Raw genomic sequence first — 103,798 nt, forward strand, 5'->3', positions numbered from 1 at the left:
TCTGCTTTGGGAAAGTCACTTCATTTCAGTCCCTTCTCTTCCAAGAGACCTTCCCTGACTAACCCCTTTCCTCTTCTCCCACTCCCTCCTGCGTTGCTCTGATTTGCTCTCTTTGTTCTTCCCTGCTCCCAGCCCCACTGTAGTTACATACAAATCTGTAATATATTTACTTATATTAATGTCTCTCTCCCCTCCTCAAGTAATAATGATAATAATAATAATTGTGGTATTGGTTAAGCGCTTACTATGTGCCAAGCACTGTACTAAGTGCTGAGGTGGATAAAAGGAAATCGGGTTGGACACAGTCCCTGTCCCCCGTAGGGCTCCTAGTCTCTCTAGACCGTAAGCTCATTGTGGGCAAGGAATGTGGCTGTTTATTGTTGTATTCTACTATCCGAAGTGTTTAGTACAGTGCTCTGCACACAGTAAGTGCTCGGTAAATACCCTTGGATGAATGAATGAGTGGATTCTCTGGGTCTCGATTTCCTCATTTTTCTAGAGTGGATTAAATACTTGTTCTCCCCTGCTTAGACTGCGAACCCTGCATAGGATTAGGTCTGATTTGATTCTATCGTATCTACCCTAAACTTAGCATAGTATATTGCATAGTGTTAGCCCTGAAATACCACAATTATTATTATTATTGCTATCATTATTATTGGGTTCCCCCATGAGAAACACTCTAGTTTTAGGGGCTCTGGGTAACGGGGTGGAGGCAAGCTAGGGGAAGGAAGGGGTGGGGAGGGAATTGGCTTCCTTGCTGCAATTAAGTGAGAAGCAGAGCTGCCTAGTTGACAGAGCACAGTCTCAGCTCTGCCACTTGTCTACTGAGTGAACTTGGACAAGTCACTTCACCTCTCTGAGCCTCAGTTACCCCATCTGTAAAATGGGGATTAAGACTGGGAGTCCCATATGGGTCAGGGACTGTGTCCAACCTGATTAGCTAGGTTTTAGCCAGCGCTTAGAAGAGTGCCTGGAACAGGGTAAATGCTCAACAAATATTAAAAAATTTGGGTGTAAAGTCAGACAGGCCTTATAGACACGGGCTGCTTCAATAATTGCATCTCTAGATTTTACTTTTGGAGGCAAGAATAATTGTCATTTAATTTATGAGGCATTTGAACTAGTGAATCGTCCCCATAATCACCAACAGCATTGAATGTGCAATTTATTAGGCACTTGGTAATATATATTAGAAGTGAAATACAATACCTGGAATTGGGGCACTGATCTTGAGGAATTAATAGTCTAACAGGGGAGTCAAGCAGACACAAATTTATAAATATTCATTCAAATTCTCAATTTAATAATAATGGTTAATAATTATAGTTTTTCTCCTCGGAACTGTTCTGAACGTTGGGGTAGATACAAGGTTATCGGTTTGGACGTAGTCCCTGTCCCAGGCAGGGCTCATGGTCTTAATCCTCATTTTCCAGATGAGGTAACCGAGGCCCAGAGAAGTGAAGTGACTTACCCAAGGTCACAGCAGACAGTGGCAGAGCCTGGATTAGGACCCAGGTCCTTCTGCCTCCCAGGCCCGGGCTCTATCCACTAGGGCATGATGTTTCTCAGCATGAATTTGTGTTGACAGTGATATATCATGAATGGATTTCTACTGTAAACTTGAACTTCATATCTGCAAATACTAAATTAAGTACTGAATTCAATAATTGCTTCTCACAGATGGATTTGTACCACAGGACTGACCTGCATATGAACTTAGAGGACAGAGGATTGTCGGCCTCAAGAGAAGGAAAGCATTGGACAGAAGACCCGGAGCATAGCTTAATGGCTCTAATAGGTCTACTTCCTTGTTTCCTTGGGTGTTAACTAATTTAGTTATGAAACTGCATTGCAACAAGTTATTTGGTGTTATGCATGCAACATGTACCAGTTCCTTAGGGGATTTGCTTTTTAAAAGAAATGATTTTAAATGAATCCCTTAGATCTCCAAAATTGTATGTCCTATCAGTAGTCTCCTCCTACCTTTTCCTTGCTTTTCTTCAGAATGATCCAGAAATCTGGCTTGTTCTACCCTGAAGCTCGTTGTCTGCAGAACTTTCAAAATCGGCCGATTAAAGCATGCCACTGTAGACAGTATTCAGAGGGGCCTTTATGGTGTTCTCCTCAAGATGGTCTTTATGCTTGCCCTTCCTTTGCTCTGCCGCGAAACCTTTTCTTTTTGTTGAGTCAGTAAAAAGGGTAATGGTTTTGCAATTTTCATTTTCCTACTCTGCCCCGTTTGTTTCGCAGGTCAGTGTTGCGACCTATTTCCACCTCACTTTCCTCAGGTGGTCTGAAGCGGTTCAGGAAGGTGGGAGAAAATGACTACCGCTTCCCAAGGGATGCATCGCAAGAATGTTATTTGCAGAAGAAAAGTTTGATTGGATCACAGATTTGGGTGCTTCACATCCAGATAACCGTGATGCTTTTAGAAATAACTTGGATAACAGAACAGCTATTATTATTGTTGTGATTGTTATGAATATGCTGTTGTTTTTGCTTTAAGCAAACTTTGAATTGGTTCTGAGGACCACTTCTGATTAAATCAGTAAATAGAAATGCAGGGTGGCCTCAGGCCTACGTTCTAATCCGGCCTCTGTTATTTGCCTGCTGGGTGACCTCGGACAAGTCATTTAACTTCTCGTGCCTCAGCTTCCTCATCTGTAAAATGGGGATTCAAGGCCTATTCTCCCTCCTCCACAGAGTGGGAGCTCTAGGGGGAACAAGGACCATAAGAAGAGCCTCTCCGTTTCTCACTCACTTCGATCCTGTGACAGTGGGTGTGTTGGGACTACTTTATTATTACTTAATCGGGAAAGCGTAGCAAGACCAGAAAGGGGAAGAGACATTTAGCAATGAAGTCATCTGGCATGATAGCCAGGGAATGACAATTTCATCAGGTTAATCTTCACATACAATTTTAGGATTTAACAACAATTTTGAAGAGCTTTTCATCTCAAGCCGTAAGTGAAAACGAATCGGGTATCTTCAGCCCTGTGTCCAGAGGACAGGCAGATCACATTCAGGCCATCAACTTTAATAATAATAATAACGATAATAATAATTATGGTATTTGTTAAACCCTTAATATATGCCAGGCACTGTTCTAAGCTCTGGGGTGGAACAAGGTAATCGGGTTGGACACAGTCCCTGTCCTACATAAGGCTCACAGTCTTAATCCCCATTTTCCAGATGAGGGAAATGAAGCCCAGAGAAGTGAAGTGACTTGCCTAAGGTCACTCGGCAGACAAGTGACAGAGCCGGGATTAGAACACGGGCCCTTCTGACTCCCAGGCCCACGCTCTATCCACTAGGCCATATTGTGGGTGATGTTCTCTCCTTATTGCTGGGACATTACGGAGCAAGTGAGAGAAGTGTTTTCTGCCTATAAATAGCATACAGTCTAAGAGGAATAGACAGGACAAACTCAAATACAAAATATAATTTCCCTGCAAATGGCTGACATGCATAAGGATGAAAGGACGAACGCAGAGATGTTATTTTTCTTCTCTCTGACTCCTCTCTCGGCACCCTGCTTCTTTTCATTCCTCCTTTTCCAATTTTTTTAAACCTCTGTCCCCCAAACTACAAACCAGTCCACCACCTCTCCCCCTCACAAAGTCTCTGCAACTTCCCCACTTCCTCAACAGGTCAGTCAGACATATTTATTGAGCGCTTAGTATGGATCATTGTACTAAGCACTTGGGAGAGTAGAATACAACAACAAGCAGACACTTCTCTGCCCACAATGAGATCAGAGTCTACAGGGGGAGACAGATGTTAATGTAAATGAATAAATGACAGAAATGGACATAAGTCCTGTGGGGTGGGAGGGGGGAATGAATAAAAGGAGCAAGTCAGGGAGAAGGGAAGGAGAGAAGAGGAAAAGAGGGCTTAGTCAGGAAAGGCCCACAAGCCCTGTAGCCTGAACCTGCTCTACAGTTTGTGACCTTGTCCCTGTCCCCTTACTCAGGACCCCTAAATCCACAGGACAGAGGAGCAGGGACCGATTGGGAGGAGAAAGCCACTCCTTGGCATGGTCTAGGGAAGCAGTATGATCTAATGGAAAGAGCACTGACCTGGGAGTCAGAGGACATGGGTTCTAATCCCGGCTCTGCCACGTGTCTGCTGGGTGTCCTTGGGCAGGTCTTTTCACTTCTCTGTGCCTCAGTTACTTCATCTGTAAAATGGGGATTAAGACTGTGAGCCCCATGTGGGGCAGGGACTGTGTCCAGCCTGATTACCTTGTACCTACCTAAAGCTTAGAAAAGTGCTCTGAGTATTTGCTGTGGTCTTATCTATGTGTTTTTAGCTTAATGATATAAGAAATACTGTAACTGAAGAAAATGAAGAATAGAGGGATGCTTTTGTGAATATGGTCTGAACCAGGCTAAATTTATCTAGCTAAACATACTTTGTAGGCTCAGTGGTTGTTTTTTGGTTTTTTTTTCAAAACAATATTCCTAGGCTGATTTTCTATATTTACTATCTGGGACCTGTGAATCAATAATGGGATTTTTGTCTTTCCCAATCTTCACCACTTCCCCATCCCGCTTCCTTGTTTCTCTCTATGTTCCCATTTTCCTCCACCTCTATCCCTGCCCCTAATATTTCTGGATATTTCCTTCTTCCCCTCTTCACCCCCATCAACAGCCAAATTGCTCTTCTTCCTTCCCCCCAGTCCATCTCTCTCCCATGACGCCCCTGCTTCCTCCGCATGCCCTGCTCAAGTGACATCATCCTTTTTTCCGAGGTCACGACAAGTATTTCCAGACGAGTCACAGCACACTGTAGTACATGTATTTATTTATTAATTCACACGTGCTAAAGGTAGCCATAAAATCATTTCCAAGGAGAGGGACTGTTACATTACTCAGTGCTCCCAGCAGACTGGTTGGTCTTAATTCTGTAATTTGAAAAAACATGAAAGCGGGTTTTCTAATTTCAAACTATCGAATGGACAGTTGGTGATGGGGACTCTTTCGAAAAATTGTGATCCATAAATAAACGTAACCATCGTGATTGATTTGGACACCAGAGATTTTGGAGAGTTAAGTAGCATTACATCTAAACAACAATGAACTTGGATTCAAAACCACAATAGCAAAAGCGACCTATTGTGTGTTTGCTTGTCGTGCGTGACTCCTTCTCTCTCCCTCTTAGACTGTGATCCCTACAAGGGATAGGATCTGGGTCTGATCTGACTGTAGTTTATTTTACCCACTGTTTAGCACAGTGCTGGACACATAGTAAGCGCTTCACAAAAACCCATTTTTTTTTTTAATGTCACCATAGCCCATTTCACATTATAAGCCCCTCTAGACTGTGAACTCGCTGTGGGCAGGGAATGCGTTTATTGTTATATCGTACTCTCCCACGTGCTTAGTACAGTGCTCTGCACACAGTAAGCGCTCAATAAATATGATTGAATGAATGAATGAAGGGAGGGAAGGGTCCATTGACAGGCTTTGTCAGCTCCCTCTAGACTGTAAGCTTGTTTTGAGCAGGGAACGTGTCTGTTTATTGTTATAGTGTACTCTCCCAAACGCTTAGTACAGTGCTTTGCACACAGTAAGAGCTCAATAAATATGATCAAATGAATGAATTGAATGACAGGACTCTTGCCCTCTCTCAAGCACTTAGAACAGTGCCCAGCACACACTAAGTGCTCAATCAATTCCATTGACTGATGCATCGACTGGCCCAAGGTTATACATGTATCGGATGTTTAGAAATCCTATTTTGATCATGAATAAGAGCAAACCCAGGCACAGATGTCAGGGGGAGTTTGGATGAACGAGACCATCGGGATATTCTATCATGAATGCTTTTAAGCTCAGTCAGAGCTGATGTAGGCGGCTGCTACTGGATGCTTACATCTGTTTTTGAATGCCTTGTCTTTCATCAGAAATCCTTCCCTGAGTATCCCCTATAAAAAACAGAGACCCAAAACAAATGATTTGGTGAAATGAATGACTTGTCTAACTTATTCAAGCCAAAAGACGCATACCTGAAATAGCTGAAGGACACAAGAACGGTTCTGTGGCCTGATTATATTGATAATTGCCTCGATATTTTACTTTTTACCTAGTCTAGAGTGGGTTATGACTGCTTCCCCTCAGTCAGTAAAACTTATTTTATCAGGGCTTGGTACATCAAATACACGAAAGGAAACTCTGAGGAAAATCACATGGGCTTCAGTCCATCTGCTCTAGTTAATTTAACATTTTAAATGATTTCTGTGACCAAAAAAATTAGCCAAGTCTTTCACTTTTACAACATTATACAATGATTATGGAGAAAACAAAATTCTAACCCTTTTCTAACCCTATAAAAATTTTCAGTTCATCAAGCACATTACATTTCATAATAGGATTTCAGCATTATAAGGAATAGGAAAAATGCATGATCTTGAGAGGAGAAACAGCTTAGATGGTACTCTTTATTTGCAGAATCTGCCTCAATGGCAGGAGTTAATAACTTAAATTCATAAGCCAGAAGAAAATAGCTGATACGATGCTAAGCAAGGAATGTTACTCTCTGTACTGTGCCGGGACACTTTGCCACCGCGAAGATTTTCGTTTCAGTGACTGTCTCAGCATTAAAACAACCAAACCAAGAGTAGAATCTACTTTAGCCTCACAACCCCAGGAAGTTAGTGGAACTGCTTCAACTTATACCACCTGCATGAGAAAAACCTGAGATATTTCTTCTCAACAAGAATTAAGCATCACTGAAAACCAATCCAAACTGTACTGGGGTAGTTGAATCTGGCTTACGTTATCGGAGATCTTGGACATGGCCAACAGGGAGAGCAGATAAGGCAACATCGCATCAAGAATAGGCTTAGTTTGAACAAAACCTGATGGGAAAGTGCCAGTTGACTAATACTGACTATAGACTGGGGTTCTAAAAGAAGCTAAGGAACAACAAGAGACGATTAACCGTTTGGAACAGAGCTGCCTGACTTTTTCAGAGTTTCAGAGACATTCTATCACTTGTTTTATTTCTATAAAGCTGCTCGTTGAATTCAAGAAAACTAGCACTAATTTTGTAAGGCAAAATAATACTTGGGGTCTTCAAAAGCAAATATATACAAGTCTGGGTTTGGGAGTAAAATACATGAGAGGCTATAGAGCTATTGGCAGGGAGGGTGGACAGGGAACATATCTACCAACTCTGTTGTGTCATACTCTCCCAAACGTTTAGTACAGTGCTCCACACAGTGAGCGCTCGACAAAAACCATTTATTGATTGATTGGAGAGCAGAGAAGAGGGTAAGGAGAGAGTAGTGGTAGAAAACTGGCATGGAAACTCTTCTCTGCCCAGAGAGTAAATGCTTTAATGTCACCATGAGGGGCACCAGGGCTTTGCCCTTCCCCTTGCCCCAGTTCAGGCACAAGAAGAGCCCCATGTGGGACAGGGACTGTGTCCAACCAACTTATCTTGCATCTACCTCAGTGCTTAGAACAGTGCTTGGCTCATAGTAAGCATTTAACAAATACCACATTTATTCCCTCAAGACTGTAAGCTAATTGTGGGCAGGGAATGTGCCTATTGTTACATTGTATTCTCCCAAGCACTTACTACAGTGCTCTGCATATGGTAGGCACTCAATAAATAGGATTGAATGAATAAATGAAAGTTTCCCTAAGAGTGTTCCTTAAACTTCGGACAAGTTCGAAGTTCAAGTTGAATCGGGTCTGGAGGCAGAGGCAGTAAAGGAGGAACTGTCCTTCTTAAATCAGGGTTACCTGGTAGTATTAAAATAGAAAAAAAACCCAGTTTCTAACATTTTCAGTGCTCCATTTGGGAAATGCTGATTTCTGGGAAACACAAATTTCCCAACACTTATGATTAGTTACTACTAATCCCTCAGGACACCTGTTCATATTAAAGCAGGGACAGATTCCTCAGCTTCCAAGGAATTAGATGCATTAAATCCCAACCATGAATTGTGGTATTTGATCCTAAGCATGAATTGTGGTATTTGTTAAGCACTTAACTAGGTGCCAGGCACTGTACCAAGCGCTGGGGGTTACAGGCAAATCGGGTTGGACACAGTCCCTGTCCCACCTGGGGCTCACATTCTCAATCCCCATTTTACAGATGAGGTAACTGAGGCACAGAGGAAGTAAGGTGACTTGCTCAAGGTCTCACAGCAGACAAGTGGCAGATCAGGATTAGAACCCATGACCTTCTAACTCCCAGGCCCGAGCTCTGAGAGACCTGAGTGTCGTTGAAACAGAGAAGACCAGGTTGCTGGGATAGACACATTGATCTTGAAGAAAGCAAAAAACTCCCTTTGGAAGCGCTAGTAAAATAATGGCCGCTGACTCTGTGTCAGATGCCCCTAAAGACCTGCACGTCCTAGAAAACACACAGACATGGCTTCATCCTCTTCCACGGCACTCTGACTCTGGTGAGGGTGAAGGGGAGTCTGTATTCTATCTCCACTTGTGCATGGAGGTAAATAAGTTCTCGCGGCATCTGGGGAGTTAAACAAAGACAAGATCCATCTCATGGGAGAAGTGGGATTACTTGTCTGTGTGATAGAAAGACTGGGTTTTCTTATAGAATAATCAAAATGATTTTTCCGAGGTCTTTACCTAATGCCCTTTTCTATTCTCCCCCATCTGCTTCTCTTCCAGCCCACTTAAGCTATTTTCTGCACTCTGAGGGCTCTGCACAAAACAAGTGCTCAGTAAATACGATCGATTGATTGATCTGGCACTTCAGGGAGCAGAATTGTAACCACCGCGTGGTTGGAATGATGGAAAGGTCCAAGAGCCCAAACAGCAGTCAAAACAATAAAAAATATATAAGTGAGCAATTATCTGGTTGACCTCATCCGTATGACTCCAAATTAGGTCCGATTTTTTTTTTTTTTAACAGTTTCCCAATTGAGTTGTCACCAACAAATAACACCTGAATCAATCCTCCACCTCACATGGGCTGGGCAGAACCAGTCATTACCTAGCTTTGTACTCGCCCGAACACTGAGTACAGTGCTCGGCGCATAATAGGTGCTCAATAAATACCACGGATCACGATAAACTGGCTCGTACAGAGATCATTTTTCTGCTCATGCTGTAGGAGTCATAAAGACCAAAAAAGTACACTAATCACTTAAATGAAAAAGGAATGTTTTGTTCTCCTTTTCAGAACGTGGGATCTGATTGAGAAATCATGACTGTGTAATGCATAAAAAGGAAAAAAAAATCAATTAAGTTTTCTTGTTTACGGTGTCATGATCGACTGATCCTGACTCGCCCGGATTGCCGGGAGAGAGTGGCGACGTTAGAAGTTTTCCTTGTTGAAGATAAAATGAACTCCTCGAGGGCCGGCGTCAGAGTTGGAGATGCTTTGTTTGTTGAGGGTATCAGCCAGGGCTTCGGGTCCACAGAGGAATACGCCTACTCTGGAACTGTTCATGAAGGGGAAAAGGACATTAGGCACAACGGATCAAGCAGTCGGTTGGATTTACTGAGCGTTTACAGTATGCACAGCATTGCACAGAGGCCTGGGGTTCAGAAGGTCATGGGTTCTAATCCTGATGAGCCACTTGTCTGCTGTGTGACCTTGGGCAAGTCACTTCACTTCCTCTGTGCCTCAGTTACCTCATTGGTAAAATGGGGATTGAGAATGTGATCCCCAGGTGGGACATGGACTGTGGCCAACTTGACTTACTTTTATCCACCCCAGTGTTTAGTAGAGTGCCTGGCACATAGTAAACACTTAACAAATACCACAATTATTATTATTATTATTACTGAGTGCTTGGGAGGGTATACTATAATGGAACATAACTGGGTTGGGCAGGAGTGGATCGGGATGATTCAAATAGCAGATGATTGCCTTGTGACCATGACATTCAAACAGAACTTAAGAAATATTCTCCAAGGGAGAAATGGCCATTGCTTCACGTCCTAGCTTTACTCCAAAGCAAGATGTTCGTATATCTCCGACAGCAGGAAATCCACAGTAACACAGTTTCAAGAGCTTTTTATAGTCTGAGCCTAGGATTTTTCAAGACAAGTAGGGTAGAACAGGGCTCCCAGGTAACAGCGTTTCAAAATGGCACGTTCCAGTCAAATGTAGTCGGGAAATCTCGTAGGTAACTGAGGCATGGAGACATTAAGACGTCAGTCCGTCTCCCCCTCTAGACTGGACGTTCCTAGTGGGCAGGGTACGTGTCTTTTTATTCTTGCCTTGAACTCTCCCAAGCTCTTAGTACAGTGCACTGTAAACGCTCAATTAATAGGATTGAATAAAGTCAAGTGGCTTGCCCGCTTGCCCAGACAAGTGGCGGGACCGGAATTAGAACCCAGGCCTGCTGCTCTTTCCACCAGGCCATGCCGATTCTCAAAATCAGGCTCTCTTTACTCTTGGGGGAGGTAGTTGAAAGGAAGTCGCACTTATGCCGGTGATCTTGCCAGGGTCAAACTTTTGCTGCTCAGCTGAGCAGACAGAATACCATGATTTGGGGGTGCTGGGTGGTATTTAGAAGGAGTTGGCTTGGAAGTGAAAGGCTTTGAGGGACTGAACATGGCCACTGGACTGTTAGAAGGAGGCATGGCCCAAGAGGGCAAAAACGAAGCTACTGTTCTCCCTCACTTGGCCCTCAGAAAAGAGCCAGGTGCCCTGAGACCCCCAGAGAAAATGCCCGTTGCCTTCGTTACCTTGGATGCTGACTTGCGATGGTTTTGAACTCATTTTCCCAGTTGGGTCTCCCATACAAGGTCTTTTGCTTCAGGCCCGTGATCACATCCTTCTCTTCATCGTGGTGCACTGTGAAGTGGGTTGCCTGCAGAGGAGAGGATGAGTGAGTTATTCATTCATTCCTGCATTCAGTCATATTTATTGAGCGCTTACTGTGTGCAAAGCACTGTACTGAGTGCTTGGGAGAGGACAAACAGAACAACAGACGGACATATTCCCTGCTCACAATGAGCTCACTCTCCCATTCAATCCCTGCGTCTGCCCAGACCAAGTAAAGTGGGGATTAATCCATCCAGCAGTGGTATTTATTGAGTGCTTACTATGTGCAGAGCACTGTACTAAGTGCCTGGAAGAGTACGATATGACAGTTTATTGTTGCATTTTATTCTCCCGAAATAAATAAAAGCGCTCAATAAATACAACGGAATGAATAATAATAATGATGATGGTATTTGTTCATTCATTCATTCATTCCTTCATATTTATTGGGTGCTTACTCTGTGCAGAGCACTGTACTAAGCTCTTGGAAAATACAGTCCAGCAACTAATAGAGACAATTCCTGTCCATAACAGGCTCACAGACTAGAAGCGGGGAGAGGGAAGGAGATTTGTTAAGCGCTTACTATGTGTCAAACACTGTTCTGAGCGCTGGGGTAGCAAGGTAATGAGGTTGTCCCACGTGGGGCTCAGTCTTCATCCCCATTTTACAGATGAGGTAATGGAGGTACAGACAAGTTAAATGACTTGCTCAAAATCACACAGCTGACAAATGGCAGAGGCAGGATTAGAACCCATGACCTCTCTCTCCCAAGCTTGAGCTCAGTGAATAATAATAATAATGGTATTTGTTAAGTGCTTACTATGCGCCAGGCACTGTATTAAGCTCAAGAGAAGTGGCAGAGCCAGGATTAGAACCCAGGTCCTTCTGACTCCCAGGCCCGTGCTCTATCCACTAGACCGTGCTGCTGGAAGATATCCCGTCACCTTGCCCAATTACAGCTGTTTTAGCCTAAAATGGTGGCCATTTGCTGATCTTAAAAAACCCTCCATGAAAGCAAACAAATCTTTTTTAGAGGAGTCAATATGTTGGCCCAGTATTTACCTGAGTTTCATCCCAGCCGGTAAGATAGATGTTGTAGCTAAGAAAGTCCGCGTTGTTCCTTTCCTGCATTTGGGTCTCCAGCAACTGCAGAAGGTCTGCGAACCATTCAAAGGCGTGCGTATCTCTACACAGCCAGTAAAAGTAGATCTAAAACAGAGGCACGGTGAAATGTCGAGAGGTTTTTTTATGGTATTTGTTAAGTGCTTACTCTTTGCCAGGTACTGGATTAAATGCTGGGTTGGATACAAGCAAGACAAGTTGGATGCAGTCCATGTCCCACATGAGGCTCACAGCTTTAATCCCCCTTTTACAGATGAGGAAACTGAAGCACAGAGAAGTGAAATGACTTGCCCGAGGTCATAGGGGAGACAAGTGGCAGAGCTGGGATTAGAACCCAGGTCCTCTGATTCCCAGGCCTGGGCTCTTTCCACTTGGTCACACTGCGTTTCATTTCTGTCAGGCAGTGTTATAGGAATTTTTTCCCACTTTCTAGAATTTCTAGAATTCAGGGAAGCTCAATTTTTCACAGATTTGAAAAATTCACAACCAGATGTCAGGTGTGATAAAGGGGAGGAAAAAGTGTCTGGCTCAATCTCGCATAATAAATCAAAACATATTTGACCTCAAAAACTTCCACTTGGAATATAAAGAAGGAGCATGGCTCAGTAGATACAGCAGGGGCCGGGGAGTCAGAAGGACTTGGGAACTAATCCCAGCTCCGCCACATGTCTGCTATGTGACCTTGGACAAGTCACTTCACTTCTCTGGGCCTCAGTTACCTCATCTATAACATGGGGATTAAGAGTATGAGCCCGACGCGGGATAGAGGACCGTGTCCAAACTGATTAACTTGTATCTCTCCCGCCGCTTAGAACAGTGCTTGGCACTTAGTAACGCGCTTAACGAGTACCATAATTATTAGTATTAGTTCATGTTCCTGTTGAGTTGAGAATATAGCAGCTAAAGAGATTGTCTCTACAGAGCCACTGGGGTGGTGTTCCTCTTTCTACAAACATAAATAGGATCATTAGAATCCCTTCTACCGTAAACTGAGGTGTCCTCAATAACAACTGTGATATTTGTTAAGGGCTTGCTATGTGCCAGGCACTGTACTAAGCACTGGGGTCCATGAAAGCAAATCAGGTTGGACACAGTCCCTGTCCCGTGTGGGGCTCGCGGTCTCAATCCCCGTTTTCCAGATGAGGTAACTGAGGCCCAGAGAAATGAAGTGCCATGCCCAAGGTCACCCAGCAGACGAGTGTCGGAACCGGGATTAGAACCCATGACCTCCTAACTCTATCCACAAACCATGCTGCTTCTCGCTCAGCTGTACTGGACTTCCTCTGGAGCTGTCTTCAACTGCTGAGATATTCACAGGGGGCCATCTGAGAGGGCTCGGTCCTGGCGGAGAAACCTTACCTTTTTGAGTTTCAGGTTGATCGCATCATTACAGTACTTGTACCAAACGGATTTAAGGATGGAGGCAAAGGGCGTGACGCCGATTCCGGCTCCAACCAGCATCACGACTTCGTAACTGAACACGTCTTCGCTGGCTGTCCCGAAGGGTCCGTCCACCGCTAATCTAGACGAAGCACAGGGTTTGATCGGGGATGATCAGATGGGAAGCATTTGATGGGAAGTAGCGTGGCTCACTGGAAAGAGCTTGGGCTTTGGAGTCACAGGTCATGGGTTCGACTCCCTGCTCTGCCACTTGTCAGCTGTGTGACTGTGGGCAAGTCACTTAACTTCTCTGTGTCTTTGTTACCTCACCTGTAAAATGGGGACTAAGACTGTGAACTCTAGGTGGGACAGGGATTGGTTTCAACCTGTTTAACTTGGGTCTACCTCAGTACAATGCCCGGCACATAGGAAGCGCTTAACTGTAAAATATCATAAAAGGAAAAAAAAAAAACCCCACGGTAGCATTAAGAGTTATTTCAGTTGGTATTTATTGTAATATCTATCTCCCTTACTAGAGTGTAAGATTCTTGTGGGCTGGAATCATGGCCATTTACTCTAGAGTGGCTCTCCCAAGTGCTTAGTACAGTGCTGTGCATGCAATAAATTCTCAATAAATACCACTAACAGATTATTTATTTGTCTTAAGGCCTGTCTCCCCCTCTAGACTGTAAGCTCACTGTGGGCAGAGAATTTCTGTTTTATTGTTATATTGTACTCCTCCAAAAGCTTTGGAAAGTGCTCTGCACACAGTAAGCGCTCAAGAAATACAAATGATGGATTATTTAGAGGTAAGTGGCTGAAAAAATTTCAGCTAATTCTAAGTATTTTTTAAATGAATTTGTTAAATGCTTACTATGTGCCCAGCACTGTTTTAAACACTAGGGTAAGATACGAGGTAATCAGGATGTACACAGTCCCTGTCCCACATGGAGCACACAGTTTTAATCCCCATTTAACAGATGAGGTAATTGAGGCCCAGAGAATTGAAATGACTTGCCCAAGGTCACACAGCAGACAAATGGCAGATCTGGGATTAAAACTCAGTTCTAACTCCCAGGCCTCTGCTCTGTTCACTAGGCCACACTGCTTCTCTCATTTGCTCTCATAAATGCTAAAGGTTCAAAGGAAAGCAAAATCTTCAACCTCTTCTTCCCTTTGGGGTGATTCCTGCCACTTCAATAAAAAATCCATGTTTCTACTTCCCTACTTTCTAGTTTTATGAATCCTACTTTCTGGTTTTATGAATCCTACTCTATTACATTCATTACCACTCAGAGACAGTTGGAGCCATCATACATATGTACGTATACACATATACATCGATCAATCAGTGGTATTTGTTGAGCACTTAACTATGCGCAGAAGACTCTACTAAGCTCTTCGGAGAGTACAATAGAACTGAATTAACAGACACTGTCCATAATGAGTTTACACTTCTGCATTATTTTGTATTTTCCCCAAAGCCCTAATCAATCAATGGTATTTCATAAGCTCACTGTGGGCAGGGAATGCGTCGATTTATTGTCATATCGGAATCTCCCAAGTGCTTAGTTCAGTGCTCTGCACATAGTAAATCTTCAATAAATACGACTGAATGAATATAATGACAAGAGGTACCAGAAAGAGGAGAACCAGGCACATGCATTAAACCTTATTCAACATCCATTTCTCCCGACGCGTGCTTTGTGCTTACTTAGGCAGCTTCCAGGCATCCTGAAATTCCTTCTTGTCACAGCCACAGGCATTGGAGAGTCCCTCTGTCCAGTCTCCAACGATGCGGATGTGAATGCTGAAGAAGTCTTCTTCCGGGGCGGAGGTCAGGGTGAAAGGATGCCACTCGAGTTTGGACACTTCAGGACATTTGACAAAAATGTACTGCCCCACCTCCATCTTGAAGCCTTTCTTCTTCATCTGCAGCTCAAAGGTCTTGAAGGGATGAGTGACCACCTATGAGCGTAAGAACACGTGAATCTAGCAGAACAGTCATCTCGCACCCACCAGTGAAGCAGTGTGCCTAGTGGAAAGAGCACGGGCTGGGGATGTGGGTTCTAATCCTGACTCTGTCTCTTGACAGCTCTGTGATTTTGGGCAAGTCAATTAATCACTCAATCCATGGCATTTATTGAATGTTTACTCTATTAGCACATTGTACTAAGTGCTTGGGAAAATACACTACAGTAGAGTTGGCAGACTGGATCCCTGTTCGCAAGGAACTTAACAGACTAGAGGGACACTGTGCTTTTCCAAAAACTGGCCAGAACAACTGTCCTGATGAAGAAAAGACCCCAACTACATATAAATTTTCTGGGCATAACTATCATGAATCCATAGAGAAGCTGGAAGAGCTATGGGAAAATTGTCACGGGCGTATGTTTGGCAAATCTCTTACTCTTTCTCATTCTTTTTCTCACAAGTTCTCTTCCTATCATTCTTTTCCTCAAAAGTTCTCCCTCTTTCTCACTCTTTTTCTCACAAGGTCACTTTCTCACTCCTTTTCATTATTTTTCTTACAAATTCTTTCTCCTCTCACTCTTTTTCTCACAAGCTCTCTCTCACTCTCATTCTTTCTCACAAATTCTCTCTCTCTCGCTTTTTTCTCTCAAGTTCTCTCTCGGTCTCTCGTTCTCACTTCTGCTTTCTCTCTCTCCCTCCCTCCCTCCCCACTCTCTCTCTAATGAGGCCTGATTTCCCCCTTGGGTTGATCAGTCTAGGATATTTATATAGGTAGCACAGTGATGCTCAGGGCTTCACTTCCTTCAGAATAAGTCCTGGCCAGGCCAGCCTACATGTTCTTCTTTTCAGTCAGTCAGTCAGTTGTATTTATTGAGAGCTTACTTTGTGCAGAGCGCTCTTGGGACAATACAATATAACAATATAACAGACACATTACCTGCCCAAAAACTAGCTTACAGTCTAGAGGGCAAGACAGATATTTATATAAATCAATAAATGACAGATCCGTACATAAGTGCTGTGGGCCCGGGAGGGGGGATGAAAAAAGGGAGCGAGTCAGGGCGATGCAGAAGGGAATGGGAGAGGAGGAAAGGAGGGCTTGGTCAGAGAAGACCTCCTGGAGGAGATGAGCCTTCAAAAAGACTTTGAAGGTGGGGAGCGTAATTGTCGGTAGGATATTAAGATGGAAGGCGTTCCAGGCCAGAGGCAGGACGTGGGCAAGTGGTTGGTCGCAAGGTAGACGAGATTGAGGTACAGAGGGAAGATTAGCATTAGAGGAGCGAAGTGTGCGGGCTAGGTTGGAGTGGGAGAATAGTAAGGTGAGGTCGGAGGGGGCGGAAGTGGGGCGAAGGCAATGGTCAAGGAGAGGCAGCATGACCTGATGGAAAGAGAACAGTTCTAGTCCCAGCTCTGCCACTTGCCTGCGTGTGTACTTGAAGAAATCACTTCACTTCTCTGTGCCTTTGTTTCCTCATCTCTAGATATGGGCCTCAATCAATCAGTCCATTACTGAGTGCTTGCTATGTGCCAAGCACTGCCCTAAATGCTCGGGGGACTGCAATAAGCGCTTGGTTGAGTACAATACATCAGAGTTAGCAGATACGTTCCCTGCCACAATGAACTAACAGTCTAGAGAGGGAGATGGACAGACATATAAGTGATTTATAACATATAGTTTAAAAATATGTTCATAAGTGCTGTAGCTACGTCTCTCTCAGACTGTGAGTCCCATGTGGGAGAGGGGACTATGATCTGATTACTTGTATCTACCCCAGTGCTTGGCACACAGGAAGAGCTTAATTATTGATCATAATGCTAATCATTACAATACATAATAATAAAAACAAAAAATAATGAGGCAATTGGACTCAGTCAACCAATGATAGATGTACACGTTGGATCTTTTCAAACACGGCCCTGATACGATTAGCTCATAGTTTCACATTTACTGGCGTGAAACTACCTGATGATAATTCAGTCATATATGGTGGTAGACTCAAATGCTACAGGAAAATCAATTCTCCCCTTCAGGGCTATGAGGCGGATACCTCATGTAGGATTCCCAAGGGTGTTAGGTAGTGAAATAATCCCTACGCGTAATCAGTCAATTAATCAATGGTATTTATTGAGTGATTACAGTGGGCAGAGTTCTGTACTAAGCACTTGGGCGAATAAAATGGAGTATTTAGACACTATCCCTGCCGACAGCCTCACTTCCCCTTGTAGAGGAAGAACGGCTGATAGGGTAACTGGAGTTCAGTATAATCCTAGATGTTGTCTTTCTTTTCCTTTTAATACACCCTACCTGAAAACTAATATACTTTAAAGCCACTCCTTTCTATCTTTACTTAGACTCTGAGTTCAGTGTGCCCACCTGATTATCTTGCACCTATTCTAGCGTTTTTGTTTTTTCTCTGTGGTATTGGGTAAGCATTTACTGTGTGCCAGGCACTATACTAAGCACTGGGGTAGATACAACGTAATCGCATACCTCTGTCCCACATGGGACTCACAGTCTTAATCCCCATTTTACAGATGTAGTAACCGAAGCCCCAAGAAGTGAAATGTCTTTCACAAGGTCACACGGAAGACAAATGTTGGAGCTGGGATTAGAACTCGGGTCCTTCTGCTTCCCGGGCTTGTGCCCTAGCCACTAAACTAGTCTATCCCCTTGAAAATATGGCCTGTCTTTGGTTCGACTGTCTTCTATGCCGACAGCTGCAATTTTTCCTCATGATCCTCCCTGCTCTGGAGCTCAACTCCTCTGACTGTTTTACCTCATGATGTCTTAAGCAATCTCCTCTCACCTAACCTTTCAAGCTTTCTCAAATTCTTCTTCAGGATGCTCTTAAGCTCTAAGAAGCTTATTCTGAACTTCCAAAGATTGTCCTTCACTTACACTATAAATCAGTCTTAACGGCTATTCACCCACTTTTCTAAGGAAATAGCACAGTCTATGCCAGGCAATTTGAAAAAATCCTTTTCAAATGATTTTCTTCCGGGTATTTCATGGAAAAGCCTTTTGTGGGCAGGTCACTTTTAGTTGCTATATGAAATATGCTCGCCTCACAAAAACAAAACAAAACTGGCCCTACTGTGTTTAGATGTTGAAGCTTTTTCCCAAGACCTCAGAACTGTCAAAATGGGAACAGGAGTACCTTTGTGATGACGACTTTCTGCTGGGATCGCCAAAATCGAACCAACCTCTCACAGAAATATAGAATCATGGGACCCACAATCCATTTCCATGTCTGTTAAGAGAACAAAAACAAGTAAGTTTTGAGAATAATAGTAATAATAATAGTGATTTTTGTGAAACTCTTACTAATGTGCCAAGCACTGTACAAAGTGCTGGAGTAGATAGAGATAATCAGCTCCCACATGGGGTTCACAATCTAAGAATGAGGGAGAAGAGGGAGACTGTTAGCCCGTTGTGGGCAGGGATTGTCTTTATTGCTGAATTGTACTTTCCAAGGACTCAGTACACTGCTCTGCACATAGTAAGCGCTCAATAAATACAATTGAATGAATTCCCATTTTCTGGATGAGGGAAGTGAGGCACAGAGAGGTTAAGTGACTTGCTCAAAGTCACACAACAGTTACGTGGAGGAGCCGGGATTACAGTCCCTCTAGATTATAAATTCACTGTGGGCAGGGAATGTGTCTGTATATTATTGTATTGTACTCTTCCATGTACTTAGTATAGTGCTCTACACACAATAAGGGCTCAATAAATATAATCAAATGAATGATTGGAACTTAGGTCTTCTGAATCCAGGACCGTGGTCTTTCCACTAGGCCAAGATGTTTCCCACAGCTTTTAAAGGATAGAGCGGTAAGAAAAAAATATATTTTTCTTTGTATTTTTTATATCACATTAGAAGAGTGCCCTACTTCATAACTAATTGACAACTCATCGTGAGATAGCCGGGGCAGAGAATTGCAGTTCACATCAATAAAAATAACCATTCTTCCTGGACTACATTAGGGAACTAGAGTCACCATATGAAACTTTCCCTAACGGAGCTTGTACAAGAGTAGAATTTCCACTCCTGGTGTCGCAATTACCATTGCAAAAACTTCAGTAGGACCTTGAAAGGGACTGGAATTGCTTTATCATTCGCACGAAAACTATGGTGAAATGTTTGCAAAACCCAATACAGGCAAAGGTATACATACATATTCCTGGAAAAACATGCAGAATCGGGGACCTGAGCAACGTACTTAACAATCAATCGATTTATAGTATTTCCTCGGCACTGAATGTGTACAGAGAGCTATAACATGTATTTGGAGAGTCTATTGCTAGTAACTGTGGTATGTGTTAAGTGCTTACTATGTGCCAGGCCCTGTACTAAGCACTGGGTGGAATGAGCAAATTGGTTGGAGACAGTAGTAATAATATTTAAGTGCTTACTCTGTATAGAGCACTGCTCTAAGCACTGGGAAAGAGTACACAGGTCTCTATCTGTTGCCGAATTGTCCATTCCAAGTGCTTAGTACAGTGCTCTGCACACAGTTAGCGCTCAATAAATACTATTGAATGAATGAATTAAACATGGACCCTGTCCCTTGAGGGATTCAAAATCTTTGTATCTAGTTATATTATGTAGTAGACATGATTCCTGCTTATAATCTAGTGGGGAAAAAAGAAATTAACATATATTTCAGGGAGGGGAAAGAAATCGAGTATAAAGATATTAACATAAATGTTTCAGCAGAAGTCAAGCTGAGAAGAGTGGGCTAATGATAATAACAATAATAATGATAATATTTGTTAAGGACTTATTATGTGCCAGGCACTGAACTAAGTGCTGGGGTAGATACAAGATAATCAAGTGGGACACAGTTCCTGTCCTACATGGGGCTCACAGTCTTAATCCCCATTTTCAGATGAGATAGATGAGGCACAGAAAAGTTAAGTGACTTGCTCAAGGTCACACAGCTGACAAGTGACAGAGCCGGGATTAGAATCTGGTTCAATACAGTCGAGTTGGTAGACACGTTCCCTGCCCACAACAAACTTGCAGTCGATGGTTGAATGTTTTATAAAAGAGGAGTTTCCAATTCGGAGAAACAGCGAATTAATGGAGCGGAGAGTTCGAAGGGCAGAAGTTGGAGTTTAGGGAATTCCGACTTTTAGGGTGTGCCAGCTTCCTCTAGACTGTAAACTCATTGTGGGCAGGGAATGGGTCTACCAACTCTGTTGCACTGTTCTCTCCCAACTGCTCAGTAGAATGCTCTGCACACAGTAAGCACTCAACAAATACCACTGATTGATTTGGGAAGACCATGTCCTGAATCTCTTTCCAGGCCTTTTGGGTTATGTCCTAAGCAATCAATTGCTGGAATTTATTGAGCCCTTACTGTGTGCAGAGCACGGTGCTAAGTGCTTGGAAGAGTTGTAGACATATAATAGAGTTAGCCTGAGGTTCTGGTGGGCCCAGGGTAGTAGAAACCTGGAGGTCTCTTCAGAAAAGTAGATCCCCCTGCCTTTAGCTATGTATAGTACACTATTCATTAAGGGTTTACTACATGGTAGACACTTTCCTAAGTACAAGTGAAAATCCAAGATAAACAGGGAAGATACACAGGATTTATAATCTATGAGGGAGGGAAGGTGGGTATTTTAGCTCCATTTTGCTCATGAGAAAACTGAAGCTCAGAGAGATTAAATGACTTGCTGAAGGTCACACAGAAGGCCAGTGGCTGAGCTCCTGATTCTCTATCCCCTGCTCTTTCTACTTGTCTACCCTGCCTCTCCCTTCTCAGACTGTACACTGGAATTTAGATTAAAATGAATTCATACCATGGGAGGGTTTCCAGAGAACTGAGGGATCGGACATTTGGGAATTTTTCCCCAGGATGTGATATTTTCAGAACATATTTCAGGATTGTGTTCCTCCAAGCTCATTGCCGTCTGCCCACGAACAATCCGACTAAAAAAAAAAATAAGGTCGGGTCCAGTTAGTGGGAAAGGAAGAAAAATCTATCATCTTTGAATTGCAGTGAAATTTTAGCTCTAAGATTGAATTCAACCCTCTTCTTCTCAGTGAACGTCTTACCTTGCCTGCGAATGAAAAGATGCGTGAGGACAAATTACAAAGAGAACCATCTAATTTCCTTTAGCAGAAAAAAACAGGAAACCTGGACACCTTTGTCATTTTAGGATTAAAAAAAAGAACGTGACTTTTTTTGTCAGTAAGCACAATTTAGCTTTTATTAAGCTCGCCTGGACTCCTGAAATAATTAAGGGACTCAGATTTGGGGAGAGAGGGAGGCAGAAAGGAATGGATGGATCGAAGAGAAGGATGGGCTTTCTATCTTCTCCTTGAATTGGTAGCATGACGCTGGCAGGAAAGAAAAAGAGTGAAAATGGCACTGAATAGGGTATTAAGCAAAGGGATACATCCAAGATACACAGGTTGGACACAATCCCTGTCCCACTGAAGGCTTGCAGGGAGAATGGGTCCTGAACCCCCATTTTACAGATGAAGAACCTGAGGTCCAGAGAAGTGAACTGACTTTCAGGCAAGTGGTTTTAGTTCAATTTTTTTGTTTCATGGTATTTGTTGAGTGATAATAATAATAATAATAATAATGTTGGTATTTGTTAAGCGCTTACTATGTGCCGAGCACTGTTCTAAGCGCTGGGGTAGACATAGGGGAATCAGGTTGTCCCACGTGGGGCTCACAGTCTTAATCCCCATTTTACAGATGAGGGAACTGAGGCACAGAGAAGTGAAGTGACTTGCCCACAGTCACACAGCCAAGTGGCAGAGCTGGGATTCGAACTCATGAGCCCTGACTCCAAAGCCCGTGCTCTTTCCACTGAGCCACGCCGCTTCTCCGTGCTTACTATGTGTCAGACACTGTGCTAAGCTCCAGGATAGATACAAGCTAATGAGGTTGGACACAGTCCTTGACCGACATGGAGCTCAAAGTCTTAATCCCCATTTTACAGATGAGGGAATTGAGGCAAAGAAGTGACTTGCCCGAGGTCATACAGCTAAGAGGTGGCAGCGCCAGGATTAGAACCTAAGTCCTTCTGACTCTCAGGTCCGTGCTCTATACACTAAGCTGTGCTGCTTCTCTAAATTCTCCAATTTACTGTCATGCAAAATTCAGTCAAAGCTATCATGGCTTCCTGGAACATGGTACGATGATGAACAAATGATAACAAAGTCTACTTCATTTCTCTGGGCCTCAGTTAACTCGCCTGTAAAATGGGGATTGAGACTGTGAGCCCCACTTGGGACTGGGGCGGTGTCCGACCCAATTTGCTTGTACCCACCCAGCGCTTAGAACCGTGCCTCGCACATAGTAAGCACTTTAATACCGTAATTATTATCATTATTATGACTTAGACTTTTTCGGTCTGATGGTTTTAGAGGTGGCAAGAATCCACCGTGATTATCTCCTGGGAGAAACAATGAATTTGTTGCCAGAAAATGAACTAAAGTGGGGTCCTTTGATTTCTAGCACCTCAATTTCTCCTGTGAATAGCCCAGGCTAACATCCACCTCCCATCGATATCACACCCAACAAATCCCAAAACTGGTGCCGCCTTTGAAGAATATATATTCTAGGATATGCTAGCCACTTACCCGTAACCATGGATAGCGAGGCCGATAAAGAAGATGACAAAGAGATGGTGTGTGTACCAGAACACTTCGAAGTAAGACCTCCTGATGGTTTTGGTGGATGACGTAATGATTAGTATGAGACACAAGGTGATTACCACTCCAGTGATACCAGCCAGGTATGTGAAGGCCACTTTCAGACCACCCAAGGGGTTCTGGTAAAAGAATACAGACCACATCAATTTTTAATTCATCAATCATTCAATTATATTTATTGCTCCTGTGCAAAGCCCTGTACTAAGCGCCCGAGTCAGATACAATAGAGTCGGTAATTATAATGATTACGGTATCTGATAAGCGCTTACTATGTACCGAGCACTGTTCTAAGCACGGTCTTTATCCCCATTTTACAGATGAGATAACTGAGGCACAGAGAAGTGAAGTGGCTTACCCCAAGTCACACAGCAGACAAGTGGTGGGGCCAGGATTAGAACCCACACCCTCTGATTCCCAAGCCCGTGCTCCTGTCACTAAGTTACGCTCCTTCTCGACGGGTAGACCCGTTCCCTGCCCTCAGAGAGCTTGCAGTCTATATGGGGCCGACAGGCAGATAGGGGAAATGGGAGCATATGAGGATACTTACATAAATGCTGTAGGGCTAGGGTAAGTATCAGAGTGCTTAAGGGGTACGTAGACAACGCAGAGGAAAGGGCGGATAAGGAAAATGAGGGCTTGATCGGGAAGGCCTCTTGGAGGAGATGTGATTTTAGGGGGGTTTAGGAGGGTGTTTTAGGATGGTGGGGAGAGCGATGGTCTGGCGGACATGAAGGGGCACGAAGGCACGAAGGGAAATGTGATCAAGGGGTGAGTGGCAAGACAGATGAGACCCAGGTACCGTGAGTAGGTTGGCGTGAGAAAAGTGAAACGTGAGGGCCGGGTTGTAGTAGGGAATCAGTCAGGTAAGGAATTAACGGGAGAACTGACCGAGTGCCTTGAAGCCAACAGTAAAGAGTATCTGTTTGATGCAGAGGTGGATTCATTCATTCAGTCATATATATTGAGCACTTACTGGGTTCAGGACACTGTACTAAGCACTTGGGGGAGTACACTCCGACAATAAACAGGCACATTCCCTGCCCACAACAAGCTTACAGTCTAGAGCGGCGATGGGCGTCCACTGGAAATTCTTGAGGTGTGGGGAGGCATGGACTGAATGGTTTTTCAGAAAAATGATCCAGACAGTAGAGTGAAGTATGGACTAGAGTGGGGAGAGATATTTCCCCATCCTATTTTCCCTTCCTTTTACATCACCTACACACTTGAGTCTTACTAGTCCAATAGTAGTATTTTTTAAGCACATAATATTAGTACTTGGTAAACACTTGCTGTGTGTTCTAGAAGCTAGAGGAGATACAAGTTAATCAGGGTGGACACAGGCCTGGTCCCAAATGGGGCTCACACTCTTAATCCCCATTTTACAGATGGAGTAACTGAGGCCCAGATAAGTGAAGGGACTTGCCCAAGGTCACACAGCAGACATGAGGGAAACCAGGATTACTGTGGGCATAGGACTATACTACTAGACGCTGGGAGAGAATACACAGGTGGGAATTAAACATGCTCTCAGTCCCTCATGGGGCTGACAATCTAAAAGTTCAAATGGAAAGAAAGTATTGGAAACAAATCTATTCTACTATAATCTCCCAAGTGCTTAGTACAGTGCTCTGTACGGAGTAAATGCTCAATAAATATAATTTATTGATTCTTATAGATTGATGCTTAAATTTGATCATTCCCCACGACTTTATTTTAATTCCTTAATCGAACTCCTGCTTTTCGTTTTTATATCTATTTTTCTTTAACCACTGAAGATGACTGAAGCTTCACCCTGCATTCGGTGGTAGAATTTCAAAGGAAAACCACCTAAAAAAATAAGTCTCAGCAGGTCACGTTTAAATACCAAAAGTAACCCATTCTGCTATTTCATGTAAGTAAATGATTAATATTTATAACTAAACCAATATTAATGTTAAATATCTTTTGTCTAATACGAGAAAACATGATTGAAAATACTATCTGTGATGCGATTCAGCCCTATTTACGAACTATAAATCAGATGAAGTTTTCTCTCTTTCCCTGATTCAGTATAGCACTCTGTTCATTAAATTGTATTCATTTGTATTTATTGAGCGCTTACTGGGTGCAGAGCACTGTACTGAGCACTTGGGAGGGTATAATACAACATTAAACAGACACATTCCCTACCTACAACAAGCTTACAGCCTAAATATGTAATAAAACCATGTGTGACTGATTTTTTTCCCTATTTAAGCAGGTCTCAGGGATGGCTTACCTCTATTTTATCTGCGACAAAGTTCACGTAGGTATTATTTCCTCCATCCTCAAAGACAGAGAGCGCTACTGAATAGTCATCAGAAGAAATATTGACTTTTGCATTCACACACCACTCGACATTGAATAGATGTGCAATGGTGTGAATTGCTAGGAAGGACAGAAAACAACACAAAAGAAAGGTTAAGCTTGAAATTATGATCACTGCACCAATATACTCCCAATTAATCTGGGGCATCTGCTGTGTAAGCTCATTTTGGGCAGGGAATGTGTCAGTTTACTATCGTATTGTCCTCTCCCAAGCACTTTGTACAGTGCTCTGCACACAGTAAGTGCTCAATAAATACAATTGAATGAGTGAATGAATGAATTCTCACACTTTCCTGTTTGATTTCCTACAGTCAGCATCTCAGGAAATACTAACAGCTGTGGTATTTGTCAAGTGCTCACTACATGCCAAGGACTGTACTAAGCTCCGGGTTAGAAACAATGCAATCAGCTGAGACACAGTCCCTGAGACACAAATTATGGGGCTCATATTCTAAAGGGGAGGCACAGCAGGTATTTAATGCCCATTTGACACACGAGGAAATTGAAGCACAGAAAAGTTTAGTGACTCACCTACGGTGACCCAGCAGGTAAGTAGTGGAGCAGAGATTAGAACCCTGGCCCCTTTATTGTGTCCAACCTGATTATCTTGCATCAGACACAGAGCAAGAACTTAGTAAAAACCACCATTTATTATTACCTGACTCCCATATCTGTGCTCTTTCCACAAGGCCGCAAGACCCTCTGTTGCTAAAGCTCAGAAAACGGGAGAGAGATTGACACAGTGACTGCAGATTGCCACAATAAACAGCAGGAGACAGAGATGCCCAAAGTGTTTTTTTGGTTTGTTTGGTTTGGTTTCATTTTAATGGTATTGGTTAAACACTTAGTATGTGCCAGGCACTGTAGTAAGCGCTGAGGTAGACACAGGCTAATCAGGTATCGACACGTGCCTCACAAGGGGCTCACACTCAGTCCCCATTTTATAGATGAGGTAACTGAGGCCCAGAGAAGCTAGTGAATTCAGATGCATTTCTTACAAAAACAAAGTAGTGATAATAATAATAGGTATTAATATTGTTCTGTGGCATTTGTTAAGCGTTTCTACATTCCAAGTGCTGGGATAAATACAAGATATTCAGGATGGACCCAGTCCCTGTCCCACATGGGGTTCACAGTCTAAGTATGAGGATGTAGGATTTAATCTCCATTTTACAGATGAGGAAACTGAGGCACAGAGAAGTTCAGTGACTTGCCAAGGTCACACAGCAGACAAGTGGCACAGCCGGGATTAGGACCCAGGCCCTCTGACTCTCCACTCTGCCACAGAGTGTTAATGCAGGCCCAGACACACCTTAAATCTGTTTCCAAAAGGGAACTCAGCACTTAGAACAGCGCTGGACACAGAGTGAGCACATAACAAATACCACACCGCTAATAATAATAAGAGCTCAGTGGAGTTGAATATATTTCCTTCTGGTGCTCATTCTAGATTGCTCTGAGGACTCTAACTTCCTCCCTTACATGAGCAAAAATGACAGCTTTCACGTAATCCCGAATAGCGTGTGTCGAGTGCCAGTGTCCGTAGATGGGAGACAGTCTTCCCATAAAATTGTTGAAGCCCATAATGGTCTAACAAACTTACTAGTGTGCAGCGCGATCATCCATGCCACCATTTTGTGGAACGTTAGATTCCGGTCCAATTGCCTCCTGATACGCGTTGAACAGCACTTGGAATAAGGAGAAGACAAAGTCACAAGAGTTTCAGCAGCCATTTAATGAATCGGGGAAAGCACCTCCTGAGAATTCACGGCAACAGTCTCTAAAAATGTGCCTCTAGAGTAGGAAGTGAATCTAGCCACCTGCTCTTTTATTGAAACCTAAAAGTATGATCCCAACTGTTAAAAACAATTATACACTTGATTAATTCAAAATGGACCTCTTGCAGAACTCCACAAAATGGCTTGGGCCCTTGAGGTAATTTTGCCTGTGGTTACACTTGTTCAGTTGATCATCCCCTTTAATTTATTCTAAGGTTTCCTTACCAACAGGAAAAGCATTACAAGCTTGGTCCCATAAAATCCCACAGCATTCCCACTATTCCCCTAAACTGTATACTTTTTTTGTTGTTTTTTTAAAATTTTCCTTGTTAAGAGCTGACTACTTGCCGAGCACTGTACTAAATGCTGCGGTAGAATACCAGATAATTTTTTTTTATTGGTTAGGCACTTACTATGTGCCAGGCACTGTTCTAGACAGGAGGTCGATACAAGTTAATTAGGTTGGACACTGTCCATGTCTCACGTGGGGCTCACAGTCTTCATCCCCATTTTACAGATGAGGTAACTGAGGTCCAGAGAAGTGAAGTGACTTGCCCAAGTTCACAGAGCAGACAAGCGGCGGAGCCAGGATTACACCCCATGGGCTCAAATTCTAAGTAGGAGAGAGTCGAATTTATTCCTCATTTTACAGATGAGGAACCTGAGTCACAGAGAAGTTAAGTGACTTGCCCAAGGTCACAGAGCAGACAAGTGGCAGGGCGGGGATTAGAGCCCAGATCTTCTGGTTCCCAAGCCCGTGCACTTTCCACTAAGCCACGATGCTTCCTGATGTGGGCAGCGAATACGTCTACCCACTCTGTTATATTGTACTCTCCCAAGCACTTAGTACAGTGCTCTGCACACGGTAAGAACTCAATAATTACGATTGACCGTCTGATTTACAGATGGCAGATAGGCCTGGTAAGATGTTAAGAAGAGCCATAGCCCGGTCAGAGAACTGGCCATCCATCCTTGTATTTTGCCTCCAACAGTGACAACAAGACACTGGCAAGAACAGTGTGATCCTTGACATCCAAAGCCCCAGTGTAGCTCCCCAATCACAGTTAGAGCGTGGCTCAGTGGAAAGAGCACGGGCTTGGGGGTCAGAGTTCATGGGTTTGAGTCCTGGCTCTGCCACTTGTCAGCTGTGTGACTGTGGGCAAGTCACTTCACTTCTCTGTGCCTCAGTTACCTCATCTGTAAAATGGGGATAAAGACTGTGAGCCTCACGTGGGACAACCTGATTACCCTGATTCTCCCCCAGCGCTTAGAACAGTGTTCTGCACATAGTAAGCGCTTAACAGATACCAACATTAGAGATAATGAGGGGGAGTGGGAGAATGCTCCGAGTTCAAATTCCAGAAACAGAAGCCAGAAAGTCTGGGTGGATTCATTCATCCATCCATTCGATCTTACTTACCCATCAATTGATTGATTCATTCAAATTTACTGCATGCTTACTGTGTGCAGAGCACTGTACTAAGCGCTTGGGAGACATATTCCCTTTCTACAACGAGCTGACTTTTCTGTCACACAGCACAACACTCCGTCCAGGTTCTTTGTGTCTCCGAACACCTCACCTCCAAAGTGTGAAAGGGCTAAATTCTATTTCGATAAAGCATGGCTTTAGTTCAAAGAGGCCCTTCCCCGAAGAAAGCATTTCATGTTATGTTGATGTTGTGGGAAAAAAACAAAACACCTATCAAGTTCTCTCATGGTTCCCTGATAAAGCCTTCCTACCTAAGCGGTACAGCCTTTGGATTGGTTGATTCATTTTTGAATGTTTCCAGCGGCAAAGAACAAGTTATTTTTACAGCTTTATAATTTCTTCCTTTTCTTAAGGGTGTCAGTTTCTACTTCCGGAATAAAGAGTTTCAATAGCGTTTTAAAGTACTCGAGAGTTAGAGAAGTGACACCGAAGCCCCAGGAATCAAGAGGGAAAAGGCCTGGCTCGATTTTAACTCTAAGCTTCTTCATGGAAAAAGAAGGAGCAAAGGGGGGCTTCCCTGATAAATATCACGGAGTGAGCAGTGACCTGTATGTTTTTGTGTCTCGATTAGGGCTCCCTTGGGCAGGGGAAAAAGAAGAGCTAGTGCTAAAGAACTACTTGTTAAGTGCTTGTTTATGAGTCAGGCACTGTACTAAGCGCTGGGGTAGATACAAGATCAACAGATTGGACACAGTCCCTGACCTCCACGGGGCTCACGGTCTAAGGAAGAGGGACGGCAGGTATTTTAATCCCCGTTTTGAAGATGAAGAAACTGAGGGCACAGAGAAGTGAAGTGACTTGCCCAAGGTCACACACCAACAAAGCGGTGGAGCTAGGATTAGAACTCAGGACCTCTAACTCCCAGGCCCGTGCTTTTTCTCCTCGCTCGGGGCTGTGTCGGTAGATTGGCATGAACAGGGCAAGGTTTCGGGTGACCGCCACCGATGCGAAGGAATAACGCCTGGATGTGTCACGGAAGGAAAGGGGAAGAAAACATTAGTAAAGGAGAAGTGGAGGAAAATGGAAAGTGCAGAGTTCATGTCAAAACAATAACATGGATCGAATATCCTGTCTTGAAAAGCACTACCTAGGAAGCTTATTACCCTGGTATACACGCACACACGTCGGCTTTCTGTCTCCTCCCCTAGAGGTAAGGTCTTTGTGGGAAGGAGTTGTGTCTACCAACTCTGTTCCATCGTACTCCCCCGAGCGCTTAGTACACTACTAAGGAGCAGCATGGCCTCGTGGCAAGAGTCAGAGGTAGTGGGTTCTAATCCTGATTACGCCATTGGTCTGCTGTGTGACCTTGGGCAAGTCACTTAACTTCTCTGTGCCTCGGTTACCTCATCGGGAAAATGGGGCTGGAGACTGCGAGCCCCACGTGGGACAATCTGATTACCTTGTATTTATAGAGAAATAGAACAGTGCTTGGCACATAGTAAGCGCTTAACAAATACCATGATTATTATTTTTAAGTGCTCAATAAATGCCACTGAATGTTTGATTGGCATTCTGGGTGGGGAGTCCAGTCCAGATCCCACATGGGGCTCACAGTTTTTCACTCCCAATTTTACAGATGAGGTAACGAAGGCACCAAAACCTAAGTGACACGCCCAAGGTCACATAGCAGTATTTGTTAAGTGCTTACTAAGCACTGGGGGAGATACAAGACAGCCAGGTAGGACACAGGGTCTTTCCCGGTGTAGCTTACAATCTAAAGGGGAGGAAGAACAGGTAATTCCTCATTTGACTGATTAGAAAAATGAGGCCCAGAGAAGTTAAGTGAGTTGTCTGAGGCCCCACAGGAGACAAGTGACAGACGCGGGATTAGAATCAGGACCCTGGGTCCCTGCTCTTTCCATGAGGCAACACTATTTCTCAAAATAATTCATTCTACTAAGAAAATCAGAAGTGTGTGAGACTCAGGGCTGGCTTTCCTTGTACATGCTTCAGCCTAGGAGTCAACTTTTTCAATTCCATTGCATCTACTGAGACCTACTGTATGCAAAACATCTTCAAAGAGAAAAACTGTTGATACGATAATAATAATAGTGGTGTTAAGCACTTACAATTCAGCAAACACCGTTTTAAGCACAGAAGTAGAAACAAGGTAATCGTAGTGGACACTGTTCCTGTCCCACACTGGGACTCGGTCTAAGTAGGAGAGGGAAGAGGGGTTGAATACCCATTTTACAGCTGAAGAAACTGAGACTCAGAGAAGTCATGTGACTCGCCCAAGGTCATTCAGCAGGTATCTCAAAGTGCCAGGATTAGAAGCTAGGTCCTCTGACTCCCAGGCCTATGCTCTTTCCAGTACACCACGCTGCTTGATATTTCAGCCTTTGGCTTAAATATCCTAGATTAGATTTATATTGCCTTTGCCAAGCACTGGCTCTGAAGGTTGCACTTCCTTCCGATTTAGAAACTTTGAATGACCAATCTCCCTCTCTTACTTCACATCGCTTCAGGGTTGGAGCATTGCGTGTGAGATTAGGCAGCCCTGATAATCAGGGTTTTTCAAAACCAGATATTCAATCCTTGATATGATAATCAATAATGAGGTATAAAGAAATAATTAAGGTACTATGACAAGCACTATTCTAAGCCGTGGAGTAGATAAAAGTTATTTGCATCAGACAAACCCTAACCCTAATTAGTCCCTATCTCACCTGAGGCTCAAAATCTAAGAGTTGGGAGAACAGTTATTAAATCCCCATTTTACTGGATGAGGAAACTAAAAGACAGAAAGTTAAGTGACTTGTCCAAAGTCACATAGCAGACAAGTGACAGAGCCAGGATTAGAACCCAGATCCTCTAACTCCTAGGTCTGCGCTCTTTCTATTAGCCCTTTTTTTTTAAAAAAAAAAGGTATTTGTTACTGCATGCCAGGCACTATACTAAGCGCTGGGGTAGATACAAGCTAATCAGGTTAGCCCAGTCCATGTCCTACATGGGGCTCTAAACTGAAATTCTACCATCTCTGTTATATTGTACTCTCCCAAGTGCTTAGTACAGTGCTCTACACATCACTAGCGATCAATAAATATGATTGATTGGGGCCCACAGTCTTAATTCCCATTTTCCAGATGAGGTAACTGAGGTACAGAGAAGTGAAGCGACTTGTCCAAGGTCACAAAGCAGACAAGTGGCAGAGTGGGATTTGAACCCAGGTCCTGTGACTCCCCAGGTCCGTGCTCTTTCCACTAGGCCACGCTGCTTCCCACTTTTTTGCATGAACTCCGCACTTCCCATTTTGTTCTACTTCTCATTTATGACTGGTTTCTTTCACCATACTTCCATAATACGTCCAATCATTCTGCGTTAACTTCACATTAATTTTAAAATGGCACGGATTAACTAAGTCGCCTAGGCCAGGCATTAAGGCTGAAGTTTGCACTTGCTTCTAAATTAGCAAGCTTGAATAGTCGGAGCCAAGATACCTTAGGAGCTCTGAAATTATTCGTATCATCACCTCGGAAGGCTCTGCTCACTTTCAAAGCCGGTAAGTGCCGGTGAATGCTCGATTATTGATTGCTAATTTCAAAACAGAAAGTCGTTCTTCAGATGATCTACACTGAAAAATTTCAATGAATCGATCAATAGAGCTTACTGAGTGATTACTCTGTGCCCAGGACTGAAAAGTGATGTAATTCCTTCATAACTTTGGGACACTGTTAATGCTGCACCGCTGGTGCACTGAGCAATAAGCAACATTGCCAAATATCTTGCTTATTGGCGATAGTAATCTGACTACAATGGATTGGATGTGCAATTAGGCCCCATGGGGAAAGAAAGATTTCTTCACAAGGCCCCCTGATGAAAACCCAGTCTATTTCAAATTTCTCACTTCCCCCCTACTATTGTTGCCTGAAAATATCAGCCAGTAAAAAAGGGGGTCGGATTCAAAAAGGGGCAAAACAGCCTTAATTGATGTAGTGATGCCTGTCTACTTGTTCTGTTTTGTTGTCTGTCTCCCCCTTCTAGACTGTGAGCCCGTTGTTGGGTAGGGTTTGTCTCTATCTGTTGCCGAATTGTATTTTCCAAGCGCTTAGTACAGCGCACAAAGTAAGCGCTCAATAAATACAATTAAATGAATGAATGAATTGTTCTCCCTGCTGGTGGTCAACCATGCTTCACTGTTCTCATCTTGCGGCGACTTAATTAGAACAGCACTTAAACTGGTCCATCACCTCCCCCGGACAGAATGATTGTTGCAGTTATTCAGGGTAATAAGATGGTAGGGTGGGTGTTTGTTTTTCTTATGAATGATCAATTGATCGATCGATAGCATTTATCGAGCACTTACTCTGTACGAAGCACTGTACGAAGCACTTGGGAGAGTACAATACAACAGAGTTGGTAGACACATTTCCTGCCCACAACGAATTCACAGTCTAGGGGATGTTCTGCTAATGAATAAACTATGACACATTTGAATCACTCAGCTTTAAATAGTGTATTTTGTGATATTTGGAATTGAGAATAGGGGTTTCCAGAAGAGTGTTAGCCATGTAAGTGTCACTTACGGACATAAAGATATCAGGACATAATATTAGAGAAACAGCGTGGCTTAGTGGAAAGAATACGGGCTTGGGAGGCAGAAGTACTGGGTTCTAATCCTGGCTCCGCCACTTGTCAGCTGCGTGACTTTGGGCATGCCACTTAACTTCTCTGTGCCTCAGTTATCTTCTCTTTAAAATGGGGATTAAGTCTGTGATCCCCATGTGGGATAACCTGATTACCTTGTATCTACCCCAGTGCTTAGAACAGTGCTTGGCACATAGTAAGAGCTTAACAAATACCATTATCAATATTATTATGAGGATATATATATATATACATATGTGCACACATGTATAAGGATAAAAGGATATTATATAAGGATTATATATAAGGACATAAGGACATATAGTCTATACTGTAAGCTCTTTCTGGGTAGGGAATGTCTGTTTATTGTGGTACTGTATTCTACCAAGTGCTTAGTACAGCGCTCTGAACACAGAAAGCGCTCAATAAATATGAATGAAACAATGCCATTACCGGAAAACATCAATGGACCCTCTAGCCTAGTGACAACAGAACATTTGAAGCAAGATTACTTCCTTGTCCTCTTGGACAATCATCCTCGTGGTTTAGGGATGAGCCTTTCAAGTTTTCCTAGTTCACTCCAGAAATTTCTTAATAACCCTAGAATTCCGAGAGTCCCTGTTATTTATTGAGCACTTACTGTGGACTGAGCACTGTACATAATGCTTGGGAGAGCACAATACAATGTTCCCTTCCCACAGCGAACTTAGGGTCTCGAGGGGGAGACAGACATTACTATAGATAATTTAGAATACCTAATTTATAGTTAGGTACACAAGTGCTTTGAGGCTGAGAGTGGAGTGAATATCAAAAGCCTAAAGGCACAGATTCAAGTGCATAGGTGAAGAGGAAGGGAAAGGGAGATGGGGAAAAGATGACTTACTTAGGGAAGGTCTCTTGGATGAAATGTGACCTTAATAAGGCTTTGAAGGTGGGAACAGTGGTGGTCTGGCCTATATGGAAGGGGAAAGAGTTCAAGGGCAGAGGGAGGATGTGGGAAAGCGATTGGCAATGAGATAGATGAAATCGGGGCACAGTGAGGCTACACTGTAGTAGGAGATGATTCCAGGAGAAATGGGGCGCTCTTCCAGAATGTTAGAAATAAACCATGGGAAATGAAAGTGAACTCTGTGTGAATAAAGGTCATTTTGATTCTTTTCCTAGTCTCAGTTGTTACCGGTCATCTCGGACTTCGCAATGACTCTCACCCCATTAAATCGATAGCTCCTCTTTCCTGCTACCTTTATTACACAGGAGGCAAAGCTGGTTTGAAAAAGTATCACACTTCAAACTAAATGTTTCCCCATTAAAAAAAATACTGTTTATAACTCTCACCCTTTTTAGGAGGTTTTTTTTATTATGAACTTACATATATATATGAATATACTTATATATCATTCAGTGCCACACAGTGAGTTTAATCAATTCTGTTGACCACTCTAAAGACATGGTCTGGTGGGCGTGGGTGGCAGAGGACCTGGTTTCCCATCCCAGCTCCACCATCTGCTGGTCGGGGGACCGTGGGCAAGTCACTTCACTTCTCTATGCCTCAATTTCCTCTCCTCATCTGTAAAATGGGGATTCAATATCTAATCTCCCTCCTCTTTAGAACTGTGAGCCCCATGTGAGTGATACAATTATCTTGTATCTATCTCAGAGCTCAGTACAGTGCTTGGCACCTAATAAACGCTTAACAAATGCCACGATTATTACTTTAGCCTCGGATACCCGGTGTAGAATTCTCACTTTTGCAATCCTGATGAAACCCTGGTTTGCTTCCTCCAGAGAAGGGACGTAGACAATTGTGAACTTCTAAAATTTGAGGAACTCAGATGTTACCTTGGCTGCTAAAGGAGATGCTGAATGTGAGGGCAGGGGAATAAAGCCTTTCTTAATCTTACCGCACTCGATCCTCTGAGGAAGGACAGCAGATTTCGACAGACGGGAAGGAGGATCAACATACAGTTGAAATTCAGGCAGGCAGCAGGGGCTCTTGCAAGGGCCAGGGCGGACTAGAATATAATACACCAAAAATCAGAATGAATCACATAGCATCTAAATTAGGTACTTATGGAAATGCATTTGCCCTCAATTTTTTCTTTGTTGTTGTTGTTATTGGCCTGCAAGACTAATGATCTGATCACGGAAGCCTTAAGTAGTCATGAAACCTGCACGTTTTCAATCGTTGATTCAATGGCGCTTACTGTGTGCAGAGTACTGCGTTAAGCGCTTAGGGCAGGGTGGGTATAATGAAGTAAGTAGACATGACCCCTGTCCTCAGTGAGCTTACAGCCTCAAAACCTGAATCGTTAGTTTGACGATCTAGAACTACTGACTCAATGAAAAACAAAAACAAAAAAACCTTGTCTTCTCTTCATCCCCTCTCCCTGTTCACATTGAACTCCCATCCTCCAAATTAAGGAAGCACAAAAAGCCAGATAGGCAGAAATGTGAATGATTTTGCCACGAGGAAAAGATCAGGAAATTCAAATGCAAACCAAGCTTCTAAAGCCCCGCTGTAACCTTCAGAACTGAAACTACTCTAGGGGCTCTCTTGGGTGTGGTAACCCAGAAGACTCCCAAAAGGAAGGACTGGTTTTCAGAAAAAAAAAAACCCAACAAAACCCACTTTGTAAAATGTTCCTCTCATCATGAAAAATCTCCCTTGGATTATGAAAATGTTGATGAGATATTTTTTTTTATGCTCAAAGACAACATTTTATAACCATCTTTGGTTCAACTATATTGTGTAACTTTCTTTAAACCAGGAAGTTTCCAAAGTGGACATTTTAACCAGGAAATCCCAGTAAGATGGTAGGGTTAGCGGGGGGGAGGAAAGAAGGGGAAAGATTTGAGGGGCAGAAGTTCCTTAATTCCTGCCCAGCTACTCTGAGCAGAGCAGCTTGGAGTCACTTAGAGTAGTTAGAGCCAGTAAGGAAATTCCCATGAGGGAGCTAGACTTGGTCAACCCCCGAGCACCATCCAGTGGAATCCTGGCATCCCAGTGGTCCCGAGTCTAGCATTCTCCCTTTTGAAAGTATCAGTAATGTCAACAACTCTTGCCTCTTTTGCAAATTACACACTTGTTTCCCTAGAAGAAGCAACCCACCTATCAATCGGCAGCGTTTACTGTGTGCTTACTGTGTCCAGAGCACGGTCCTAAGTGCTTGGGAGAGCACGCTACACCAGAGTTGATAGATATGTTCCCTGTCCACAGTGAATTTACAATCTACGGGAATCAGTCAGTGGCATTTATTGAACACTCACTAGGCTCAGAACACTGTACTAAGTATTTGGGAGAATACAATAGAGGCCACTGTTTTATACTTACTCCAAGAAGCTTGCGGGTATAGAAGAATTTTGGTGGAACATCATAGACACGGTAGTACCACACAAAGAGGAAGGCATTGAGTCCCAGCCATACCAGCTGCAAAAAACAGAAGCAAATTCCTACAGGTCAAGAGAAATCTTCACCTCTCCAAAGTATTTTACACAGCAGCCAGACCTCATTCAGTCAGTCAATAGTATTTATTGAGCTCTTACTGTGTGCAGGGCACCGTAGTAAGCGCCGGGGAGAGTACAATAATAACAGTAGAACAGACAAATTCCCTTCCCACGAGTTTCCGGTCTGGAGTGGGAGACAGATATTGACATCAATAAATAAATTACAGATATGTACATTAGTATTTGAGGCTGGAAAGGGGGGAGTGAATAAAAGGGTGACTCAGAAGGGAGTTGAAGAAAAGGAAAAAGGGGGCTTAGTCGGGGAAGGCCCCTTGGAGATGTGCCTTCAATAAGGCTTTGAAGGAGGGAAGAGTCACTGTCTGTCAGATATGAAGAGGAAGGGCGATCCAGGCCAGAGGCAGGGCATGAGCGAGAGGTCAGCGGCAAGATAGACGAGATACTCTACTGATACTAATATTCTCCCCAGTTTTAACTTATATCCATAAGGCTTCCCTGGTTCTGGTCTTCTTTTTTTATGGTACTTGTTAAGTGCCTGATATGTACCAGACACTGTAGTGTATCTCTGGGGTAGATACAAGATAGTCACGTTGGACACAGTCCATGACCCACATGGGGCTCACAGTCTTAATTTCCATTTCACAGATGAGGGAACTGAGACACAGAGAAGTGAAGTGACTTGCCCAGTGCCACACAGCAAACAGGTGGCAGAGTCGGGATTAGAACCAGGCCCCGTCACTCCCAGGCAAATGCTCTACGCACTAGGTCATGCTGTTTCTCAGGATAACTGAGATTTCTGTGAGGATAATTCTCTCCCTGACCTGGGCAGGTAATGTGTCTGTTTTACTGTTACATTGTACTCTCCCAAGCACTTAGTGCTCCGCACACAGTAAGCGCTCAATAAATACGACTTACTTCATCTAGTTGCTTTTACCAGATTGTGATACTGTCCATTCTCTCTGTCAATCAATAAATGATATTTATGAAGCATTTACTGTGTGCAGAGCTCTGTCTAATCACTTGGGAGAGTAGAACTGAGTTGATAGACACATTCCCTGCCCATAAGGAGTTTACAGTCCGGTGGGGGAATCAGTAATTAAAATAAATTCCGGATATATACATAAGTGCTAGGGAGGGAAAAGGTGGAGTGAATATCAATATAATAATAATAATAATGATGACAATTGAGTGTTTTCTTAAGTCCTTACTCTATAGCAAGCATTCGTATTAAGCAATGGCATAGATATAAAATAATCAAGTCACAGGGGCTCACAGTCTAAGGGGGAGGGAGAACAGGTATTTCATCTCCATTTTACAGATGAAGTAACTGAGACACAAAGTTAAGTGACTTTGCCAAGGCTATGTGGCGGCAGACAAATGGTGGAGTCAGGATTAGAACCCAAGCCTGTGCTCATTCCACTAGATCCTGCTGCCCTTCTCAAGTATGAGGTACAACTCTCCCGGCTGGCAGTAGAAACCTTACCCTGAGTTTAGCACACTTTGGAATATGTAAATGAAACCTCAATTTTCCTCCAGCAATCACTTCACTGACTCTTTCTTCACCATCATCACACTCTTGATTTAATTTAACTTATCCAATCTTAATCCAACTTCTGGGAGAGAAATGCCAAGTAAATCACAGTTACCCATTTAAAAAAAATAATAACAATAATGGTACTTGGTAAGTGCTATGTGCCAAGCCCTGTTTTAAGCCCTGGGGTAGATACAAGTTAACCTGGTTCTAAAATACATGAGTTAGTCATCAAGCATAATTAGAATACCCAACCTGAGCAGTAAAACACCCGAAAGGAATATCCGAGCCATGGGTCTTGTCAGAATAAAATATCCGTACTCTGATTTTCATGCCCATCTTCTCGAATGTAGAGGATGACTTGAGGACTCAACAGCTCGATTGATCGTATTGATTGAGCGCTTACTGTGTGTAGATCAATCTACAGTCAGTGGTATTATTGAGCACCTACTGTGTGCAAAGCAGTGTACTAAACCCATGGGAGAGTACAATATAACAGCGTGGTAGATAGTTTCCCTGCCCAGGAGGAGATTATAATCTAATGGCATGTTTCTTAAACATCCTACTTCTTACAGGTTTCTCATTACCGGCAAAGCAGGAACTCAGTTTGGGAATTGTAGCTTGACACTTCAGCTCTTCCATTACCCTGCGCGCTATCGTACTTGGGATCTATTTAGAATTATCTAAACTAGAGAGGCAGAACTTCTTGGCTGGAATAACAGTTTGGCATTAGCAGAGCCTAGTGGATAGAATATGGGTCTGGGAGTCAGAAGGTCCCGGGTTCTAATCCCAGCTCCACTACTTGTGTGCTGTTTGACCTTTGGCAAGCCAAATCACTTCTCTGTGCCTCAGTTACTTCATCTGTAAAATGAGGATTATAAGTCTATGAGCCCCATGTAGGACTGTGTCCCTCCTGATTTGCTCGTACCTACCCCAGCACTCAGGACAGTACCTGGCACTTAGTAAGCAAATAAAAAAGAAATAATTATGGTATTGGTTAAGCACCTACTATGTGCCAGTCATTTTACTAAGCGCTGGGGTAGATACAAGGTAATTGGGTTAGACACAGCCCCTGTCCCACAGTGGGCTCACAGTCTTAATCCCCATTTTACAGATGAAGCAACTGAGGCACAGAGAAGTGAAGTGACCTACCCACAGTCACACAGCAGACAAACGATGGAGCTGGTGTAAACAAATACCACAATTATTATTATCATTATTGTTATTATTACTACTACTAAGAGGAGACAATGAGAAAATCCTGAGCAGAACTCCGATGGAAAGTTTCAACTTCGTTTCATAGATCAGTTTCTTTTTTTCCCCCCCAGAGAAAAATCTACTATCTATACAACTCAAGTAGATACAATTCAAAGCAGGCTGAAATGACTGAGACTAGCAGGTTGGAGAATTACCTGCAAAAAGGACTTATAAAGTGAATTAAATAGAAGTTCTGAGTCGATTCGATATCAGATTCTGGAAATAACGAGAATACTGCCCAGGTTTGGCTCCTGAATGGAAAGATGCATCAAAGTGAAATATTTCATCTGGTACTCACGATGACAAGGATGGAGACTCCTTCGTTCACTACCCAGTTGCCCATGATTACACGAGGTGAATACACTCAATCCGTCTCTTCTTCTGCACTACGTTTCTTCTTCACATAGGGAAGTGAAAACAGCCACCCTGGTGCAATCTATTTCCTTTTTTATTATCAGAAATTAGCTAACCATTAGTCAATGAAGAACTATTTTCATGTACACTCTAAATATCTTCAACCACGGCGACTTTTCATTTTAGAGGACTGACATGTACTAAAGAGGTGGAAAGGAAAGTTTATTTTGAGCAACGAAGCAATTTACTGAGATAAATATCACCAGTATAGTAACCATCTAGCGGTGTGGGCTTAGCCCACTTAATCGATTTATCGATAACTGGTATTTTTTAAGCATCCTTCTGGGCTGGATGGGCTGAACATTCTACCAAGCAAATCCCGGGAGTGATATTCTCTTAGAGCAGCAGTGTGGCCTAGTTAAAAGAGCACGGGCCTGGGAGTTAGGACGCCTGGTTTCTAATCCCAGCTCTGCCACTTGTCCGCTGTGTGTCCCTGGGCAAGGCACTTCATTTCTCTAGGCCTCAGTTTCCTCAATTGTAAAATGGGGGCAAAATACCCATTCTCCCTCCTTCTTAGCCCCGTGTGGAACAGGGACTGTCTGACCTGATTATCTTGCATCGACTCCAGAGTTTAATACAGTGCTTAGAACATAGTAAGTGCTTAACAAATACCACAATTATTATTATTATTAGAACAGTGGGGGCTAGGAGCATTCTTTATGGCCTGAATGTACTCAGTTTGTTCATCATTTTCCCTTCTCCCATTCTAAGACGTGAAAAAATATCCCTCTCAGGAAATCATCGCTTCATTCTGATTATGAGGAGCTAAAGTGTGTTTTTCCTCTTTGCGTCTTTCTCCACAGAATCAATCAGTGGTATTTTTGAGTGCTTCCTGTGTGCAGTAAGTGGGAGACGTGTTCCCTGTATACGACGAATGCACAACCTAGAGTGGGAGACAGATATTATTAATATCAATAAATCAATTATCTCATCTAGAAATGGCTGTCCAGACATGAAACGTTAGGTCACCGTCTGTTTAAATCAGCCAAGTGCAGTGCAGTGGCCTTGGTCTGCCAGACCCAAGCCCAGAGGAAGAGGTTTCACAAGACAAATCTTCCGTACGCTCCCTCACATGCATGCATGAGAACTTAGCCCTGAACGGTGTCATCACTAAAGATAAAGGAGAAGCAGACATATTAATCAAGAACTTAAGTACTTACTATGTGCCAAGCACTTTACTCGGAGCTGGCTTGGATAGAGGATAATCAAATTGGACCAAATGTGGTCTAAAAGGCAGGGAGAACTGGCATTTCATCCCCATTTTACAGCTGAGGAAATTGAGGCACAGAGAAGTTTAAGTAAGTCACCCGAGTTGGCTCAGCGGGCAAGGGGCAGAGCTGAGATTAGAACCCAAGCCCTCTGATTCTCAGGCCCGTATTCTTTCCACTAGGGACACTCATTTTCAATCAATCAACCAATAGCACTTAGGGAGTTCTTGATGGATTCAGAATACAGCACAGAGTAATTGGGAAAGAACAATTACTAGGAGAGAGAGAGGGAGAGAACGCGCGTGAGAACATAAGCAAACCCAACCAGAAATATGCCTTTTAGCACTCTATGATATTATACACAACTGGTCATTTCTCTGGATTTATGTAGGTGTTCTACAATTACTGGGCACTATCATCCTCATCCAGAAGTGAGCATTTTAACACCATTTCACACTTTACATAATTGGCAAATTCTCTGGATTTATGTAGGTATTTCTAAGGTGGATCCAATTTATACCTACCCAAACGGGCATTTCTCCATGAACCAGATAGTCACTTCACTCTTTTACTTTCCTTTCCAAATAGGTAAGTTGTTTAGCTCTAGTAATCATCTCTTTTTTTTATTACTGGAAGCTATTTACTATCAGATAATTCTAGGCCTCTTTTCCCCTTTGTCTTGCTATGTTAACTCTTTCATTACTGCACGAATGGGACTCTCTAAACCGAGACATTTTTTCCATTACTGCCCCCTTTCTCTCTTGCCTGCTGTTTTTGAGGCCAACTTTTTAAGAGCTGGGCTCAGACACTGATGCTTTATTAAAATAGTTCTGGTATTTGTTAAGCGCTTACTATATGCTAAGCCTATACTAAGCACTGGGGTAAATACAAAATCATCGTTTCACACGGGGCTCACAGTCTAAGAAGGAGGGAAGAACAGATTTTGAATCCCTATTTTGCAGATGAGAGAACTGAGGAGAAGTCTTAAGTGACTTGCCCAAGATCACATAACAGTATGTGGCAGATCTGGGATTAGAACCCAGGTCCTCTGACTCCCAGTCTTGTGTTCTTTCCACTAGACCATGCTGATTTTCATTTAGGATTAGATAGCCTCTCTAACCCTAATGCCCTACAAAATGGACATGTGCATTATTTCATTCACTCGTATTCATTAAGCTTTGTGTGCAGAGCGTTATCTCATTCCCAACATTCAGAAAGCCAGGGAACGGAACAGCAACTGCTGTATTTGTGAAGCGGGACACCATCGACACCACAGTTTATCTCCCCGCCCCCACAGTGGTATTTGTTAAGCGCTTAGTGTGTGCACAGCACTGTATTAAGCACATAGAAGAGTACAGTAGATATAGCTATCCTAACCCCTGCCCTCCACGAGTTTACAATCTAACGGGATCAAAGCTTAAATATCTCTGCTGGCCCTTCCAGATTTATGGATGGGTTTCCTGCCTCCCTGGGTATGATCAGCTCAGTTACACACCTGAATCTTTGCGTTTTCCTGCCTTCACATGGTCTTACCAAGCCAGTACTGACAAGCTAACTTCTGTCTTGCCACAGATAGATCTCAGAAATATCCAATGCTCAGACTTCTATGAATGAGGAAAATGGAAAAAAAAAAAGAGCAAGCCTTCTGCATTTCAAGATCTAGCAAGTGCTCTTTCCAAACTTCTTCCCTTCTGCTGGCTGAGTTCTCTCATTTCCTGACCATTAAGAAGTTTGAAGGGTCGTTCAGCTGATTCTCACGGGGTCATGACTTCCTGTTTCTTCACCTTCCAGGTGCACAGATGAGTGAAAGCTTCATGTTTAAGGAACCGGCTGTTCCAGGCTCTCACTTCTCTTTATCCTTAATTGCTTTTGGTGAGCGACCAATCTGCGAGCTTCAAAAGGAATTTTGTGAGACGCAGAAATCTTCGGTCCACAAGATCTGGTCTCTACCAGTATTAGTCAAGCAGTAGTATAGAAGCAGCGTGGCTTAGTGGATAGGACATGGGACTGGGTGTCAAAAGGTTCTAATCCCAGTTCTGCCACTTGTCTGCTGTGTGACCTTGGGCAAGTCACTTTACTTCTCTGGCCTTTGGTTCTCTCATCTGGGGATTGAGTGTGAGCCCCTTGTGGGATAGGGACTGTTTCCAACTCTATTCCCTTGTATTCTATGCTAGTGCTTGAATAGTGCTTGGCACATAGTAAATGCTTAACAAGAACCATCACTCTTATTGTTATTATTAGTAATATAATTAACAATAATAACAATAATTTAAATTATATTATAATGTAATAATAACAATAACATAATATTATCATTAATAATAACTAAATGCCTTGAACATCAAGGCCCTCTAGACAGTAAGCTCACTTTGGGCAAGTAACACGTCTACCAACCCTGTTGTACTATATTCCCCCAAGCGATTAATACAGTGCTCTGCACATAGTAAGTGCTCAATAACTACCACTGATTGATTGGTTGATTGACAAGGGAATGGAGGAGAAATTCTGTTTTGTGGGAAAGAATTGCAGGCCCTGAGACAGAGGTGAAAGAATCCAGGAAGACAAGGCCAGGCTAGGAGTTCACTACAGGGAGGGGGGGTCGGAGGGGGCCTGAAAACACTGAAGCAGCTGCAGGCTCTTACAAAAAGGGGTGAGAAAGTCTATTTTTGACACGACACATTTGTCAAAGTTTCTGCTGAATTCTGAACATGTGCAATAGGTACATTCAAAAGAAATAAAGGAAGCGTTCCAGTGATCACTAACAACAAATGAGCCCTGATAATAATTATGGTATTTGGTAAGAGCTTACTATGTTCCAGGCACTGTAGTAATAATAATGATGATGATATTTGTTAAGTGCCTACTAGGTACCAGGCACTGTACTAAGCACTGGGCTGGATAAAAGCAAATCCGGTTGGACACGGTCCCTGTCCCACGTGGGGCTCACAGTCTTAAGCCCCATTTTACAGATGAGGTAACTGAGGCACAGAGAAGTGACCTTCCGACTCTCAGGTCCATGCTCTATCCACTACGCCATGCTGACGTTATTCAATGAACAAAACATAGAATTCTAGCTCCTGGAGATAAAATATTTCATCTGCTAATTTCAGAGACAACCAAAGGTGAAAAATAGTCAAACTACGCTTTCTTTTGGAACATGCCTGGCACATAGTAAGAGCTTAAAAAATACTACAATTATTATAATTACCATTATTAACAAAGATTGGGTTTGTTTTTTGTCATTTTAGGAACATTATTATGAGCCTGATTTGGGTGGCTCTTTTGAAGAAATTTCACCAGCAATCACTTCGATGTAAATGTTCTTTTCACTGGTGAGGTGAACCAATTCTGTAGGAGTGAGTAGGTGGATGGAAAACAGATTGCTTTATATTTTGCTGCAGGGTTTAGGATTCAGATTAACAGATGTGTGAATTGCCTTTTCAACACATATTTATCCCGTAAAGTTCGGCTTAGTTCCATCTGAAACCTCGGGTTCCGCGGTGACCGTCTCACCTAGAAATAGGTTGACGCATCAGCAACAGGGTGAGATGGATGTGTTATCGTTAGACCAAACTTCAAAGAATCATAGCAACATTTTGCTCAGTTTCCTCACTGGCAAAATGGGGATTCAATCCTACTCTCTATTTTTTATGCTATTTCATAAATGCTCTCTATATGCCAGGCACTGTACTAAACAGATACAAGATCATTCAATAGTATTTATTGAGCGCTTACTATGTGCAGAGCACTGTACTAAGCGCTTGAAATGTACAAATTGGTAACAGATAGAGACAGTCCCCGCCCTTTGACAGGTGTCAGTCACTACCAACTGGCCAGTACCAGGACTGCGAGCCCCATGTGCAACGGGGGCTGAGTCCAACCTGAAAACCCCAGCGTTTAGAACGGTGCTTGGCACCTAGCAAAAGCGCTTACTTCAATCCATAATTCACTCTGCTGCCCAAATCATTTTTGTATATCATTATTCTGCCCTTATCCAGCACCACAGCACATCCAACATCATTAGTGGAATGAGCACAGGCCTGGGAATCAGAGAACCTGGGTTCTAATCCTCGCCATACCTCATGCTTGCTGTGTGACCTTGGTCCATCAGGTTGGACACAGTCCCTGTCCCATATGGGGCTCACAGTCTTAATCCTTAATGAGGAAACTGATGCACAGAGAAGCAAAGTGACTTGCCCAGGTCACACAGCGGACAAGTGGTGGAGCCGGCATTAGAACCCAGGTCCTTCTCACTCCCAGGCCGGGCCTCTCTCCACTACGCTTCTCTACGTAGGCTGTGAGAAGCCCGTCAAACGGCAGGGACTGTCTCTATCTGTTGCCGACTTGTTCATCCCAAGCGCTTAGTACAGTGCTCTGCACATAGTAAGCGCTCAATAAATACTATTGAATGAATGAATGAATGATGTGTCCAATCTGATTTTCTTGTATCTAACCTCAGTGCTACACAGTAAGCACTGAACAAGTACCACCAGGGGAAGCAGTGGAAAGAACCTGGGCTTCGTAGTCAGAGGTCATGGGTTCGACTCCCTGCTCTGCCACTTGTCAGCTGTGTGACTGTGGGCAAGTCACTTCACTTCTCTAATAATGTTAATAATGTTGGTATTTGTTAAGCGCTTCCTATGTGCCGAGCACTGTTCTAAGCGCTGGGGTAGACACAGGGGAATCAGGTTGTCCCACGTGGGGCACACAGTCTTCATCCCCATTTTACAGATGAGGGAACTGAGGCACCAAGAAGTGACTTGCCCACAGTCACACAGCTGACCAGTGGCCTAGCCGGGATTCGAACCCATGACCTCTGCCTCCAGAGCCCGTGCTCTTTCCACTGAGCCACGCTGCTTCTCTGCGCCTCGGTGACCGAATCCGTAAAATGGGGATTAACTGTGAGCCTCACAGGGGACAACCTGATTATTCTGTATCTAGCCCAGCGCTTAGAACAGTGCTCTGCACATAGTAAGCGCTTAACAAATACCAACATTAAGCGCTTAGTACAGTGCTTTGCACACAGTAGGCGCTCAATAAATCCGACTGAATGAATGAACCATCACCTTCCTGACTGGGTGCGGCTGCCTCCATTAGGACTTGACTTGATAAACACTGCCACCTGCTGGCCAGACAGTGGGGACATGGCCTGTGTCCAATTTGATTATCTCTGTTCCACCCCAGTGTTTAGCACAGTGCCTCGCACACTATTAACTAATGCGGACGGTTAAGTGAGAGAGTGGATTTGGGCTTCAGGAAATTGGCTAATTGAGTTTGCGGTTTGGGACCCATCACTCAGACAGTCACAATTTAGGCAGCAAAACACAGGGGAGGGGGAGAGTGAGCGCCAGTTTGAACAAATAAGTAATAATAATTGTGGTATTTTTTAAGAGCTTACTACACACCGAACCTCAGGGTAGATGCAAGATAACCAGGTCAGACACAATCCCTGTCCTACATGGGATTAGACTGTAAACCCGTCAAAGGGCAGGGACTGTTGCCGATTTGTACATTCCAAGCGCTTAGTACAGTGCTCTGCACATAGTAAGCGCTCAATAAATACTATTGAATGAATAAAAGAAATTATAATAATTATGGTATTTGCTAAGTGCTTCAGGCACTGTACTAAGCGCTGTGGTGGATACAGGCAAATCGGGTTGGACACAATCCCTGTCCCACATGGAACTCACAGTCTTAACCCCCATTTTACAGATGAGATAACTGAGGCACAGGGAAGGGAAGGGACTTGCCCAAAGCCACACAGCAGATGAGTGGAGGAGCCAAGACCTTCCGACTCCCAGGCCCGTGAGCTATCCCCTACGCCATGCTGCTTCCCGGCAAGGGAGAACAGAAATTGTATCGCCATTTTACAAATGAAGGAACTGCGGCCCAGAGAAGTGAAGCGACTTGCCCAAGGCCACACAGCAGGCGGTGGCAGAGCTGGGATTAGAACCCAGGTCTTCTGACTCCCGGGTCTGGTTTCCTTCCACTAGGCCATGCTGCATCTTGCAGTATTCCCTGGTTAATCTCTTCCCTTCTTGTGTCCCGGTTTCTGCCTTTCAGACTAAAAAAGGACTTAAAGAACAAGTGAAATAAATGGGAGTCGACGCAAAAAAACAGCATGGGGAATTGTAACCATTCCGAAGAGCGCAATCAACATTTATTAGTCATAGTGACTGCAAAGGAATATCCAGTAAAAGCATGTGTACACGGCACGATTCAGGCACGATTCAGAAGATAAAACTGGCAAATTCCTTTACGAGGAGCACAGCACCTATACAAATATAATCATGACTTAAATTGGATAAAGTCGTTTCCAAGGAGATGCTCTATTTGACAACTTGCTTTCAAGCCTAGCTCCGAATTGGGTGGTTGAAAAGGTTAAAAAATACACCGAATGAAAGCTTGATGGTTTCAGACTTCTAAGTAGCAGCACTGTTTATCAAAACATTCTGCTGTGCATTTTATCGAAACATGATGCAAACTGATGAAAATTTTTTCCCCAGTCTTTCTTTTAGTTACAGGAACCCAGGACATATTTTCAGAGTCCCTGAGAGGTGTCTTGCCATTATCCCTCTCCCTCATCCCCAAAATACAAAAGAACCTTAATTCTCAGACCGAGGGTAAAAACAGCGATGGAACACATTGCCCCCCAAACTGAATTTAATCCTGACCATCCTAATCGACCAGATTTCCAACTATCCGCTCAGAGGGGTCACTTGGAAGCAAAAACTGAGGTTCGAATCCAAGTCCAATTCTACAAGAACACCGAGCCTATTCAAGCCTATTCCTTTGGGAACTCTGGCTTCTTGGAACTGAAGCAGGTTTGAGGCAAGTGATCTAGAAAATAGATTAAACCACAATTACTCGCATAATCGCCCCAGTCTGGTTATTGAAGTGAAACTAAAAATCTTTTTTGTACTGCAGAGCTGTAAACACTGATAGCTGTGTTCATAAGAGGAGAGGGGGTGGGATGTGCGAACACAAGGCAAGAGGAAGGGGAATTAATTTATTAACACTGCCAAGGACCAGGGGAAGAGAAGGGAGTGTCGTATGTAACCGTTGGGAGAGAGTGTAAGAGAAGCAAGAGCTATGGTCTTAAATAGCTCGTCTTCTTCCTTTCCCTTTCCTTTTTTGCCTCCTCCCCTTATTGCTAGACTTATTTCTTATATGACTCACACAACTGATCCACTCATATTTAATACTCACTGTGGGCAGGGAACATATCTACCAACTCTGTAGTTTTGTACTTTGCCAAGCACTGTGCTCTGCACACAGTAAGTGCTAAATACCACTGATGGACCATAACCAAATTTGTGGGCCAATTATAATAAATACAGTAACTGGGGGGAAGGGTAGGGGGAGGGAGGGGAATTGGGTCTGTCTGCTATGATCTCAAAGACAGAATTCAAGATTAAACGAAACATCACTTCACGATGCTTAATTGTACAGATCAGCAGCTAGCAGTAGCAGTGATTTCTCTTTTCCTGAAATCAAGGCAAAATATGCTTCCGAACCTGGGAGTTTTGAAAGACCGAGTGTTATGTTTGAAGCAAATCATCACAACTGGATATTTAAAATGGGCTATTGGGTGGAAGAACGTGTAAGTCTCATAAGGTGAGCTATGGAAAATAAGGTGTAATAGCTCAATTTACTTTACAATTCATACAAAATAATTATACATTTTCAGGTGCAATAGCTCAGTTTACAATTAGTACAAAATAAATATACGTTTTCTGGCCCACTTAAAAGCATATTGCACATTAAAGCCAATGTAGCTTTAGGAAGAAAATACAGAATGAAAAATTTTAGCTTTTAACTGGAAAGAATGATTTTGCTGATTTGATATCCTCACTCTTGCTAAACTCATAAATATTTGAAAGCCAGGAGCACAGTACCTGAGAAACAATCTTTAAACACGTGTTAGGCATTAAACAAGTGTAGAAATCTACACTTGCATCTCAAGAAAACTGTATAAAAATAGGAAATGGCACAGAACATCTTCTGAAGGAATCTCTAAACTGTCACAATATTCCCTGAATGTATAAAGGATGTGTGTCTTGTTTATCTACCCCATAAGAAACGGATGTGGAAGAGAATTCCCAAAGGTCAGATTTCTGGATAACACACACTTTGCTGGGGAGTGAAGTTGCAGGAGATGATGGGTCTCCTTGAAAGAGCAGTGTGGCCTAGTGGAAAGAGCCCGGGCCTGGGAGTCAGAGGACCTGGGTTCTAATCCCAGTTCTGCCACCTGCTTGCTGTGTGACCTTACGCAAATTACTTTGCTTCTCTTAGTTTCCTCATCTGGGAAATGGAGATTAAGATTGTGAGCTCCATTTGGGACAGGGACTGTGTCCAACCTTGTATCTACCCCAGCGCTTAGCACAGTGCCCGGCCCATAGTAAGCGCTTAAAGACCGCAAATATTATTACTAGAGCAGCATTCCATGGATGAACGCCCTCAGGTTATCCTTCAATCCCAAATTCTGGAATGCCTACTTTGTCAGGACAGGCTGGCTCATTCTCATTACCGTCTCCTGTCCATTTTTCTGGCCAATTGAGAACTTTCCTCTATACCCTGTCTCTCCATACCAACAGAAGAGGGTCCAGGACTGAAAAACTCAAATGGGGTAAAAGTGAATTAGAACCAAATTCCTGCCCTATTTCTGTCACAGTCATTTCAACCTAGAAATTCATCCAAACCACAATATAAACTGTTACTGCATTGAGCTTGTGCCCAAACACAAACCTTTCCTTCAAATATTAAAAATAAAACATCCCACAATTGTCCCTTTGGGGGATTTACAAAAAAACACCCTCAAGATGACAGGGTGCCAAACATTTTAGGAGAAAATAACTCTTTAACATGGATCAATGAGGGAATCACAGCAAGGTCTAGAGGATAAAGCCCGGACTCGAGAACCAGAGGATCTGGGTTCTAATCTCGGCTTTACTATTTGCCTGCTGTGTGACCTTGGGCAAGTCACTTTGCTCCTTTGTCTCCTCAATGGCAAAATGGGGATTCAATACCTGTTCCCCCTCCTACTTAGAAGGGGAGCCCCAGAGGGACAGGGACTGTGTTGGGCTTGATTCACCTGTATCTACCCCGGCGCTTAGAACAGGGCTTCATACATAGTAAGCACTTAACATATACTAAAAAAAAGCCTTCAATTTCTAGGCTGAGGGCCCATAATGTCCCTCAAGGGATTATTGAATTCCTCCCCGTCCCCCTCCCGGACACACACATACACTCACCGAAATACATCCTAGAAGGGACTAGACCATAAACTAACCTGGATGCGTTTCTTCAAACACCCTAAGGAAGGGGATTCCACAATTTCTCTTGGCAACTGAATACGACCCTTTAACAACCTTCACGGAGAGAGAGTTTCTTCAATTGCCTTAATTCAAATCCCACAGTGGAAGCTTTCCAAAACCCCCAGCTGAATGGCAAAAAGAAACAAAATTAAATAATTTGGTTTCGTTGCTATGGGCCTGGGCAGCGTGAAACCTCCCTGATTCAGTGACCTGAAGAATAACCCATAGAAACGGTCTGTTGACAGAGAATGATGCACTGAGATATTTAAATACCAAATTCTGACCCACATCTAGACTGTAATCTTGTTGTGGGCAGGGACCACGTCTAACCAACTCCCTTACACCGGATTCTCCCAAGTGTTTAGGAGAGTGCTCTGCACACCATAAGCACTCAGTAAATACGATTGATCGGGGAGGTTTGTGTTCTAATCCTGGCTCTGCGACTTGTCTGCTGTGTGATCTTGACCTAGTCCCTCTGCTTCTCTGGGCCTCGGTTACCTCATCCGTAAATATGGGGATTAAGACTGTGAGCCCCACATGGGACAGGGACTGTGTCCAACCGGATTTGCTTGTGTCCACCCCAGCGCTTAGTACAGTGCCTGGCACACAGTACTTGCTTAACAAATACCTATATTACCACAATTATCGACACCCTGCCTATGTTCCAAAAGGCTGTCAGTGTGATACGACGAGCAGAAATACCCACTGCCATCATGCCTCCTGTCCTAGCTTCAAGCAGAAAATCTGCTTTCTCGGGTCAGGGCAGATTCCAGATTCGTTCAGAATCCTGAGCTGGTACAGCTAAGACGCCAGCAGCTGGAAGCATTCCTCTGATGGCAAAAACTGCCTTGCTTTGTTCACCCGTGAAACCAGATTGAAAGGCCAAGCTCAATTAAATAATCCTTTAGAATGTAAAATCACTGTGGGCAGGGAATGCATCTGTTCTATGTACTCTCCCAAGTGCTTGTTACAGTGTCCTGCACACAGCAAGTGCTCAATAAATGTGATTGACTGACTGATTCTAGACTGTAAACTCATCTTGGGCAGGGCACATTGTTGCACTGTACTCTCCCAAGTGCTCAGTACACTGCTCTGTACCCAATAAGAGCTCAATAAATACCACAGATGATTTGGCAGACTAGGACATTCAGAAAAATGCTGGCTTCGACCAGCCCGATTTTGGATCTGCTGGATTTTGGAAAGTGATTGAGTGCTCACTCCAGTGTTCCCTACACGGTAAACGCTCAAGAAATGGCAATGAGCAATCGATTTTGGGCAAGAAGATTGGAATCCCCAAATGTCCCCGAGGGGCATTTTCTCCTGATTGTCAACGAGGGCATCACTTTTGGGGAGGACACCCCCGCTTGTGGTTTGCGACACACCCCTCTTCTACCCTCCGGTGGAAGGAACGCAGACAGACTGGCAAAGGGCCAGGGCAGTAGTCCTAGCTCCCTGGCTCTTCGAACATAATCCTGCTCCCGTCCCCGGGTCCGGGCGACTATCTCAGAGCAGAGAAGTCCCCCGTGTAGAGCTTCGCTGCCTCGGTGGGGCGGTGCCACCGGGCACCGGTGCCCTTCAAGCATTGGATGAGGCGCTGCAGAGCGGGTCCCCGTTCTGAGAATCGTCCGTCTTGCTGCCGCCGGGCGCCTCGTCGGCGCCGTCCGTGGACGGCTCCTCTGCCGGGGCGCCGGGCCTCGGCTCGCGGCGAGACCGACGGAGACACCGGAAGCCCCCCAGGAGGCCGTCCAAAATGGAGGAGGAGAACAGCTTCTTGCAGGGATGGCAGAACTGGTAGAAGCCCAGCATGAAGAGGATGGCCAAGCAGTAGGCCACCAGCAACTGCACTATCAACATAGGGGCACAGACGTACATGTAGATGTCCGTCCGGAAGATGTACCACATGAGGAGGAGGAAAGCGTTCTCGACGAACCTCAGCAGGTAATAGACCGCCATGACGTGCCAGTTCTGGGATTTGTTGATCAAGTCCGGGTCGTTGATCTTCAGCTGCACGGCCGACCAGCAGAACATGTTGATGCCCGCGTACAGGAAGGTGAGCAAGAAGAGGACGACGCTGGTGCCCACCCGGCTCATGGCCTTCTCGACGTTCTCGGGGAACGGGGAGCGGCTGTGCCAGTAGAGGATCCAGGGGTAAAAGAAGAAGCCGAAGAAGTTGAGGAGCACCACGGGCAGGATCCAGATCTGGAGGACGGAACTGTAGAGGACCAAGACCACCACCCGGGTGGCGATCTCAAAGCCCCGCCAGAAGAAGATGCATATGTAGGCGGCGGGCTTGACGGTGATGTCGTAGTCGTCGTACTTGATCTTGATGGCCAGGATGTTGCAGCGGAGCGCTCCGTAGACGATGGACAGGAGGCAGATGGACATGAAGATGCCTGGAGAGAGACGAAACCAGCAACTCCTTCAAGATCTACGTTGGAAGCGCCTTCACGCGAGAAAGGAGCGTGGCCTAATGGAAAGAGCCCGGGCCTGGGACTCGGTGGACATGGGTTCTAACCCTGGCTCCGCTGCTTGTCTGCTGAGAGAACCTGGGCAAGTCACTTAACTCCTCTGGAACTCAGTTACCTCATCTGGAAAAGGGGGGTTAAAACCATGAGCTCCTTGTGGGAAGCGGACCGTATTCAAAATGATTACCTTGCATCTACCCCACTGCTCACAACAGTGCTTGGCATATAGTAAGATTTTAACATATGCTACAATTATTATTGAGAGAAGCATGGCATAGTGGATACAGCATGGATCTGGGAGTCAGAAGGTCATGGATTCTATTTCCGGTTCTGCCAATAGTCTGCTATGTGACTTTGGTAAAGTCACTTCACTTCCCTGTGCCTCAGTTACCTCATCTCTAAAATGGGGATTGAGACAGAGCTCGCCCGTGGGACGAGGACTGTGTCCAACCCAATTCACTTGTATCCACTTCAGTGCTTAGTACAGTGCTTGGCACATAGTAAGCACTTAAATACCACAGTTATTATTATTAATTCTGCTATGCTGTACTCTCCCAAGCACCCAGAATGCTCGGCACCCAGTAAGTGCTTGATAAATTCATTCATTCAATCGTATGTATTAATCACTTACTGAGTACAGAGCACTGTACTAAGAACTTGGGGGAGCACAATCCAACAATAAACAGACACACTCTCTGCCCTCGACGAGCTTACAGTCTAGAAGGGACAAACACTATTGATTAGTTGAAGACCTTCACCTACTGGTACCACAGTCCATTTTTGAAAAAATGGTATTTGTTAAGCACTTACTTTGTGCCAATGACTGTACTAAGCACTGGGGCGGATATAAGCAAATCAAGTTGGACACAGTCCCTGTCCCACGTGGGGCTCACAGTCTCAATCCCCATTTTACAGGTGAGGGAACTGAGGCCCAGAGAAGTGAAGTCACTGGCCCAAGGTCAGACAGCAGACAAGTGGCAGAGCCGGGATTAGAACCCATTACCTTCTGTCTCGCGGGCCCATTTTCTTACCACTGCGCTGTGCCTGCTCTTGGCCTTTGCTTCATTTGAAAACTCATCTCTCTCTCTCTTTTATGCTTCCTCTCTCTTCAGTTCTCCCCCTCCTCCCGGTCTCCTTATCCTCAGCTGCTAGCTTTGGCATTCATCCCTGCAGCGTGGCGAAACAGCATCGACAGCTGAAGGATCAGAGAATAAGAATGTCGCGACTAAGAATGACAAGGCTCAGGAGCTTCACTTCTCTGGGCCTCATTTCCCTCATCTGTAAAATGGGGATTAAGACCGTGAACCCCGTGTAGGACAGAGATCGTGTCCAACTTGATAGCTTGTATCTACCCAGCACTTGTCACATAGTGAGCGCTTAAAAAATACTATTAAAAGAACCCTCTTTCCTGAGCATACTGGAAGGACAGAACTTTATCTTTGCCAGAACGACACCAGCCTTATCCCTCGGTTGATGGAAAAATAATTAACAGTAAATGCTCAGGGGACGAGCTTTACTACTATAATTTTCCACCTGATGAATCACCCCTCATTTGGAAAATTCTAACAGACACAATTTTATATCCCTTGTGAAGTGTGGTGCCTTGGTACAGTGATGTAAGCCTTAATGGGTCCTTAATAAACATTTCATGCTGAAGGGAGGCTTAATAAATGTTTATTGTAGTGAATCAAGCCATTGCTTGTATTTACTGGGCTCTTACTATGTGCAGAGCACCTTACTAAGCGCTTGGGAGAGTATGGGAAGCAGCGTGGCTCAGTGGAAAGAGCCTGGGCTTCGGAGTCAGAGGTCATGGGTTCGACTCCTGGCTCTGCCACTTGTCAGCCGTGTGACTGTAGGCAAGTCACTTAACTTCTCTGTGCCTCAGTTACCTTGTCTGTAAAATGGGGATTAACTGTGAGCCTCACGTGGGAAAACCTGATTACCCTGTATCTTCCCCAGCGCTTAGAACAGTGCTCTGCACATAGTAAGCGCTGAACAAATACCAACATTATTATTATGATACAAGATAATTAGCAGATACGCTCCCTTCATTCTAGACAATGAAGAATCCGTCTAGCTGTCTGTCTCCCCACTTGTAGACTGTGAGCCCATTGTTCGGTAGAGATTGTCTCCATTTGTTGCTGAACTGTACTTTCTAAGTGCTTAATACAGTGCTCTGCATGCAGTAAGAGCTCAATAAATACAACTGAATGAATGAATGATATGCTAACCTCCAGTATCAGAGTTGGACCCTGCCTTCCACTTGTTACAGTTACTGATTTTGTTTCTAATGCCCATAAATGATCCATGGTGGAAAGAGCACAGGTCTGGGTGTCAGAGGTCCTGGGTTCTACTCCCAGATCTGCCACTTGCATGTCGGGTGACCTTGGGCATGGGACAAGTCACTTACTTTCTCTGGGCCTCAGTTCCCTCATCTGCAAAATGGAAATTCTATACCTGATTCTCCCTCTGACTCAGACTATGAGCCCCATGTGGAACCTGATTATTTTGTATCTACCCCAGTGCTTAGAACAGTGCTTGACCCCCAGTAAGCGTTTAACAGATTTAATTATTCCCTCTAGAAGGAACACGTCTACCAACTCTGTTTTACTGTATTCTCCCAAGCGCTTAGTAAACTGCTCTGCAGCCAGTAAGCACTCAGTAAATACCATCGAATGACTGACTGATTGATCCAGAACTTAATTATTCAATGATGCCCTAAAATTCTCAATGACTGTTAGAACGGGGATTTGCATATGGGGGCACTCAAAAACCAGAACAACCCTGAATGTTTGGATTAACCAGGGATAGGAATCAATCAATGGTATTTATTGAGCACTTATGATGTGCACTGTACTGAGCGCTTGGGAGCAATGAATATAACAGAATTAACAGACATGTTCCCAGCCCAAAATGAGCTTACAGCCTAGAGGGGGAGACAGACATTAATATGAATAAATAAGTAGTTTATCAATGACCCAAAGAGACAAAAATCAAGACAGCCTGGAGAGATAAGTATAACTGGATTCTAGAATAAGGAAATGGTTTATTTACTGTACAATTCACTAAGAAATGAAATAAAGGCTTCTGTTTCTGAATTTTGTTAAATATGATCAGGACTATCTATGGAAGGAACAAGATGATTTAGTACCACAATTTTGGAGGACGGTTTTCTCTGAAGCTAAAAACCCTGACTGCCTTATGCCTTATCAGGTTTCCCTTAAATTCCCATTTTTCTGGCCCCCGATGGCTAGGGAATTAGGTTTTTGGATCAGATCCTCCAGGGAGCTAAGCCATACTTTCCTGCAAAGGAGCATACTGCATTGCCTAGAGTGGACAGATGGTAGATCCAGGAAGAATAGTCTAAATTTGCAAGCCTAATGGGATTAGAGAAATCATCCCAGCCTTTGAAAGCTCCTCAGTAGATTATAAATCCCCCATGGCCGGGAATCAGTGCTTTAATAATAGTAATAACCATTCTACTAGGCCATGCTCTCCCTCCTCCTCCTCTTCCTCCCTCTTTCCCTGTCTTGCTCTCTCCCCCGTTTAGACCTTGAGCCCGTTGTTGGACAATCTATCTCTGTTTCCCAACTGTACACTCCAAGAGCTTTGTACAGTGCTCTGCACATAGTAAGCACTCAATACAATTGAATGAATGAATAATAATTGTGGCATTTGTTAAGCACTTACTATGTGCTTGATACCATACTAAGCACTGGGCTGAATACAAGCAAATCGGGTTGGACGCAATCCCTGTCCCACACGGGGCTCACAGTCCCAATCCCCATTTTACAGATGACGTAACTGAGGCACAGAGAAGTTAAGTGACTTACCCACAGTCACACAGCAGACAAGTTACAGAGCCGGGATCAGAACCCATAACCTTCTGACTCCCAGGCCCGTGCTCTCTCCACTATGCCATGCTGCTTCCCTCTACCACTGAGCTACATCCCCGACACTCTCCCAAGCGCTTACTATAGTGCTCTGCACACAGTAAGCGCTCAAAAAATACGACTGAATAAATGAAGGAATAAAATCTTGAGGCAATCACCCCCTCACCCTTTCACGTTCAGACCGACTCTGAAATCATACTTACTTCTCCCGATCGTGACTTCCTGTTGCAGGACACTTATGTATAACTGGAGGGTCAGCTGAGGGGCTGAGCCGAGGAAGGCTTGGATTACCGAGGCCCGGCTGAAAGCAGACCTGTGGGTGCACAACTTTCCCTCTGCCTGGCCCACTTCTCTTTCAATCTCTTCCGAGTAGCCATTTTTCGGGATCTGCCTCTTCCGGGTGATGCTGACATAAGGCTCCTCAACTTCGCCTTCGTGGAAGTAAATGCAAAAAACATCTACGCACCTGGAGAAAAAAAAATATAAACGTTGTTAGCGACTGGCAGGTTTCAGAGGAGTCAGTGGGGGCTTATATTTTCTCAGCCATGTGGATTATATTCATTCAATAGTATTTATTGAGCGCTTACTATGTGCAGAGCACTTACTAAGCACTTGGAATGAACAATTCGGCAACGGATAGAGACAATCCCTGCCCATTGAGGGGCTTACAGTTTCCATCTGATGTGTGACCTTGGGCAAGTCATTTCACTTCTCTAGGCCTCAGTTCCCTCATCTGTAAAGTGGGGATTGAGATTGTGAGCCCCACATGGGGCAGGACTGAGTCCAACATGATTTGCTTGTATCCACCCCAGCGCTTAGTACAGTGCCTGGCACATAGTAAGTACTTAACAAATGCCTTAATTATTATTATTGTACTTGCTAAATGCTTACACTACTCCAAGCACTGTACTAAGCACTGGGGTAGATATAAGATTAGAAGCCAGGTTTTCTTCCACCCCCTCTAGACTGTAAGCTCGTTGTGGGCAGGGAACACATCTACCAACTCTCCTGTACTCTGCACACAGTAAGTGTTCAATAAATACCACCGACTGACTGATCCCGGGCTCTTCCCACTAGATCGCACGGCTTCCCCTACTCCCAAACTTCTTTTCTTTCTCCTTTGCTCACTACCTTCTCTCACTCTGGTCTCCTTTCGTTGGGTTCTACCCTGGTGATTTCTGGTCACCTTTCCAGCTGGAGAAACAAAACCTACTTCTCTCCGGGTGAAGTCCTTAACCTTTTATGTTTCCGGGATTCATTTGACAGCCAGTAACCTAACACACCTGTTCAAACAGCTGAATAGTTGTTTGGAGACCTTTGCTATACATACAAACAGTAACTTTCATTTAGAGAAATTGGCCTCAGATGTAGCCTACAGATTTGTCTTTAGAGACATTACCACAGTGACTGGCCTTAATTTCTGATGCTGGAAAGATTGATGTGCATTTAAATTTCTGGAATCCCTTGATATTGATTTATTCATTCAATCATATTACTTGAGCACTAACTCCGTGCAAAGCATTGTACTAAGCTCTTTGGAGAGTAAAATCTAATAAGCTCCAGACAAAATAAGGTTTTCATACCGTATCTGATCCATCCTACCATGGACGTTCTGAATTTTGGTCCTCTCGGCTCCAAATGAAATCAGGCTGCAATGGCCCACTCCCTTCAGTCAATCAATCAATCAATTGTATTTATTGAGCATTTACTACTACTACTACTAATAATGATGGTATTTGTTAAGTGTTTACTATGTGCCAAGCACTGTTCTAAGCACTGGGGTGGATACAAGGTTTTAGGTTGTCTCATGTGGGGCTCACAGTTTCAATCCCCATTTTACAGATGAGGTAACAGACACAGAGAAGTTAAGTGACTTCCCCAAAGTCACACAGCAGACGAGTAGCGGAGCTGGGATTAGAACCCAAGACCCCTGACCCCCAAGCCCATGCTCTTTCCACTAAGCCATGCTGCTTTGCTGTGTGCAGAAGACTGTACTAACTGCTTGGGAGAGTATAATGTAACAGTTGCAGATGGAGGTGGGGCGTTCTGGGAGAGATGTGTCCATGGAGTCGCTATGGGTCGGAGATGACTTGACAGCATAAGACAAGACAAAACACATACACTTCCCCCAACAAGGAGCTTACAGTTTAGAGGAGGAGCTTATAGTCTCACTTTTAATCAATCAATGGCATTTATTGAACACTTACTGTGTGCAGAGCCCTGTACTAAGTGCTTGGGAGAGTACAATTCAACAAGAGTAGACATGTTCCCTAAAACAAGGAGCTCAGAGTCTAGATCTATCACTCAATCATATTATTGAGTGCTTACTGTGTGCAGAGAATTGTTCTAAGTGCTTGGGGGGAGTACAACACATCCAGACACGTTCCTTGCCCACAACAAGCTCACAGTCTAAAACGGGACTCACAGTCTTGAAGGGGGGACTGTGTAAATGTAAATACATACAGACTTTATGTAAATAAATTATGGATTTGTCCTCAAGTGCTGTGGAGTTGAGCTTGGGGTGAATATCAAGTGGTCAAAGGGTATACATCCAAGCGCACAGGTGCGGCAGAAGAGAAAGGGAGTCGGGAAAAGAGGACTTAATCAGGGAAGCCCTCTTGGAGATGTGACTCTATAAAGCTTTGAAGGTGGGGAGAGTGATGGTCTGGCAAATATAGAAGGGGAAGGAGATCCAGGCCAGAGGGAGGATGTGGGAAAGGGGTCAGTGCTGAGATAGACGAGATCGGGGCACAGTGGGTAAGCTGGCACTGGAGGAGTGGAGTGTGAGGGTTGGGCTGGATTAGGAGATCACTGAAGTGAGGTAAGAGGAGGACGATCTGATTGAGTGCCCCAGAGTCCACGCTGAAGAGTTTCTGTTTTAATATTCACGGCACCTTGTTGGGCTAAAGTGGACAAAGATCTCGTTGGGGCCATTGAGATGCCTGAGAACTGCTGGATATCAAGAAGAGTGGGGCCGCATTCCTGAAGGTGTCAGGAGGAAGAAGTAGGGAAGACCATCAAAGACACACAGTCTCTTTGAGTCTCTCTAGAACAACCAGTGTGATAAAAGAGGGGCTGAAAACTCCAAAGCCGCCAGGGCCTCAGGAAGCTGAAGACTTGACCAAGAAGCACTAACTAGACATGGAACTTGTCTAGAATAATAAAAATAAGAAGAAATGTGGCATTTGTTATACCCAGAGACTTCCAGACTTCCAATGTACTCATGTACATTGTACGTGAACATGTACTTATGTACTCATTCCTTTTTTAAAAATATATATATTTTTAATAATAATATATACAATAATATAAAAATATATATTTATATATTGGTTAAGTGCTTACTATATGCCAGACACTGTATTTAATGCAGTGGAAGATACAAGATAATCACATTGGACACAGTCCCTGTCCCACATGGAGCTCACAGTCTTAATACCCATCTACGCCCATATCTTTAAAGTCTGATGCTTCACCTCGTCTGTATTTTATTTTAGTGTTAATTCTACTAGATTTAAAGCTCCTTTGGGGCAGGGATCACATCTACCCAATTCTGATGTTTTGTATTCTCCCAAGCACTCAGTACAGTGCTTGGTTCGGAGTGAGTGCTCAGTGAATATTCCCGTTTGAACTCCGTGTGTTTCAGTCAAGATCAATAAATTAAATGAGTGTTTTCCTAGGCAGAGGATTTCATGTTAAGCATTTCCTGGTGGCAGTTGAACTTCTGCTGAGGTACAAAGGGCTGATGGCTATGGAAATTCCCTGCCACTTGGGCATATATGCTATCTGGCGGGTACTGTTCTCATCGATTTCAATGCACGGTGAGTTTCTCACCCCGTCAGATCATTCCTGATGCCACATAATCATTTTGGGCCAGTGGGAGCTCACTGTGGACAGGGAAGGTGTCTACCAACTCCACTGTACTGTACTCTTCCAAGCGCTTAGTACAGTGCTCTGCACACGGTAAGCGCTCAATAAATACGACTGAATGAATCTGTTCTCCCTCCCCTTAGATTGTGAGCCTCATATGGGACACGGCCTGTTTCTGACCCGACCATCTTGTATTTACCACAGAGTGAGTGCTTAACAAATACCACACCTAATGAGGGTGAGGGTTATTTATTATTGCTGGGAAGGAACCATATCTGAATTGATTTCTCTCCCAGCTGTCGGTACAATGGGTGGCACTTTGAAAACAATATATGATATCTGTTAATGTGCCAGGTACTGTACTAGTGCTGGGGTAAATACAAGCTAATCAGGTTGGACACAGCCCATGTCCCAATTTATAGATGAGGTAACTGAGGCACAGAGGCTCCCAGGTCAGTGCCCTTTCTACTAGGCCAGGCTGCTTCTCTTCTTGAGCACTTGATCAATGTCACGATAATGGAATTTGTTAAGCACTTATTGGGAGCCAGGCACTGTACTAGCCGCTGGGGTAAATACAAGGCAATCAAGTTGGACATAGTCAATGTCCCGTACGGGGCTCACCGTCTTAAATCCCCATTTTACATATGAGGGAACTGAGGCCCGGAGAAGTGAAGTGACTTGCCCAAGGTCATGCAGCTGACAAGCGACGGAGCCAGGATTAGAATTCGGAGGATTTGACAGTCAACCAGTGCTCTTTCCACCAGGCCAGGGTGCTTCTCTTCATAAGGGATTGTCTCTATTGCTGAACTGTACTTTCCAAGAGCTTAGTACAATGCTCTGCACACAGTAAGCGCTCAATAAATTCACTCATTCAATCGTATTTATTGAGCACTTACTGTGTGCGGAGCACTGTACTAAGCGTTTGGGAAGTACGATTCGGCAACGGATAGAGACAATCCCTACCCAACAACGGGCTCATGGTCTAGAAGGGGGAGACAGACCACAAAACAAAACAAGGAGACAGGCATCACTACCATCAAAATAAATAGAGCCATAGATAAATGCACATCATTCATAAAATAAATAGATCGATAAATATGTTCGAATATATCCAAGTGCTGTTGGGAGGGGAAGGGGTTACAGCAGAGGGAGGGAGTAGGGGCGATGGGGAGGGGAGGAGGAGCAGAGGGAAAGGGAGGGCTCAGTCTGGAATAAATACGACTGGATGAGTGAATAATAATGCTTACTATGTGCAGAGCACTGTTCTAAGCGCTGGGGTAGATACAGGGTCATCAGGTTGTCCCACGTGGGGCTCACAGTCTTCATCCCCATTTTACAGATGAGGTAACTGAGGCACAGAGAGGTTAAGTGACTTGCCCACAGTCACACAGCTGACAAGTGGCAGAGCTGGGATTCGAACCCATGACTTCTGATTCCCAAGCCCGGGCTCTTTCCGCTGAGCCACGACTCGATCAACGTCACTAGTAAGATCAGGGCTCTGATTCATTAATGCTTGGCTCTAACTCTTGAAGTCAACCTCACACACCCAGTATAGGTGTGGATTCTGCAGACGAGCCAGAACTGTCAGGGCTTTGCCCGAGTCAAACGTTCAAACAGACCTTTTATCAGAAGTCAGTCAGCCGATCGTATTTATTGAGCACTGTATTTAATGAGCATTGCAGAGCACTGAACTGACACCATACAGACATTCCCTGCCCACAGTGAGCTTACGGTCTAGAGGGGAAGAGAGACGTTAAAATAAATACATAAATTACAGATGGGGACATAATTGCTCCGAGGCTGGGGGGATGAAAGAAGGAAGGAAATCAGGGACACGCTGAAGGGAGAGGGAGAAGAAGGAAGGAGGGCTTAGTCTGGGAAGGCCTCTTGGAGGAGATGGGCCTTCGATAAGGCTTTGAAAGTGGGAGAGAGTCATCTGTCAGAAGTGAGGAGGGTGGGCTTTGCAGGTCAGAGGCAGGACGTGGGTGAGAGGTCGGCGGCGAGATAGACGAGTTGGACGTGCAGTGAGAAGTTTAGTATTAGAGGAGTGAAGTGTGTGGGCTGGGTTGTAGCAGGAGAGTAGCGAAGTGATGTGGGACGGGGCAAGGTGATCGACTGCTTTAAAGGGCACGGTCTAAACCATCGCCAACGCTGGAAGTGGTAACTTTAACCACAAACCGAAGGATACAATTTGCGGTGTGATATGAAAGGGAGTCTTGGACACACACACTGCGTGGCCTAGAGGAAAGAGCACAGCACAGAGAATCAAAAGACCTGGGTGCTAATCCCTGCTTCCCCACTTGCTGGCTGTATGACTCTGGGCAAGTCCCTTGACTTCCTTGTACTTCAGCTTCTTCATCCGTAAAATGGGAATTAAACAGAGGCTTCTTTCCCCCTTAGAGTGTGAACCTCCACGTGGGGCTGGGACTGTCTGATCTGATTTACCTCAGTGCTTGGCACATCGTATTCGCTTAACGAATATCACAGTATCACCATGGCAATATCACCTTGGCAGTCTGCTCACACATGGAGTGATTCACACCTACTGCCATCATCTTTAATGTAAAAGCCAACAAATTCACGGTTTCCACTGAGCCCCTGACCCCTCTAGACTGTAAGCTCATGATGTGTCTTATGTATTGTTGTGTTGTACTCTTCCAAACGGTTAGTGCAATGCTCCGCCCGCAGTAGGCACTCAATAAATACGATTGATTAACGGATTAGAGCTTTGGCCTCAACAGAATCGCCTTTAACTCTGGTGTCACTGCACTGGCTTCCTTGGTGTTCCTGGAAACAATTACAGATAATTTAAAAAAAGGCAGGTTTTTCAGGTTTCATTTCCTTTTCTGCTAGGAGGGCCTCAGCTATAGGGCCTTGCCTAGGTGAGAGGTTGACTCCAAATTCCTGCCTAATGAGGTAAAGAAGGGCAACTTGTTTTCGTGCAAATAGGAAGGTAGGACCTGCTTTGACTCTTTTTTCTTCCCATCCGCCCTCTCCCTTCAACTGTCAATCAGCCAATCTATTAATAGTATTTATTGAGGGCTTACTATGCGCAGAGCACTGTATTAAGCACTTGGGAGAGGTCAATATAGTTGGTTGACACGATCCCTGCCTTCAACTTTCACTGAGAAGCAGCATGATTTAGTGAGTAGACCACGGGTCTGGGAGTCAGAAGGTCATGGGTTCTAATCCTGACTCCACCACTTGTGACCTTGGGCAAGTCACTTTGCTTCTCTGCACCTCAGTTACCTCATCCACGAAATGGCGATCGAAACTGTATGTCCAAAGTGGGACGGGGACTGTGTCCAACCCGATTTACTTGTATCTACCCCAGCGCCTAGTACAGTGCCTGGAACATAGTAAGCGCTTAACAAATACCATAATTATCATTAGACTGTGAGCTTTTTATGGGCAGGGAATGTGACTGCCAACTCTTTTGTATTGCAGTCAATCAATCAATTGTACTGACTGTGTGCTAACTGTGTGCAAGGCACTGTGCTCCGGGCTTGGGACAACAAATACCACAACAAGCAAACAAATAACAGAGTTGGTAGACACATTCCCTAAGCTCTTGGGAGAACAAATACCACAAAAAAACAGTACAACAGAGTTGGCAGACAGGAGTTTACGGTCTAGATGGGGAGATGGACATTAATATAAATAAATTTTGGGATATGAACATAGGTGCTATGGGGCTGAAGGAGGGGTGAATAAAGGGAGCAGATCAGGGCGAGAAAGGGAGTGGGAAAAGAGGAAATGAGGACTTAATCCCTCAAGCACTTAGTAAATGCTCTGCACACAGTAAGTGCTCAATAAATAGGATTGTTCGACTGACCACTTATAGACACCCTATTATGACAGTGAGAAGCAACATGGCCTAGTGGAATCAATAAATGAAATGTATTATTGATATAGTACAGTGCTTGGCACATAATAAGTGCTTAGCACATACCATAATAATTATTACTGAGGATTTAAGGAGCCTGGGCTTAGAGGAACCGGGTTCTAATCCTGTTTCTGCTTCTTGTCTTTTGTGTACCCTTGGCAAGTCACTTTACTTCTCTTTGCCTCAGTTTCTCCATCTGCGTAATAGGGGTTTGAAACCTGTTCTCCCTCTCTGTTAGAGCCCATATGCTGTCTCAGTGCTTGCAACATAGTCAGCCCTTCACAAATATTCTGATTTTTTTAAAAAATGGTATCTGTTAAGCACTTATATGCACCACGCATTGGTATTATGTGCTGCGACAGATATGAGCCTCTCAGGTTGGACAAGGTCCCTTTCCCACATGGGACTCACAGTCTGAATCCCCATTTTACAGATGAGGAAACTGAGGCCCAGAGAAATGAAGTGACTTGCCCAAGGGTCACACAGCAGACACGTGATGGAACCAGGATTAGAACCCAGGTTGTCTGACTCCAGGGCCGTGCTCTATCCACTAGGCCAAGCTACTTCTCAAATAAGACAAGCCCCTCTGTCCCTGTCTTTAAAATTAAATGGTATTTGTTAAGCACCTACTATGTGCCAGGCCCTGAACTGAGCACTGGGGTAGATACAAGTCCATCAAATGGGACACAGTCCCTGTCCCACAGGGGGTTCACAATCTTGATCCTCATTTTACAGATGAGGTAACTGAGGCACCAAGTAGTGAAGAGACTTGCCCAAGATCACACAGTAGACAGATGGAGGAGCCAGCATTAAAACCCAGGTCTTTCTGACTCCCAGGCCCATGGTCTAACCACCAAGCCATGCTATTTCCCATTTATTCATTTCTTCATTTATTTATCTCATTTTGAATGCTCACTCTGTGCAAAGTGCAGGGGGAGGTACAAGATTGTCTCTTTGTCTCCCCCGATTAGACTGGAAACCCGTCAGTGGGCAGGGATTGTCTCTATCTTGTACATTCCAAGCTCTTAGTACAGTGCTCTGCACATAGTAAGCGCTCAATAAATACTATTGAATGAATGAATGAATGATCAGACACAGTCTCTGTCACTTGAATGGGACGCTTCACTTCTCTATGTCTCAGTTACCTCATTGGTAAGGTGGGGATTGAAACTGTAAAACCTCATGTGAGACAGGGAGTGTATCCAACCCGATTTGCTTTTATCCACCCCAGGGCTTAGTACGGTGCCTGGTAGATAGTAAGTGCTTAACAAATACCACGATTATCATTATTATCATTAGTACATGACAACTATTACTATTACTAAACAATCCAGGCTCCATAGTAAGGAGGAAAATGGAAGAGCAAAAAGTACCAAAGAGTAGCACCTGTTCCTTCTCTGCTGATGAACGCTGAACCCCGAACCCCACAAACCCCTGAAGATCTTTACTGGCAAAATGAAAGTAAAAGCTGCCAGACAGAAATCTGCTACTCCACTACAAGGCTCGGAGGGATAAAGAGCACGGGCTTTGGAGTCAGGGCTCATGAGTTCGAATCCCAGCTCTGCCACTTGTCAGCTGTGTGACTGTGGGCAAGTCACTTAACTTCTCTGTGCCTCAGTTCCCTCATCTGTAAAATGGGGATGAAGACTGTGAGCCCCACGTGGGACAACCTGATTCCCCTGTGTCTACCCCAGCGCTTAGAACTGTGCTCGGCACATAGTAAGCGCTTAACAAATACCAACATTATTATTATAAAGAGATAAGCAGAAAGTCTAATGAGAAGGCCGGCCCATGTGTTAGGAAATTGTCAGACTCCATGGCAACCATGGGACATCATATTTCAGATCAAACCAAAATCTACCAAACCCATCACAGGAGTCTTGAGGACTTCTGTCCGGGCTACCTCTGGTGCTATTCAATTGCAAATGGCCAAAAAGAATTTCAAACCACAAAGTCTTAGAGTCTTGGAGCGTGCTACCGGCACCGAAGCAACGCTCAGAGTTATTTACCACTGTGAGGTAAATAAAAAAAGCATGCACCGACTCTGTGTATGGGAACCAGCTCTTTGTGACAATTACTTGAGAAGCAGTGTAAAACAGTGGGAAGAGCTGGGTTCTAATTCTGGTTCCCTCCTTTGCCTGCTGGGTGATCTTGGGCAAGTCACTTAACTTCTCTGTTCTTTGGCTAGAAAATGGAGATTACATGTCTGTTCTCCCACCCTCTTAGATTGTGAGCCTCGTGTGGTACAGCCGATTATATCCAGCATTTAGTACAGTAAGTAAATGCTTAAAAAATCCCCCTCCTTCTTAAACAACCACAATAGAGTTCCCTTAAAAAAAGGTCACTATTTTTGCCCTTCCAATTATGGGGACATTTAAGGACCCTACTAAATCATTTCCTCTTAGATCTCCTTAAACATAACTCCACGTACAGCTATGGATCTTCCCCCCCCCCCCCCCACCCCAAAGATATTTATTGAGCACCAAGTGCTAGGGAGAATACAGTAAATCAGAGTTGGTTGGTAGCCATGTTCCCTGCCCACAGTGAGCTTAAAGTCTATGGGGTAGACAGACATTGAGATAAATTCATATTTTAAAATAAAGATCTTTAAGTATCAACTCTGCGAATGAAAAGGGCAAAGGCTCCTTTCATCCCCCAAAGAAATATTTTTGACTTAATTTTGCATTTAATTGGGTCAATTTACCTTGCGATGGGTTTGTCTAGTCAAAACCTCTTGCAACGCAAGGTAAAAATCCAAACCATCCAAAATATTATAGAATATAATAGAATGATATTTACTGAGTGCTTACCTTGTGCAGAACACTGTACTAAGTGCCTGAGAGAGTATGATATAACAATATACAGACACATTCCCTGCCTCTAATGAGCTTCATCTGTATGTCTAATTCTCACCTCTTTATTCTTTCCCAGTGAGAAACACACAATAAGTGCCGAATAAATACTATTACTACTTCTAGCAATAAGTATTACTTAATAGATCTCATTATGAACTTTTCTTATCCTGCTTAGAGGAAATCATTTTGATCTATGTTGTTAAGAGATAAAATCAACGTTAAAATAGAATCACACTGACAGTAAGATGGATGGCTGAGAGGCAATTTGTAAATAAGCATTAGCTCAGATTCACTATCAAGTTGCTCACCTTACCAACTAGAAGTCGAAAAGAAAATTGAAGAGACAGTGTAAAGATTTGAATAATAATTCCACATATGATTCCTTTCACGCTAAAGCATTTTTATGGCATCTGATAAGTGCTTACAATGTGTCAAACACTGTCCTAAACCCTGGGGTAGGTTCATGTGAAGTAGAGGGATCACAGCCCCCCGTTCCGCATGGGGCTCAGAGTCTGAGTAGGAGGGAGAACAGATATTTAATCCCCATTTTATAGCTGAGGAAACCGAGGCACCGAGAAGTGAAACGACTTGCCCAAGGTCACAGAACAAGCAACAAGTAAAGCCGAAATTAGAACCCAGGGTCTCTGACTCCCAGGCCCATGCTTTCTCCGGTAGGCCAAACTATATGCTACCTGGGCATTTGTTTTTGTTATAACTTTAAAAACCTTGGTCTATTTATGATTGCTGTCCACATTTTACAGGTGGCTCTTCTGAAGAAATATAGACAGAGCCAACCAAAGGTGACATTTTCGGTTCACTGAAGGTGGGGAAATACAAAGGTGTCAGAGAACGACAGAGACTGGTGTCTAACCACATCTACCAAAGACCCTCACAAATAAACCAAGCATATAAGACCCTGTTCTAACCACTATTCAGAACCTCCAAGCTGCAGGATAGAAACTCCATTCTGCCTTTATTTTTTCTGTTGCTATTTAAAGATTTTACAGAAATTCATAATTAAGTCGCATGCACAGGAATAGAGAGAAATAAATGGTTTTTTCTGATCTCTAAGATTCATGGCAGATTGTACTTCCCAAGTGCTCAGTACAGTGGTCTGCACACAGTAAGCACTCAATAAATACCCTTAAATGAATAAAATGAATGGATTGCCCCATAAAAAGGGTCCTCTATTTTTGCCCTTCCAATTATGAGGACAATTAAGGACCTTACAAATCATTTCTTCTTAGATCCCCTTAAACCTAACTCCACGTACAGCTCTAGATTTTTTATTTTCAGACATATTTATCGAGTGCTTCATAACCGTGATAAAGCACAGTGATCCAGAGACACAAGCACCCCAAAAATAGAACCTGGGAGTGTTTTTAATTTTCTTTTCTGCCAATTCCTGTTTCTAGATAAGGATTCCCCCTTTTGTAACAGATCTTGCAGAAACTCATTTCAGGGGGTGGGGCAGGGAGGAGGGAAGGAGGAGAGAGAATCTCTCTGCAGTAAACAGCTGTCACCGTGTAATAATAACAATCGTGGCGTTTGTTAGGCCCTTTTTAAGTGCCAAACACTGTACTAAACACTGGGGGAGATTCAAGTTAATCAGGGCGCACACGGATCAAAGTCACTGCCTTTTTATTCCCTTTCACCCCTCCCTTCTACAGCAAAATACACCACCAGTGCATGTCTGCAGCTGCCTCTATCGGGGGGAGGGAAATCAGTCAATCAATCAACAGTATTTATTGAGCGATTACTGTGTGCAGAGCGCTGTGCTAAGCGCTAGGGAGAGTCCACTACGACAGAATGAGCTGGCACGTTCCCCGCCCACGAGCCACCAGGTGTGTCTGCAGCTGTCCATTTTGGGGGGGAGTTTAAAAAAAAATCAATCAACAGTGCTTACTGAGCGCTTACTGTGCGCGGAGCACTGTGCTAAGCGCTTGGGAGAGTCCAATTCGATAGAATTGGAGGACACCGACCCCGCCCAAGATTCACCAGGCGTGTCTGTAGCTGCCAATATGGGGGGGTGGGGGGGAATCGATCGGTTCATCAATCAAAGGAGATTTACTACGCCCTTACTGAGGGCAGAGCACTGTACTAAGCGCTTGGGAGAGGGCACTACGACAAAATGAGCGGATCCGTTCCCCGCCCACGGTCCACCATTCGGGGAATCGATCAATCCATCAATCCATAATATTCTCACTGCGCTCTGTGTGCCCGGCACTGCGCTAAACGCTTGGGCGGGGACCCAGGGGCCGCCGCCACCCAGTCCATGGTATTTCTGGGGCGCTTACCGGATGCAGAACACTGTAATAAGCGCTCGTGGGACAGGGACTGTGTCCAACCCGATTAGCTTGCATCCGCCGCAGCGCTTAGTACAGTGCCGGGACCCTAGAACATACAGGCAGCCGCCCCAGCGTTTGGTCCAGTGCCATGCGCCTAGTAAGAGCTTAACAAATAGGCATCCGCCGCAGCGCTTAGTCCAGGGCCCGGCCCCTAGTATCCACCGCAGCGCGTAGTCCAGTGCCTGGCCCCTACTAAGCGCTCAGTCCAGTGCCCGGCCCATATTAAGCGCTGAATAAATCTCACTATTATTCTGGTTAGCGTGGTTATTGCGAGCCAGTGAGAAGGGGCAGCTCTTGTCCGTTATTTCTTGTCGCCCCGGTCCCCGAGCAGCACGTTTGCGCTCTGGCTTGGCGCATCTCCCCCTCCCCAACCCCGCGCAGCACATTTGCGCTCTGCCTTGGCGCATCTCCCCCTCCCCAACCCCGCGCAGCACGTTTGCGCTCTGCCTTGGCGCATCTCCCCCTCCCCAACCCCGCGCAGCACGTTTGCGCTCTGCCTTGGCGCATCTCCCCCTCCCCAACCCCGCGCAGCACGTTTGCGCTCTGGCTTGGAGCATCTCCCCCTCCCCAACCCCGCGCAGCACGTTTGCGCTCTGGCTTGGCGCATCTCCCCCTCCCCAACCCCGCGCAGCACGTTTGCGCTCTGCCTTGGCGCATCTCCCCCTCCCCAACCCCGTGCAGCACGTTTGCGCTCTGCCTTGGCGCATCTCCCCCTCCCCAACCCCGCGCAGCCCGTTTGCGCTCTGCCTTGGCGCATCTCCCCCTCCCCAACCCCGCGCAGCCCGTTTGCGCTCTGTCTTGGCTCGATCCCCCCGCGCCCCCGGTGCGGCACGTCCGCCTCGGGCTTAGCGCTTCCCTTCCCCTCCCGCCCCCCGGCCGCGGGTCCGGACCGGACGCAGGGTCCGAGCTGCAGGAGGTGGAGGAGGAGGAGCAGCGGCCGGTCCTTGCTGAGGTCGCGGTGGACGAAGAGGAGGGTGAGCTGCACCAGCGCGCAGGGCAGCAGCCAGAAGAGCAGGGTGAGGCCGTGCCAGGCCCCGTCCCCGGCCGCCCAGTAGGCTCGGCTCAGCCCCAGGGCACCCGCCGCCTCGGCGCCCAGCAGGCACACCGACGCCGCCACCGACCACGGCGCCTTCATCGCCGCCGGCACTCTGCCGCTCCGCCCCGCTCCGGCGCCGCCCCCCGCATCCACACCCGCTTATCTAGTGCCCGCCACTGCACTGAGCGCCCGGCTGCAGGCGGGCGCCTCCCGTGGGCACCGGTGCTCTCTCTTCCTCTCTGCGTTGAGCTCGGTACCGGGCTCTGGGCACGGAACAGGCTTCATAGACGATTCAGAATAACGACGATGGGGTTTGTTCAGCGCTCACTAGGCGCCCGGCCCACAGTGAGAGCTTACTTCATAATGATGGTGGGGTTTGATGAGCGCTTACTAGGTGCCCGCCACTGCGCTGAGCGCCGGGGATGGAGGCAGGCAGCTCACGGGCACCGGTGGTCTCTCTTCCTCGCCGCGTTGAGCTCGGTACAGGGCTCCACGCACGGGAAACGCTTCATAGACAATTCAGAATAACGACGATGGGGTTTGTTAAGCGCTTACTAGGTGCCCGGCCCACAGTAAGCGCTTACTTAATAATAATGATGATGGGGTTTGATAAGCGCTTACTAGGTGCCCGGCCCTGGGCTGAGCGCCGGGGTGGAGGCAGGCATCGGACGGACACCGGTGGTCGCTCTTCATCGCTGAGTTGGGCTCTCCCGAGCGCTCGGTACAGGCCTCTGCGCACGGTAAACGCTTAAAAGACAATTCAGAATAATGCTAATGGGGTTTGTTAAGCGCTTACTAGGTGCCCGGCAGACGGTAAGCCCTTAATAAATAATAAGTATAGTATCTGTTAAGCGCTTACTAGGTGGCCCGCACTGTACCAAGCGCAGGGGTGGAGGCAGTCAGATCACCTGGGCAGGGATTGTCCCTCTTAATTATTGTATTGGACTCATCAAAGCGCTTGATACGGTGCTTGGCACACAGTAAGCGCTTAATAAAAACAATAATAACAATAATAATAATGGTATTTGTTAAGGGCTTACTAGGTGCCCGGCACAGACTAAGCGCTTAATCAATAATGGTAATAATTATGGCATTTCTTAAGTGCCTATTAGGTGCCCAACACTCTACTGACTGCTGCTCAGATCAGATGGGCACAGTGTCACTCTTTATTGCTGTGTTGGACTCTCCCAAGCGCTTGGTACAGGGTTCTGCACACAGTAAGCATTTAATAAATAATAATTATAATGATGGTATTTGTTAAGTGTTTACTCTGTTTCAAGCACTGTTCTAAGAGCTGGGGTAGATACAGAGTCATCAAGTTGTCCCACGTGAGACTCACAGTCTTCACCTTAAAACTGTGACAGTCTTAAGAGAAGCAGCGTGGCTCAGTGGAAACAGCCCCGGCTTGGGAGTCCGAGGTCATGGGTTTGAATTCCGTCACGGCCACTTGTCAGCTGTGTGACTGTGGGCAAGTCACTTCACTTCTCTGTGCCTCAGTGACCTCATCTGTAAAATGGGGATTAACTGTGAGCCTCACGTGGGACAACCTGATTACCCTGTATCTCCTGCAGCGCTTGGAACAGTGCTCTGCACATAGTAAGCGCTTAACAAATACCAACATTATTATTATTCATCGCCATTCTGCAGATGAGGTCACTGAAGCACATAGAAGTGAAGTGGCTTACCCAAGGTCACACAGCAGACGAATGGTGGAGCCAGAATTAGAATCCACATCTTCTGGCTCCTAAAACCGTGCTCTTTCCACTAAGCCACACCGTTTCTCCATGTCATGATGATGATGGGGATGGTGTTGGTTAAAGCGCTTACTAGGTGAAAGTCAGTGTACTAATCGCTGGAGTAGGGGCAATCAGATCAGGTGGGCAGGGATTGGCTCTCTTTATTGCTGTATTGGACTCTCCCAAGCACTTGGTATGGTGCTTGGCACACAAAGCGCTTAATAAACACCATTATTATTATCATTATTACAATGGAACAATAGATGCATTCCCTACCCCACAGTGAGTTCACAATCTAGAGATCCAAGCTTTCCTTAGTCATTCCAAAGCAGCGTGGCTCAGTGGAAAGAGCACGGGCTTTGGAGTCAGAGATCATGGGTTCGAATCCCGGTTCTGCCACTTGTCAGCTGTGTGACTTTGGGCAAGTCACTTAACTTCTCTGGGCCTCAGTTACCTCATCTGTAAAATGGGGATTAAGACTGTGAGCCCCACGTGGGACAACCTGATTCCCTTGTGTCCACCCCAGCGCTTAGAACAGTGCTCTGCACATAGTAAGCGCTTAACACATACCAACATTATTATTTATTGAGCGCTTACTATGTGCAGAGTACTTACTAAGCGCTTGGGCGAGTACAGTAATGAGGGGCTTCATCAAAACCTAACCCCCATATTCTAGGACAATTGACTGAATTGGAGTTCAGAAAATCTATTTCCTCCCTCCCAGCCCCACAGCACTTCTTGTACCCACGCTTAGTTCGGAGCCGCCCTGCCCTACCATGAACTCACAGGCTAGAGGGGGATAAATAAATAAATAAATAAATAAATAAATAAATAAATAAATAAATAAATAAATAAATAAATGGATAGATAGATACTTTACTTTCGTGTCTGTCTCCCCTGCTAGAATAGATTCTTTGATGGGTGAAATCTCGACTTAGTCTATGGTACTCTCCCAGGCACTTAGTACAGTGGTCCGCAAAAGCTGCGCTCAAAAAATACCACTGATTGCACCCTGGAGAAGCCAGACAAGGCAAAGATCTGAGCCTCCCTAACAGATGGTATGTGCAACCCTCCCCTCCCCCTGCGTGGAAGGAAGCTTTGACCTTTTCCTTTCTTCGCGTTGATGTCCTTGGCCGGCTCAGCTTCCACAGGACCAGTGCCGACTGCCGCTCAAAGAGCTTTGAGGATACCAGATATAAACCCTGGGGTCTCTCCGGTCGAGGGGCAGAGGAGGAAGGGCAGGGTTATTTTCATTCTGTTTGAGGGCAGAGATGGTGGCTCACCGCTTCCTCTCCAGAATTTTGTAAAAAAACAACAAACTGGTTTCTCAGTCATCTACCTTGGGGTAGTTGTTCAGGGTGGGGCCATCCAGTGAACTTCTCAACCCTCGCCTTCTTATTAGAGTAGAAAGCAGCATGGTGTAATGAAACACGGGCCTGGGAATCCGAAGGACCTGGGTTCTAATCCTGGCTCCTCCACTTGTCTGCTAGGTGACCTCGGGCAAGTCATTTTACTCCCCGGTGCTTCAGTTCCCTCACTTGTAAAATGGGGATTAAATCCGTGAGCCCCACGTGGAACACGGACTGTGTCCAACCTGATTAGCTTACCCCAGCGATTAGAACAATGCCTGGCACATAATAAGTGCTTAACAAGTACCATCATTATTATTATTATTCTTACTGGGACTAGGGAATCCAAGCTTAGGACTGCACGGGACCAAGGAAGAAAGAAAGAATTAATTTGAAAATAATTCTTCGGGAAGATAATTTAGAGGCAGAAGAATATGTACAGAAGTGCCAAATTCAGATTACAAAATGAAATACTTGTGCCACACTTCAGTAAACAACCAATGGTAATTATTGAGCACTTTATAGCATGCAGATCACTGTGTTAGGCACTTGGGAGAGTACAGTACTATAGAGTTGGTAGACATGATCCCTGCCGTCAAGGAGCAAACAGACAGGTGCAGGAACACTAATCAGGGAAGTCCAAAATTGGCATTAATTTCTCCCCGCTGATGTTTGGCAACACTTCATGCTTTGCGTTCCCCCAGCCGCCTTAAAGGTCAAACCCTCCGAATCGCAGCTAAAGAGAGGATTGAATGGTTATCTTATCATCTGCGGAAAGTTCACACAGACAATCTGAACATTTAGGCCAAGAAAACGACCTCCTGTAGCACTCTCAGATCGTAATTAGATGTGAGACTCAGGTTCCATGGCCAGATCGATCCGATGTGCCATGTAATTGTTCATTTCTTCACTTCACAGGGTTAGACAGACCTTCTTTCTTCTTCAAATGCCGTCGAGTTGTTTCCGACCCATAGCGACTCCATGGGCACCCCCTCTTTAGAAGGTCCCATCTTCTGTCATAAAGTCATTCTGGTATCTGTATCCATAGGATTTTCTTGGTAAAGACACGGAAGTGGTTTACCACTGCCTTCTGCCAAGGAGTAAAAACTGGAGTCTCTGCTGTTGTCTTTGGTCACCATTTTGATCGCTTGATCATCCGCCTTTGACTCTTTCCCATGCTGTCGTTGCCCGGCACAGGTGAATAATAATAATGATAATAATAATAATGATGATGATGATGGTATTTGTTAAAGCGCTTACTATATGTCAAACATGGTTCTAAGCACCGACTTTGTTAGACTCTAGGCAGACCTAATTTTCACTTTTCAGCAGGTTCCTGTAATTGGATTCTCCCTCTCCCTGGCAGCAGATATTTACACTTCAACTGATCTCCATAAGCAAAAGCAATATTTGCAAAATGCAAATATTGACTACCAGGGTAAAGAAATCAAATGCAGACACCTGCCTATGTCCAGACAGATGTCCCTATGAAGCAAGGAACTGGTGAGAGACTGAAGGAAAAATTCCCCTGTGCTTGATTCTTCTAACTAGAAACATTATTCCACAGGCAAAAAAAAAAAAAAAGTGGTTAATAACCCCAATATTTAGTATGCATGTGCATTTCAAGACATAATTCAACATTAGGTTTTTTTCCATTTATTTTCACCACCTGACTATAAATTGCCAGTGATTATCCAGACTGAAAAGCCAAGTGCCTTATTGTCTACTTGTAGCTCTGGAACGTTGGATTATTTTGTGTGCAGAAGCTGACACAATATAATAATAACAATAATAATATCTGTTAAGTTCCTGCTACGTGCCAAGCACTGTCCTAAGTACTGGAGTGGATACAAAGTAATCAGGTTAGACACAGTCCCTGTCCCACATAGCGCTCACCATCTTCATCCCCATTTTACAGATGAGTTAACTGAGACCCAGAGAAGTGAAGTAACTTGCCCAAGGTCTCACAGCAGACAAGTGGCGGAGCCGGAATTAGAACCCCGGTCCTTTGGACCTCCAGGCCCCAACCTATCCACTAGGCCAAGCTGCTTCTTTTATATTTAGGAAGGGGAACATTCTAATGAAGAGGTCTTCTAAGATTGCAAGTCATTAACATTTCTAAACTAGACTCACTTGCAAAGCCTACATTTTATAAAATGCCAAAGTTGATGATGAAAACGTGTTTGAATTCATCCAGTTGAAAGGAATACCGGGCAAGAATACAAGTATAGAAAATGAAGTTTAAGAAGTCCTCAATTTCCACCCACTCCAACATCACCCCTTAGTTTGCAGTTTACAGAATGACATCTCTGAGAGTCTTTGCTCTTGAATTTAGGGTGGAACATCCTCAATTCCCAAAGTCCCTTGCTACTTATACTGGAATAGGGATTTTATTTCTTTTGAAATTGCTCATCATTTTCTTTTGTTTTCCTAAGCAATCTCTTGGATAGGTATTCCTTTTGCTCTCCACTGGATTTTTACTGTCCTTAGTCCCTTTTGCTTTACACACTCCCTAAAATGAAAATCACTCCACTTTTCTTGCACTATGCCTTTACTTGCTCCCTCCCGGCAAAATTACGGTTAGGGGAAATGGTACCACCATATCTGGCTTATTTATCAACAGCCTTCCTTAATCAAGTGAAACTTTTGATGACCTCCATGGCCCGGTTGTTGGGGAGACTGTTGACTGGTGAATGTCCTCCAAACAAAGACGCTGAAGAGCGGGAATTTGGCCTGATTGGGCTGGAGCACCTCAATCAGGAAGCACATAGTGCCTAAGAAGCCTTCGTACAGACTGTACACGCGATCTAGCATTCGGGACCTGCCTTGAACTCCTCTGTGAACAGGAACTCTGCAAACTTGCGTGGGAGAGAGAAGTACTCATTCCAGGAAGTTAGCATCAGTCTCAGTTATCTTTGTTACCCACATCCACATAGGTTTCTTCTTCTAGCGATAGAGCGAGGGCCTGGGTGTCAGAAGGACCTGGGTTCTAATTCCCGCTTTGTCACTTTTCTGCTGGGTGACCTTGGGCAAGTCTCTTCACTTCTTTGGGCCTCAGTTTACCTCATCTTTCAAATGGGGATTAAGACTGTGAGCCTCATGTAGGACAGGGACTGTGTCCAACCTGCTTTGCTTGTATTGATCCCAGCGCTCGGTACAGTGCCTGGCACATAGTTAGTGCTTAACAAATACCACCATGATTATTATTGCTATTATAAGTCATTTTACTTCTCTGGGTCTCATCTGTAAAATGGGGATTGAGACTGTGAGCCCCATGTGGCACAGATATTGTGCCCAACCTGATGATGTTGTATCCACCAGCACTTAGGGCAGTGCCTGGCATATAGTAAACACTTAACAAATGCCACAATCATTATCGGTATTATTATTATTATTTGTTAATAGTTGACTGGGTGGCAAGCCTTGTTCTAAGCCCTGGGATAGATACAAGTGGATCAGGTCAGACACAGTCCCTGTTCCACATGGGGATCACAGCCTGAGTAGGAAGGGAGTATTGGCATTGAATCCCCATTTTACAGATGAGGAAAATGAGGCCCAGAGAAGTGAAGAGACTTGCCTAAGGTCCCACTACAGGCAACTCACAGACCTGGGCTTAGAACCCAGGTCCTCGACCCCTGCTCCTTCTGCTTCTGCTCACCAAATTTCTAAATCCCACCAGGTCTTAGCAACGTTTTCTCCCCAAAGGTATGCATAAACAATTTTCCCCTTAATTTTTTTTACCTTTGTTTAAAGGTAATGCATTTCCCATAGAAAGAAAATGAGTGCCTGTGAAATGGAGCTCCCATTGAAATTCCCTTCACCCACTTCTCCTTAGCAGTTTGCAGTTCCATGAGGAGCTTATGCCCAGAACCAAATGACGATAAGCAGGCATAACATTATTTATAGAAAAACATATTTTGAATGTTCCTTAAAAAAGAAACCTGTCCGGTTCCTCTGGGGACAGAGCTGATCTTTGTGCTGTCGCTTAGACTGTGATACAGAACAGCAGTTGTCTTAAAATATACTAGAAGCTCTAGACTTTTGCAACTGGGACATGAGGCTGAGAGGAAAAGAAAAGTGAGTCATTTGGTACAGTATTTCAAATAGCAAATTCAAGGACATGTCAGGAGAAGGTTTCTCTGGAGAGAAAATTACTCGACTGTAAACTGAGGGAGAGGCATTCTGTCTTCTCAACAATATTATTTTGAGAATCTACAAGATTCTGGCCATATCAATCAGCTAAATGGTAGACTGTGAGCCCGTTGTTGGGTAGGGATTGTCTCCATCTGTTGCCGAATTGTACTTTCCAAGCGTTTAGTACAGTGCTCTGGACAGAGTAAGGGCTCAATCAGTACAATTGAATGAATGAATGAATTTACTGAGCGCGTATGGTGTGCATGGTGGTGTGTGCGTACGGTATGGTCTACAGAAGCAGTGTGGCCCAGTGAAGAGAGCATGGATCTGGGAGCCAGAAAGTCCGGGGTTCGAATCCCAGCTCCTCCACTTATAATAATGTTGGTATTCGTTAAGCGCTTACTATGTGCAGAGCACTGTTTTAAGTGCTGGGGTAGATACAGGGTAATCAGGTTGTCCCACATGAGGCACACAGTTAATCCCCATTTTACAGATGAGGTCACTGGGGCACAGAGAAGTTAAGTGGCTTGCCCACAGTCACACAGCTGACAAGTGGCAGAGCTGGGATTCGAACCCATGACCTCTGAATCCCAAGCCCGGGCTCTTTCCACTGAGCCACACTGCTTCTCTATCTCTAGCTTCTCTATCTTCTTCTCTGCTTCATACTCATCTGCTGTGTGACCTTGGGCAACTCACTTAACTTCTCTATTTCTCAGTTTCCCCATTTGTAAACTGGGGATTAAGACTGGTATCCCCACGTGGGATGGGGCTGTATTCAGCAGACCCTGATCCACTTGGGGTTCACAGCCTGAGTAGAAGGGAGTACTGGCATTGAACCCCCATTTTCAGATGAGGAAAACGAGGCCCAGAGAAGTGAAGTAACTTGCCCAAAATCCCACTACAAGGCAACTCATAGACCGGGGATTAGAACCCAGGTCCTCGGACTCCCAGGCCCGTGCTCCTTCCGCTCACCCAATTTCTAAATCCAACCAAGTCTTAGCAACATTTTCTCCCCGAAGGCATGTGTAAGCAATATTCCCCCTTTGAAAAGGACCAGCATGGGAAGCAGCATGGTATAGTGGATAGAGCACAGGCCTGGGAGTCAGAAGATCATGGGTTCTATTTCCGGCTCTACCACTTGTCTGTTGTGTGATCTTGGGCAAGTCACTTCACTTTTCTGTGCCTTAGTTAGCTCATCTGTTGAATGTGAATTGAGGCTGTGAGCCCCACATGAGACAGGGATTGTGTCCAACTCGATTTGCTTATACCCACCCCAGCACTTAGTACAGAGTTTGGCACATAGTAAACACTTAAACAAATAGCATTATTATTATTATTGTTGTTGTTGTTATTGTTATTATAATTAACCTGAAGAGCTTGTGCCTATCCCAGTGCTTAATTTAGTGCCTGGCACATAGTAAGTGCTTAACAAATACCATAAAACCAAACCTACATATTGTTAAGCAGAACAGCAATTTTTTGATGTTGTTTAGGGCCTCTCTCACTTATTTCTTCCAAGTAAAACCAAACTATCCAGGAATTAATCAATACCGTAAGAGAGTTCTTAGGCGGTACAACAACAACATAATTTTGATTGACAATATTTACTTCACCCACATTGGCCTGGAGACCAATAAATACTATTGAATGAATGAATGAATGGAGATTGACTAATAGCTATCTCTAATTGATAAAGTGTTTGGTACCCTTCAGAGGCAATAACAAATATATATTTTTTCTTAAATCAGCTGCAAACTTCTCACTTACTGGACAAACACCTGCAATAGAACAGTTCCTCCTCAACTATTTCCCTAAATGAGTTGCATTTTTAAATTATTAAAATCGATGCACTATATCAATGTTTTGTTTAAAGGTATACACTTATAAAAATGCAAATCATACGCTAAACCACTTATCGTGAATTTTCTCAAAAAGCCCTGAGGAAATTGGGGTAGGTTAAGTAGCATTTTCATTTCACAGGTTGAGAGGATGAGGAACAGACAAATAGAAGGGAATTGCCCAGGAGAGAAATGAAGCAGAAGCCATGTCCAGTGAATCCAGCAGATGCGAATGAACATCTTGTTCATCAATCCATATAACTTTTGGGAAAAGGAAAAGCTACGATAAAATTATAACAGATAATAAATCAGAAGAGTCACGTTTTCAGATTCCTAAAGCATTTTTTTTTCCTTCTGCATTCAGCTCCTTTTGTGGACTTGATAAAATTCATTCATTCGATCGTATTTACTGAGTGCTTACTGTGCGCACAGCACTGTACTAAGCACTTGGGAGAGTAGAATAGAATTATGAACAGACACAATCCCTGCGCAATGCCTGGGTTTAGGGTCTAGAGTTCAACTAAACTGCATAGAGACAGCTCAAATTTTAGACCCAGTATCAGGGACTGGGTTTGTTTTTTGTTTTTTCTTGTCTGTTCTCCGGAGAATCCAGGTGGGGAAGAGGTGGAATATATCTGTTCCAACGTTGTAGCTCCCTCTCCCACGGCCCCTACACGGTATCTCGGATACTCTCTCGGCTCCAGAATTTATCGGCCCTGGCTACCGTTCAACATCTCTAAAAATGTTTCAGCAGGCTTAGACATCAACAAATGAACCCTCAGCCTCAGCCTGCATCATTCCTCTCCTTCTGAAACCCTCATTCCACTTATGCCATTCCAACTCCATCAATATTTCATCACTCCTTGGAAATGGAACTTCTGGGAATCACTTGGCTTAGGTTCAAGGAAAATTCAGAGAAGAAGGGAATCAAACCCGAAGTCAACGGGTAGGATCCAAGTCATTTTGCTTATTGGTTTATATCTTTCTCTTTTTGGTCCCCTCCAGCTTTGACGGAGTAAAAAACAGGATCTTCAATTAAAATATCTGCAGAGAACAAGTCTCTTAGTAGGTGAAGGGCGGAAGCAAAGGCTTGGCTGTGGTGTCATCGCTCCCAACTGCTAAAGGGCAGAGATTGCAAACCTCCCAACTTGGATTAAAAATCAGCTGTGTGGTTGTCAGCTGAGGGAGGGGTGTGGAGCTGGGAGAAGGCCAGCTCACAGGGCAGACAAAAAGGCATGAGGTTTTCACCTTTGTCTCAGAGAGTCATTGCTATGAGGTCACGGTTTAAGCCTCTGACTAGCAAGTCTTTGGGCGTAGTCAGGGGGAGGATATCTTCCCTCTCTAGCTTGCCCTCCCTCACCTGTTCCCCTTGAAACATCAGATCATTCGTTTGGAACGGGACAATCACAGAGAATTTAACAAATACCGTTATTACTATTATTATCATTAACTTGCATATTTTTACCGAGAAAACGCTATGGATACGCTACCAGAACGATTGCAGATGGAAGTGCGGTGTTCTGGGAGAGATGTGTCCGTGTCCATTTTCTGGGATGAGAGATTGCTGACCTTTGTGCTCTGAATATATACTTAGAGTTTCCAGGTAGCCCGCATAAGAGGAGGAAAACATAAGCACTGCCAGCCACAGGTCCTTTCTTCAACAGCCCCTTCTGCCACATTAACTCGCCACAGCCGATACAAATGTCCAGATACTGTGGTTTCTTGGAAACGAGATACGCTTTTGCAAACAGGTATGAATTCCTGTGAAAACATCCACGATACCGGTGTTAATTTTCAACATCCACCCTATAGAACTTTCACTTTCGTTTCAAGAAGGAAGTTTAAGTGTCACCTGATGGGTTCAACTTGCTATATGTCTGGGTTGGATTCCTTGTGAAATTGGGAACATCCGAAATAAACAGAAATTAGAGATGAATGAGAATACCTGTAATTTACAAAGAGCTATTTAATACTGTACATAACGACAATGGTATTCTTAAAAACTTCCTCTTTGCCAAGCATTTTACTAAGTGCTGGGGCAGATACAAGATAATCAGGTTTCTTATACAGTCTTTTTTTAAAATGGTATTTGTTAAGCACTTACTATGTGCCAGGCACTGTATTAAGCGATGGAGTGGATACAAGTAAATTGGGTTGGACACAGTCCTGTCCCACATGGGGCTCACCGTCTGAATCCCCATTTGACAGACCAAGGAACTGAGGCATAGAGAAGTGAAGTGACTTGACCAAAGTCACATAGCAGAAAAGTGGTGGAGCTGGGATTGAACCCAGGTCCTTCTGATTCCCAGTGCTCTATCCACTAGGCCATGCTGCTTCTCTACTGGGGTCACGGTCTATGGGAGCGAGAGAACAGGTATTTAATCCCTATTTTATAGATGAGTAGACTGAGGCACAGAAGAATTAAGTGACTCGCCCAAGATCACACAGCAGGCAGATGGCGGATGGACTAAGAATCCAAGTGATCTGACCCTCAGGCTCGTGCTCTTCCCACTAAGTCATGCTGCTTCTCTGGATCTCCTTTGCGATAGGCATTCCCCGAGCCTAAATGTTAATTGAGTTTGTGATATCTGATTGTCTCTATCTGTTGCTGAATTGTACATTCCAAGCGCTTAGTACGGTGCTTTGCACATAGTAAGCACTCAATAAATACTATTGAATGAATATCTGAGTCAGACTCCTGTTAAATTTCCAATATGCTTAAATCTTGTTTGCTCTGTTTTACGCACTTTGCTAAAGATAAAGGAGAGGCACTGCCACAGAGAACATTCCTTCGCCAGAATCTTTAGAAAGCTTCTGTCCTCCATTCTGGCGTCTTAGTGTCACATCCTCTCCTCCACACTACTGTTTTAAGAATAAAAGGTTTTCCAAAGTCCACTCACCCTATAGACGGTAATAAAACATCATCATCAAGGGTATTTTAAACGAAAATTTTAATCCAGCGGCCTAGCTGATCGGTTGAACTGCTTTTTACTGCCCCTGCCATCTTTCAGGGTGAAATAATTAGGAACTCAGATGGAGAGGAAGAAGTGTTTTCACCACCTATAAAATGGCTTATCTCAGATCCTGAGTCAAGGTTTTACTGTGATCTTCTCGACCTTTGTTTTCAGGATAAACTGGGTGTGGAGAAATTGGGGTGTGATTTGGGAGCCGGGCTGGAGCAATATGGAGTTGGCTAGAGGAAAGTTAAGTCCATCAGGAACTACTTGTCAAGGGTGACAAGATGGAAGAGTCAAAATCGTTTAGGGGAAAAATAAGCTTTGCTCAAACCTAGAGAGTCTCGAAAATCCTGAGTGAGGCATAATTACATGATCTCGAGAGGCTCTGTCACCATGCGTTGTGGCTTCATTCAATTCAATTCGATCGCATTTATTGAGCGCTTACTCTGTGCAACAGTACTTTACTAAGCGCTTGGAGGAGTACAGTATAACATCAGACACATTCTCTGCCCACAACGAGCTCACAAGTCTGGAGAGTGTTTTGACGGGGAAACCAATCAATCAGTTGTATTTATTGAGCCCTTACTGTATGCCGAACACTGTACTAAGCAACTGGGAGAGTGGGCAAATCACTTCACTTCTCTGGGCCTCAGTTCTCTCATCTGGAAAATGGGGATTAAGACTGTGAGTCCCACATGGGACATAGACTATGTTCCATCTGATTAGCTTGTATCTACCCCAGGACTAAGCATTTAAATAAGCGCTTAAAATACCATTAAAAAACCAAAAACTATTCAGTCAGGGAGAAATCAATCAATTAATGGTATTTATTGAGACTTACTGTGTTCAGAGCACTATATTATGCACTTTGGAGAGAATAATGTAACAGTTGATAGACATGTTCCCTGCCCCTAAGGAATTTACGGTCTAGACTCCGAGCTTGTTATGGACAGGAATGTGTCATTTGTTGTTATATTGTACTCTCCCGGTGCTTAGTACAGTGATTTGTGTTTCAGGTCCCTCATCGGCAAAATGGGGATTCGATACCTGTTCTCCCTCCTACTTAGACTGTGAGCCCCCTGAGGGACCCGATTATCTCGTATCTACCCCAGCGCTTAATACAGTGCTTGACATATACAGATGAACAAATAGCACTTAGCAAATACCACAATTATTATTATTTTTAGCCCAGTTAAAGGAGTGTCCATGAGACATGCAGTTCATTCCTAATCCTCAACTATGATAAGAAAATTGGTTCATTAAATTTGGGTGAAAAATTTCCCTCAGCCATAAACCAGGCCTGGGTGGTTTTGCTTATCTCTCAGAAACACATTAAACAACGAATTGGGGAAGAAGGTTGTACAGTCGGATAGAGACATGTTAAACATGCAGTTCTTTATCTCAAGGAACAGGCCAGCCCATCCCCATCATTTCTTGACCATTAAATAAAACTTAAAATGGGGGTTAACTCATAAAGTGGAGTGTATATGTTTGTGGTGGGATGTCTCTTTTTCCTCGTATTAACAATAATAATTATGGTACTTGTTAAGCGATTACTTTGTGCCAAGCACTGTTCTAAGTACTGGGGTAGATACAAGGTAGTCAGGTTGAGCCCATCCCCTGTCTCAAGTGGGGCTCACACTCTTAATCCCCATTTTACAGGTGAGGTAACTGAGGCCCAGAGAATTGAACTGACTTGCCCCAGGTCAGATAGCAGACATGTGGCAGAGCCAGGATTAGAACCCATTACCTTCTGACTCCCAGGCCTGTGCTCCATCCATTAAGCCACGCTGCTTCTCCAGTATTGTACTGTAAAGTATTCCAGTATTGTATTGTATTGTATTACCCCATCCTACCTCTCCTTACCGATTTCCTCTTACAGTCTAGCCCGCACCCTCTTCTCCTCTAGCGCCAGCTTACTCACTTGAGCTGACCCCTTTCCCACATCCTCCCCCTAGCCTGGAACTCACTCCCCTCCATATATGCCAGACCACCACTCTCTCCACCTTCAAAGCAGCTTAATCATATTACTAATAATAATAATAGTGGGAGCCCAATGTGGGACATGAACTGTGTCCTACCTGATAGAACAGTGCCTGGCACATGGTAAGTGCTTAACAAATACCATTTAAAAAAAAAGAAAGAAAGGCTTTGTGATCATGAGTGAAGAAAGCTCTTATACAGTGTCTTCATTGTATCAGCTATCAAAGGACACTGGATTTTATCAAAGAACATGGGACTATAAAACAGCCAAGTTTACTTTGGCTTTTCCAAGGCCTTAATCTCTACAGTTTCCATGACTCTCTGCAATCCTCTTCCTCCACCATTAATGTTATCCCTGGTTCTGCTTAGCTGACCTATAGACTGTAAGCTCCTTGAGGGTAGGGATCCTCTTCTTAACCTACTGAACAGCCCAAAGTGGCTAGAATAGTGCTTGCACATGATTAGTCCTCAATAAATACCATAGAAATAGAATAGTCTCCTTTTTTTATGGTATTTGTTAAGCACTTGCTACATGCCAGGCACTGTTCTAAACACGGGGGTAAATATAAGGTAATCAGGTTGGACACAGTCCCCGTCCCACATGGGGCTCACAGTCTTAATCACCATTTTACAGATGAGGAAATTGAGGCACAGAGAAGTAAAAGTGACTAACTCAAATTCACACAGCAGACAAGTGGCAGAGGTTGGGATTAGAACCCAGGTCCTTTGGACTCCCAGAGGTGGGCGTTATCCACTAGGCCATGCTACTTCTGTGCTTTTGCCACTAATCCAGATTCATAAATTCACATTTCAACGCTTTCCCTTTTAAGACCAACTCATAAAAGCACTGTAACATCATGTACTATGATTTAAACCTGCCAATGTTTTGATCCCTTTAAGGATATACTGAAAGGAAAGAAACATGCTAATAATCCTTTTTATTTTTACTTCAAAAATATGGCCTAGAAAGCTATTGCCTGGCCAAACCACCATGCCAACATTTTAGCCAACTCTTCCTAAACACTGTATAAAAATGATGACGCACGCACATACTATTTCTCCAGGGCCTTGTGAGAGCTCTCCCGCCACCTTCGCGCCCCTCGAATTTCAGCTCAGTATGACATGGACACTTCTAAATTTAACAGGATTCAGGTTACGCTGAGATGCAATCGAGCTTTCCAACAGGACATGATCAAAGACTGTTCTCACAGAGAACCTTTTGGGCTCCGAAGGTCATTGGACTCTGTTTAGAACAGTGCTTGGCACATAGTAAGCACTTATCAAATACCATCACTACTATTATTATAAATAGAACAACTTCCTCAACAGCCGGAAGACACCTTCTTCAACAGCCAGACCGAAGGATTTCAGAGTTTAATAGGTCGGCCTCTCTCTTCAGTCCTTTTTGAGTGCGTTAGGTTATTTTCTGCCCAACAGGAACAAAAAATCTATGTTGATTCCACAGTAAAGCTTTCTTTTTATAGCCTCTTTATCAGCATTTGTTCAGGAAAGGGAGTAATGAGAGCAAAACATCTGTGAAATTTCACAAATAGCACCTAATGACATGTTGTAGCTGCCTGATAGAGTGAGTTTGCTGCCCGGCTCTGGAAAATGATACTTGATTATAGGAAAAATGACACTTGGTTGGTGGAAAAATGATACTTGGTTGGTGGACATCTGCCCTATATAGCCCTTACAAAAGTTACCTCATCTGTTAAATGTCCTATGTATAGCCCTTACAAAATGGCTCTGGGAATTTCCTGTCTGCTGGGAGGACTGAAGAGCTTGAGCTGGGGTAAAAGGGTGTCAAGAAACCTGATTAAAAAGAGGTGTGTCTTCACATCTAGGTCTGGTTGCGCTGTTGGGTTGTCCGGGGGGAAGAGAGAGAGCCTCGGATAGGTGGAAGGGGTGGAGAGTATGGGTTTCATTGAAATCCGCCCTTTCCTCTCCATCCAAAAAACGTTAATACGATCATTCATCCTTTCCCTCCTGGATTACTATAACAACCTCCTTGCTGGCCTCCCAGCCTCCTGTCTCTCCCCACTCCAGTCCATACTTCACTCTGTAGCCTGGATCAGTTTTTCTACAGAAACATTCAGGACATGTCACGTGCTCCTCAAAAAACCCCCAGTGGTTGCCTATCCACCTCCACATCAAACAAAACCTCCTCTCCATTAGCTTTAAAGCCGTCCACCACTTGCCCCCTCCTACCTCACCTCAATTTCTCTCCTACTAGGCAGCCTGCACACTTGGTTTCTCTAGTGCTCCTCAAATCCGACAGTGACTCTCCCCCTCTTCAAAGCCTTATTGAAGGCCCATCTCCTCCAAGAGGCATTTCCAGACCAAGTCCCACTTTTTCTTATCTCCCACTCCCTTCTGCATTGCTTTGACTTGCTCCCTTTGCTCTGCCCCCTCTCCCAGCCTCCCAGCACTAAAGTCCATAACTGTCATTTTATTTATTTGTATTCACGTCTATCTCCCCACCTCCAGACTGTAAGCTAGTTCTGGGTTAGGGAATGTGACTGTTCATTGTTGTACTGTACTCTCCCAAGCTCTTACTATAATGTTCTGCACACAGTCAGCATTCCATAAATACGATTGAATGAATTAACACTTAAACATGTTCGTCGCTGAGCTGGGGGGAGTGTCCCAAACTCAATTAATTAATCAATAGCACTTACAATGCACAAAGCCCTGGACTAAGCACTTGGGAAAGTACAGTACAGTAGAGTTGAGAAACACGAACATTGCCCTTGAGGAGTTTACAATATGGTGGGGATTATGACAGGAGGAATTAGAATAGGAACACAGAGGGAGAGGCTGGAGGAAAAAAAATAAAAGAGTCAGAGAAACGAGATAGAGGGAAAAAGATTTCTGAAAAAAGGGAAGGAAAGAACAGGACAAAGGGTGAGAGAAATGCTTTGAATTGATTTTTAAAATGTAATTCAATTGGGTCTTGAGGCTGTTAGCAAATCACTTTTCGAGTATGTAGAAAAAAATCCCTGCCCCCAAAACACTCCAAAGGAGAAATAAATAAATCTCTTATTTGCATATGGAATATTAATAATATCTCCAAAAAATATTTAACTGAAAGTAACATGACTGAAAATAAACTGGCTCTGGTAGAAAAAAAGAAGAGTTAAAATGAACGTGACTGGGAGCCATCAAAAGGGATTGGAATATCATTTAAAAATGAATACATATGAAAAAAACAGCATCTATGATGAATATGTGATTATGGTACGCCTGTCAGAAAGGGGCAGAAGAGTCTAGTCCAAATGGGGAATCATGAGGAGGAACGCTGGTTAAAATAAGGCAAAAGGACATACTGACCTATTGCAATATCCTTTCTAAAGGATCTATCAATCCATCAATGGTAGGTACTGAATGTTTACTGGGTGCAGAGGACTGTACTAAGCGCTTGGAAGAGTACAAAACAACAGAGTTGTAGGCATGATTACTGCCCACAAGGAGTTTACAATCTAGGGGTGACAGACATTAAGATATATGACAAAATAGGTGAAATTGCAGAGAATAAGGGTAAGTACATAGCAGAAGCAACACAGCCTAGTATAAAGAGCACAGGCCTGGAAGCCAACGACCTTGATTCTAATTCTGGCTCTGCCACGTGTCAGCTGCGTGACCTCGGGCAAATCACTTAATTTCAGCCTAGTGGATAAAGCACGGGCTTCAGAGTAACAATATCATGGGTTCTAATCCCAGCTCCGCCTCTTGACTGGTGTGTGATTTTGGGCAAGTCACTTAATTTCTCTGGGCTCAGTTCCCTTATCTGTAAAGTGGGGATTAAGACTGTAAACCCATGTAGGACAGGGACTGTGCCCAACCCGATTTGCTTGTATCAACCCCAGCGCTTAGAACAGTTCCTGGCACATAGTAAGCACTTACCAAATACAATCATCATTATTATTACTCTTATTCTGTACCTCAGTTCCCTTATGTGCAAAATGGAGGTTCAATTAGGTTCCCCTTTGTCTGTGAGCCTTGTGGGATCTGATTATCTTGAATCAACCCAGGGCTTGGTACAATGCTTGGCACATGCCATGATCATTAAATGTGTTGGAGGGCTAGGGATGGGCTGAATAACGAAGTTCTCTCACCGTGTTGGGGGAAAATGAAAGTGTTTAAGCAATTACTCAGGAAAAACATCTGGAAACACTTCTGACGAACTCTCAACACCCTCAGACCTAGATACCGAAATGCCCAAAACCTTATAGAAAGATCGTAGTGACCAGTACAAGAGAGGGCTTGATGGAAAAATCAAGGCTGAGAAAGAAACATCAAAGCAAAACTGAGAAAAAAAAATACATTTTGAGGCCCTCATTACCAACTCAGGAGCAGAAAACATTACTGGTTGAGTAAATAATAAGTTTTACTTCATTAGTCCTTACCATTCTGAAAGGGATCTGGAATTGAAAATAGTGTAATGGTAATAATAATAACTGTTAAACACCTACTCTGTGCCAAGCACACAGCACAAGCAAGGGAGAAGCAGCATGGGCTGGTAGATGGAGCACAGACCTGGGCGTCAGAAGGACCTGTGTTCTAATCCCAGCTCCTCCATTTGTCTGCTGTGTGCCCCCGGGCAAGTTACTTCACTTCTCTGGGCCTCGGTTACTTAATCTGAAAATGGGGATTAAGACTGTAAACCCCATGTAGGACAGGGACTGTGACCCACCTGATTACCTCGTACCTAGCCCAGTGCTTGGCATATAGTAAGCGCTTAACACAAACTACAATTATCATTATTTTGTTTTTTCTTTCACCTTAGTTTGCTATTGCTCCATGACTCAACTAGTTCTCCCTGAACCCTTCAGCTTCAACATGAGAAGCAACGTGGCTTAGTGGAAAGAGCACAGACCGGGAGTCAGAGGATGTGGGTTCTAATTCTGGCTCCGCCACGTGTCAACTATGCGACTTCGGGCAAGCCATTTAACATTTCTGTGCCTCAATTCCCTCACCTGTAAAATGGAGATTAAGACTGTGAGCCCCATGTGGGACGACCTGATTACCTTGTATCTACCCCATTGTTTACAACAGTGCTTGGCACAGAGTAAGCGCTTAACAAATACCATTCTTATAAGCGCTTAGTACAGAGTTCTGCACCACAGTAATCGCTTAACAAATAATAATAATATTGGTATTTGTTAAGCGTTTACTATGTGCAGAGCACTATTCTAAGCGCTGGGGTACATACAGGGTAATCAGGTCGTCCCATGTGAGGCTCACAGTTAATCCCCATTTGACAGATGAGGAAACTGAGGCACAGAGAAGTGAAGTGACTTGCCCACAGTCACACAGCTGACAAGTGGCAGAGCCGGCAGTTGAACCCATGACCTCTGACTCCGCAGCCCAGGCTCTTTCCACTGAGCCACGATTGAATGAACTCTCAGTGTCTCCATACTCAAGCAATTTGCACGTCTGTCTTCTAGGCGGTGAGCTCGTGGGGAGGGATTATCACTCTTTATTGTTGTACTGTATTTTCCCAAGGGGTAGTACAGTGTTCTGCACACAGTAAGCGCTCAATAAGTAGGACTGAGTGATTGATTGGACCTCCAAGGACCCAGGTGGCTAATTCTTCCCCTGAAGACCCACTTAACCAAATTGACATAACCATGCAAATGCAAGGGCGACCTCTCGTGACGAAACATAGAAAATCAGCCTCTGTCGCTAAAATGAAACTTTCTCAAAATGGTCTGGATTAATAAGAAGAAGAAGAAGAAGAAGAAGAATGTTGGTATTTGTTAAGCGCTTACTATGTGCAGAGCACTGTTCTAAGCCCTGGGGGAGATACAGCAGCGTGGCTCAGAGGAAAGAGCCCGGGCTTGGGAGTCAGAGGTCATGGGTTCAACTCCCCGGCTCTGCCACTTGTCAGCTGTGTGACTGTGGGCAAGTCACTTCACTTCTCGGTGCCTCAGTTCCTTCATCTGTAAAATGGGGATTAACTGTGAGCCTCTTGTGGGACAACCTGATTCCCCTGTATCTACCCCAGCACTTAGAACAGTGCTCTGCACATAGTAAGCGCTTAACGAATACCAACATTATTATTACAGGGTAATCAGGTCGTCCCACGTGAGGCTCACAGTTAATCTCCATTTTACAGATGAGGTAACTGAGGCACAGAGAAGTTAAGTGACTTGCCCAAAGTCACACAGCTGACAAGTGGCAGAGCCAGGAGTCGAACTCATGACCTCTGACTCTGAAGCCCAGGCTCTTTCCACTGAGCCACGCTGCTTCCCCACATTCATGCTTGACATATTTACCAACCGCAGGTTTTTCTACTGCATTTTTACAGTTGTGCTGCATCACACAACTGCAATTTAAATAGAAGGTATAATAAGCGCTGCAATTTTTAAAATGGCATTTGTTAAGCACTTACTATGTGGCAAGCACTGTTCTAAGCACTCATCTAGATACAGGTTAATTAGGCCGGATAGGGTTCCTGTCCCACATGGGGCTCACGGTCTCAGTAGGAGGGAGAACAGGTATAGAATCCCCATTTGGCAGTTGAGGAAACTGAGGCACAGAGAAGTTAAATGCGTTGCCCGAGTTCACACAGCAGGCAAGTGCAGAGTGGGATTAGAACCCTGATGGGAAATTGTGTGTCCTAGTGGAAAGAACACGGGCCTGGGAGTCAAACTGATCACTCTGTATCTACCCCAAGCCTTAGAACAGTGCTTGGCATGTAGTAAGCACTTAACAAAGACCATCTTTAATATTATTATCACAGTGTTTGGCATATAGCAAGCACATAATAAACGTCATAATTATTAGTAAAGATGGTTCTTTCAGGTAAGGGTGCTGCTTCACCAGACTAGGGCCTGTGGGCAGATATGAGGCCTTGATCGGAATGATTGTTAGACTCCAAAACCACCTCCTCCTTCATCTTCTGCTTCGAGGAGAAAATCCTCCCCTGAACAAAGTGTGCTGAGATCCCTCTTTCATGACCCATCCTTCATCAGGCCACGATACCTTCCCCTTCCTCTCCCTCCAAACTGCCACTGCGCTAATCCAAGCCCCCGTCCTCTCCCGCTTTGGTTATTGCATCAGCCTCCTTAATGAACCCCCTGTCTCCTGTCTCTCCCTACTCCAGTCTACGCTTCACTCAGCTGCCCAGATCAGTTTTCTACCACAACCATCGGTCTCCCAGAAAAAAAGCCCAATATCAACCCAGAGAATTATCTTCAGTTTCTCAAACGCCGTCCGGAAGCGAGAGTGCTTCACTTAGTAGGGCTAAGCGTGGCTCGATGGAAAGAGCCCGGGCTTGGGAGTCACAGGTCGTGGGTTCTAATTCCCGCTCCGCCGCTTGCCAGTTCTGTGATTTGGGCAAGTCACTTCACTTCTCTGCGCCTCAGTGACCACAACTGTACAATGGGGATTAAAACTGTGAGCCCCACGTGGGACAACCTGATCACCCTGTCCCCCCCAGCGCTTAGAACAGTGCTTTGCACATAGGAAGCGCTTAACAAATACCGCCATTTATTTTGATTTGATGTTTAAATAGGCTGGATTTCACCTTCAGGCCATAGCTGTTATGGGGTGGACCAAAGTTGTTATGGGATGTCACCTTTTTTAAGCAACACCCACCATCTTAGCTGAGAAGAGCGCTTAGAACAGCGCTTGGCACAGAGAAAGCGCTTAATAAATACCAACATTTTTATTATCTTGAACAATTCCTCAAGTCCATCGACCACTAGATGGCAACGCGACAGCGCCATTGCACCTGGTTTTCCTTCTGAGAACCACCTGTTTCTTCAAAAGAGAATTCCGTTGGGCCTGGGTAGTGATGGCTGCAATGACTTTTTTCCCAATGCAATGTCTTTTTATTGCTTATTACCCCCTTTTCGGGATGTAAGTTTTCATTAAATTGCCTTCCGATTCGTGTAGTTATACATCTTCATCCCCGCTCCAACGTAAAATACCAAGTGAAGATTCTCTGTCTTCCAAGAGGGGTCCATCTGAAGAATTTGGCCACCCTGAGAGAGGTTAAAAAAAAGATCCCCATCCCCTCCCACAGATGACAAAATGGAGTCTGTGATGCCATGGAGTCTGTGGCATCATACACATCACACACTCCATTTTGTGGAAATCCTGCCTCCCTCCCCTTTACCAAAAATTCAAAAGAAAGGTTATCATCGAGTTGGGGGATAAAGAGAGATACTATACATATATACAAATATATACAAAAGGAAAAATACAGAGACAATTGAATCAACAAAACTAAAGAAATTTGAATAAACTGATATGCATAGAACTGCTATAGGTGGCTTAATGGGATAACTGAATCATGAGATTGGCCTGGGAATATCTCTTAGAGGAGAGTTTCTTTTTCTTCTCTTCCTCTCCCTTCTTCTTTTCTTCGACCTCTTCTCCTTTTTCTTCTTCTTCGATAGGCGCTTACTATGCATCACAAGAGACTGAGTTTCTTTTTTTCTTCTGTCCCTTCTTTCTTCTTCTTCCTTCTTTCTGTTTCTCCTCCTCCTTCTCCTTCTCTGATAAACGCTTACTATGAGTCACATGTTGGGGAAACCACGAAAATAATCAGGTCAGGCACAATCCCTGACCCACATGGGACTCGCTTTAAAAAGGAGGGAGGGCAAGTATTTAATCCCCATTTTACAGATGAGAAAACCGAGGCACAGAGAAATTCAATGACGTGCCCGAGGTGGTCCAGCAGGCAAATGGAGAAGCTGGGATTAGAATTCAGATCTCCCAACTCCTAGGCCGTCTGTGTTCTTTCCAGCAGGCCATGCAACTGTTTTTGTTGGAAGACTGAAGGAGGAAAGGGATGTGGTTTGGAGGCTTTGAGGGGAGAAGGAATTAAGGGTAGGAGGGGAAGATATGCATAATAAATGCTAGATGGTCCATTCAAGAGTGAGGTATAATTTTAGAGGGTGATTTGCTTAGAACAATGACACCACCTAACACTGACACACGAAGAAGAAATGTAAATAGCAGGTGCATTGAAACAAAGAACAGTCTCTACCTGCATAGCAGGCAGAAGGAAATATCAGCCGTGTCTCACTCGGTAGGGTCATCTTTGAATCCCGTTCCTGAATGCTGAGTGATCTTTTATTAAATATCTCTGGGCGTCCAAATGTTATACTTTAAAATATAATCACTGATAGACAAATAATGCCTACAATAATGCAACCTGCTAGGAAAAAAAATGCTTTTAACCTAAATGTCAGTGTTGAATAATTCAAATACTTTGGGGGAAAATGGACTATAAAAATTTTAACTTAGGGCTTTATCAAAAAAAAAAAAAAGAAAATTGGTTCTTCCTTTTCTCAAAGAATATTCCTTTGTACATCTGGGATGGAATTAGCAATGGTTTATATTTAGGATTTGCAGTGTGCTCCTGATTATTGCATTTCCATTTTAAAAATATTGACTGTATTCATTTATTTATTATCTTTATCATTCACACTTTTCTCACAGAAAAATGGTAGATTATGGAGATATGTATGAAACTCATCAGGAACAGGGAATTCAAAGTTTTTGACTCTCTGATACAACACTACGAAAGACCTGAAAATTGGTTACAAAACATTTAAATTGGCTAGGCACTGATAGTGCAACCTGTTATATGTCCTTAAAAAAGCATTTTACCTCAAAGTAAACATTTCCTCAACGGGCAAAGGTGAAGAACTATAAGAAGGTGAAAAATGTCTGTAATGGCTAGTGGAAAGGACCCAGGCCTGGGAGTCAGAACACCTGGGTTCTAGTCTGCTCCACCATTTGCTGTGTGACCTGGCAAGTCACTTAACTTTTTTTTTTTTAATGGTATATGTCAGTGCTTTACTAAGTGACAAGCGCTGTTTTTAAACGCTGGAATAGATACAAATCAATTAGGTCGAACACAGACCCTATCCCACACGGTGCTTCCAGACTAAATATAGGAGGGAGAACAAGTGTCAAATCCCCATTTTGCAGTTTAGACAACTGAGACCCAGAGAAGTGAAGTAACTTGCCCAAGGTCATCACACAGCAGGCACAGGGTTCATTCATTCATTTAATAGTATTTATTGAGTACTTACTGTGTGCAGAGCACTGTACTAAGTGCTCGGAATGTACAATTTGGCAACAGAGACAATCCCTGCCCAATAACGGGCTCATAGCCTAAACCGGGGAGACAGCAAAGCAAAACAGAACAAAACAAAACATCATCCAGATAAATAGAATCATAGATATATACACATCATTAACAAAATAAATAGACTAATAAATAATATAAACAAATGTGCATAGTGCTGGGGGGGGGGGAAGGGCAGAGGGCGGGAGAAGGGGGAATAGGGAGGGGATGAGGAGCAGAGAGAAAGGGGGGCTCAGTCTGGGAAGGTCTCCTGGAGGAGATGAGCTCTCAGTAGGGCTTTGAAGAGGGGAAGAGAGTTAGTTTGGCGGATGTGAGGAGGGAGGGCATTCCAGGCCAGAGGGAGGATGTGGGCCAGGAGAGGACGGCGGGACAGGCACCAACAGGGGACTGTGAGGAGGAGAGCGGCAGAGGAGCGGAGTATGCGGGGTGGGCAACTGCATGAAGTGCCCTGGATAATGGAAATCAGCTGCACAGCTTGGCCCACCTGCACTCTCAAACCCTTAGTAGTTGTAGTACAACACTGGCCTTTCTTTAAAGCCTGTTTCCAGATGGGCTAGAAAAAAGCAGGTATTTTGTTCTACTTTGGAGGGAGCAATTTGGAAAAGCCTTCGTATGCTATACTCTAGCAACAGAGGTTGTTAGAAACTTGGGGGAATGTGCTAGTGGAAGTTGTGGAATATCCTTCTCTAAAGCCACACTGGAGAAACAACGTGACCCAGTGGATGAAGCACGCTGTGGGAGCCAGAGAACTTGGGTTCTAATCCACTTGCCTGCTGTGTGACCTTGGACAAGTCACCTCACTTCTCTGTGCCTCAGTTTCCTCAACTACATAATGGGGATTCAATACCTGTTGTTCCTCCTACTAGCCCGTGAGCCCCTTGCGTGACAGGGACTGTGTCCGGCCTGATTATCTTGTAACTATCCCAGTGCTTAGAACAGTTCCCGCACGTAATAAGCGCTTAACAAATACTATTTTAAAAAAAGGTACCGAATATCCATTTTCTGGATGAGGAAACGAAGGCACAGAGGAGTTAGGTAACTTGGCCAACGTCACACAGCAGGCAGCAGAACCCAGGCCGTGCTACTTGTCGTGGGTCCCTGATGTTTTGGGTAAGGAGCCCCTGTTGAGGCAGGAGGAAGGGTTAGATAACTCAAGGCCTATTCAATTCTAGCGACACCAATATTTATGAGGTACTTAAATTATATGGCAAATCTATGAGTATTGATTTAGACCCTTGCCTCCAGAGGTTCACAAACTAACTAACAGGAGGGGAAGATTAACCTACCCAGGAAACAATATTTGACCTTACTCAATAATAAAAACAACTCACTTCTGCTTTGAGGGGACAATACCAATTCAAACACTAACTCCCTGTAATTCTCAGTAACACTAATTCTCTAGACTGTAATGATGATGAGGATGGTATTTGTTAAGCACTTACTATGTGCCAAGCACTGTTCTAAGCACTGGGGTACCTATAATTTATCAGGTTGTCCCAAGTGGGGCTCACAAGCTCATTGTGGGCAGGGAATGTGACTGTTTATTGTTATACTGTACTCTCCCAAGCATTTAGTACAGTGCTCTGCACACAATAAGTGCTCAATAAATATGATTGAATGAATGAATGAACCAACTGGACTAAGTTTCCAGTATCCTTGGGTTCCAGGTTCCACGATCAAAAAGTGTGACTAGTAACAGGATCTGGGCTCTTATTTAAAATGTTGGCTATAAAGTATTCTGTAGTTCTAGGGTAAGTGCCACGATAATAATAATAATAATAATTATGGTATTTGTTAAGAGCTTACTATATGCCGAGCATCGCTCTAAGCACTGGGCACTGCTTTTGGAGATAAGTATGAGGGATCATTCCAACAGCTCATAATTTCTAAATATAATAAGAAACAGAGCTCAGGGGTGGTGAAGGATGGCCAGATTAGCATTTTTCGACACCACGAAAAGCACAATTGTTCCATGTTTCTCTTAGCATTTAAATCCTTTTCAAAGTTTAGACTGTTGGACCTACTCACTAATCCTTTTCAAAATGTTGTATCGTTTTTACAGGCAGTGGCAGTGTTGCCAAATGGATAGAGCACGGGCCTGGGAGCCAAAGGACCTAGGTTCTAATCCCAGTTCCGCCAATCGCCTGCTGTGCGACCTTAGGCAGGTCACTTCACTTCTCTGTGCCTCAGTTTCCTCTGTGGCAAAACGGGGATTCAATACCTATTCTCCCTCCTTCTTAGACTATGAGCCCCATGTGCGACAAGGACTGTGTCCGACCTGATTACTTTGTATCTACCCCAGTGCTTAGAACAGTGCTTGACGTACAGTAGGCGCTCAATAAATACCATGAAAAAAATGAAGCAGTACAATCTTAAAACAAATACTTAAAAATAATTCACACTATGAGAGGCAGTAACTGCCAAAACCAAATTAATAGGAAGCAACATTCTTTCAATCAGATAGCGGGCTCCTGGCTCGTAATTTCTGCTTGGCTGGTCTTTAATTTGACTGCTTCAAATGTGTCCTTCTGCTTCCCCTCTCCTAAAATTACGCTTTCTTCATCAAAATCTCCGATCGGGCTCAACTTACCACAGCGTTTTGAAGACGGGATGAAAGACGATCTTGCCGAGTTTAATAACAATAACATGAAAATGATTTATTCCATTCCAGCTGTCTTATTAATGGGGTCATTGAAGATCATTTTTCCCCTCCTCCTTCCCGCGGACAGAAACCGTGCCATGACAGCAACACTGGGATTTCTATTTCAGAGCTGTGTCCAGTTCTGTCCTTTACTCACCAGAACACAGTGCTGTCTTTCCCCTCGCTACCCAGTGACCGCCACCTCTGGGGACCACTTCCCCATCTGCCGAACCATCGTTCTTAGGTGATGTTACTTCCCTAAAAGCTTACTTGGCAAGAAAGTTCTTTCTACGGTTGGAGATAAGTGTTTTACCATTAAAGCCATTTGCTGCAATTGCTTGTAAATAGTGTTTCTGACCTTGGAAGTTCGAATCACTTCCACTAACTTCAACTCCAATTTAATCACTAGATGAAGTTAGGCAAGATTCTGGAGCCCATTCCCCAAGAAGGCAAAATTTTTTTCCTTCAAAATACGATTCTAGGCACTTGTCAGGCCTTTATGTTTAATTTCCTTCCTCCAAGTTTATCAATCAGTCAGTTATATTTATTGAGCGCTTTCTGTGCACAGAGCACTGTACTAAGTGCTTGAAAGAGTACAATGTAACAGACACATTCCCTGCCCACCACGAGCTTATAGCCTAGAGGACTTTCTCAAGTCCTCTTCCACTTGTGAGTCCAAAAAGAGCAATTAAAAATATTTGACTGTTTAAGAAAAAAAATCCTCAAATGATTTTTCAGCATGAAATCTCTTCCAGCCATCCAAGCTTGCCGAGTGGCAACTTCAGGCACTTGAAGTGTTCTTAGGTTTTATACATTACTATTCCTAGCATTAGAACAGTGCTCAGTGCTTTGAACAGTGCTTGGCACATAGTAAGCGCTTAACAAATACCATCATTATTATATATAACTCATCTTGGTTTCAAATGACTGAAAACTATTTTCCTAACAGAACAACAACTTTGGAACTTCCCTTTCAATCCTGGAGAAGTCACTCTACTGCAATTAAATTCACTCATTTTACAAAACCCATCCTTACTTAGAGTGGAAGTTTCTGCTCCACTCAAGATCTGTTAAGGGCACAGTCCAATCAACTCTCAATTATTCAGTCTGTGGATTATCCAGGCCTCTTGCTCTTTCCTCCTTTTCTCCGCATCATCTCCCTACGCATTAGCAACTCCATTAGAAGGAGGGGAAGCAGGAGGTCTGTTAAATGTTGCTTGCTAGAACCTTTGTTAAAAATTTGGTGAGGTGGGATGGGATTTTCTAGGTTTACATGAGGCTTGGGAATTTATAATAACATTATTAATAGTAATAATCATAATTGCGGTGTCTTCCTCTCTCTCCGTAACTCCCCTCCCCCCCCCCCGACTGTAAACTCACTGTGGGCAGGGAAGGTGTCTGCCAGCTCTATTGTTCTCTCCCAAGTGCTTAGTACAGTTCTCTGAACATAAGCGCTCAATAAATACCACTGATGATGATGATGATGAAGCAACATGGTGTTGTGGATAGAGCACGGGCCTGGGAGTTGGAAGGTCATGGATCCTAATCCCAGCTCCGCCATTCATCTGCTGCGTGACCTTGGGCAAGTCATTTCACTTCTCTGGGCCTCAGTGACCTCACCTGTAAAATTGGGATTGAGACTGTGAACCCCACGTGGGACAGGGACTGGGTCCAACTTGATTTGCTTATATCTACCCCAGCGCTTAGTAAAGTGCCTGGCACATAGCGCTTAACAAATACCATCATCATTATTATTATTAAATTGACTATCCCTCTGGACTGTAAACTCATTGTGGGCAGGGAATGTGTCTGTTTATTGTTGTATTGTACAGTGCTCTGCAAACAGTAAATGCTCAGTAAATCTGAGTGGATGAATTGAATGAATGAATGAAGTAAATAAAATGTGCCTTATTTAAGGCATCAGTCTTTCCTAAACTATCTTTCCCTTTCAGAATCCTTCTGGCAAGGAAAGAGTATACATGACCTCGACTATTCCACAGAACAACTTTTTCCACGCTGTTTTACCCTAAGAGGCTTGGAATCAGAGGTCAATTTGGGACAAGCCTGAGCAATCAATTGGTGGAGAGCGATAAGAGTACTAACACAGGAAAGAATCTAGGCATCTTGCAAATAACATTAATTGTACTTTTAAATTACAGTCGCCACTATTAAAGGCAAAATTAATCATTTAGAAATGAATATGTGCATGTTCATTTATCTTTCTGCAGCAGAACGAATGGCAATTCCTGTCTAACTGTAGTTTACCAACAGCAGACAAATGATTTCATCAGTGTGAGTGACGATTTCATCCCACCCACATTAAAATAAGCAGAAATAACTTCAGCCTGATCATTATCCCAGGGTAATTTAGAACAAACTTAATCTGTTATGTTAAAAAATCCCAAAGTAATTAAATACATTTTTTATTACCTTGCTTTCCATTAGTCATTTTATGTGGTCAAGATCATATAAATTCAATAGTTTTGACTTGATGAGGGAAATTGGAAAATTTGGTAATTAAACTCAAAAACCCGTGGTATTTGAGAGAATATTCTCCCCTTTTATTTAAAACTGTCTGTTGAGACAGGCCTTTTTTCAAGGTTAAATAAAATTGGTAAAAGCCCCGCATCAAAGAAAATTTGGAGTTCAGAAGTGCCCTTTTTGAGTCATTATTTTAGAAAGGGATTTTATGGTCATGGGGATCTGTTATTAAATGGTTCAATTATATTGCATGTATCTATCAATGTACAGGGAAATGACTAGTGACATTATTTTGAGATTGTTGAATTTTAATATCTATCTTTATCCCCCCCCCCTGGTTTGGGGAAATGCGACCTTTGCAGTAGAATAACACAAGCCCAGGAAAGAAATTTGACCTAACAAAATAGGAAGCCTAAGAAATACACTCCTCCAACCTTGAAGATACCTCAGTGAAAAGAAACCCTGCATGATTTTTGATATCAACTGCTCTCACCTTTTCTCAGCAGGGATCGTTGTAATCAACAACTGAGCGTGTGTATTTGTAGAGAAGACAGTTTTACTGCAGCATTGGCTACATCCAAAACAGAGTCTTGTGGAATAAGAATAATTATGTTAAGCCCTTACTCTGTATCAAGCACCGTTCTAAGCGCTGGGGTAGAAACAAGCTAATCACGTTGGACCCAGTCCCTGTCCCACATGGGGCTCACAGTCAATAACCGGAGGAGGAAAATGGAGTGAACTATCCTTAAATTTTTGAATTCATTTACAGCATTCATTCTTAACAATGATCTTATTTTTCTTTCTACCCCTGTTAAGACCAGGTATTTATTATTTGTGTCTACTCTAATGCATAATATAGCGCTTACGACAGAAGTGCTTAACAAGGACCGTATCAATTCATGTCACACAAAATGGACCCAAATCTTCCTTTCCCTCAGAACGGGCTTACTCACATCGCAGGGGGTAGAAACTGTCCTGCAAACGGGCAAGAGCACAACTCAATTCAGTTTGATTCAACTGCATTTATTAAGCATTTAGTGGGTGCAGAGCACCGTACTAAGCGGTTGGGAGAGGACAAAATAACAATAAACAGACACATTCCCTGCCCACAGTGAGCTTACAGTCTAGTGGAAGTACTGAGGGGATGAGAGTGGGGTGAAGATCAGGTGTCCGGTGGGTTCAGATCCAAGTTCAGAGACAATGTCATGTCTTTCTCCCCATCTAGACTGTAAATTCATTATGGGCAGGAAATGTGTCTGCCAACTCTGTTGTACTGTAATAATGACGATGGCATTTGTTAAGCGCTTACCATGTGCCAGGCACTGTACTAAGCACTGGGATTGAAACAAGCAGCACGGCCCAATGGCAAGAGCATGGGCTTGGGAGTCAGAGGTGTTGGATCCTAATCCCGCCTCCGCCACTTGTCTGCTGTGTGACCCTGGCAGAATCACTTAACTTCTCTGTGCCTCAGTTACCTCATCTGTAAAATGGGGATTGAGACTGTGAGCCCCAAACGGTACAACTGGATCACCTTGTATCTACCCCAGCGCTTAGAACAGAGCTTGGTACATACTAAGCACTTAACAAATACCATGACTATTTTTATAAGCAAATCAAGTTGGACACAGTCCCTGTGCCATGTGGGGTCAAAGTCTCAATCCCCATTTTACTAAAGAAGTAACTGAGGCACAGAGAAGTAAAGTGATTTGCCCAAGGTCACACAGTACACAAGCGGTGGAGCCAGCATTAGAACCCACGACCTTCAGACTCCCGGGGCCTGTGCTCTATCCACTGCGCCATGCTATACTCTCCTAAGAGGTCAGTACTTTGCTCTGTATGTAGTAAGTGCTCAATAAATACCATTGATGGTGATTGATGACACAGGAAGGAGGAGGGGAAAGATGCCTTAATGGAACTGTAGGCTCAGCCATTTCCAGTGTGGGGAAGATGAATTCATTGTTCACCTAAGAAAAACTGATTTGACAACAACATTAAAGTGGATGCGGCGGAATGCCAAAATAGATTTATCACACCTGCTAAACTCATTTCTGAATAGAATTTACATAAACAGCTTCATCGCATGTACTCTGCGATGTTGCCTCTGCCGATCTCGTTTTATCAAGACACTCGCTGAGATTAGTTGAGGGGGAAAAAAACGCAGTAAAATGGGTTTTAGTGTTGATGATGAATCATTCGCAAGAGCTCTCAGCTTTGGTTTACTCCGATTGCTGTTTAAGGAAACAAGCCCCCAATAAACTCGTTTCACCTAAGTCTTCAAGAGAGAATTCTCTGCGCTGAAATCCACGAAGCAAACCAACTAATTCCACAAGCAATGAATATGCATAAAATGAAGAGGTTCGAGAAATACAGCTCAGGGTAACTAATAACCAAGTTTGGGGAGGCAGAGAAGAAGAAACCAAAAGTCCCATGGTTGCTTCTTGAATTAAAGCATAATAATAATATTGAAGATGATGCTGGTATTTAAGTGCTTATTATGTGCCACGCACTGTTCTAAGCCCTGGGGTAGATAAAAGATCACCAGGTCCCACCTGGGGCTCACAGTTTAAGTAGGACAGAAAAGAGATATTGAATCCCCATTTTGCAAATGAGGGAACTGAGGCACAGAGAAATAGAGTGACTTGCCCAAGGTCACACAGCGGGCAACGATGTGATAAGAACCCAGGTCCTCCGACTCCCAGGCCCGTGCTCTTTCCAGGAGGCTACACACTGCTTTCCTAGAGGTGAAAGAAGGCAGAGCCAGAAAGTAGTAGTTATATTTACTTAGTGCTCACTGAACACAAGACAGCAAGGTTAGGCTTTTTGAGTCACTTAGTCACCCCACCTAGGGACAAATGTGGTTGTTAGGAAGCTGAAGACAGGACAACTTAGCTCCAAAACAGGGAAAAACAATCTGACGGGATGTTGGGAAGAAAAGAGTCGGAGATGAACGGGAAAAGTATCGGCGGTGAGGAAAAAAGATAAGAATTAAGGGACAGATGAACCGAGTTCCTTTCTGGCCCTTAGTTGAAGGACTGAGACCGTAAGCTCTAGACATACCCATTATTGGCAAGGAGGTCACTGGTGTCTTTAGAGGGGGTGGTTCCTACGGAGCAAAAGGGACGGAAACCAAATCAAGGAGGGAATTGGAAGAGAGGAAGTTAAGGCAGAGGGTGGAGTCAAGGAAAGGGCTTTTTTAGGATAGGGGATTCATGAGTGTGTTTGAGAGCTGTGGGAAAAAGCCACTGGAAAGCGAAAATGGTGGTCAGGGAGGCAAGATGGGAGGGGTCTTCGGCAAACACACTTAAGGCATCAGTTTTCAACATATAGCGGCAGTGATAATAGTAATGGTATTTGTTAAGTGCTTACTATGTGCCAGGCACCGTACTAAACTCTGGGGTAGATATAAGATCAGTACCCATCCCACACAGGGCTCACAGCCTCAATCCCCATTTCACAGATGAGGTAACAAGTCCAGAGAGGTGAAGTGATTTGCCCCAGATCACACAGCAACCTAGTGGCAGAGGCGGGATTAGAACCCACAACCTCCTGACTCCCAGGTTCGTGCTCTATCCACTTGGCCACGCTTCTGCAGCCTTCTCTGTCAGGTGTCAAAGCTCTTTATCTTTTTTGAGCAGAGAAGCAACCGGCTTCTCAGAATCTGCTCTCGATAGGCAAAATCCAGGCTGTAGAAAGTGAATGATTTTGTTTCTACCCCCTCCTGTTCTTCCAACCCTCTTCTGAGAAAACACGGGGAAACTTTCTTTGCTGGGTCTTCTGAGGTTGCAACCCCAGTTAAGACCTGAATTTTTCATTCCATCCTTTCTACCTTCAGAAAATGGACATTCCAGAGACAGAGTCAGTGCCCTGCTCTGACTCTCTTGGTCCGAGTTTAAGATCTAGAAC

General features: G+C 44.1%; 2 protein-coding genes across 3 annotated transcripts; both read right to left on the reverse strand.

Moving 5' to 3' along the window:
• Positions 1 to 8,148: 8,148 nt before the first annotated feature.
• Positions 8,149 to 39,762, reverse strand: LOC100082988 (cytochrome b-245 heavy chain). The gene is made up of 13 exons (XM_001514025.5): positions 39,669 to 39,762; positions 36,452 to 36,547; positions 35,022 to 35,132; positions 26,870 to 26,954; positions 25,178 to 25,326; positions 22,849 to 23,039; positions 21,051 to 21,180; positions 18,400 to 18,492; positions 14,982 to 15,235; positions 13,247 to 13,409; positions 11,828 to 11,974; positions 10,686 to 10,810; positions 8,149 to 9,430 (listed from the first exon to the last, which is right to left on the reverse strand). The coding sequence occupies exons 1-13, from the start codon at positions 39,711 to 39,713 to the stop codon at positions 9,304 to 9,306; spliced, it is 1,716 nt and encodes a 571-aa protein (XP_001514075.1). The 5' UTR covers positions 39,714 to 39,762; the 3' UTR covers positions 8,149 to 9,303.
• Positions 39,763 to 51,362: 11,600 nt separating this feature from the next.
• On the reverse strand, positions 51,363 to 81,503 carry XK (X-linked Kx blood group). 2 transcript variants are annotated; one of them, XM_029046678.2, is made up of 3 exons: positions 81,210 to 81,503; positions 56,871 to 57,133; positions 51,363 to 52,702 (listed from the first exon to the last, which is right to left on the reverse strand). In XM_029046678.2, exons 1-3 carry the CDS (start codon positions 81,347 to 81,349, stop codon positions 51,885 to 51,887), a joined length of 1,221 nt encoding a protein of 406 aa, XP_028902511.1. In that variant the 5' UTR covers positions 81,350 to 81,503; the 3' UTR covers positions 51,363 to 51,884. The 2 variants fall into 2 exon arrangements, with proteins under 2 accessions (XP_028902511.1, XP_001514150.2); XM_001514100.4 differs by lacking the exon at positions 81,210 to 81,503 and adding an exon at positions 70,517 to 70,775.
• Between the last annotated feature and the right edge of the window lie 22,295 nt (positions 81,504 to 103,798).

This window comes from Ornithorhynchus anatinus, chromosome 18 (assembly GCF_004115215.2).
Source record: "Ornithorhynchus anatinus isolate Pmale09 chromosome 18, mOrnAna1.pri.v4, whole genome shotgun sequence".
In the NCBI taxonomy this organism is placed as follows: Eukaryota; Metazoa; Chordata; class Mammalia; order Monotremata; family Ornithorhynchidae; genus Ornithorhynchus; species Ornithorhynchus anatinus.

Excerpts from the sequence above, each read along its gene's own strand:
- LOC100082988 (XM_001514025.5), bottom strand. The coding sequence starts at position 39,713 with ATGGGCAACTGGGTAGTGAACGAAGGAGTCTCCATCCTTGTCATC. Across the intron at positions 25,327-26,869 it reads GATGATCGCGCTGCACACTA|CAATTCACACCATTGCACAT; the intron begins GTAAGTTTGTTA and ends TGTCCTTCCTAG. Across the intron at positions 13,410-14,981 it reads GATGCCTGGAAGCTGCCTAA|ATTAGCGGTGGACGGACCCT; the intron begins GTAAGCACAAAG and ends TGCTTCGTCTAG.
- XK (XM_001514100.4), bottom strand. The coding sequence starts at position 70,761 with ATGAAGGCGCCGTGGTCGGTGGCGGCGTCGGTGTGCCTGCTGGGCGCC. Across the intron at positions 57,134-70,516 it reads CAGCTCGGACCCTGCGTCCG|GTGCGTAGATGTTTTTTGCA; the intron begins GTCCGGACCCGC and ends TTTTTTCTCCAG. Across the intron at positions 52,703-56,870 it reads GGAAGTCACGATCGGGAGAA|GCATCTTCATGTCCATCTGC; the intron begins GTAAGTATGATT and ends GTCTCTCTCCAG.